We start from the raw sequence: 144179 nt of genomic DNA, 5'->3' as shown, positions 1-144179 counted from the left end.
TCATAACTGCCATGAAAGGACAAGGGGATGATTACTCTGTCTAGGGTTCTATTATAAACAATTTGAGATTCTTCCTCCTAGGCTTGCCGAATTCGGAGTGTAGCCATGTACATAGGGAAGGTAATGCGCCGGCGCATTGATGCGAGGAAAGTTAAGCACTCAAATTAAACCCTCTTTTGACAATTGTAGTATATGTATAAGTAGGGATCGTTCTGGACCGGGCATTAGGAGGGATTGCTAATCTAAACTAAATTGACTTATAAAAAGAAACTTAAAAACACTTAACTAGACTCTATAGACTCAAAACACTTAAAAACACAAACTAAAACAGATTCTAACTAATTAGATATACTAAAGTAAAGGGGGATTGGGTTTTGGACGAAAATAAAGTAAAACAAAACAGAAATTAGAACTAAATAGATTTGCACGAAATTGGTTGTTTTGGATGGATGATGGGCTGGCTAGAAGGTTTTTCTCCACACATGACACACTTGCATACAAATCAATCTCCAATTGCTTTTCAATAAACTATGATGCTCAACACCCCAGATTAACCGTGATGCACAAATTAACCCTCAGATTTTCCTTTACTCATTGAATTGGATGAATGCATGCGACAACCCAAATCATTCTCTAAAAGTCCCCTATATGAATGCATAATAGAGATACAATTAAAGATCATTACGTTCCATGAAAATCATAAGCGTTGACGAGGCAATTGTAACTATGAATGCATGATACGTTTGCCAAGAATTCAATTAACGCGATCGTGACAAGCAACCTTCACTACTCATGAATATAAACTTGTAACGATTAGGTGAAACTTATTTATATCCTAGCATCAAATTCATGCATGAAAACTAAGTATGCATCCTTAATAAACATACACAAATCTGTTATGAATAAAATAGATAATTGAATTGCAATCACAACTTATCAAATCACAATTGGAAGAAATCAATTCATATTGCAAATATATTCATGGTTTCGAATTCTCCTCTAGCCAAAAGAGGTTTAGTTCCTCATACTTGCAATTAAACAGAAACAATTGAAATTAGACATTGAAAACCAAAGTAGAATACACCTAGAATGCTCCAGCAATCCAAATTGAATGACTAGCACAACTCCAAGCAATCCTCCTTCCTTGCAAATATGCGGCACCAAGGTGTGAGTGGTGAATGGATGGTCTCTTGTGATGGTGGATGGATATATGTGAGTTATGGTGAAGGGTGGCGAGTTGTGAGATGTGAAATGTAGTGTCTTTGGATGATGGCCTATCTCTCTCCTTTGATGAAGGGTGGATGAATGTATTTATAAGCTAGGAAGAGGATGTAGTAGGTGGTGGTAATGAGTAGATGTAGTGGTAGGTGAATGTGTTGGGTGAAATGAGTGGATGTAGTGGTAGGTGAATGTGTTGGGTGGTTGTAATGAGTGGATGTATTAGGTGAAATGAGTGTATGTAGTGGTAGGTGAATGTGTTGGGTGAAATGAGTGTATGTAGTGGTAGGTGAATGTGTTGGGTGGTTGTAATGAGTGGATGTATTAGGTGAAATGAGTGTATGTAGTGGTAGGTGAATGTGTTGGGTGAAATGAGTGTGCTAAAATGGTTATTTATAGGGAGAGGATGATGCACAAACTTCAAATTTCGTCCATTCCTTTTTCTCCAAGCATAAAAAATGCTCCAAAATGCACTTCTTTGCCACATTAACCCTTTGGACCTACAAACACACGAAAATAGCTTAAAATACATAATTAACTAAGAAATAACAACATAAATGCATGAGAACAAGCTAACTCAGTCGCATAAATATGCTCCTATCAAATTCCCCCACACTTAGCTTTTGCTAGTCCTCAAGCAAAACAAAACAAACGAAACAAACAAAACACAACCTAGACCTTCCAACATTTGCCTCAAGGATTTTTAATGAAACATGACATGTTAAAAATCATCATTCCCACAGATTTTAGTCATCTTTACACTTGAGCACATACTTAATCACAGTCACCACTTACTAGTTCACAATTAACTAATTAAAACGATGTTTTGAATGTAGTAACATGCCTTAGAGAATTTGCTCAATTTCTTACAAGTTACTCTCTATTTTCACACACATTTTCTGACTACACACCCTACACTAGTATATGTGAGAAGATTAATGTTAACACGAAAGACTAGGACTCACATATGTTATAACAAAGAAAGCAATTTTCTGGAGTTATTAAGCATGTTTAGATATGATCTCATGAATGGAATGCTACTACTTAAATACGAGAACCAGTGACATCATATGCTCATACCAATTTCGAACTCCACAAATTGAAACACACAACACTCAAAATTGAAGTCAAGGGTTGTAACAGGGCTTGGGGGTAATGGCTAATAAAGAAAGGATAGGAATAACAAACGTTCTTAAAGCGATAGCAAGCAAATCAATGAAATAGACACTTGGAATTCACTTTAGAATGCAGAATCAACTTTTAAATACAAAGGGAAGATTTATGTAACACTTAGGGCCGAATTCAATGTTTTAGACCTTTTTTTAACAAACTTTTTTTTTCTTTTCACTTTTTTTTTTCTTTTCTACCCGTGCCTTATTAAGGACTTTGGCACACACACACACACACACAAGAATCACTTCCCCCACACTTGCTTTCTGCAATGCATTGATAAAAAAAAAAGTTCATTTTAAGTCATGCTTTACTATGCTTCAAGAACAAGGGTATGGATGATCCTAAAACTAGGCTAGGTAAGGATAGTGTGGATTAACAAAGAACATAGGCTTAACAAGGCTCAACGGGGTTAAACTTAAACACATAATGAAATAGGGGCACGACAATTTGGCTTTGGTGGTCACTACACAACTTCATCTTGAATATGTGTTATGCAAATCAATAGCATGCTTTGAATAAAATAGGCATGAGTTCTAGCATTTGGAACTAAATGATGAAACGCCTTCTAAGTAGCAACCAAGCAAAGAGTAATGAGATCATGCAACGACTTTAGAAAACAATGATGCACAGATTATTAACTCTCCAAATAAACGTTTGGGCTCAAGTCTCACAAGGTTGTAGCGTTCATTTGAATTTCTTCCTTCAAGCATGTTACAAAAACTGATTTTTCCTTTATGATTGCTGTGAATTCATAAATTATAACCACAACCAAGCATACACCAAAGAGTAAATCAAATTTTTATCCATGTTTATAACTCTCTTTAACAGTCATGTAATTAAAAACTAAATCCTCATTATTGTGTTGGAAGGTACCCTAAGACACAAATAAACACACAAAAATGACTCTTTTTTGGGTTTTTCAAAACAATTTTTCAAATTTTTATGAGATTTTCGGATTTTTATATCAAAACACACTAAAACACTCCAAAACAGCTTAAAAACACTTAAAAAAAACAGCAAGGAACAACACTAGAAGTAATGGGTGATAAATTCCTACGAATTTCATGCAAAACAATAGTTACTCCCCCACACTTAAATCAAACATTGTCCTCAATGTTTTAAGCATAAACTCGCACAAAAACAAGTAAACAAACAAACGACGAATAAACATGACAAGTATAGCAAAGTAAAAACCAAACAGAGTAGAGTTTAAGAACGCAAATCTGGTTTTGGAGATAGATGATCTTGTTGACTTTCCACAGCGTTGATCTTGAATTGGTTTGGAATTCTGAGCGAGGAATATGAGAGTTCCCTGATTTGATTGTGCAGTATGCATTCCTCTCTGCTTGTTTCTTCTGCACGGCAGGCAGGCACGAGGTAGAGATGTTGGTCTGTTTCTTTCTTCAATCTTTCCAAGTGCCCACCTCTTGCTTTGTTTCTCCTTGTCCCTAGCTGAGGATGAATTGGTAAATTGTCTCCACATGCTTCGAGGTATCATTTTCACTTCCCTTATCTGTTCCCCAGGCAGATGTGGTAGACGAAGAAGAAGCATAAGATGATGAAGATGAGTACTCGAGAGCAAGGCTAGGTAAGCAATTAGGAAGGGGTTCCAGGCAGTCGGTTCCAGATCGGAAGATTGATACCAAGTGCTGGCTGATTGCTCTCTTGCTCCTTGTCCTAAAACAAAGACAAGGAGAAGGACAGGGAGAAAGCATGATATGAGATACTCTTGCTTTCAACCTTCATGATATGAAATACTTTTGCAGAGGTACCCCAAGGAATTAGGAACACTGAGTGACTCGAGAAGGTGTGTTGGAAAGGCATTTTCTGAGAAGAAGGGGGGTTATGTATGTCTACCTTGCAATTGAGGGTGAAGGATGACATTTATAGGAATTAATAACCGGTACTATTCTTTCACTCTTATCAGCAACCGTTGGATGATTTAATAGTAAACTTCACGTGCTTTCTACTTCACAGGAGATCTTCGATAGATTGCCCGTAATTTCCGTAAAGCTAACTTTGCAAGTGATAGATGTTGACACGTTGGGAAAAGCAGATGGTTGGAATCAGCGCTTCGACAAACTGCCCGTGATTTCCGCAAAGCTTACTCTGCATGTGACAGATGTTGACACGTCTGCAAAATCAGATGGTTGGAATCGGCGCTTCGACAAACTGCCCGTGATTTTTGCAAAGCTTACTCTGCATGTGACAAATGTTGGCACGTCTGCAAAAGCAGATGCCTTTCCGATATTTGGAATTGCCTCTTTGATCTTTGAAATCCCGTCGAGTTGCTTGTGACAAGTGCGGACAAATCTGGAAAAGAAGATTGGCCGTGGTTTCTGAGCAAGCTCAGCTTTTGAGAAAGCTAGCGCCTCTTTTTTTAGTTGGCCTTTTCGATTTCTGAGCTCGCCTCTTCGATCTCTGAAATCCCATCGAGTGCTTATTTATAGAGGTACGCAGAACGTTCAAAGCACACTTGAATTTCTGCCTGTAAAAACTCTATTATTGCACTTTTACGATCTTGACTTGTCCGGCCTTTTCTTTCTTTAGCACCTGTGAAAATGTCTGGCCCATCCAACTGTTGTTTTGACTTAAACCTTGGTGAAGAGGCAGTCCCGCCTTCTCCAGACAACATATGGCGCCCATCCATCATATCCCCTACTGGTCCTCTTACCGTTGGGGATTCGGTGTTGAAGAATGACATGACCGCTGCCGTGGTGGCCCGGAACCTTGTCACTCCTAAAGATAACAGACTGCTTTCCAGACGGTCTGATGAGTTGGCTGTTAAGGAGTCTCTGGCTCTTAGTGTGCAGTGTGCGGGTTCTGTGTCCAACATGGCCCAACGCCTATTTGCTCGAACCCGTCAAGTTGAATCGTTGGCGGCTGAAGTGATGAGTCTCAAACAGGAGATCAAAGGGCTCAAGCATGAGAATAAACAGTTGCACAAGCTCGCACACAACTATGCCACAAATATGAAGAGGAAAATTGATCAGATGCAGGAATCTGATGGTCAGATTTTACTTGATCATCGGAGGTTTGTGGGTTTGTTCCAACAGCATTTGCCTTAGTCTTCTGGGGCTGCACCGCGTACTGAAGCTCCAAATGATCAACCTCCGTTGCCTTCTTCTTTTGGGGCTCCGCCGACTGCTGAGGCTCCGCCGACTACTGAGATTTCTCCTAAGCAGCCTTTGTGAAGGCTCCCTCTTGTAATTTCCTGCTTAATGTTCTTTTTTTTTCATGAAAATGAATGTAAGAATATCTTGCATATCTATCAATGTTTCAAAAAATAAACCCACACCCAAAAATAATTAAATAAACAACAAAAATAAAAAATGACAATCATGGCAAAATAGAAATGCAGAAAAGGGAAGGTTTTTAGAAACGCAAAACTGATTGTAGAGCGATTCATAGATCTTCCTTTTTTGAATACATGGGTTGCCTCCCAAGAAGCGCTTTCTTTAACGTCTTGCAGCCGGACGATACCTCCCGTCACATTCCCCTAGGTTCCATAGAAGTGATCTTCGAATGGAAGGTGATACTTGAAGTGATCCGGCAATGGTGTAAATTCTAGTGTGGGTGCCTGAATCATCAAAATCAGCAAGTTAGTGGAAAACGTATGTAAAATTGGAGAAGATGACTTACTTGCTTTGTCCGACAAGAACTTAATGACAAACACCACTTTTTTGAAAGTTTCAGGGATATTTGACTTGGCCAGATTGAATGTGATGGTTGGGACTTGTCCCGTGTCATAAAATTCAACTTCTTTAGGAATGGTTATCTCAAGCACATCCTCTTTGATGAATTCTAGACATTCCCCATCTACTTCTTGCTCTTGATTCTTTGGAAAGGTTTCGAAGATACCTTTCTCACCCTTTTTTTCCTTGGATTGCTTGATCCTGCAAGGAATAAGGACATTTGGTGAAACGGGGTCAAGACGAATTGAATTTAGGCCTACCTTGTTTGTAGTGGACGGCATAGAGGGCATATGGGGCTGCGGTAAGGGTGGTTCTTCCCTTACCGTGGCCTTGTTATTCTCCTCTTCTTCGAGCATCAGCTGTTTATCCATGTTTTGGCTTGGTTTGGATGTCTTGGGTTCACCTTCAACCTCCATAGCACTTCCCAAAGTGATAGCATCATGGATTTCAAAATCTTCCTTCAAATTTTCAATAGTTGAGTTGGAGAGTTCACTTTGCTCTTGAATTTGTGCCGTGAACTCCATAATCTCTCCAAGTTGATTTTTCAATTAACTCATCTCCTTAGCTTGATTGAGCATTGTTTCATTTTGATTTTGCTGCCCCTGCACCAAAGAGGTTAGTAATTGAAAAATTTGATCACTATCCGTGGACATACTTGAATTTGATTGGAATTGTTGTAGGGAAGCTGTGGTGGCTGCATAGGTGTTAAATAAAACTCATCAGATTGCTGCCAATATCCATCTTGTTGAGCCTCCTTGATTTGATTTTGTGAGCCCTGCACCATAGAATTTATTCCATCAAAAATTCGATCATAATCTATTGACGAACCTGAGTTTGATTGAGCATATTGTATATGAGGTTGTGATGGCTGCATAGGTCTTGAATGGAACTCCTTTTCTTGTTGCCAATATCCATCTTGTTGGAATTGTTGAGGTTCTATGTAATCTGAATAATCTCTCCAATCCGAATTGTAAGCGTTGGAAAACATGCTTTCCCATGATTGGCTATGGCCTTGATAACCCCAAGCATCTTCATTCGCAGTGAATTGAGAATATTGCTGAATTGGATATCCTTGCCCATAGGACACACCACATGTAGGGACACTTTGCATTGTGGTCCTTTCAGCATATTGTGACAATTGAGAAGTAAGTTCTGCCAATTGAGCTTGAATGGTAGCAAAATCCATGTCTTACTTCTCTTGTATCTGAAATCAAGGAAAGAAAACTAAATCAAATATCAAAAGTAAAATAAACAAAACAAAACAAAACAAAAACAAAAACTAAAAACAAAAGACAAGAAAAGAAACAAAGTCAGTAACTAAAACAAAAGACACGAAAAAGAAATAAAAAGAAACAATGGGGGATTAGCAAAGTTGCTAATCTCCGGCAACGGCGCCAAAATTTGATGCGATGAAAGTTAAGCACTCAAATTAAACCCTCTTTTGACAATTGTAGTATATGTATAAGTAGGGATCGTTCTGGACCGGGGATTAGGAGGGATTGCTAATCTAAACTAAATTGACTTATAAAAAGAAACTTAAAAACACTTAACTAGACTTTATAGACTCAAAACACTTAAAAACACAAACTAAAACAGATTCTAACTAATTAGATATACTAAAGTAAAGGGGAATTGTGTTTTGGACGAAAATAAAGTAAAACAAAACAGAAATTAGAACTAAACAGATTTGCACAAAATTGGTTGTTTTGGATGGATGATGGGCTGGCTAGAAGGTCTTTCTCCACACATGACACACTTGCATACAAATCAATCTCCAATTGCTTTTCAATAAACTATGATGCTCAACACCCCAGATTAGCCGTGATGCACAAATTAACCCTCAGATTTTCCTTTACTCATTGAATTGGATGAATGCATGCGACAACCCAAATCATTCTCTAAAAGTCCCCTATATGAATGCATAATAGAGATACAATTAAAGATCATTACGTTCCATGAAAATCATAAGCGTTGACGAGACAATTGTAACTATGAATGCATGATACGTTTGCCAAGAATTCAATTAACGCGATCGTGACAAGCAACCTTCACTACTCATGAATATAAACTTGTAACGATTAGGTGAAACTTATTTATATCCTAGCATCAAATTCATGCATGAAAACTAAGTATGCATCCTTAATAAACATACACAAATCTGTTATGAATAAAATAGATAATTGAATTGCAATCACAACTTATCAAATCACAATTGGAAGAAATCAATTCATATTGCAAATATATTCATGGTTTCGAATTCTCCTCTAGCCAAAAGAGGTTTAGTTCCTCATACTTGCAATTAAACAGAAACAATTGAAATTAGACATTGAAAACCAAAGTAGAATACACCTAAAATGCTCCAGCAATCCAAATTGAATGACTAGCACAACTCCAAGCAATCCTCCTTCCTTGCAAATATGCGGCACCAAGGTGTGAGTGGTGAATGAATGGTCTCTTGTGGTGGTGGATGGATATATGTGAGTTATGGTGAAGGGTGGAGAGTTGTGAGATGTGAAATGTAGTGTCTTTGGATGATGGCCTATCTCTCTCTTTTGATGAAGGGTGGATGAATGTATTTATAGGCTAGGAAGAGGATGTAGTAGGTGGTGGTAATGAGTAGATGTAGTGGTAGGTGAATGTGTTGGGTGAAATGAGTGGATGTAGTGGTAGGTGAATGTGTTGGGTGGTTGTAATGAGTGGATGTATTAGGTGAAATGAGTGTATGTAGTGGTAGGTGAATGTGTTGGGTGAAATGAGTGTGCTAAAATGGTTATTTATAGGGAGAGGATGATGCACAAACTTCAAATTTCGTCCATTCCTTTTGCTCCAAGCATAAGCTATCCATTCCATGCCCAAAAATGCTCCAAAATGCTCCAAAATGCACTTCTTTGCCACATTAACCCTTTGCACCTACAAACACACGAAAATAGCTTAAAATACATAATTAACTAAGAAATAACAACATAAATGCATGAGAACAAGCTAACTCAGTCGCATAAATATGCTCCTATCACGCATCGTCTAGCTTGTATGGGCCTTGGGGCTTCTCAGGAGGTGGTGTGGTTCGAGGAGCCTTCAGATTTGATTCAGGACATTTTATTTGAAGAAGGGTTGTAATTTCCATTTGATTGTTCATTTGAAGAAGGGTTGTAATTTCCATTTGATTGTTCATTTGAGGATAGGTCTATTGTTGTGCGGGACGCTTTTTTTCTTAGTTTAGGTTGAAATCCCTGACATGGTTTTTATCGAGGCCTAGTATGCACATTATGCTCAATTTATACGTATTCTCAGCTGTTTTAATGAATATCATACTTTCTTAAAAAAAACATAATAATAATGGGTCTGATTCTCATTCACATCATTTTTGGGATGACCATGTTTTTCCCACGCCCATTTGTTGTTTCTCCAACTCCAAGTAAGTAAACATTCAGTAGTAATACATTTATTATTATGTTTTAAAATAATTATATATTTTAATAAGGAATACGAGATTTGAACCAAATCACACAATGAGTCTGCCATAATAATTTAGTTTGAACTCATTATCTACGAGATTTGAACTTGAAACATACTACTTATAAGTAGAGATAAATAGCATTTGACCCTATTAAAAATTAAGTGGCAACAGTCTATTTATTAGAAGCATATAAAACATTTAAAAAACCAATTGCTTCTACAAGATATTAAAATTTAAAAAAAAAAATCATTATAACTCAAATAATAAATAAGAATCCACTTGAAAGAAATTCATGAGAAAACACCTATTAAGTGGTTCTCCACAAAGTATTTACATAATTAGAGCTCGTTTGGAAAAGTTTTTCTATAAAGAGCGTTCAAAGAGTTTGTGGGTTCTGAGACCTAATCTAACCCTTAAAGTAAAACTCAAATTTATGGTTCTAAACCTACTCAAACTTGCTCCAACCCTTGGGCCAAATATAATTTTTAGGCCTAATAAGATAAATGGTCCTTGTGGTGACAAGGTAATCGGAAGATAGCCCTCGTGGTAAAAAAATTAGGATTTAAACCCTCGTGGTGCTAGTCCATTAGCAAATTTAGTCCAAAAGTAATTTTTTTGGGTAAAAGATTGTTTACCACACTCATGTTTCGTGGTTTTCAACATTTAGTACATCAAGTTTTTTTCGTCTCAGATTCATACCTAAAGTGTAAATTTTGGGACAGTCTCATACATCCGTTAGTCAAACTGTTAAATCTGTCGTTAATTGTGACGTGGCGCCCATGTGGACAATGACTGGGCACCACGTGTCATCCACATTTTTTTTTTCTTCTTTTTTCTTCCTTCTTCCTTCTTCTTCTTCTTCTTCCTTCGACTGCAACCTTTTTTTTCCTTCCTCCTTCTCTTTCTTCCTTCCTCCTTCTTCCTTCCCCTTCTTCCCCTTCTTCCTTCTTCTTCCTTCTCCTTCTTCTTCTTCTTCTTCCTCTGAATCTAGGGAAGTTTTTTTTTTTTTTTCTTCTACCTCCTTCTTCCTTCTCCTTCCTCCTTCCTTCCTCTTCTTCTTCTTCCTCTTCCTCCGAATCTGCCTAGATTTAGTTTTTTTTTTCTTTCTCCTTCTTCCTCCGACTGCAACTTTTTTTTTTCTTCTTCCTTTTCTTCTTCTTCATCTTCCTCAAAAAAAAAAAAAAAACTTCATCTTCCCCAGATTCGGATGAGGAAGAAGAAGAAGAAGGAAGAAGGGGAAGGAAGAAGGAGGTGGAAGAAGAAAAAAAAAAGTTATAGTCGGAGGAAGAAGAAGAAGAAGAAGGAAAAAGAAGGAGGAAGAAGGAGGAAGAAGAAAGAAGAAGAACAAGAAAAAAAAATTGAATCTGGGCAGATTCAGAGGAAGAAGAAGAAGAAGAAGAAGAAGAAGAAGAAGAAGAAGACGAAGAAGAAGAAGAAGAGGAAGGAAGAAAGAGGAAGGAGAAGAAGAAGAAGAAGAAGAAGAAAAAAACTTCCAGAGGAAGAAGAAGAAGAAGGAGAAGGAGAAGAAGAAGAAGAAAAAAAACTTCCGGAGGAAGAAGAAGAAGAAGGAGAAGGAGAAGGAAGAAGAAGGAAGAATGGGAAGGAAGGGGAAGGAAGAAGGAGGAAGGAAGAAGGAGAAGGAGGAAGAAAAAAAAAAGTTGCAGTCGGAGGAAGAAGAAGAAGGAAGAAGAAAGAAAGAAAAAAACGTGGATGACACGTGGCGCCCAGTCATTGTCCACATGGGCTCCACATCACAATTAACGGTATATTTAACAGTTTGACTAACAGATGTATGAGACTGTCCCAAAATTTACACTTTAGGTATGAAACTGAGACGAAAAAAACTTTTTGTACTAAATGTTGAAAACCACAAAATATGAGGGTAGTAAACAATCTTTTACCCAATTTTTTTTTGTTAAATGTTTGTTAATTAAAGGGTAAACATGTACTTTAACTTGTGCACCTTCTTCTTCCTTGCCTCTCTGGTCTCTCTGTTACATACACTCCACGGGATCAAACATACAGCGTTCGAAACACTATTGCTCTCTGTTACAATTCCTAGTTGCATTAAATGAATGTATTTTCTTTCTTATTTTTGTCCTTGTAGATTCAAGAACCCAGAGAAAAAAAAATTGATATATAGTTTCTTAGCACGCAAACAGTAGAAATTAAATCAATTCCCAGAACAAAAAAAAAAAAAAACCTTTGCGGGCTTGGAGCTCTTCGCTTGCAGGAGTGGTAGTGTTGGTGCTGCGTCTTTTCCCAGGCGTCCAATTTGTGACTAAATTATGTTCATCATTGGATTCATAAATATATGTAGCCAATATACAACCTAGCCATTATTATTTTATGGCAAGCCTCTTTGTCTTTGTGTTGGTGAGGAATACAAGTTTACTTTTACAATGTAAAATAAAAACAAAGACTTTGAAGTGTCGTTTCCATCGTTAACAAGCGGAGGTGGGGCAGCTGGTTTGGGTGAAGAAGAAGAAGAGGGTTTGAAGAAGGCATTGATCTTTGATTGCATGGCATGAATACATCGGATTTGAATTGAATTGGATATGATTTTATTGAGCTTCCATCACTTGATTTTAATGTACATTTTTATCGCTAAATTTAATTGACATTTAATGGAAAAATTACTTTTGGACTAAATTTGCTAACGGACTAATACCACGAGGGTTTAAATCCTAATTTTTTTACCACAAGGGCTATATTCCGATTATCTTGTCACCACAAGGACCATTTATCCGATTAGGCCTAATTTTTAACCCAAAACTCACTTTTGGGGAAAATTTAGGCCATAACTCTCCCTAGGTTAGTGGGCAGGCCCACCATATATGTGTTTTTTATTAGTTTTATATTTATAAATGGAGAAATTAGGTTTTCATCATTCCTTTTGCTACTCCATGATTAAAATCCTATTCATTTTCAATTTTTTATTATGGTCCTTGGGTATTAATAACATCACTAATTATTTCAATAATAAAATATTTTTTTTATTTCTAAATATATTCATTTAATGTTAAAAATGTTTCAATTAGTATATTTATATTTATGACTAATTTTTTATCATATATTTTTAGTTTTAGTTTGTACCCATTTTTAATTTGTAATTCTTTTTTAATTTTTACCAATTTTATTTTAGTTTTAATTTGTACCCATATATTAATTTCTTTTTGTGCCCATTTTTTTTAAAGTTTATTTGTATTTGTACCCATATTTTTTTATTTGTACTTTTTATTTTGCTAAATGTACCCATGCTAATTATATGTACCTATTCATGTAAAACTTTTTAATGTACTCATTCTTAAATATATCAATTTGTTATATGTAAAATGTACCTTTTTTTATATATAAAACCTATTCAATTTTTTTCTAATCCATTTTTAAACTTATATGGGTACATTAATTCTTTTTTCTTTGATTTTAAAATGTATCCATGTCAAGTTTAATCTAAGAAATTTACTAATGTTATTAAGCCTAATATCTTTTTCTTTTCTTTTTTTGTGATTTTGAAGAATGTACCCATGTTTTGATACAATAATTTTTTTTGGTTAATTTTGATGAGTGTACCCATGTTTATATATATAAACACACACAATGGTATATTTATATTTTAATATTTTTAATTCCACAAGTTATGGTTTTTTATTTAAAATCTCATTTATATAAACAACTAAAATTTTTAATTTTTAATTTAAAAAAATATAGTAACGTACATAGAAATAAATTATCACATTAATTTCAGGGACCTTGATCAAAAATTAAAAACCCACAAGGTTTCAGTCAAAGAATATTTATAGTTAAGGACTATATCTAAAGTCTTCCTTTATAAATTCATTGAATTCAACAACTAATGACACACCCTGTCTCGAATGAGGGTGTGCTGGCCGTCACGTGAGTGTGACGTAACCATTTACACAGTTCGGAAGCTTTAAAAAAAATACAATTATTAAGATGAAACACCCGAGGGTGAGTCATACTTTTGTGAATTCTGTCAGAACACCGTATGATTCCTCGTGGCCACCAAAGCTCTGCTATCAAGAACCTGGAGGGGCGCAAAACAAAGTTGAGTGGGTCAGTAAAACAAAGTTTTTCGAAAACTTTTCATTTAAAACATTTCTAACCCCTCGCTGTAAAACCTGTATACTTTCCCAGAAAATAGCATAATAGCATAATACTTTTCATAAATCTCAAATCATCAATTTTTCTCAAAAACCAGAAAGTATGCCATGTTATAATTTCAAAAACAGAATGAATGATGCATCAATGTAACAGGTGAAATGGTGAATTAATCGGAGACCCTGCAGTTGGTCCTGTACGGTTAATTCTATAGCTCAACATCCAATCCAACCGGAGTCACCTCGGTGACCTGTACGGCACTACACTGCATATAAGTCGGAACTACTTGAAGTAGTCTGTACGACATGAATGGTGTAATAATACGCTCTAGTGCTTCTCTCATCAATCATCTGTGCACATAATCTAAGGTCACCTATCAGTCGGAACCCTCTCATGGTCTGTACGACATGCACCTACTTGGATCCAAGGTCAGCGTGCGGTGCGAGGTGAATAATATAAGCACTAACACCATGATTGCAGGTTATGAGCTATCAACATAATATACATCATCAATGATTCACATGAATACTATAAAACTCACCTGATACTTACCTGTGCGTCCACAACACCAATTCACATATATATATATATATATATATATATATATATATATATGCATCAATTATCAATTCATATAGCTCATATCATTCATATTATGCATGCATGGCATTTTAGAAACATACTTTCATTAAAACTCAATTTTTGGGAAAATTCATAGTATATAGGTATAAATAGAAAGTACTGCCCACTCACCTGGAGTTCGCCCAACAACTCCCTAGCACAACACATCAAGGCGTCATGACGATCGACGCCTAGAACAATAATCAAATCCAACCTCAGAAATCATATCGATAGAATATAATTTATATAAAACACATCACTATGCAGTTCGATCCGGAAGACCTGCAACTCAGATTTCAAATCCATAACTTCCAGAGGTACACAATATATCTCTAGAACAACATCCTAAAATTTCCTTACCATCCAACGGTCGGATCTCCGTCAATTGCCAAAACCAAGAGACCGTTAACATTCTATTTTATGAACTTACAACTCCAATTCCGGAAGATCCGTAATTCGGATTCCCAATCCATAAGTTCCTATAATCCTCAAATATTACGTATCACAACGTATCAAAGTTTGGTGACGATCCAACGGTCGGATCGTCAATTCACATTTTCACCTAACCACGAATCGTAACGAACTTAGGTTCAATTATTCAATTTACGTCCATCAATTATCAAAACTGAACCTAGAACCTTAAACACATGCTAAGAATGACATTGGCCACGCGCCGCCGCACGGGCCGCCGCGGGTGGCGGTCGGCCGCCCCGGCTCGCCGGAAAATCCAACTATTTCAAAAAATTCTCAAAAAATAAAGAATTGAAGATCTCAATGAGTAGAGTAAAATTTATACCTGAGGCCAAGGCCAACTTGGCCTGGAAACACTTCAAATGCATCAAATTCCGTGCAAACCCTAGAAATGGGTGTGATTCGATTCGGCCTTCAAACTTGCTCCGACGCCTCCACCACTGCCTGGGCTTTGATCCTGGGTTCTAGGGGAGTCTAGTGGTGGTAGCAATTTGTTGGATTACCTTCACGATCGTCGGATTTTGCCATGGCATCCTCGGAACCCATATTTTCGTTCTACTCGAATTCAAGTTCAAATCCCATAAAATTTGATTGAAAATGGAAGAGGAAAAGACTAGGGAATGATTGGGGATGGTTTCTTAGTCCAATTTCGTGAGAAATCCGGTGGAAAACCACCGGAAAATATGAAGGGATGGAAATGGGTGCACACGGGTCGCGGGTTGGGGAACTCGTTTCCCCGTTTCCCCCCCACGCCACACTCTCTCCTTTCCTTCCTTGCTCCTGCTTCTGATTGGGCAGTCTCTCCCTTCCTCTCCTCTGATTGGGCAACAGACTTCCTCCTTCCCTCTTCTTCTTCTTCTTCTCTTTTCTTCCCCATTTCCCGTTACATACACACACCACAAAACCCTTCTACATCTTTTTATTTTTATTTTTATTTCCCTTACATCCAAGCCATCCATTTCAAATTTCCTTTAATCTGGGCCATCCAAATTTTAATAATAAAATTTATAAAATGCCCAAACTTCAAACTTTAAAATCTTTTTCGTTATAATTCCAAATAACGAACCGTCAGCGTCCCCACGTTCGTAGCGACGAGTACTACGAGGATAAGTCAAGAAAACAAATCTTAGATGGCACGACACAACGATTAACCTTGAATAATGCGCGTGCCTCAAAGTGCATTTTTGTAAAATCCTTTATTAAAACTTTAAAACTCTTAAAATCAGGGACGGGCTGTCATAACTAAGATATAATATGATCAAATGCAAAGGTAAAAAATAAAAGATCTAACGGTCTAAATTTAAATTTAATGGCTAAAATAATTAAAAAAAATATATCTTTTAATATGTTTCAGATTCTTTCATAGTGTTTCACGAGTTTCATAGTGTTGGTTTAGTGATTTTTCGATACTTATTGGAATCTAAATATTTTTAGGTTAAAATGTCTATAAAATTAAATTAGGATAGTCCACATAATTTTTTTAATGTTATTTTAAGCAAAAAATGATCCTAAATTTATTATTTAAAAATCTCGGGACTAAAAATTTAACCTAGAAGGGTTAGACCGTTGGAGCAGAAAAACTATTTCTGGGTTAAATCCTAAATTTTAGGTTTTAACCTAAGGGTTGGAGATGTTCTAATAAAGCTGGTTCTCTATTATGCCAAAGCATTACAGAAAACAATAGTGTTATAGGGTGTGCTATCCACACATCCCTTTTTACTTTATACACACCATCTTAATTTGCGACCGTCAGATCAACTGAACTAAAGAAGATCAAAGAACAAAAATTAACAAAGGTGTGTAAGAAGTAAAAAAAGTGTGTGGATAACATACCCTTAGGGCGTGTTTACACATCGATTATGAGATGAAAAGGTAAATTGCCAAAATGGTCCCTGAGGGCATAACTCATCACTTTGGTCCTTGAGATTCCAAATCAATAAAAGTGGTCCATGAGATTGTTCACCATCCATCATTTTGGTCATTCCATTAAAAACTCCGTTAAGTGCCCCGGAGCTCGTGGCATGAAGTTTGGGCAATTTTCAAAGCTTCATAACTCAATCGTTTCTTAACCAAATTCGACCCATAATATATCAAAATGAAGATAGGAAAGTCTAGAATAAGATTATAACTATTTCAAAGCCCAATGGTTGTCGAAGATTACCAGAAAAGAGCCTCAAAGTTGACTGGTCCGAGTAAAAACTTGAAAACTCGCCGGAAACTGGGTAAACTTTAAACATTCATAACTTCTTCAATACTCAACGAAATCAAGTGATTCAAAAACAAACATCATATTTCTCAATGAGACAAAGAGAATGGTACCTTTTTTGATGGCTAACTCGCCGTGGTTTGGTCGAAAAAAGGCTTGAAAGTGGCTATCTTGGTATCGAGTTAGCCATTTTCGAGCTGTTTTTTATCCAAACCACAGCGAGTTAGCCATCTAAAAAGGTATCATTCTCTTCGTCTCGTCGAGAAGTATAATTTTCATTTTTAGTCACTTGATTTCGTTGAGTATTGAAGAAGTTATGAGCGTTTAAAATTTACCCAGTTTTCGACTAGTTTTCAAGTTTTCACTCGGACCAGTCAACTTTGAGGCTATTTTTTGGCCCGACAACCATTAGGCTACAAAATAGGTAAAATTGTATTTTATACTTTCCTATCTTCATTTCGATATATTATGAGTCGAATTTGGGTAAGAAACGATTGAGTTACGAAGCGTTGAAAATTGCCCAAACTTTCGGCCAAGAGCTCCGGGACACTTAACTGAGTTTTTAATGGAATGACCAAAATGATGGATGGTGGACAGTCTCAGGGACCACTTTTATCGATTTGGAATCTCAAGGACCAAAGTGATGAGTTATGCAAATCTTAGGGACCATTTTGGCGATTTACCCTGAGATGAAATGAAGAGGAATCATTCCCTAATTGAAAATATTTCAGTGTTTACTAATCCTTATGGGAATGAGAACATGGTAGGGTCCAAGCCTCCATTCGGAATCATACTTTCCTTCCCAAAATGCCCTTAAAACGCTTCAATGCCTAAGCCTCCCCTTCATATGTTTCTCTTTCTCGCCAACTCCCTTACAGCTTCAGCATCCTGCACCGCCATCTTCACGTGCACAGTACCAGAGTGAAGTTCGAAGTCGTCGACAGAAGCTTAGTTGCCCTTGCACCGTTGCATGACTTCTAGGTTTTGACTAATCAGCACAACCTGCAAAATTTGGCCCAGCGTGTAGTTGCGTGCACGTGAATTCCCGGATCTGAAGGTCTATTCCCCTAAATTCTAACCTGTACCAACGACGGAGTAGGTAACAAAGAGAATGAGCAGAGGAAAATGGGAAAAACAAAGGAAGAGAGGTAAGAAAAGGAAATAAAAACAAAGAAAGGAGGGGATGAATAACCCTTCTGACCCATTTCATAAAATGATATTTTTGGGTAGGTAATAGAGAGAGGAAGGAGGAGAGGGAATAATCTTTATGCCCCATTTTGTAGAATGATATTTCTGGGTAGGTAACAGATGGAAGGAGAAGGAGAGGAAAAAATGGTGAGAAAAACCAAAGGAAGAAGATGCGACTGCAGAGTGCATGAGAAGGGGGGGGAGAGAGAGAGAGAGAGAACGTGGGGGGTGGAGTCAGAGGTATTTTAACGTCACATATGGGTGAGACTTCAATAAAAAATAGTAAAATTTAGACATGTGAAATTACATTATTGCCCATTATTTTTTTTGTGATAGAAGACTAAGTTGTCTTTTCATCATCTTTTAGTTGACAAAGAGGGTTTCATTAATTAGTAGAGATAATATCAAATTGTATTAAAGAAAATAAGCATATAAAATGATTTGTGGCAAGGGCATTTTAGTAATTCTCATAATTTATATTCCGATTATGTTGAATTAGTAAACAGTTTTATAGATTGAATACTATTTCTAATCCGATTCTAAAATACTTTAGTAAACAACTTTTATGAAAATTTGGATTTTGATTCTCCTCAATCTAATTTTTCTGTAGTTGATTACGGTTACGAAAAGTGCCATTAGTGTTATATGATGGGGCTTTTTGCAATATAAAAAAGTGCAACTAGATACCTCTTTATTAAGGCTGGAAATGTTGGCCGGGCCTGACATCAAGGCAGTGACAAAAATAGCCACAGATATCTTACTTGGAAATCTTTCCATGGCTTGAGAAATGGCCAACCCGCCAAGACTATGACCAACAAGGATCACCTTTCCATCAACAGCTTCCATGAAATCCCTCAAGGGCTTCAAGTAGTCGGAAATCGATCGCAGATCTTTTGCCTGCTGTGGATCGACCCCGGAAGCAGCTAGGTCTAGGGCAGTGACGTTGTGACCGGATGATCTGATTAGGGTTACAAGCTTGTACCAAGACCAAGCACCAAAGCATGACCCATGAACTAACACAAAGTGCTGCTTGCTGGGGTTTGTAGGTGCCGACTCGATTTCATTTGCTACACAAAGAAGAAGAACGATGAGAAAAGTAGAGATTGATGGAATCAAATTTTGCTTTCTTTGATCTATATCTGTTTGTGTTTCTGGTGGTTTGGTCACCACCAAATTGATTGGAAAACAGATTCATTGTTTTATGTATTTATACTATTGAGTTAAAAAAGTAAAGAGAGTTTGGGTTGGACCAAAAACTTCTGTTGAATTTGACTGATAAATTTAAAATTGCATGTCCAGAGACTTAGAGGTTACTACTTGAATAAACAAGCATTTGGTCTTTTACTGTTAATTTTGCTGATGCCAAATGCTTGAGAATGTGGAAGATGGTGAGAGCAACTTTTCAATGTCATATCTTGTAGGATCGTCAAAGAATTGATCCGCGCTCATGTGTATTATTTTTGTATTCATTCGTGCTTGGACTAACCAACCAGACTTTGACATGTAAAGCCTTTTGTTCCCTTTTAGTTGGCCAAATACTGAACCACCTGCAAATTTGTCTAGTACTGATTGCTTTTTAACTAGTAAGTGAAGTCCACCTTGATTAGAAATGTAGAAATGTGGTACAGGTTTACAGTATGTGATTTATGATACAATCATAGCATCATATCACATATTTATACCCTGTAATGTAAAAATTTGAACCGTCTAACCAACAAGTCCATGTAAACCACAAAGATGATTGACTTGGTTAGGAACTTGGGATTTGGATTTCGAGTTCCTTTGGACGTTCCAAGTGGTGAGAGTGGGTCGGAAAATAGGTTAGGAACTTGGGATTTGGATTTCGAGTTCCTTTCAGTATTAGCAGTTTAACATAGAACTAACCAGTGACTCTTTTGATTGAGTAATATAGATGCTTGCTTGTATCCCATACATTGATTTTCTAAAAGGGTTCTATGGAAATATGCCTTTAGTTTTTGAAGCAAAACTACACATATATTGCTCATCTGATGCATCAACCATTCCATGTTTCACAAGTTCCTTACTGGTTACTTCTCAACAACAAATTATTTCGTATAACACGCATTGTGTTGTATCTGCAATAAGCTGAAATAATACTATAACCAATCGGTGCTATTCTGATACCCTGAAATGACAAAGCTGCATGTTTTCAGCACTGTTTTTCTTGAAATCAGTTAGCTTTCGATGACTGAAAAACTTTCCCCAGTTGTACGGCTTGTATTTCGCTTGATTTTGTTCATCTGCGAGCTCTTCCAAAGGCTTGACTATGGTGTAGTGTGCTGGGTTGACGAAGAATGGAATGGAAAACCTTTCCTTCTTCGAATTCACCACCACTCTGTGTTCCAAACTCTCATATCTGTCATTGCTCAAAATGGTTCTAAATTCTTGTGCATGTCCTTTGGTCCTTATGTTGGAAGTCGAAAGCAAGTTTGGCTACTAGGAAATTTCTAAATAATCTGCACATAAGATCGCCACGTACTGCCTACCAAAATCAGAATGCGTAGTCAAGCATCCTGCACATAAGTTCCTAGTATTAAGTTTGGAGAGAGGATGATAAGTTCATATTTATATATATTTTACATCAAACTCACTTGTCTTTACTTAGTTAGTTCCTTATATTTTTGAGCTATTTATTTTGTTTTTGTGTTTTGAAGGAATTGTTAAGCAAAGAAGAGAAAAATAGGACAAGTGGGAGTTTAAATAACAAATTCGTCAAAACTGCTTAAGCAGATAAGCTGACTTTGGAAGCGAGTTGCGAATAACTCAGAACGAAATAGAGAATGAGCCTTATATGCTTGGAAATATACAGATGTCTATTTTCTGGAGCATGTTTTCAGAAGAAGTTATGCCTGTTTTAACACTGAGAGGTTCCCTAGCAGCTGAGCAGTTTGTAACTAACGAGAAAGCAATGAAAGCAATAAACCCAATAAATCTAGCAGCCAAAATTGATGCAGCCAAGAACAAGCCAGCTGACACATATTTAAATATCAAAGGAAATGGAATTAAAGATGAGGATTAAGTGGGAGTAATTGGCATAAAGGCTACCCAAAAAGTTACAATTGTTTTACCATTTCCTCTCACTTATTGTCATCACTAAATTGCTATTAGCAGGGGGAGTTATGGAGAAGTAAATAATGCAGCAAGGATTTGGCTTAAAGGAACGTTGGGGTAGGAAATAAAGGAGAGTTTTATGGAAATAATTTTTTTTTAGAAAAAAAAAAAAAAAGAGAAGGCTGCAGGTTGCAGCGGCAAGAAAGAAAAAGAGAAAACAAAAGGGCAGTTGCATTGGAAGCTAACGGGAAGCAATAGAGGAAGGAGGAAATCTTGACATTCTCTTCTTTCAGTTCTATCTTCTCAAACTCATGTCTTACTTTTGGTTTAATTTGAGAATAATGTGTAAGTAAATTTTTACTACTTACGGGCTGTTTTGAAGCTTCGAATATGATTGCAAGTTTGTTATGACATTTTGTTTCAATTTCTTTTATGAAAAGATGAAAATTAGTTCACTACTTATGTCAGCAATGAATTCTCTATGTGTTCTCTATGGATGCATACGTAGTAAGCATATCTAGAATTCTAATACTATGCATATGTGTGTGCCTGCCATTTTTGAATGAGGACCTACATATGTTATAAAGTAGTACTTGTTAATTACGATTAACATGTGAACCAATTTCTAGGATAAGTAAGACAACGCCAATACTTACGATGCTTTGTGATGACTCAAACTCTTTTTGTTCTTAATGATTTCTACTTGTTAAATCTATGAACACACCATTCTAGATTGCATGCTAGGGACTAAGTTACATTGAAAATGCCATTCTCTTAACATACAACGTAAGAAAGAGTAATAGATTATGTTCTAACATTGAACCGACCTAAGCATCTTCATCCGGAAATAAAAGGAATTTGAATGAAACATAACATGTTTGCATGATTATTTGGTGGTGGATAGAACTTCCCCTAACTCATTTTCTTAATTTGTGAAATACAATCTATTTTTATAATTTAAAATCTGTTTCTGTCATGTTTTTGTTCGATTTAATTTAAATAACAAATCAACTCCAAAAATCCCAAATATTTGTGACACTGTACCTCTGTGTGCCTAGTGTCTGCCCATAAAAGTTCATTGAATTTAGATAATTGTAAGTCGGTCTAATAATTATTTTCCAGTGGCTGGTCAGTAGGGACAGCAAACCTGTTTTTGTGATACTTTAAGTCATTACATAAAACAATCTTCTGCGGGAAAGATCCTTATTTTCATATGCTAGAATTGAAAATATCTTAGTGTTAATAAAGAAAATTAATAGGACAATTGTGTGCTACTTTGTGGTGTGCTTTAATCCTATCAGCGGAACCTGAAAAATGTCACCCACACTGATGATATAGGCATTTGGGGTTGGTTTAACCGGTATCCACTCTCCATCTGCTTTTCTCTTCACCTCCAGCCCTCCAGCATCATCCTAAGCCAGCACGGTCAGAGCACTACTATCTTTGCATGCATTGGGCCAGAAATGTTGTCCGGGGTGTTTATGGGAGACAAGTCAATCAATGGTAGAGTTTTGGCCTGTGCTCAGGATCTTGGATGAAAGCTGGATCAACCTCTCCCATGGTAGGTGATTTTGATTTGGATAGAAAGCAACTCAATGGTTTTCTTTTGTGCAAGAATGCTACTAGAATAATGGCAGGTTTTATCATGTGACTGTCATTGAAGTTTTATCATCTGGATAGGTTTTTGTCAGTTGTTATTTTGGAAGGTTGTGACAGTTCGTGCTGGCCTTGGAGAAATTTTATGATGATAACACCATCATATGGTGTTACTATTGTTCTTATTGTCTTTTTCTTTACAGGATGCCGTCGCAAACGTCGAAGGAAATAAAAATTCAACTAAGGTTGAGATAGATTAGATGGCATTTGTGGCAGGATGCTAACTTTCAACATACAATATTGCAGAATTTTGGACTTGATCAAGAGCTCTTGTTCTGTTCTTTACTAAGTTGATTTGATTCTTTTTGGACAGAGCTTATAAAGGAGGTAAAATGATATATTTTTTAGCTTTGTAGTTAAATTTCAACACAGGAGGAGGTATTATTCTCTGGGTGGATATATACACAGCATGGCATGTGCAGGAAGCTAAAATCCCATTCTCATCGCTCAGAACGCTCCTTGGAATCAAATTATTCCGATATTCTGAAATGAGAAATCTGGATGTTTTCGGTGTTAAGCTTCTTGAAGTTACTGAGCTTTCTGTGAGTAATAAACTTTCCCCAGCTGTAGGGCTTGTACTTAGCAGGGTTTTGTTCATTGATCAGCTCCTCCAATGGCTCGACTTGTGTGTAGTGAGCTGGGTTGAGGTAGTAGGGAATGGAAAACCTTTCCTTCTCCGAGTTCACTATCACCCTGTGCTCCACGCTCTCGTATCTCTCGTTGCTCCAAACCTGCATAAACATATACATTTGTTATGCGAATGAAGCTGAATGCGAGGACTTAGGAAGTTCGAAGATTGGTACCTGAATAACGTCACCGACATTGATGATAAAGGCGTTTGGGGTAGGTTTAACCCGTATCCACACTCCGTCTGTTTTTCTCTTCACTTCCAGTCCTCCAACATCATCCTGAGCCAGCACTGTCAAAGCACCGCCATCCTTGTGCCGGCCAACGCCAAGAGCTAACTGAGGTGAAGGGCAAGGCGGATAGTGGTTGAGTCTGAGAAAACTGGTTTGGTCTTTGAAGTAGCTGTTGAACCTGTCTTTCGGCAAGCCTAGGCCCAAGGCAATTAATCCCATCAACTTTAGAGCTAGATTTTCAACTTCTCGAGCATATTCTTCACAAGCATTCCTGGTCAAGGAATTCGGTCTAACTCTTAGATTCATACAATTTTGATTACAAGTACATGTTTATATAATTACCAATTGCTAATTAAAGTGTATGTATTCAGTATTTTCTTAGTGATCATTGAGTTACCTTAGTTCAGGGGGATACTCCGGCCATTGGTTATACCACTCCGTCTCTTCCTTGTCCTCCGGGTCAGGCGAAGCCGGGACTAACGTAGGCTCTTCCACAGTGAAATCAAACACCTCCTTCCAGTCCCTGACATTCTTGGTATGCTCGGTATCATAATAACCCAACACATTCCCTTCATCCCTTCTAATCTTCCTCCTCCTCCAAAGGCAGCGCAAAGAACTTCCGAGCAGCAGCTTCGATCCTTTGGCGCTTCTCTAACAGAACCCCGTGGTTGATCACTTGGAAGAAACCCCAGTCCTTGCATGCATTGCCTATTTCTGCAACAAGCCCTTCAAAGGCTCTGGGGTCGTAAACGGAGTGTGGAGAGTTTATCAGAGAGAGGTCGATCAAGGGTATGCCTTTGACTTCGGTGGCGGAGAGTTTTGGCCTGTGCTCGGGGTCTTGGATGAAAGCTGGATCAACCTCTCCCATGGCTGCTGATTGTGATTTTAGAAGGTTGCTAGTGGACGGGGTTTTGTAATGGTTTTATGGTGGGAGTGGTTGAAGTTTGACATACTGAATCTGGACGGGTTTTTGTTAATTAGTAGGCGGAGATTTATGAGTCATCTTTTTCTTTACTATGATGTCATTGCAAACGTAGAGCCACATAACTGGAAGAGACTGATCAGTGTGTCTTTCGCTTTGCATTGAGTTCAAATCCAATTTCCCAACCATGTATTAAGGTAGTTTAGAATATTATTTTCTGTCGTAAAAAAAAAAAAATAATAATATGTTGAGAATGAATCTTACATTTATGAAAAGAGTGATATTGTATGTGCTTATAAGTAATTTGGCTACTTCTTATATTGTCATTGGTTTTATGATTGAACATCAACTTCTTCATGGTATAAGAACAAGTTGTCCCACGTGTTAAGTCCAATGGCTATACGAGCTCCATGTCATCAGAGTTGTATTGTCCATATGTTAGGCTTAAAAATAGCCACACGTGAGGGAGATGTGTTGAGAATGAATCCCATATTGATGCGATGTTGAACCTTACGTGTGTTTATAAATAGTTTGACTACTCCTCATTTTACCAATTGGTTTTACGATGGAATCTCAACTTCTTCATACTAAAAGACTTTTACTTAACCTAGAGGTTGTCTTTGTGTTGTTTTGTATTGCTCGTCGACGGATTTGACTTCAATATAGAGATTGGAGAGAATTGTAATTGGAGAGGAAGGAAAAAAAAACGTGAAGCAGAAAGAGATTTATATTTATATTTTATATTTTTTAATGATAACATGTGGGTGAGGGAATAAAATAAAAAGTAAAATTTGGTTGCATGAAATAACATTATTGTCCAATGTTTGTACCATACTTTATTAATCCCGAAATACTAAGCATTGATCATCTTGATACCTTCGTGTACCAAGAGATGGGTGAACCGAGCTGATGAGAATTTAAATAACCAAGAGATGGGTGAACCGTGGGAAGAAAAGTATGCTACCTTTTACTAAAATTGGAAAGAATTTAAAAATATCTCAACATCACACTGCCTGGAAGGGACAAGGATTGTCTGCCCTCCCACTTCCGGTGCCCTCCCGTGCCTTCCTGTTTGTGTGGTCACGGTTAAGCCACATTAACATTTTATATTACTATTTATTTTTGTCTTATTATCTCTATAAAAAAATATAAAATATTGACGTGACTTAACTGTGACCACACAAAATAGGAGGGCACCGGAAGTGGGAGGGCAAACAATCATTGTCTGCCTGGAAGTACATCTCTTAAGGGGAAAGTGAGAATTAAGGAGGTATTCTCCATATTTTTCTCAAAAGATCCTTTTACAATTTTTCACCCAATATCTCCTATGTATGATTATGGGTCAAATGCACAACAGTAAATTGGGTAAGGGGGAAAATTCACCTTAGGAGCCAATAACGAAAGGAAATAGAGGCCAAAACACTCTTTGAATTGTTCCAACAATAGGATAATAGGATTCACTAAATCACATTCAGTCACCCTAGCTACAAATCAAAATGCACAATTAAAACTTAAATAAGATTATACTGCTTAATAAACTTAATGTAAAGGAATCTTATTGAGAGTAATGTAGGCGCATGATGTTTTAACATGAGGAGTCCAATAAAGATACGCTCTAGTTTAGTGAGAATTAGGATAAACCTACAGCTATCAGTTACAGGTTCCACTGGATGAGGATAAACCTGCTTCTCTCTCTGTCTGAATTCCTTTCAAATGACAGACAAATACAACAACCATACATGAAATCACATTTTTGCTTCTCCCAAGCACTAAAGCTGAAAAACAAACTCGACTTCCAAAATCAAAATAATTGATTTTACCATCTTCAACGTGCTAGAAACCCAAAACAACATAACATAAATGATGAAAGCAATGGGAATAACTTCAATCATAAATGAACTTAAGGCACTCAAATCAGTGAATACATTAATCTTCTATCCCTTTTTCCCTCAATTTTCTACGAAACCAAACAGAAAATGAGAAACGAGTTCAACGCTATTCAAAAGAGAGAAAAGTGCGAATTCCCTATCACTCAATTTCTAATATCAAACAAACAAAATTAATCCAAACCCAAAACAACATTAAACGTAAATATTCAAACTTTACTGCCTTTTAGCTCTCTGAATTTACTCTCAAACCAAACATAGAAACTAAAACCAATAAAAACAATTAACCATTTTTTAAAACCACTTGTCAATTCAACATAAAAAATAAAAAATAAAGGAACAGAAACAGTCCTAATTACTCCACTACACTGCACTTTTATTGGTCTAGTAATGCTGCATACATGGAAAACATTAAGCTCAAAAGTAGACAAGAAAATTAAATCCTTCTGCAAGGGATACAACTATTAACAAAGATTTGGGAAATTTCAATTTTCTGAATGAAACATCTCTTCTGAATGACAAACTCAGATCTTGGAAATAAACAATAATATTATTATAGGCAAAGCAAAAAGAAGAAAAATGTAAGCCAGTCCCACCATCCCCAACTTAAACTCAAATAGATGAGAGATTTTTCAGTGTGATTGTCACACGAGGTGGTACACCACATGTTCTTATATAAATTGTGGGTTATGTATGTTAAAAAGTTACTAACTTAAAAATTAGAATTTTCCACCACTTGTATAAAAACACATGATGTATCATCTATGTTAACGTCACAACTAAAAATTTCTCCAAATAGAGAGAGGCACCACAGGGGTTAGAAATTTAATATTGGCGTTCAACTAAACTTCTAGAATCCTAAAAAGAAAATATCCTATTTTATTGGACCTGGCTTCTCTACCCTCCCAGTTCCCATACACTTCCATCCCCTCCTATTTGTGCGGTCACGGTTAAGCCACGTCAATATTTTATATCACTATTAATTTTTTTCTTATTATCTCTATAAAAAAATCAATATAAAATGTTGACGTGGCTTAACCGTGACCGCACAAAATAGGAGGGGATGGAGTGTATGGGAACCGGGAGGGCAGAGAAGACGGGTCCTATTTTGCTAAAGATACCCGAAACAGTGTACAATGCAATCCAAAACCCAATCAAATTCAAATACCTAATATCAAATTTAAGAATCCCAATTAAACAAAAACTGACCTAATTAATTGGATATCCCGGTGAGTATTATTCAAATGTTTCATTACAGAAAAGTGGTAATTGAGAACTGAACTAAACCGAGAAATAACTTCTTCATTTCGAAGCCAGTAAATTAGAGTCTGCATCTGTCGGATTCTCTCTGTCCCAATCAACCAAGTTCTCCATTTTAAACTTCCCATCAAATATTTGACAGCAATACAACCAATAACAATAAAAAATTTAAACCAATCCAAAAATTAAACCCCTTTTAATTTTCCATGTGTATTCAATGATTTGGTTCCTATAAAAATAGAAAATATGGAATAATTATTTGGAGATAGAATGACATATAGAGCTAGCAGAGGAAGCAAAGAAGATATGCAAAGGAAAATTAAGAGATCATCATATTACATTACAAAAGCTACATAAGCAAATTAAGAGATTCTCATATTTGGAGACAGACACACATATAAAGAAGCAAAAACAAATTATTATGGCCGACAAAATACCTGAAAATCTTAAGGCTAGGGATTTTCACTCTCTTACTGAAAAAAAAAATTTCATTTATGAGTAATATAACCCAAACTCATCTTATACAGCAAAGAAGCATATGACTGATAAATCAGAGCCTAATTTCCAATATCAAAAGAGGATGATGATTTTTGGTGTGGAAATAACCAACCCTACATCTGCACCTTAACCTACACATCTCTCTCTCTCTCTATAGCCATCCCCTCAACCCCACCCCCCTTGGGTAACCATACCTCTCTCTCTCACTCTCTCTCTCTCTCCTTGTGCAACAAACACCCGTCCTTCTCCCAGAACCTTACCCTCATATCAAGCTTGACCGCACCCACCTTCTCACCTTCTCTCCCTGTAATCCCGCACCTAAACCTCACTATGTCCACCTGGAACCCCTCCCATTAACGCTCTCTCTACCTGCAACCTATCAACCCCTCTGCGAACCATGCCTCTGACCACATCGACAACAACCACCCCTAAACGCAGAATGACAAAAGTGCCTCCAGATCTTGTCCGTTGGATCTGGATTGAAGCGGGCAAAAGAGTCGTTTTGACGACTTTCTGTGCAAGCCAGCCCAACACATTGGACAACCCACTTCCGAAGCCCATACTTGGCCCAAAACTAGTAACTCAAAATAAGCCCGAATCAGGCCTAGGGAACGCAATCATACGGACAATATTACCCTCCTAACTTTGGTAATTACCCTTTCAACCTAGCCCGTTTATCTGGCATTGTTGTAAATAATGTGAAAATCGAATGGCAAATGTGTGACTGTAGCCAATTCCTTTTCTACTTCACAAAAGATAATATTGTAAGCCTTTATTTTTTTTTATGCCTTTTCATATTTTTCACTTATGTTTTAAGCCTATAAATACTTGTATTTGTAAAGAAGAAGAGAATAAGTTGCTTGAATTATCATATTGATATTTGAGTTGTAAACTCGTTTTTATGTGTCTTTCTCTTGTTTAAGAGTCTGCATCTTTGTTCTTTCTAATATTTACGTTGTAGGCTGGTACTAGAACCAAAGTTCTTAGGATTTTTAGGTCTCTTCTCGCACAATGAGATAGTGGACTCTATCTATCTATCTATACTACCTATCCATCCTTTTTATCCTAATTTTATGTTCTCAATCGTTTTTATCCGATGCACCCTGCATCAGGATGCTGATAGAATAAATGAAATCATGAGGTCCGAATAGAATAAGTGCAAACCTAAATGAAATAGTGGTAAAATGGTTCTCTGTGTTGTAGCCTATTTTATCTGACAAGGGTAAGAGGGCCGACGGCAAGAAGAAAAGAGATTGAGAGATATGCGTTTGTATAATTGTAGGGGAATATGTGTGTTATCCCTCCTCCATAGTGCCTTTATTTATAGTAGTAAAAGAAGAGAAGATATTCATTCATCCCCAAGGAATACAAGTTGTAATAGGAAAGGATAACTAAAATAAAATCTAATCTAGGATTTACATAATCACACTTAAACTAAGAATGTTTACAACACTCCCCATTGAGTGTGTAAATACTCAACGTATATTTATTATCATGCAGAAGTTGAGGAAATCGACTCGTTGGCACTGAATCTAAGGAACAACGCTTATTCTCAATAAAGTAGGAGTTTGCATAAGTAAGTCAGTCTTACTAAAAAACCTTAAGGCTATGGCAGAAACCCGATGATGGACAAAATCCATAGTCTAAGGAAAAATGTGTGAGAAATGCAAAGTCAAAAGAAACATCTATAGGATGTCATCAGGGATATGACCAGCCTAAGGTGGGTGCCTCGTTAGAACCTAATTAAGTAGCAAAAACCCAGTGAGAAAACTGCTCCCAATTGTAGGGAAAAAGAGTAAATTAAGATCAAGCAAGAATTCTTCAGGATACTCACCTTGAGTTTGACATAATTCCAAAGAGAAATAGCAATGTTACAACTCAAAAAGTTTAAGTATACCAATTCCTTGAACAAGCTTCTAAAATGTCGTCTTCAGCAATGATTTGGTGAAGAGATCGACTAGATTATCTTGTGAACGGTGCGTGACTTCAATCTTCTGATGCTCTTTTTGTTGATGTGAAAAGAAAAACTTCGGTGCAATGTGCTTGGTGTTGTCTCATATGATATAACCCTTATTGAGTTGTTCGATGAATGTTACGTTGTCTTCAAAGATCATCATTGGGACATCAACAACAGGATAAAGATCGTAGGAGCTTCGAATATGGCCCATAACTGCTTTCAACCAAAAGCATTCCCGAGTTGCTTCATGTAAGGCGAGAATTTCAGCATGGTTGGATAAAGTGGCAACTAAGGTCTGTTTAGTTGGCCTCCAAGAGATTGCGGTGCCTCTAACGGTAAAGACATAACCCGTTTGAGAATACGTCTTGTGCGGATCAGATAAGTATCATGCGTTGGCATAACCAATAAGGTAAGAATCGACTCGAGAAGTAGAGAGTGCAGCATCACTCGAGGATTCGTAAGGACAGAACATGCCTAAATCTGTAATACCCTTAAGGTAATGGAAGATGTCTTTCACGCCAGTCCAGTGTCTGCGTGTAGGTGCATTATTGTATCTTGTCAAAAGATTAACAAATGAGATGTCGGGTCTAGTGCATTGAACTAAGTCCAATAAAGCTCTTATCGCACTTAGATAAGGAACTTCAGGCTCCAAAATCTTTTCATTACAGAATGGATCTCTTTTTGTATCTAGCGATCGAACGACCATAGGAGTACTCGAAGGCTTCGCTTTATCCTCATTAAAACGGTGCAACACCTTCTGGGTGTAGTTCGATTGATGTACTCGAGATCGAGACAGTATCGAGTCTTACCTAGATCTTTCATCTCACATTCTGACTTCATGCATGCTGTAGTTCTCACGAGTTCCAATAAGATTCATGTCATCAACATATACTGCAACAATCACAAATCCAGAATATGACTTCTTAATGAACACACAAGGGCATAATTCGTTGTTCACATATGCCAAACTAGTCAAATACTCACTCAGACGGGTATACCACATTTTTCTGGATTGTTTCAAACCGTAGAGTGAACGCCTCAGCCGAATCGATAGCGTGTTCGAGGCGTTTGGAAATATTTGAACCAGTCAATGTAAGTCATTCGAAAACTTTCATGTAAATTTATGTATCAAGATCCCTATAGAGATACGCGGTTACTACGTGCATCAGCCGTGTACTCAGTTTTTCAGAAACTACCAAACTGATAAGGTAGCAAAAAGTAATCACATTCATAATTGGTGAATAAGTTTCGTCATAGTAACGCATAATTTTGTTCTTCTCATTACGCTTCCGAACGAAAACCCACTTATAGCCAACGGGCTTCACATGTGGAAGAGTATGAGCTACAGGTCCAAACACCTTATGTTTCGCAAATGAATTGAGTTCGACTTGAATTGCTTGTTTCCAGTTTGACCAATTAGTTCTACGTTGACATTCATCAATGGAACGTGGTTCAATGCCATCGCCTAACATAATCTCAGTAGCTACTGCAAATGCTAATGCATCGTCGACAATCATCTCATTTCTATGCCACACATCATTTAACCTAGCATAACAGACCGAAATCTTACGATTCTTAGAAGGAGGACTCGTCTCTTCAAAGACGCTTCCATAATCTAAAATTTCCTCATGAGTTGGATAGAATGAGTAAGTGATAGATTCACGATAGGCTCTTCAGGACCTTGTGTCTTGGATTTCCTCTTTCGGGGGTGTGAATCTTTTAAACCAAGGGGTCTGTCATGCTTTGTATAGGGGCAGATGATTGGCTAGTTGCTAATGTACAGGGATCACCAAGATTGGTGCCCCGAGCTCTATGAGAGAAGTCCGTCGTACAGTTGATACATTCATCTTGGCAGGAGTATTCGCAGCTGGAATATGTGATCTTGTCAAGCGCGTTAGATCGGTGAAAGCATCTGGCATGCTCTGAGCTATACTCTAAAGATCTAATATGCATTACACATCAGTTTCAAACTAAGTAGTGCGGGGATCTAAATGAGACAAAGTAGGGGTCATCCATGATAAATCGCGTTGTTCTTAAGGAATGTTGACGTTCTTATCTCCCTATAATGACGGGAAGGTTATCTCATAGAAGTGACAATCCATGAATCAAGTGGTAAATAGATTGTCTGTCAAAGGTTCTAAGTAATGAATAATTGAAGGAGAATCATATCCGACATAAACCGCACAACAAAAAATGAGCAGATGCGATATGTCGAGTTCGTATCCGATAACCAACTGAAGGGCACTAAATGGTTGTGTCATAACAAGCCTCAGGAGGACCAACTTTGATGCGTGCAATATTGCATAGTCCCAAGCAACGATCGGGAACTTGGTACGTATGACCAACGATCGAAGAATCATTTGTAAGCACTTAATGAAAGCTTCTACCAGGTCGTTTTATGTGTGAACATGGGGTACGAGATGTTCAAGTTCAACCCCAACCGACATGTACTAGTCATCAAAAGTTTTAGATATGAATTCTCCAGCATTATCCTATTGAATAGATTTGATCGGATAATCAGGGTGGTGAACCCTGAGCTTGATAACTTGAGCCAACAATTTGGAGAATGTAGTGTTCCTTATGGACAACAAGCACACATGTGACCAACGTGAGGAAGTGTCAACCAAAACCATAAAGTATCTAAATGGTCCGCAATGAGGGTGAATCGGTCCATAATGTCCCCCTGAATCCGTTGTAGAAAAATAGGAGGATTCGAACGAATCTTGTCATAAGAAGGCTTAATAATAAGATTTCTCATGGAACATGCTTGACATGCGATTCCTTGGATCAAACCTAAACTTCGGGTCAATGGATGCCCATGTGATGATTTGAGGATTCAGCGCATAGCTATTCGTTCAGGATGTCCTAAATAATCATGCCAAAGTATAATTTCATGCGCGGTCCCAGTAGTAGGGTTGACCACATAGTGGCATTCGATAAGGCGTATGATCATAGTATACAGACCGCTCGGGATACGCTCCATCTTATCTAGAATACGCTTCTGGCCATATTCGTAGGAAGTTATGCATAGAAATTCAACTCTATTTTCTAAGTGGGTTTCAGCATGGTAATTGTTATCTCTAATGTCCTTGAAACTTAACAACGTTCTTCTGGAATGTAGAGAATAGAGTGTTTCAGTAATGGTCAAGATTTTACCATTGGACAACATTATACATGCCTTACCGTATCCTTCTATTATGTTGGTTGGGCCTGAGAGGGTTGTCAAAGGTGCATTCTTAGGTATGAAGTTAGTGAAATGTTGTCCAATGGTACCTAAGAATGCACCAACTAATCACCAACAAATAATCCAAATTAATTTTTCATTAACTTCATACCTAAGAATGCACCTCTGACAACCCTCTCAGGCACATCCAACAAATAATCCAAATATAAGGAAAATTATTCAAAAATCAACCAAAAAAACAAAGAGGGGGGTTCGACCAATAGGTGGAATTTGGCCCCATTATTCAACTTTAACTAACGAAAATTGTTTATGTCTAAGATTCTAATCTTCCACGGGGGTGGTATCCTTTTGAAAGTCAAAAACCTCCATCTTTGTAGTCTCCGGTCAATCCACTTGCACAAAGTTTGATTCAAACTTCTTATAACAAGAATGATATTCATCTGCAACCTTTTTGGGAGCTCGGCAAACACATGACCAATGGTCTTTTGAACCACAGTGATAACACATGTCTGCATTCATGGTTTCAGGTGCTTTGCCCTTATTCTTGAAGTTCGGGGCCATGGGAAAAAGGTTTGAACTCTTATGGCTTTGTTTCCTCCCTTGGATGGGCCTTAACTCTGTTGACCTTGGTGGGATGGCTTCTGGCTGCCCCTACCACGCCTTTTTTGGCGTTTTGGGCGATGGTTGTGCTATAATGTGCTTCAAGCATAGTAGTCGCCCCAGTAGGTTAAGCTTGATGATTCTTCATCAACAGCTGATTCTGCTTTTCAGTAAGAAGTAAAACAGAGATCAAATCTGAGAACTTAGTGAACTTCTGAGCTCTATATTGTTGCTATAGAACAATATTAGAAGTAGAGAAGGTCGAATAGGTCTTTTCCAGGAGATTCTCTTCGATCAAAGTTTCGTTACAAAACTTGAGAAGTGATCGGATTCGACAAACTTCAGAATTATATTCATTCACAGACTTAAAGTCTTGGAAGCGCAAATGCCGCCAGTCATGTCTTGCGTCAGGTAAGAATATGTCATTTTGATGATCAAAATGATCAGCCAAAGTGATTCATAATGCATGTGGATCCTCCTCAGTAAGATACTCAGTTTGCAAGGCATCATGGATATGTCATTGGATGAAGATCATAGCATTGGCTTTTTCAGCTTCGCCAACAGGGTTGTCCCTCTCTTCTTCAATGGCGAGATGCAAGTTCTTTGCAGTGAGGTGGAGTTTCACATCTTGGACCCACTTAAGGTAGTTCCTTCCAGAGACTTCCAAAGCGGTGAAGTCGAGTTTGTTCAAATTCGACATGTTCCTATCACAAACTAAATGGACAAGATGTGGTTAGTGTAATCGAGAAAAACTCAATCCATTCATATAGAAGTAGAACAACACGTTCTAATATACATGTATTGGTTTAATTTTGCATGAAAAAACTTCGGGTTTTCATGGGTGATGTTTTTAAATGAAAACTTTACGTTTTCAAACAAGGCAAGTTTTTAAGAAACTTCAGGTTTCAAAATAATTATGAACTTCAAGTTCATATGTTCCTGCAGACAAACACAAATATATACACAAAAATATGCAACAAGAATATGCAAATGGAACTTTAGGTTTACAATTATAATTGAATTAATTATTTGGACTTCGGGCCAAATTTAAAGTGTGGGTGAAAAAAATATAAAACCCATGTTGTCTAAAAATATTAAACAATCAAAACTCGGGGCCCAAAAATATAGGCCAAAGCCCATGGGTGGGCTAAGCAAATTTGGTCCATGCGACCTAGGCCCAAAAATTGGGCTGGAGTTTTTCGGGTGCAGGCTTCAGGCCTACGGGGAGGAGAGGAACAAAATTGGCTGCATCAGGTGAGCCCCTAAAAAAAAACCACACGGCCAGGGAGATGGGCTGCTGCAGGCAAGCCCAAAACAAAACTAAAAAAGATTTTCATACGGGCTGCCTCAAAGCAAGCCCAAAAAAAAAATTGGTTTTTTTTTTCTTTGTAGGCTTGGGGAAAATAGTTGGGCTGAAGGGAGCTCCAAAGCCCAACGGATTGGAGCTGCACTGAGAACGGGCGAAGCCTAAGAAAGGCTCAAGTTTTTGAACTAAACACCCTAACGTGTGATGGGTGAGTTTCGCCGGAGAAGAACGCCAGACCTGTCGCTCATGGCGACAGTCTGGGGTTTGTTAAGACTCGGGTTAAGTCATGGTGGTCCTTGACGACCACGGTGGTGAACGGAGATGATGTAATCTCAACGTTATAACAACCAAACCCTAGAAAATTTAAATTGGATTTTCAAAAAATTTCGATGAGATTCAATCGAATCTCAGTCCAATTTCCGGTGAGGGACGACTTCTGGTTGTCGGCGACAAGAACCAAAGGTTCAGGGCAATGGCTGCTGGCCATGCTTGTGGTCGATGTGGACACGGACACCATTAGAGGTGTTGAGTTTTCTGGGTTGTGAAGCTCGGAGCTTCTGCCTCCATGGCGTGATGGTTCTCGGCTTGGCGCAACTCAGTCTGTAGGTTGCAGGCCTGGGTGAGGTTAGGGGTTCGAAGAACCCTAGTTTTACCAATCGTAAATTTTTTTTCATATACAATTTAATTCAAAGCATATTCAATTCAATAGTATTATAATGCATGTACATATATTTAATGCAATTCATGGAAAATATCAAATTCACATAATTCAACAATTATGAATATAATGCATACACAATTTATGTAGAATCTAAAATTTGAAAAACGTAAAGTTAGGTCATGCATAATGGTGAATGTTCATGCTATCAGGGCTGCAAAAATATTAAATAAAAACCGTTGTTTTGAAACAACCTGATTGCGTGATGATATGGATGAACTGGTTTGATGTAGAAAAATTCTTCAACGTCAGATTCCTAAGCGCAGCAGTAGGAGCGTGCTGATAACATGTTTTAACCTATTTTATCTGACAAGGGTAAGAAGGCTGGCATCAAGGAGAAGAGAGAGATTGAGAGACATGTGTTTGTATAATGGTAGGGTCGGGGCCCAGTATAACTAAGAGAGCTATTCCATTTAGGGCGAGACAGAATGGGCGGGCACTCCCTCCAACATAGTGCTTTTATTTATATTAGTAAAATGAGAGAAGATATTCATTCATCCCCAATGAATACAATTTGTAATAGGAAAAGATAACTAGAATCAAATCAAATCTAGGATTTACGTACACACTTAAACTAGGAATGTTTACAACACTCTGGATAATATTGCTGGTTTTTTTATGCATAATGTGTTTGCTGGTAACTATATTGCTCAGTAATACTCCTTCCTAGACCTGTAAATGGGTCAGGTTTATTAGATTTGGATTGGTTTCGACCTAATCGGTTAATTTAACGGGTCATCCAAATCCAACCCATTTAGCTAACGAGTCAACAAAATCCAACCCGTTAGTTTAATAAGTCATCCGTTAACACCCATTAACAATTTTTTTTTTATTTTTTCATTCCAATACAATTTACACATATTTTAATCAAATCACAAGTATTAATGAACAGTACCATCGTACACACACATATCAATTATTTTTTTTATTTTTTTTTATTTTTTTTAAGCAAAAGAAAAGGATGGGCTGTAACATCATCATCGCCATCATCAACTTCAATCATCTATCCGGCATTGGTTATGGCGCGGTCAGAGAAAAATGAACCTGGCTTCTCTGCCCTCCTACTTCCTATACACTCTCATTCTCTCATATTTATGCGATTATGGTTAAACCACGTTAATATTTTATATTACTATTGCTTTTTGTCTTATTATTTCTATAAAAAAATCAATATAGAAAGGGATGAGAGTGTATGAGAAATGGGAGGACAGAGAAGCTTGGTCCCAGAAAAATACCATACCCAACTCCCAACTCCCAGCTTCCATTTTTCTATTATTTTCATGCTATCCAGCATTAGTTGTAGTATATTCAAATCAAATCCAACCCAAAACCATAAGCTTCTCTCTTTTTGCTCATTTCATTTTAAATTTCAAAGCTTTCAATTTGTCCATGCTATCAATATCACCATTTTTCTATGTTTCTGTGAGTTTCTGGCAGTTGGGTTTCTTTATTTCGTATCCAAGCTGTCTGCCGTATGAATGTTCCCTTTTGATTCTCATATGTTTTTTTTTTTTTTTTTTTTTCTCGAAGTGGTTGGAGCGTATTGCTTTTAGTGTTAAATTGCTTGAAGACTTCAGAAGATTAGGCGGCTTTCATCAGAAGAGTAGAGAGCGAGAAGGCGCCACAAGAAGGGGGCCAACCAAAGCGCGGGGCTGCGTGTGCGAGTCGGCCAGGTTTTCTTGTTAAGTCTTTATTGAAATTACTCAAACATCCTCACTTAGCAAGTGCTAACAAATCTCGTGGGTTGACCTAAGATAACCTATTATTTAACGGATGATTAACGGATTCACCTGTTAACAACCTAACTCGTTAAGCATCCACCTAAATACTAATTTAAGCGGATGAGTCGGATTGGGTTAACGGATCTAAAATGCCGGGTCTAATCTTTCAACCCGATTATTCTGATATACTTCTCGATATTGAGTTTCTTGTAATTACTCAGCTTTTTTTTTGTGAGCCATAAACTTGCCCCAGTTGTAAGGCCTATACTTGGCATCACTAATGAGCTCCTTCAATGGCTGGATTTGGGTGGTGTGATTGTTTGAGGAAGTAAGAAATCGAAAACCTATCATTCTCGGATTTAAAAAATCAACCCGTGTTCCACACTATGATATCCATCATTGCTCCAAACCTGTACAGGATAGTTAGCACATCTTGAGAAATGACTAATTTGAAAAGAAATTACTCAAATTTCAAAGTGGTCTTGAGCACAAAAAGATAATGTGAAGTTAGAAGAGCGGACGTGAAGAACATCAGCAACGTTGATGATATAGGCATTTGGGGTGGGTTTCACACGAATCCATGCTCCATCTGTTTTTCTCTTCAGTTCAAAAATCCTCCAACGTCATCCTAAGCCAGCACAGTGAAAGCACCAACGTCCTTATGGGACCAACACCAAGAGCTTTCTGAGGGGAAGGGCAAGGCGGATAATAATTGATCAAGATAGAACTTGTTTGGTCTTTGAAGTAGCTGCTGAACCTGTTTTCTGGTAACCCTAGGCTCAAGGCAATAAGTCCCATCAACTTGAGAGCCAGATTTTCGAGCATATTCTTCACAAGCAATCCTAGTCAGGGCAGTACATTAGATCAAACATATCGAGTTCCAAAGATAAGTTTGGCTTATTATACCCTTAGAGTTCACATGAGTTACCTGTATTCCCGAGGATACTTGGGCCATTGGTTACACCATTTGGTCTCTTCCTTGTCGTCGGGTTCAGGCAAAGCGGGGGCTAAAGTAGGCTCCTCCACTGTTAAATCAAACACCTCATTTCAGTCTCTGACATTTTTAGCATGCATGTCATAGTAACCCAACAAGCTTTTTTCATCCCTCCGAACCTTCCACTTCTCCTCCAAAGGCAGAGCAAAGAACTTCCTAGCAGCAATCTTAATCTTCTCTAGCTTATCCAATACCATCCCATGATTGATCACTTGGAAGAATCCCCCAGTCTATGCATGGCTTGCCTATTTCTATAACAAGCTCTTCAATGGATTTTGAGTCGACATTGGAGTCTGGTGAGTTTATTGGAGAGAAGTCAATCAAGGGTATTCCAGGTCTGTGATCAGGGTCTTGGATGAAATATAGATCAACTTCTCCCAAAGCAGTGGAGGCAACAAGTATATTGACTTGTAGGTTTTAAAATTTTGGATGGATGTCAATTGTGTGTTTTTTTTGGTAATCTTTTTCTTTGCTGTGACCTCATTGCAGACTAATAATTTGTTGTAGGGTATTACTTTATGCTTTTAAATAAGTAGGATGGATTAAAACAGATTGTATCAGTTTACTGTACTCGCAATAAAATTTACGAAATTATTAGTCCATTCAGAACTAAGCCAAGGTCTTTTGTCACTTGAGTAATGTACTATTGTTACTTGTACCCCGTTTGCTAATTGTATTGCAAATCACGTCTATCGGAAGTTATAGCATGCGTACACCTCAGATCTGAAGATAAATCAGGTTCCAGATTTGTGTTCAACCCTTAAATTCATAGGTTCCTTACAGCACAGACAATTAATTTCAATGCGATCAGAGCTACGTTCTTTTCTTGATAAGGACATAGAATAGGACTAATTATTGTTATTAATAGAGGTGAAGGGGTTCTCTTAAATTCGTTCTTAGTCTTTGAAGCAGAAAAATATTACTGATTTTATTGACACATTAAGCAGCCCATGTCCACAAGTTCGTTACAAGTTCTCTATACAGCGTGGCATTATTTTTGGAACTGATATACAAAAGGAAAAAGAACTAACATACTATCACCCAGTAATACTCTTTAGGATCCAACCCACTTATTCTGATACCCGGAAATGATGAATTTGGATGTTCTCGACATTAAGTTTCTTGAAATTACTGAGCTTTCTGTTGGTCATAAACTTGCCCCAGCTGTAGGGCTTATACTTGGCAGGGTTTTGCTCATTTGTCAGATCCTCCAAAGGCTTGATTAGTGTGTAGTGTGATGGATTGAGGAAGTAAGGAATAGAAAATCGTTCCTTCACCGAGTTCACCACAACCCTGTGTTCCACACTCTGATATTTTTCATTGGTCCAAACCTGCATAAAACATATTCATTTGTTATGTGAAGTGATTTGATGCGTGTTTTTTATGAGCATAATAAGTTTGTATCAAGTTTGAAGAGTGAAACCTGAATGCTGTCACCAACATTGATGATATAGGCATTTGGGGTGGGCTTGACCCGAATCCATGCTCCGTCTGTTTTCCTCCTCACTTCCAGCCCTCCGACATCATCTTGTGCCAGCACGGTTAAAGCACCGCCATCCTTGTGGTGGCCAACACCAAGAGCTAACTGAGGGGAAGGACAAGCCGGATAGTGGTTGAGTCTGATAGAACTTGTTTGGTCTTTGAAATAGTTGCTAAGCCTGTCTTCTGGCAAGCCTAGGCTCAAGGCAATAAGTCCCATCAGCTTCAGAGCTAGCTTTTCGACTTCTTGAGCATATTCCTCACATACCTCCCTGGTCAAGGAAGTGCATTACATCATATAAATGAATTGTTGCGAGTGAGATGTTTTTTATTTATTTTTTATTTTTTTTAACTATAGCATGGTAGGTGTAATTGACCCTATGAATCCTAAACTTTTTCTACCTATAACAATTTATGATTAGCTAAATCTATTCATACTATTCGATGAATTACCTGAACTCCGGAGGATAATCAGGCCATTGGTTATACCACTCAGTCTCTTCCTTGTCCTCAGGTTCAGGCGAAGCCGGAACTAAAGTAGGCTCCTCCACTGTGAAATCAAACACCTCCTTCCAGTCTCTGACATTCTTCGTGCGCTCGCTGTCATAGTAACCCAACACGCTTTTTTCATCCCTCCGGATCTTCCTCTTCTCCTCCAAAGGCAGAGCAAAGAACTTCCTAGCAGCAGTCTCAATCTTTCGGAGCTTATCCAGTACAACCCCATGGTTTATCACTTGGAAAAAGCCCCACTCCTGGCATGCATTACCTATTTCCCTAACAATCTCTTCAACGAGTTTAGGGTCAGTAGCGGAGTCTGGGGAGCTTATCGGAGACAAGTCGATCAAGGGAATGCCCTCGACTTCGGTGATGGAGAGTTTAGGCCTGTGATCAGGGTCCTGGATGAAAGCTAGATCAACTTCTCCCATGCCTAATAATGCTGGTTTAAGAAAGAAGTTTTTTTTGCAAGAAGAGCTAGCCAGTTGATGCAAATCAATGCAACAATTGGTAAGTTTTATAGTGTCAGTGGCGGAATTTTAATCTTGAATGTGGACGGTTTTTGGTAAATTCCTAGGTGGGGGTTTCCTAGTGCTGCACGATTTTGCTTTGGATGGCTGTGACGTTTTCTCTTTTTATTCTCTGCTATGATGCCATTGCATACGTAGAGCAACATATTTGGAACCAAAACCAACTTGACGAAACTGTAAAAAGGAAGGGAAAAAACTTGAAACTTATTCCCGTATTTTTAACTATTCATCTGCATGTATAGATGCAAATTGTATTCTTCCTCAATACCGGAGGAGGCCATTGTTTACGTGTCGTTTTTATGACATACCCGATATCTTCACGTGTCATGTCGTATAATACTCGTTACATGTTAAAGAAAATATATATAAAAAATAAATAAGTAAATAAAAAACGTAATACAAAAAATGTAAGTGAGATTAAATCATACGACTATTGTTGTGGTATGATGTTTTAACAATTTTTTTTAATTAATGTAAAAGAGTGAAATATATATATATATACCCTCGTAATGACAAGCTCGACAACTTGAAGAGGTCAACTCCGAAATTCGCTACCATAATCCCATAAATCATATATTTGAATTTAACCGTTGATTTTCGCTTATGTTTACGTTCCATTCTTCAAATCGGATTTCGTATTTTTTTTGTCCAAGTCATTTTTCTTGAAAACATGATACTTTAGCGGATGCAGATAGATGAACAGTGCAGATCGTTGATATTATATTCTAATTTTTACAGTTAGTGAATATATTCTTCGGAGTTTATGAAGTCTCTAGAAATTATATAACATCGATTCATTTTTCAGTTGACCGTAAACATTCCAACATGATATCGACAATCTGAATAGTTCATCTTCTGCATCCACTAAAAGTTCATGTTTTCAAAAGCGAAACTCTGAAAAATGAAATTCAGTGAGAAGAATAGAGCATAAACGACAATCGACGGTTAACAAGTGATTAGATATATATATATATATATATATATATCTAATTTTGTGCTCGAACAATAAACACTATTCATGACTATTTGGAGGGTTTTAAAAATCTAAACGATGATATAACCATCGTCTAAGCTTAAAGGATGCCGTCACGAGCGTTTGTACATTCTTTTAACATTTTTCACACTTTTACGTTAATTATTACGAATTTTTATTCATTTTGAACTCCTCCTAAAAGCATGAGGGTTTGTAGGATTTTAAAAATCCAAACGATAATATACCCATCCTCAAAGAACAGAGAATGAGATCACGAGTGTTTGCATATTTTTTTTCACCTTTTTTTCACACTTATAAATTAATTATTATGAATTTTTTAATGTGCTTTGGTATTTTTAAATTGCTTATTTTTAAGGTGTTTTGGAATTTTATAAGAACAACTAAGTGAGATTAAATACTATGGCTATTGTAGTAAGATTTTCTATTAGTTTAACATTATCAAATTCACTTTTTCTTATCAGGTTGAAGCATGTTACCTGTGGGTAAACCGGTTAAGAAGTTATTAAGGAGTTGTTAACGTGTGAGCCAATAACGACACAATTAGTTAACGTGTTGATCCGAAACTCGTTATTTTTGTGTCGTTTCGGGTCGGGTAAACATGTTGTGTAAGAAATTGCTAGGTCTAAGCTCAAGTGAGGTGGGCCACAAGTGTTGTCCCGTCCTCGGATTTCACTATTTAATTTTTTGTATTTCGTATTTTCAAGAAATTATTATTATTTTCCTTTAATTATAGAGTTTTGATTACTTAGTTATAAAGTTTGATTTTTGTTAATTAGTTATTAAAAATTCATAGACCTTTCTGGGTCACTCTTCGTATTTTAGGATAGAGCTCAATCCCAGAAGTGCATAGGGGAATCCATGCACGAATCAGAATTATAATTAAGAAGTCAGAGTCTATAAGAAAAATGAAGAAGTCAGAGGCGTTTTAAGTTTGGGGGCAATTTGATAATTTTCCTCCTAAACCTCTAATAAAAACCCCTGCAGCCACTTTGAACAAGACATACTTGAGTTGGGTCCTTTTTTACCCGGTTTTGGACTTGCAACACATGAAATTTCACCATACTATTTTTCCTTAATTCGACCTCTATTTAGGTGATCTTGGTGTCTATAGAAGGCTTTTGACGATTCGAACGTCCTGATGGGGTTGGATTTTTCAAATTTTTACCCACTTTTCCTAGTCGAAGTAGCAAAGTCTAAGGTTTTTACCGCGGTTTTCCCTTTTTCTGAGAATCCAGCAACCATTTTCATTGAGTGAGGTATGAAACTTCATCCATTCTACACAATGTTTAAGTTGGTATGCTTTGTTCCTATGTTGATATCTGTTTTAGAGTGGGGTCTTTAGAAACCTATGTGGGACCTTGATTTTTCAAGGCTAGAGTAAGGTTGATACGAATACTGTTATCTCATAAGTCCAGTCATGTAATTGCCAGCTTCGGGCGAAGCTGTATCAAACGAAGCAGGGTGCCACCATCACTCTACTCCGAGGCAATAGGAAGAGTCTTGGCGACTCTGTTGGATGACCATACTTGTTTCATAAGACACGTGATTTGATTCGAATTTAGACACAATCGGATCCTATAAGTCTTGGAGTCCTTACAATCTAGGGATAGGCGTGCGCCACAAGTAATCACAACTCCTAAGAGGATACAATATCTACTTACTAGATATCCTCTAGGATTCTCTCGACTTAGAATGAAGATTTTATCCTAAAAAGGTCTCTCTCCCACAGTATGAATACACCCATATAAGATCCATCTACGGTAACGCAATCTATACACTTGAATTCTCTTGCCCACTGCTTGAGTCTAAAAATCATTCACTAACTTAACCGTCAGAGAGCCTTTGGCCGGCACACCCTCGGCCTAAGGTTTTCTTACGGTTGATTTACTATTTTGCATGCACAAGTTTACTCGAATTTGTGCTCAACCATTGATCACGGAGGTGCGCAAATTTGGTTCTAATAACCTATAAATCCAATTCCAATTTTCCCAATGGTTTTGGCCCGTTTCCAGCTAGCATTGATCATTGGGATAGTTATGAAAGTTGATCATTGTGTTGAGTTCTACATGCTTGTAAAATTTGGTGTGATTTGAAGATAGTTGAAAAATTAAGTTTCCGTTCGGCAGAAACTGTTGTGCATGACATGGCCAAGGACCCGAATTTGTCCTTTTAGCATAATTGCAATGCCCTGAATCTATTTTGGTATCCGTTTGATGCAATTCTGTTGTTTAAGACTCATTGGACAAGTCGCAGCTTGGAATGCCACCGCTTATATGATCCTTCATAGCATTTTGCATGATGAAAAGAAACATTTGATTCACCTTTTCCCACTTAGAAAATTCCTCTCGTTGTTGACTAGTGCTCTCACTAGTTAGGGTTGGAGATTGGAGCTGTTTAAAACAATAAGAAACTCAACATGCTTAAATGCATTTCGATTTGCTACTTCCAAGTCTTGAAAATGTTTCCTTTCAACTTCAATATTAACGAGATTGAGCATAACAACATACTTTGCAAATCCATAAATTTGTGATAGTTAAGAGAAAAATAGCTGCATTGTCACTCTAAAGCTATAGAACCAGTCAGACATTTGGGCAAGATAAATGTCAATATATATATATATATATATATATATATGAATGAATTTACAAGTCTTAAATAGCTAAATATAAAATCCAAGAATTTAAGCAAAAAACACCACCTTTGGGCAAGAAGTTTTCACAAAACTTCACGTCAATCATACTCACCTTACACTAAGTTATAACGAACCCAGCACACAATTTCTTTGGAAACAAGTTTATTTGTTTATGTATATGAACTACATTCTTATTTTCATAAGTGAATCCTTTGAAGAAAAAAAAGAAGATAAATAAACTACTTTGGTAATTCATTTAAAGAATCAAGAGAGGAATCAAAATCATCACCTAAGTTATAGTCAAATAACTCCTCTATTAAATCCACCGGACAAACAAAAAGCATGGTCTCCAATGTCATCCATATTAACAAGACGAAAAGGATTGAGAGTTGATATGAACATCACAACAGACGATATAATTGAAGTATGTACAATTATAAGATAAACAAAAACGCAGCGGAAATAAACAACACAATTTTGATATTTGAAGCAAATTTAAGGCTTTGATTGACCGGCTCTGATACCACATGAAAACATAATATATATAGTCATAATGAAACATTATCGAAACTAATTAAACCCTAATTGATACCAATTTGTACCTGAAGAGGAACTCATGATGGTTGAGTTCACAATTTAGTCTTCTCTTCTCTGAGTTCCTTACATTTTTGCTCTTAATAGGATAAACGTATGAATGAACCAGTTCACCGGAGAAGTGAGCCTAAAAACGATAGTTTTATGGGATGTAACTACTCTTACTATCACGGAGTCGAATATTAGCAATTCCCCAAGTGTTTTTAATCACTTCACAATACAAAACGAGTTCGCTTTATTGTATCCATAATATTTAATATTCTTAAATATATTAAGACCAACAATAATTTTAGCCAATTACTTATACATCAAAATAAATATACACCAAATATAGTTTAGTCACACTCACACACAATGGTTCGTTTACTAATTTGTAATCAGAATGAGAGGAATTGAATTGAGGAGGAGTTGGAATGTGAAGGAGTCATAATTGAACTTTTAAAATCGGACTAGGAATGATACCATTCCATATAAGTTGTTTAGTAATTTAGGTAAATCTAAATGAAAACTAATATGATTACAAAAATGCTCTTATTCTAAATAAATTATTTTTATGTTCTTATTGTTTTTCAATTATTTTATATACTAATTAATTATTAGGGAGCCTTACACATAGAGACACGAACATATGTCATATTTCACACAACTCCACAACTTTTAAAACATTTGAAGGAGAGACAAAAAAAACCCCAAACAACACAAAACCTTGCCTAGAGAAAAGGAAACAGACTTGAGAAAATTAGAGCCCATGCTCTCAAGGATAACGATTAAGAAATGGCCAAAGTTAACCACTATACGACAAAATTACTGTAACAAATTGGGATGTGCTATCCACACACCTTAAATTACTTCTCACACACACTTGTTAATTTCTATCCGTTGATCTTCTTCAATTCATCAAATCCGACTGCCGAAAATTAAAAGGGTGTGTGAGAAGTAAAATAGGGTGTGTGGATATCACACCCCCACACACCCCAACAAATTATTGGCCCTACTCAAAACACATAACTGATGTGTTGATTCTTATCTTCCCCAAAATTCATTGCGAAACTCTCTGATGCAAAAATCATATCACAAAACCCTAAATACACTTCATAGATTTCAATATTTCACACTTTTAGAAAGTAACTAGAAAATAAGCCCACGCGTTGCGGCGGGAACCACTGTTTCAAGCATAACTGCATAAATAAGACACATTTAATCTGAATAAATTCAACACAATCATCAATGAATAGAGAGACACATGAGTGAATGAGGTCGATAAGATAAGCAGCTTGGCTTTTACATGCATTCAACTAAACATTGCACAATTAGCAGCTTGGCTTTGAAAGGGGGGAAGGAACAATCATGTGTAATTTACAGTTTATATGGTGAGACTTGCATAATCCACTCAATCATTGTCGTTCCTATACATTCTTCATAAATTATATGAAAATTATGGGGAAAAGAAACTACATGCATACATGAAATAAAATTGTATCACAATAGAATTATATCATGAACAAAATAAGGATAGAATGTGTTTACCTAGTGTTTTTCTGCTGGGAAAGAAGTCTGGTTTTGCATTAGTTGGAAATGACCTTTTTTCTGGCAATTTTATAGGATGTCATCAATTTTTTGTGCATTTCTCTGTGAAATGTACATTAGATAAGAGTTTGATTAAACATATAAAAAAAATGGTTTAGTATGGTGTAAACACAAAATTACACGTGTATCAGTTGGGATAGCAAAACCTTTACAAATAAGATTGCAATTGAAGGTTAAACCCCTCAATCGTCATATGCGTTCACAAAATGTAAACTGATTGGTATGTTTAAGCAGTGATGATGATACTTTTGGTCTAGCATAGTTAGCAATATGTGTAGTACATGTATTACCCTAATTGTATCTTAATTATTAATCATTATAAGACTAAAATCTCTCCTCAAGCTTGTAAAGAAGCTTGAGTTTAAATTCATTTTCCTACTTTGAACAAAACTTTACCCAGATACCTCAAATAATTGGAATCATACAAAAACCAAGCATCCTAGTAGCTAGCTAGTACATGAAATCGTGGTTTCACTGATTATATTAAAAATATTAAGAAACTTTTTAGATACGAAAAAACACAAATAAAGTTTGAAAAATCACTTACTGAATGCCCAAGATAGAGATCCTTATTTCTAGCAACCTTTCCAATCCTGGCTAGCCATCTTCCATGTTGATGACGTCTGCTACACTGAGACGAAACACAAAGAGATTTTAGAGATTTTTATTTGGTATATATATTATTTCTCATCGATATTTTATCTAAATTATTATATAAAATTATGAATAGCTAATAAGACCTTGTAATTCTTCTGTACATTGAAGCCCCTCTTCAGAATCAACTGCTTTTCTTGTAAAGACCGCATTATGTTAGTAATCGATTAGCATTTAAATGATGTGGTATATATTGTACCTATATGGTATCATCAAGACCTTGCGTCTTCATTCACATTCTCAAATAGGCAATATATACCTGCAAGAAAGCAATGGAACAATATACCCATTAAAAAACGTCACAAAAAGATTTGTAGAAATTGTCCCAACTATTATAATTATATGATTCTATTGGCATATTCAGACTTCAAATTTGATGGAGAAGCTAATTTATCAAATAGAATAATGATAGAGAAATTATTAACTGTGCCCTGTAATTTTCAACAGAAAAAACAAATTACTATGTCTAACCACATTTCATAAAGGCCATTTTCCTAGAAAATAGGTTAATCAAACTGAACTGAAAAGCAAGAGGTCAAAAATCACAAAGAAATGAAAAATAATTGTTGATGCACAAAATCAGTGAGGACTTTAGTACAATAGAAAGTGTTAGGTTTGTAACCTTCGCTAGATTACTCTGGTCACAAGTGTGGATAAGTATGTAAATGGATAGAGACAGGAAAGCAAACACAAGATGTACGTGGTTCACCCAGATTGGCTACGTCCACGGAGTAGAGGAGTTCTCATTAATTGTGAAGGGTTTACATAAGTACATAGGTTCAAGCTCTCCTTTAGTGAGTACACGTGAATGATTTAGTACAAATGACATTAGGAAATTGTAAACACGAAAATTCCTGAAACAAACGAGACAAGAACCCGTGTACAAAATAATATTTGTAGTAATGATTTAGGGGTTACAATCTCTCTTAAATTTGATCCTCTGATTCGATCTCCGTAAGGTGTTGATTTGTGGATGCTTCGTTGATCCAAGGGCCGTCGAAGCTTGATCTTGGATGAACTGTTGGAAGTTTCTTCAAGAGCACTCGGGGCTTGATCTTGATGAACAGTTGATGGATGGATCTTCAAGGGCTTTTGGGCTTGATCTTGAAGAACAGTTGTATGTGTGGATTTGTTGATGTTGTTGATCCAAAGGGCCGTTGGGGCTTGATCTTTAGGATGAATGGATGATGAACGATGAACACTTTCTTCAAGGGCTGTCGGGGCTAGATCTTGAATTAGTGGAAGTGCTTCAAGGGCCGTCGGGGCTTGATCTTGAAGGAGGGTTTGATGAAGAACGAATAGAGCTTTCTTGATCCTTCAGGATTCGCTTGGGAGCTTTAGAGTTTCAAAGCTTCAAGGTTTTGGTGTAATGTGAATTGGTGAATTGAAATGAATGAAATTGGCTTCTATTTATAGAATTCCAAAACTTGATTTTTTTTATTTAAATAATTAGATGAAATAAATCATTTCTACCAGGTGTTGACACGTGTCCTGTTTGATGACTTTTCTGATTTATTTTGATTTTTCGTTTAGTCACACGTACGTCTAAAATTTATGTGACACATGAGCATTGAAATTGTAACTATTGGTCAACATTTATTTCACCGAAATTTCAATGTCTACAAATGCCCCCACTTCAAGGCGCGTCGTATACATGTGCTTGTCACGTGTAGGAGATGCATTTTGAAGTTCCTTAATGTAGATGTCAATCCAAGGGCCGTCGATGCTTGATCTTGAATTGGGCTGGAAGTTTCTTCAAGGGCCGTTAAGGCTTGTTCTTGAACTTTGTTTGAAATTTCTTCAAGGGCCGTCGAGGCTTGATCTTGAAGGTTGAAATTGGACCACAAGGAGCTTCATGTGGTAGATGATCTTTGGCTTTGGTAGTGGATGAATTGGCACGTATTTGTTTTTGCGCTTGTTGACTTTCCACATCTTTGATCTTGAACTGGGTTGGAGGATTTTCTGGATTCCTCCAATTGTTGACTTTCCATAGCTTATTCTTGAACTGGATTTGATTCAAGGGTGGTGGACGCTTGATCTTGAATCGGACTTGTGATTTCCTCAAGGACCGTCGAGGCTTGATCTTGAATTTGGCTGGAAGCTTCTTCAAAGGCCGTTGAGGCTTGATTCTTGAAGGTTGACTCGAATATATGGCAAGCAGGCACGAGGTGAAGGTGACGACTTGTTGCTTTGTTCAATCTTTCTAATTCACACCTGAGCAGTTTGGTTAACGGTATGATCTTCAAGATTGATAGGCTATTCTTCCAGTTGGTGACTTGATCTTTAAGGATTTGATTCAAGGGTGGTGAATCGGCATGTGCAGCCCACAACGCCTAGCGAGTCGACCCAAGAATTTAAGGGTCAAAACGAGTCCACTACCCAGAGTGATTGCAACCCTGATGATATGAGATACTTTTGATTTTGAAGAAGTAGCGGATGAATCAGCACGTGCTTTGTTGTGCTTGTCTACACATGCTTCAATGTATCATTTTCCCTTGCCTTATCTGTTCTTCTAGAAGATGTGGTATCTTCTTTGGAAGCATAAGATGTTGAGACAATGGGTACTTCGAGAGCAGTGCTAGGTAAGCAATCAGGGAAGGGTTTCAGGCAGTTGGTTCCAGATCGGAAGATTGATACCAAGTGCTGGTTGATTGCTTTCTTTCTCCTTGTCCTGCAGGTAAGAACAAGCACAAAGAAAATGACAGGGAGAAAGTATGATATGAAATACTCTTGCTTTCGAAGAAGTGGTGGCGATTGGACAGCGTTGCACAGCGAGGCTTTGTTATTCGGTGATGGTGCCGTCAATATGTTGTTGAAGCTTCTCGAGCTTTTGGATTCAACTCAGACTCCTTCTGTTGGGTTGGTTGATTGTGCAGGGAAGGGGAAACTTGATTTTGAAGGAAATCAGCACGTTGTCTCCACATGCTTCAAGGTATCATTTTCACTTGCCTTATCTGTTCTCCAAGCAAAGGTGGCATCTTCTTCGGAAGTACATCAGCAGCTGAAGACGAGTACTCGAAAGCAATGTCAGGTAAGCAACTAGGAAAAGGTTCCAGGTAGTCGGTTCCTTACCCGGAGTTTGAGTAGAGGTTCTGACATATTGCTTTCTTTATCCTTGTCTTTGCAGGTAAGAACAAGGACAAAGGAAAGGACAGAGAGAAAGCATGATATGAGATACTCTTGCTTTCTACCCTGGTGATATGAGATACTTTTGCTTTGGTGTCATTTGTTTGCAAAGGTATTTCCGGAGAGAAAGAAACTTGAGTATTTCGAGAGGCTCTACTGGAAGTGCACTCTCGGAAGTGAGGAAGGGTTGGGCATTTTTTTACAAGTCTGCCCTACTATGGAGGACGAAGGTCGACATATAAAGGAATTTTCCAACAGCCAGCAGTGGCACTATTCCTTTACTCTTGTCAGCAACCGTTGGGTAATTGAAACTGTAAGATTCACACGTTTTCGACTTTGTCAGAAATCTTTGACAAAATCGCCCGTAATTTCTGCAAAGCTGAGGTTGCATGTGAAAGGTGCTGACAAGTCTAAAAAAGTCGATCTTTTGAAATTTGAAGGTCGGCCCGTGGTTTCTGAGCAGGCCCAACTTTTGAGAAAGCATGCGCCTCTTCGATTTCTGAGATGACGCCTCTTCGATTTTTAAGCATGAGCCTCTTCGATTTCTGATTTTTATAGAGGCAACAATTGTGTTCCAAAAGCACACTTGAGAGTTGCTGCTTGTAGAAGTTCCCCTCTTACACTTCTAAGATCTTGATCTATCCGACCTCTTCTTTTCTTTCAACATTTCTAAAAATGGCTTGCCCATCTGACCGTCGTCTTGACTTGATTATTGGGGAAGATGCTGACATGCATTCTCAAGAGAACATATGGCACCCATCCTTCGTATCCCCTACTGGTCCTCTTACGGTTGGGGACTTTGTGATGAAGAACGATATCACTGCTATGGTGGTTGCTAGAAATCTTCTCACCCCCAAGGATAGTAGGATCCTTTCCAAGTGGTCTAATGAGCTGGCTGTTCATGACTTTCTGGCCTTTAATGTTCAGTGTGCAGGCTTTGTATCAAATATGGGCCAACACCTTCTTGCTCGTACTCGCCAGGTCAAATCCTTGATGGCTGAGGTGGCGAGCCTTAAGCAAGAGATTAGAGGGCTTAAGCACGAAAACAGAGAGTTGCACATGCTCGTAAATAGTTATTCAACGAGCATGAAAAGAAAGCTCGACCAGCTGCAGGAATCCGAAGGTCGGATTCAGAGTGACCATCAGATGTTTGTGGCTTTACTCCAAAGGCACCTATTGCCTTCGTCTTCTAGAGTTTTATCGAGTGTTGAGGCTCCAAACAGTCAACCTCCGGCAGCTATTCTTCCTGGAGTTCCGCCGAGTGATGAGGCTTCACACGAGCAACCTTCGTAAAGGCTCCCTCCTGTATTTTTTTTTTCATATGTAAAATGTACATTTATGTAAATTTTCAGAGAAATCAATAAATGAGCCTTATTTCATTTTGTGTGTGTGTGTGTATGAATTTTTCGCTGTCGATGAGACTGGCACCATCAATATTTTCCTTCTTTTTCCCAATTTGCATGTCTGTCCCTTTTGCTTTCTGGACACCACCATCCCTTAACAAATGATGGCTATCATTCTCCTTTTTTTTTTTTTTTTTTTTATTATTTTATTATTTTATTATTTTATTATATTTTATTTTTTTGCATGGTGCACATGCACCACCAGAATTCCAAAACTTGGTGCGTGAAGCACCCAAATCCCTTACAATTTTTTTATAAATGATGGTCGGCCACCTTCTTTTGCTTTTCCATTTTTTTGTATTTTTTTATTATTTTCTTTGCATGGTGTTGGAAGCACCTAAATTTTGTAATAATATATACATATATTTTATATTTTCTTTGACATGGTGCATGAAGCACCCAAATTTTTTTTATTATATTATATATATATATATATATATATATATATATATATTTTCTTTTCTTTTCTTCACTTGGATGGACGAGTTGAGCCTATAAAATAACCATAGACATAACCTCCTTCTGTTGTAAACGTTCTTCTCTGCTTTGCTACTTGTCGGACTGGTGAACTTTGGAGCTTGGAGCTTGGAGCTTGTCACAGACCACGTGGTGTTGTGCAAAAGACTGTAGCTGGATTTTGTTGTGTGGTGCCTTTTGGTCACAACTTTCCTTGGTGGTGACGTTGCCATGCACATTGACCTTGCCACTTGCCGTGGGTGTGCATGTCTTATATATATAAAATATGATATGTCTATTTTTTATGCACAATGTATGTGCCCCCACTGATGGATTTCTTTGCAGTAATGCCAGGAATCTTTAATTTTAAGAAGGCAGAGCATGATGCCGTGACTCTCACGAAGCTTTCAGAGACGTGGTTGTTGGTGGCGGAGTGAGCAGGTTGCCTAATGCTTACTCCAGAGACTGCAACGGGGTTTTGCTGTGTAGTGCCTTTTGATCACAGTTTTTCCTCGGTGGTACGCTGCCGTGTGGTGCTGTGCAAGAGCCTGTAGCGGGGTTGCGTAGTGCAATTGCATAGCATTTTGGTTTTCTTTGCCAGTGTAGCATGCTTTTAAAGGACCACTCTGTAGCTGCCCTATTTGCCGTTCTGCTCAAGTTTTGTGGCTGATTTTTTTTTTTTTTTTGCAGTCATGGTATTTTTCAAGTGTTTTAAGAGCAACACCATCACCATTCTTGTGAAGGATGGCGATTTGCAAGATGAGGGGACAACATTGAAGCTTTACACACCACTGACTGGTCCTAAGGCGCTTGCTCTTCTCGCGAAAGACAACTCCATGCATATTAAGTCGTGGTCTTCCGAAGTATCTTGGGAGGTGGTAGACTTTGTTCGACCAAATACGAAGAAGAACGCGTGCATATTGAGGGTTTTTATCTTGAATCCTTCGCACCATGCTCATGACAATCATTCGGCCTCGTTTAATCTTCTTAGTGATCACATCCGCAGCGGAGCTATGGCTTGGAATGCTACCCTGTCGACTACTGGAGAGGCCGTCTTTGATGAGTTTTGTTGGGAGTGGCTTAAAGATGTCTTAAGCTGATCTAAAGATCTGCTTACTAACGTGGGCCTTTACCACGCTGTGTAAGCATCTTTGTTTAGTTATGATCGCCATTCTTCTGTCCTTCGTGCGTTCTTTGAGCATTGGTGTTCGACGACCAATACACTTCACACGGCGCAAGGGGAGATGTCAATTTCACTTTGGGATCTTCACAGGATAGGAGGCTTGCCCATCCAAGGTAAGTTTTACGACGAGGTCGTTCCCAGCTCTGAGGAACTTTCTCTTTGCAATAGCCAATGATTGCCTGCGAGTTGCCGCTGTTTGTTTTTGGCGTATCACAAGCTTTTCTAGGATGCTCAAGGTAAATCAGGCGTGAGGATTTCCTCATGGATTCGATTTTGGTACTGGGAGGCCATGAGGTATAAGAAGCCTTTGAAGAAAAATGGTAGTAATAAGACCACTAGGCCAAATGGAGACTCAGACCCGTCCGGTGTTATTGGCTTAACCAAGCGCCGTTCTTCTGACGAGTTGAGAGCGTTTGAGGATCTTGGCATAGCATCAGAGCATGTGGATGAGTCTTACCTAGCTGCTTTCTTAGCTTGGTAGCTTTGTAAGTTTGTTTTCCCAACAGGCGACGTCAACTTAGTTCGTTCTGGAGTTTTCAAAGTTGCTAGCAAGATGGCTGCAGGGGAGTCTTTTAGCCTTGCTATTCCGGTCTTAGCCAACATTTATAATGGCTTGAGCATTGTTTCGAACTCGGCAAGCACTGAAGATCGTGTTGCTGTGCTCCCTTACCACTATGTGTATGGTTGGTTGGGTGAATACTTTGGCACTCATTTTTCTTTATTGACTCTAGACAAGTTAATGCCTTCTTCGTCGACTGCAGCCAAGTTGGGGCCTTTGATGACGAAGTATTCTGGCATGCTCTCCGCGAAGATCCTTGATGATTTGCAGGCGCGAGCGCTATTTAAAAGTTGTGAAGATTTGAGGATGGACCCCTTAGCGAGAGTTGGCTTGGTGCGGCGAGGCATGGTAGACGAATCGCATCTCCACTTCTTAGACTTGTCTTATCTTATAAGTCTTCGCTCGGGGTTTGTTTCTTTGCGACAAGAAGACCAATGCATTGTTCAGCCATATAGTCCCCACCGTTTCAGCAGGCAATTTGGTTTTGTCCAAAACGTGCCAAGCAAGCTGAAGGAAAAGAATCAATCGGCATCCTTGCAAGCCGTGTATATGCATTGGGAGTCTTGTACCCGTGCATGTACAAAAGTTGTTATCACCCTGCCAGCCAAGGACGAGTTCAAGAGTAATCCAGTGACCCATGTTTACGTACGTTGGTGGTCAAAGGTACATTATAAGAACTTGGGGATGGCAAGTGGTACCAATCCTTCTCATTCAGACAATGATATGTTGAAAGAGGGTTGTCCTGTGGTTCCTATGCAACTGGCACCTCTTGATTGCGCTAGTGCGGCTCCCTTGCAAGATAGACCTGTAGCTTTAGCTCCTCAACACCCATGCTTGTCTCCTCGATATCCGGATGCTTTTGTAAAGGCGGGAGATGAAGTTGATTCGCACAAAGATGGATTTATTTTGCAGCAGCGTCAACAAGTTTTAAACAAGCCACCACTTGAGGGTGCTCAGGTTGGCAGCGATGTCAATTTTTGTCATAAGAAGAAAGAAGTGTTTAAGCCTTTTCAATTCGATGACCGTGTGCCATTTGAGAGAGATGTATGTATTTCCTTTTCTCTCGTGATTTCTTCTGCTTTCACCATTTTGGCTTTCGTTTCTAACATCTTTCTGTGTCTTCTTTAGGTTGGGCCTTCTTATCCTTGTGATTTGGCAACGGCAGATGTTTATTCCTATATGGAGATGCTATTTAGAGGTGACCTACCTACAGACAGGGAGATCGAGGATCCGCCTGGTGCAGAGGTTGTTCCAAATCTGCCGAACTTCCGAGTTTGCCATGTGTAGGTGAAGGTATGCAAGAACCCGTCATGCGTCCAACACCTTTGCCAGCTAGCTCTGAGATCTCTTTGAGAGGGCCAAACCTTAGCGGTACTGATATTGACACGTGTCACGCTATGATTGGCTATGAGATCTCTTTGAGAGAATGATCTCTATTTATAGAAGAGAGTTTCTAGTTTCATTCTGACATTGACACGTGTTGTGTTGTCATTGGCTTCTGATATTGACACATGTCACGCTATGATTGGCTTCTGATGTCGACATGTGTCACACTGTGATTGGCCTCCTGGTTGGAGGGAAACTCTTCTGGGTCCTTGACGGTATAACGTTGACCGGTGCTCAGTAGTTTCAGGATTGGTCAAGTATGGTACAAACAGTGTTCCCCTAAGTTCCCAAGTGAGGGAAGCTCCTCGATTGGGGACTTGCAAGATCCAAGCCATTGAGTAATCACGAAACTTCTGAGTACCGATGTGTGGTATCATTTTCACTTGCCTTATCTGTCTCATATATAGATGTGGCATCTTCTCTTGAAGTACTTTTCCTCCATCCAGGGATGGTATCTGTAACCGATGAAGATGCACAAGGTAATGTATCTTTAACCGATGAAGATGCACAAGGTAATGTATCAATTTCACTTGAAGCTTACTTGTAGTTTTGGGCTTGGTTAAGTGCGATACAAAACCCTATAGTAGGAGTCCCCCAAGTCGCCGAGCTAGGAGATTTGCCAAAAAAGGTAACAGACAAGGTAAGCAATCAGACTTCCAAGAAAGCAACCTGGATCAGAGGTTCAACTTCGGCTTCCGGTTGATTATTCTCCTTCTCCTTGTGTCGTGAACAGCAACAAGGATAAGGATAAGCAAATGGAGAAGAGATGATATGAGATACTTTTGCTTTTGAATAAGTAAATTTCCACAAGCTTATTCTTGAACTGGGCTGGAGGGTTTTCTGGTTTCCTCCAGAGTATAAGGCCGACTTAAGAATTTGAGGGTCAAAACAAGTCCATCAAATCAAGAGTGCGTTCGACCTTGATGATATGGGATACTTTTGCTGTTGACGAAGTAATAGATGAATCAACACGTGTTCTGTTGCGCTTGTCTCCACATGCTTCCTTGTATCTTTCTCACTTGCCCTATCTATTCCTCAGGCAGATGTGGTATCTTCTCTGGAAGCATAAGATGTTGAAAATGAGCACTCGAGAGCAATGTCAGGTAAGTAATTAGGCAAGCGGTTCCAGGTAGTCAGTTCTTAACTGGAAGCTTGATTCCAAGTGCTGACTGATTGCTCTCTTTCTCCTTGTCTTGCAGGTAAGAACAAGGCCAAAGAAAAAGGCAGGGAAAAAACATGATATGGGATACTCTTGCTTTTAATCCTGATGATATGAGATGCTCTTGCTCTGGTGTGGCTTGTTTACAGAGTTATTATCGGGGGGAAAAAAAGTTGAGTATTTCGAGAGACTCTGCTGAGAGTGCCCTCTCGGATGTGAAGAAAAGTTGGGCATTTTTTTATTTGCAGACCTACCTAGCTGTGGAGGATGGAGGTCGACATATATAGGAGTCTCCTTAACAACAAGTAGTAGTGCTATTCCTTTACCCTTCTTGGTCATAGCAAGGTAGTGGGAGCTGCAAGCTTCACGTGTTTTAACTTTGTCAGAGCACTTTGAAAAAGTGGTATGTGGTGTCTGGAAAGCTGATGTTGCGTGTGAAGATTGCAGACAAGCTTTATTTGAGGAAATCTGGCTCTCGAAGTTCGGAGAGCAATGCCTCTTCTGTTTTCAAACAAGCAATCCTGTCGGGGATCTGGCTCTCGAGATTCAGAGAACGATGCCTCTTCGATTTTTGAGAAAGCAATCATGTTGGGAGTCTGACTCTTGAGATTCAGAGAGCGGTGCCTCTTCAATTTTTGAGCAAGTAATCTTGTTGGGAGTATGGCTTTCAAGATTCGGAGGGCGGTGCCTTTTCGATTTTTGAGCAAGTAATCCTGTTGGGAGTCTGGCTCTCGAGATTCGGATAGCGGTGCCTCTTCGATTTTTGAGAAAGCAATCCTGGTGGGAGTTTGGCTCTCGAGATTCGAGGAGCAGTGCCTCTTCGATTTTTGAGCAAGTAATCCTGTTGGGAGTGTTTTCTCGATGTGAGTAAAGGTTGGGCATTTTTACCAGTCTGCCTTGCCACGGAGCACGGAGGTTGACACACACAGGGACTTTCCAGAAGCAGTGGTTCTATTCCTTTACCCTTGTGGGTAATGGTAGGGTAGCTGAACCTTCAAAATTTATGTGTTTAAACTTTGTCAGAGATCTTTGGCAAAGTTATCTGTGGTACCCGATGAGCTGCTGTTGCGTGTAAAAAGTGGTGCCTCTTCGGAATCCGAAGAATGATGCCTCTTCGATTTTTGAACCAACGGCCCTGTTGCCCTTTCTTTTATAAGGGCACCAATTGTGTGCAAGAAGTACATTCAGAGAGTTATTGCTTGTAGGAATTTTCCCCTTACTTCAAAGATTTATTGCACCTCATTTCTCCTTCATCATTTCTGAAAATGTATGGCCCATTCGACCGTCATTTTGACTTGAACTTTGGTGAAGAGGCAGTCGTGCCTTCTCAAGACAACATATAGCGCCCATCCTTCTTATCCCCTATTGGTCCTCTTACCGTTGGGGACTTTGTGATGAAGAACGATATGACCGCTGCAGTGGTGGCCAGGAACCTTTTCACTCCCAAAAATAACAGACTACTTTCCAAACGGTCTGATGAGTTGGCTGTTAAGGATTCTTTGGCTCTTAGTGTTCAGTGTGCAGGTTCTGTGTCTAATATGGCCTAACGCCTATTTGCTCGAACCCGCCAAGTTGAATCATTGGCGGCTGAAGTGATAAGTCTCAAACAAGAGATCAGATGGCTCAAGCATGAGAATAAATAGTTGCACAGGCTCGCACATGACTATGCTACAAACATGAAGAGGAAGCTCGACCAGCTGCAGGAATCTGATGGTCAGATTTTTCTTAATCACCAGAGGTTTGTGGGTTTGTTCCAAAGGCATTTATTGTCTTCGTCTTCTGGGGCTATACCGTGTAATAATGCACCAAATGATCAACCTTCGGTGCCTCCTCCTTCCGGGGTTCTGCTTCGTACTGAGGCTTCGAATAATCACCCTCTGATGCCTCCTCTTTCTGGGGCTCTGCTAACTGCTGAGACTTTTCCTGAGCAACCTTTGTGAAGACTCCTCTTGTTTGTTTATTTTGATTCATGTATATGTACATATTTGTAACTTATCAGAGATATCAATAAACAAGCTTTGCTTCATTTCAACGTATTGTGTTAAATACACCAAGACCTTCTTCACTAAGTTCTTTGAATTTTTCCTTTTGTTGAAGCTTGTATGTTGAGGTAGTGCTCCCTAAATTTCCCGAGTGAGGAAAACTTCTCGGTTGGAGACTTGAAAAAATCCAATTCACTGAGTGGTCGTGAGACTTCCGAGTATCAAGGTGCAGTAGCATATGGTAGAAGTCCCCCAAGTCTCTGGTCGAGGGAGTGGACGAATGAGGTGTCTTGCTAGTAGCCAAGTTTCCAAAGTAACAAAACTTCACCATTTTCCTTTCTAAGCGATAGCCCAAAACTCTTCATTCATATATATTTGTTATGAAAGTTGTTAGGCCTAAAGAAGATAAGGCCTAGGCAATTTTTTTTTTTTATTTTATTTTTTTTTTTTTGAATTTTTGAATTTTCGAATTTCTGAAAAAAAAAAAAATATATATATATATATATATATATATATATATATATTAAGCTTTATAGGTGAAGCTTTGTAGGTAAAGTTTTGATGTTGAAGCTTTCTTGGGTACCATTAATTGATTTTGCTTCATACTATCTTGATCAAGATAGTGTGAAGCTTTTGTAGGTGAAGCTTTTATGTTGAAACTTTGTAGGTGAAGCTTTTGTGGTGGGTGAAGCTTTTATGGGTGCAGCTTTTGTTGATGAAGCTTTGTTGGGCACCATGAATTGATTTTGCTTCACACTATCTTGATCAAGATAGTGTGAAGCTTTTGTAGGTGAAGCTTTTGTTGGTGAAGTTTTTATGGGTGACGCTTTTGTAGGTGAAGCTATTGTGGGTGAAGCTTTTGTAGGTGAAGCTTTGGAGTTGAAGCTTTGTAGGTGAAGCTTTGGAGTTGAAGCTTTTGTTGGGTACCATGAATTAGTCCCCTAAGTATTTTTCATGAGGCCCAGTTGAGGCTCAATATATGGTACATAATGAAGTCCCCCAAGTCTTCGGTCAATAGAGTCTATTGGCTGGATACTTCAAATTGAATTCATGTATGGGCCGAAGTGGTGGTTGTTCGGAGGCAGTATTTGTATACTCTGCACTAAAGCTTTGTAGGTGAAGCTTTGAAAGTGAAGCTTTGAAGCTAGAGCTCTGTAAATTAAGCTTTCGAAGCTGGAGCTTTTGTAAATGAAGCTTTTGAAGCTAGAGCTATGTAAATGAAGCTTTTGAAGCTGATTGACATGAGTGATGCTCGTGAATGTTTATGTTGATTGACATGAGTGATGCTCATGGATGTTGTCAGGAGTGATGCTCATGAATGTTAACATGAGTGATGCTCATGAATGTTGACATGAATGATGATCATGAATGTTTATGTATGATTGTCATGAGTGATGCTCATGAATGTTTTTGTATGAATGACATGAGTAATGCTCATGTATAATTTGTAGTACTAGGCGTACTTTTGATCACCTGGTTGGTGGAATGAAAGAGAGTAAGGGTTGTACATTTCATCACCTGGTTGGTGGCACGAATGGCTAGTTGCCAAATGATATTAGAGTACGGGTTGTACATATAAACACGGAAATTCCTGCGATGAACGAGACAAGAACACGTGTACAAAATAATATTTTGTATTAATGACTTTAGGGTTACAATCTCTCTCAAATTTGATCCTCTGATTCGATCTCCGTAAGGTGTTGATTTGTGGATTGTGATGCTAATCCAAGGGCCGTTGAGGCTTGATCTCGGATGAATGGTTGGAAGTTTCTTCAAGGGGGCCTTTTGGGCTTGATCTTCAAGAATTGTTGATGAACGAATCTTCAAAGGGCCTTTGGGGCTTGATATTGATGAACAGTTGATGGATGGATCTTCAAGGGCTTTTTGGGCTTGATCTTGAAGAACGGTTGGATGTGTGGATTTGTTGATGTTGTTGATCCAAAGGGTCGTTGGGGCTTGATCTAGGGATGAACGGATGATGAATGATGAACACTTTCTTCAAGGGCTGTCGGGGCTTGATCTTGAATTGGTGGAAGTTCTTCAAGGGCCGTTGGGGCTTGATCTTGAAGGTTGAGTTGACGAAGAACGAATAGGGCTTTCTTGATCCTTCAGGATTTCTTGGGAATTTAGGAGGTTTGATGCTTGAAAGCTTTAGAACTTCAAAGCTTCAAGGATTTAGGGAATTCTCTTCCAATTTGGGAGTATAGAAATGTATATGTGAATTTCTTCTTCAATTCCCCCCCTTTTGTGAATGAAATGGCTTCTATTTATAGAATTTTCCAAGGCCTAATTTTGAATATAATATTCAGATGAAATAAATTGTTTATGCCAGGTGTTAACATGTGTCCTGTTTGATGACTTTCTGATTTATTTTGATTTTTCGTTTAGTCACACGCTACGTGTAAAATTTATGTGACACGTAAGCGTTGAAATTTTAATTATCGGTCAGCATTTATTTTACCAAAATTTCGATGCCTACAAATAGTGGCGGATCCACAGTGGGGTCGTCGGGGTCGCACGACCCCTTGGAAACCATGGAAACAACCTTGAAGCTCCCATATGCGACCTCTTAGAGCTGGGGTCGTCGGGGTCGTCGGGGTCAGACTCGCACGCCAACTGTTCGACAAAAAGCCTGAACGAAGACTCGGCAGGAAGAGGAAGAAGAAGCAGCGCTCGCGCGTGCTTCTTTTTTTTCAAAACAGACGGGCAAAATGGCGTCGTTTTGGCCCAGGAAATTTTTTTAAATGACCTGGCCAAAACGGCGTCGTTTTGGGCCAAGCCGAACAAAAAAAAGAAAAAAGAAATTCCCACCGTGTCCCCCCCCCAGTCCCAGCCTTCCTACCCGACTCCTATACAATCAAAAGCCCCAATTTCTTTTGTTTTCTCATCCTCCAACCCTAACTCAATCCCCCCAAACCCTCAACTCCTCTCCTCCCTTGCTGCTGCCGCCCCCAAACCCTCAACTCCATCTCCTCCCTTGCTGCTCCCCTGCTGGCGGCTCCAACTCCATCTCCTCCCTTTGTTTATATTGTGAGTATTTATTTTGAATATTTTGTATATGTAGAATATATTTAATTAATTGAAATTCAATTCATATTTATTTTGTGAGTTTTTATTGTGAGTTTTTATTGATGGTTTGTTTATATTGTGAGTTTTTATTGGTTTGTTTTTATTGATGGTTTGTTTATATTGTGATTTTTTATTTTCATTATTTTGTATATGTAGAATGCAAGATGAGATATTTAATTTAATTGAAATCCAATTCATATTTATTTTGATTATGTTTATGGTTTGTTTATGTTGTGAGTATTTATTTTGAATATTTTGTATATGTAGAATATATTTAATTTAATTGAAATTCAATTCATATTTATTTTGATTATATTGATGGTTTGTTTATATTGTGAGTTTTTATTTTCATTATTTTGTATATGTAGAATGCAAGATGAGATATTTAATTTAATTGAAATCCAATTCATATTTATTTTGATTATGTTTATGGTTTGTTTATATTGTGAGTATTTATTTTGAATATTTTGTATATGTAGCATTATTATGGAACGGTTTTTTAAGAGAAAGTCATCATCGGGTTCGGATAGTTCGAATAATGTTGATAGTTCAAATACTGTTGGTAGTTCAAGAACTCCAAGTTCAAGACAAAGTCAGTTAGATGATGTTTTGGGTAATCTTCAAGCGGATCCTGGATTAAGAACTCGAATAATAGATTATGACGCTAATATGAGAGATGAGGTCCGAAGATTATATCTACAAAAAGGACCTTGTCAACCTAGAGGTCATAATTTCCCAATAACTAATATGTCGGGAATTAATCGACGTTTCATTCCCCAATGGTTTGATGAGTTTGATTGGTTGGAGTATAGTGTATCTAAAGATGCGGCATTTTGTCTCTATTGCTATCTCTTTAAAACCAATTTTGAACAAGTGGGTAGTGAAGCTTTCACTGGAGATGGATTTAAGAATTGGAAGAAAGGGAGAGAAAGATTTAAGATGCATGTTGGACCGGTTGGGAGTGTTCATAATAAGGCTAGAGAAGCTGCTACAAATTTGATGAATCAAGCTACACATATTGAAACGGCAGTGAGCAAACACTCTAACCAAGCTCGTAAGGCTTATCGCACATGCTTGATTGCTTCAATCAAGTGCACTAAGTTTTTATTGCGACAAGGTCTTCCTTTTCGTCGCCATGATGAAAGTGCCACTTCAAGCAATAGGGGAAATTACTTGGAGTTATTGCAATTCCTTGCAGATAATAATGATAAAGTTAGAGAAGTTGTGATGGAAAATGCTCCGGGGAATCTCAAATTACTAGCTCCTTCCATTCAAAAAGAAATTGTGAATTTATGTGCCCTTGAAACACTTGATGCTATCATGGATGGTCTAAAAGATAGATTTTTTTCAATATTGGTGGATGAAGCACGTGATGTGTCTGTGAAAGAGCAAATGGCTATGGTGTTGCGTTATGTGGATGACAATGGGCATGTAATTGAAAGATTTGTAGGTATCCAACATGTTACCGACACTACTTCAAGTTCACTAAAGGATGCTATTGACACATTGTTTTCTAGCAACGGTTTGAGCATTTCCAATCTACGAGGACAAGGTTATGATGGTGCTAGCAATATGAGAGGTGAGTTGAATGGCCTTAAAACAAAGATATTGAGAGAACAACCTTGTGCATATTATGTTCATTGCTTTGCTCATCAACTTCAACTAGCTCTTGTTGCCGTAGCAAAGAAGAATATAGACATTGCCTCTTTTTTTGCAACGGCTAATAGTGTGGTTAATCATGTTGGAGCATCTTGTAAGCGGCGTGATTCACTTAGAGGGCAACTTCAAGAAGAGCTTGTGATAGCTTTTGAAAATGATTGTCTTATAACGGGGCGAGGCTTAAATCAAGAAACAAGTCTCAAACGTGCTGGTGACACACGATGGAACTCACACTATGGTACCTTGATTAGCATCATTTCTATGTTTTCATCCGTGGTTCATGTGCTTCAAATGGTTATTGATGATAATCCCAATGAAAGTGCGGGTGAAGCAAATAAGTTAATGAGAGAGATACTTACTTTTAAGTTTGTGTTTCACCTTTTCTTGATGAAAGTCATATTGGGACTCACGAATGATTTGTCACAAGCATTGCAAAGGAAAGATCAAGAAATTGTGAATGCAATGGCTTTAGTGAAATCATGCAAGGAAAAGCTATATTGGATGAGGAATAATGGGTTCGATGCATTGGTTGATGAAGTATCTTCTTTTTGTGAAAAACATCATATTGATGTTCCTAACATGGAAGAGGCATTTATACTTCCAGGGAGGTCAAGGCGTTATGCTCCAATAAAGACAAATCGTCATCACTATCGTGTGGAGCTCTTTATTTATGTCATTGATGAGCAAATTACGAAGTTAGAGGATCGCTTTAATGAGGTAAATACCGAGTTGCTTATTTGTATGGCATGTTTGAGTCCGAAAGATTCATTTGTAGCTTTTGATAAACCAAAGTTACTTCGTCTTGCTCAATTTTATCCTCAAGACTTTTCGGATGAAGATCGTTTGGCACTTGAAGATCAACTTGAGATTTATATTCATTATGTGTGTTCCAGTAGTGATTTCTCTCAATTGGAAGGGATTGGTGATCTTGCAAAAAAATGGTGGAGACAAGGATGCATCAAGTATTCAATTATGTATATTTGCTCATTACATTGTCTTTAGTTTTACCAGTTGCAACTGCTTCAGTGGAGAGAGCATTTTCTGTCATGAATATTGTTAAGGGTCCACTTAGGAACAAAATGGGAGATCAATGGTTGAGTAATAGCTTGCTTGTTTATATTGAGAGAGATATTTTTCTTGTATTGAAAATGAAGCTATAATGCTTCGTTTTCAAAATATGAAACCTCATCGTGGACAATTATAGTTTGTAATATTGTTTCCATTATGAATTATGAATGAAAGTACTATGATTTCATTTTCAATATGTTTTTCCATCCTAAATTTTTATTTGAACTTTTACACTGCGACCCCTTGGGGTAAGATTCCTGGATCCGCCACTGCCTACAAATGCCCCCATTTCAAGGCGCGTCGAGGCTTGATCTTGAATTGGGCTGGAGATTTCTTCAAGGGTCGTTGAGGCTTGATCTTGAATTGGGCTGGAGATTTCTTCAAGGGCCGTTGAGGCTTGTTCTTGAACTTTGTTTGAAATTTCTTCAAATGCCATCGAGGCTTGATCTTGAAGGTTGAAATTGGACAACAAGGAGTTTCACGTGGTAGATGATCCTTGGCTTTGGTAGTGGATGAATCGGCACGTATTTTGTTGCGCTTGTTGACTTTCCATAGCTTTGATCTTGAACTAGGTTGGAGGATTTTCTAGATTCCTCCAATTGTTGACTTTCCACAAGCTTATTCTTGAACTGGGTTAGAGGATTTTCTGGTTTCCTCCAATTGTTGACTTTCCACAACTTATTCTTGAATTGGGTTGGAGGACTTTTTGGCTTCCTCCGATTGTTTGAACTTACTTTTTTTTTTATGCAGAGTTAGATTTGATTCAAGGGTGATGGACACTTGATCTCGAATCGTACTTATGATTTCTTTAAGGGCTGTCAAAGCTTGATCTTAAATTGGGCTGTAAGCTTCTTCAAGGGCCGTTGAGGCTTGATTTTGAAGGTTGACTCGAACTCATGGCAAGCAGGCACAAGGAGAAGGTGATGGCCTGTTTCTTTGTTCAATCTTTCTAATTCACACCTGCGCAGTTTGGTCAACGGTATGATTTTCAAGAGTGATGAGCGCTTCTTCCAGTTGGTGACTTGATTTTTAAGGATTTGATTCAAGGGTGGTGAATCGGCACGTGTAGCTCACAACACCTAGCGAGTCGACCCAGGGTCAAAACAAGTCCACCACCCAGAGTGATTGCAACCATGATGATATGAGATACTTTTGATTTTGAAAAAGTAGCGGATGGATCGGCATGTGCTTTGTCGTGCTTGTCTCAACATGCTTCAATGTATTATTTTCCCTTGCCTTATCTGTTCTTCGGGCAGATGTGGTATCTTCTCTGGAAGCACAAGATGTTGAGACAATGGGTACTTCGAGAGCAATGTTAGGTAAGCAATCAGAGAAGGGTTCTATGCAGTCGGTTCCTGACTGGGAGTTTGACTTCAAATTCTGACTGATGGCTTTCATTCTTCTTGTCTTGCAGGTAAGAACAAGGACAAAGAAAATGACAGGGAGAAAGCATGATATGAAATACTCTGCTTTCGAAGAAGTGGTGGCGATTTGACAACGTTACACAACGAGGATTTGTTCTTCGGCGATGGTGCCAGCGAAAAGCTATTAAAGCTTCTCGGGCTCTTTGATTAGGGCAATGAGGCTGAGCTTGGCTTTGATTTAGACTTCTCCACCTAGGTCATGCGGTTTTGCAGGGAAGGGCATCATGCTCATCATTGATCCTTCTGCTTTGATCTCTTGCAGTATTTGCCCCTCATGCAGGAGTGGAATGCAACCCTTGCATTTGGATGGTCTTTCAAAGCACTACTTCTCAGCGGCGATGAGCACTCGAAAGCAATGCCAGGTAAGCAACCTGGCAAAGGTTACAGGCAGTCGGTTCCTTACCAGGAGTTTGAGTGGAGGTTCCGACATATTGATTTCTTTATCCTTGTCTTTGCAGGTAAAGACAATGACAAAGGAAAAGACAGGGAAAAAATATGATATGAAATACTCTTGCTTTCTACCCTAATGATATGAGATACTTTTGCTTTGGTGTCATTTGTTTGCAAGGCTATTCCCGGAGAGGAAGAAACTTAAGTATTTCAAGAGGCTCTGCTGGGAGTACTCTCGGAAGTGAGGAAGGGTTGGGCATTTTTTTGCAGGTCTGCCTTGCTATGGAGGATGAAGGTTGTCATATATAGGAATTTCCCAACAGCGAGTAGTGGCACTATTCCTTTACTCTTGTTGGCAACCGTTGGGTAATTGAAACAATAAGATTCACGCATTTTCAACTTTGTCAGAAATCTTTGACAAAGTTGTGTGTGATTTCCGCAAAGTTGAGGTTGCGTGTGAAGGATGGCGACAAATCCTGAAAAGCTGGTCTTTTTGAAATTCGGAGAGTGGTGCCTCTTCGATCTTTGAACCGGTGGCCTTGTTGCCTCTTCAATCTCTGAATAAACGGCCCAGCTTTTGATATTCGGGGAAAGGTTCCTCTTTAGTTTCCAAATGGCCACGTTGCCTCTTTGATTTCTGAACAGACCCTGTTGCCTTTTCGATTTCTAAACATGCCTTGTTGCCTCTTCTTTTTTTTAGAGGCATTAATCGTGTTAAAAAACACACTTATAGAGTTGCTACCTGTTAGGAATTTCCCTCATTTTGTATTTCTAAGAATTCAACTTACACGACCTCTTATTCTTTCATCATTTTTTTGCAAATAGCTTGCCCATCTGATCATCGTCTTGATTTGTATGTTGGGGAAGATGTTGATATGTCTTCTCCAGACAACATATGGCGCCCATTATTCTTATCCCATACTGGTCCTCTTACGGTTGAGGACTCTGTGATGAAGAATGACATAACCGCTACGGTAGTAGCTAGAAATCTTCTCACCCCTAAGGACAACAGGATCCTTTCCAAGCGATCTGATGAGCTGGCTGTCAGGACTCTCTGGCTTTCAGTGTTCAGTGTGCAAGCTCGGTATCAAATATGGGCCAACGCCTTCTTGCTCGAACTCGTCAAGTCGAGTCACTGATGGCTGAGATGGTGAGTCTTAAGCAAGAGATTAGAGGGCTTAAGCATGAAAACAGAGAGTTGCACATGCTTACCAATAGTTACTCAACGAACATGAAAAGAAAGCTCGACTAGCTGCAGGAATCTGAAGGTCGGATTCAGAGTGATCAGACGTTTGTGGCTTTACTCCAAAGGCATCTACTGCCTTTGTCCTCCAGAGCTCTACCAAGTGTTGAGGCTGCAAATAATCAACTTATGGTGCCTCCCCCTTCTGGAGCTCCGCTGAGTACTGAGGCGCCATCTGATCAACCTTAAAGATCCCCTTCTGTAAATTTGATTTGACTTTTTTTTTTGGCATGTGGAATGCGAATTTATGTAATTTTTTTAAAGAAATAAATAAAAGATGGACTTTATTTCACTAAATGCATTATATATATATTCATATGTTTCTCATGGTGCCAGATGCTCCACCATTTTTTATCATTTTTTTTTATGGTGCCAGATGCACCACCACTTCCCTTTTTTTGGTGTTGGATGCACATATCTTTTGGTGTTGGATGCACCACCCAAAACATATATATTATTTTCTTTATCTTTCGGTGATGCACCCCCCACTTCTTTTTTCTTTCTTCCTCATGTGTCGTGCATCCAGCAAGCTTCCATCATTATCTTTTCTTTTTTTTCACATGGTGCTAGCACCGCTTTGCTCTACCATTCTTTTTTTTATTATATATTTTTTCTGTATAAATTTGGGTGATGGCTAGAGGAATTTGCAGGAAGCAAAGCAAGGCGGCCGAGAAGATGGTGTTTCGAGCTTCACGACCGGCTAGTAGTTTGACGGCGGTCATTGAAGTTCTTTGCTATCATGGTGGTCATAGTGACTAGCTCAAGGAAGGCCAGGCGCTGCGATGGAGGATGGGCAGAGATGCATGATGGCAGAGCTTTGTGGAAGTTTGTTTGCTTGAGGTTTCGCTGGAATAATGTTCCAGGAGGTGAAGCGGAGTGAGGGACTGCAAGAGCTTCCATTAAGGTCAAGGACAGCGATGGAGGTCCTGGTGCTGGAAAAAGTTGCTGATGCCGATGCTTAACAGATGGGCAGAATGAGATGAGCAGCTTGGAGGCAAGAGATGGAGCACGTTGTCGGTGCAAGGTCGGAGGATGAGCAAGGGATCAGGCGCCGGTGAGGGAAGTGTCGCTAGCCGCAGAGGATGATGGGCTCGCCGTGTTTCTTGCTGCTAACCATTGATTCAACAGGGCTTGGCATTTTGTGTTAGGCCAAGAGAGCAGCAGAGCTCAGGTGTCTACCTGTGGTGATGAGGACGAGGGAAAATGAGGCTTGCAGAGAGCAGGCGAGGAAGTCGGTGACAACTGGGTGGGGGATAAACGAGAACGCACCGCCTTCGAAGCCGAAGATGAACAAATCAAAGACGTTCCAGGAACGGAGCAGCTCGAAGCTTCCACTTTCGAAGTAGAAGATGAAGCAATTAGAGGTGTTCCAGGGGTGAAGCAAGATGAACTCACCGTCGCTGGCTCGGTCGTTGGGGTCGACCAGGCACGGAGAAACAGATGCCACCGTCAATGCTACTGCAGATTGTATAAGAGCATTCCAACTCCCACCTTTCAAGCGCATCCGTTGCGGTAGAGACGGCAAGGATGAAATCGAGGAGAATTTCTCAAGACACCCAACTCCCCCTTTACTTACTGCAGTCGGCTGAGATGGCAGAGAGGACGGAAGAGGTTGTTGGACTCTCGAATGACACTTTCGCTGGAACGACTTCGAAGGCTGAGACGGTCCAAGAGCGGGAGAGGAACTCCATAGGCTCGCGGGGAGTCTCTGGTGACCAAAATGTTTCAGCCTGACCTGGGTCCATTTGAGTTGGGGGTGTTGGAGTCGAGGAGCTTGAGAATGCCATCACAGATGTTGGAAAGCTCGGTCTTGATCTTGGATCGGTAGTTGCAGATTAAGGAGGCGTGGTCGTCGTTGCCGCGACTTTCCTTCTTCTCCTCGATGGAGGAGATGATGCGCCAGGAGGCACGGGCTCATGGAGTCTACAATAATCGCTGCTGTTATGGAGGAAGAAGACGATGAGTCAGCCGTGGAAGAGCTTGACTGCCCCAATGTGGAGGAAGCTTGATCAAGAAGAAGGTAAAGATGGGCCTTCTCTCTGAATTCTTGAGGCCTTGAGCTGTGTTGCATTCCATTTGATTTGGTGGATATTTTGTCACGGGCCTTGAGGTCTAAAGGGTCTAAGAGGGCATCCTAGTTGTTTGGGCCAAGAAGGAAAATATGTGCTCATATATATATATATATATATATATATATATATATATATATATATATATTTCCTTTTTTTTCTTTTGAAGAAATTTTATCTTTGTTTTTTTTCTCGAAGAAACTGTGATTGAATTTTGTACAAAGAAAATTGCAATTTTCTTAACAAAATAAATTTGTAATAAAATTGACCTTCTTTAATAAAACATTTATTCTTTTATTTTGATGTGACTGAACTCGAAAAATTTAACATTCGAGCTGATTACGTACCCCTCCAAAGAAGAGATCAAGTCGTAACGTAGTTCAAATACATATATATATTTTTTTGTATTTTCTTTTGGTGCCGTTTACAGTTTTAGCTCGTGCAGGCAAGGAGCGTTGGTGTCGTGTTGCAGTTTCAGCTCGTGCAGGCAAGGAGCGTTGATATTGCCTTTTATGCTCGTGCAGACCAGGAGCGTTGGTGTTGCCTTTTATGCTCGTGCAGACCAGGAGCTTAGTGCCATGCAGTTTAGGCTCGTGTAGGCGAGGAGCCTCGTGTCCTACAGTTTAGGCTCGTGCGGACATGGAGCTTTGGTTCGTGCAGTTTAGGCTCGTGCGAACAAGGAGCATTATGAATTTGTCAAACGATCTTGGAGAGGCATTTCTTGCAATCTTCATAGCAAGGTGTCTTGATTAAGTGTTTGAAAAAGTCTTCGGGGAAGAAATCGCACATCGTGATGGGGACGGACGATCTTTGTGTTGAAATTTCATCATTTTTAACAATTTCCCGTTGCTTTTGAGGTTGACAAAAGCTCATTTGCCCACTTTTCGAGTGGCGAACTTGTAGAGGAGATGTAGGCTTCATGTGTAATTTCTTCGGCGTGACATGAATCCATCCTTCAACTTCGCTTGACTCGGAGTATGGCCCCAGCGGTTGAGGTGAAAACTTTGAGTCGGAAGAGCTAGAAGTGATAGTGGTATAGTTTGACGTCACTATATCATCAAGATCTAGCTCGATAATTCCTTTCTGAGCCAGCTTCATGATGAGATCTTTCAGCACGAAGCACTTTTTTGTCAGATGACTGATGAAGCGGTGGAATTTATAGTATCTTGGACTATCGATGCGATTCATCTCTTCTGGTCGTCTGCACTCAGGCAAACCGATCACCTTCTTTTCCAGCAAGTCTTCTAACATGGTAACCACATCAGAGTCGGGGAATGGATAAGTCTTCTCCTCAAGCTCCTTCAAAGTGTGTCTACACATCTCTTGATCACGAAAAGCTTCGGCTTGAATCGCCTTGCCTCATGTAGGGATTTTGACGGGAGCTGTATTGACCGTCATTGCTTCCTTGGTGGATTTCCACGTAACCTTCTCCACCTTTGTCCCAAGAACTTTGTTGTTCTTGTAGTCGACGATCGGTTCTTTCTTCCTATGATGGGCAATGCTCAACTCCATGTCATGGGCACGGGTGGCTAACTCCTCAAAGCTCCGTGGTTTGATGCCTTGAAAGATGTAGTGTAATCACCACTGCATGCCTTGAACACACATCTCAATCGAAGAGGTCTCCGAAAGTCTGTCTTTGCAGTTGAGACTTAGAGTGTGCCATTGGTTGAGGTAATCCACGACTGGCTCATCTTTCCATTGCTTCGTACTTGTCAGCTTCAGCATATTTACAGTGCGGCGGGTGCTGTAGAAGCGGTTAAGGAATTCTCTTTCCAATTGCTCCCAGTTGTTAATGGACTCAGGCTCTAGGTCTGTGTACCACTCAAAGGCGTTTCCTTTCAGCGAGCGCACAAACTGCTTAGCGAGGTAGTCTCCCTCCGTCCCCGCGTTGTTTCAAGTTTCGACGAAATGTGCAATATGCTGTTTTAGGTTTCCTTTTCCATCAAACTGCATGAACTTTGGTGGTTGATAACCCTTTGGCATCTTCAGGGCATCAATCTTCTTGGAGTAGGGCTTCGAGTAGAACAAGGAGGTATGTGAGCTCCCTTCGTACTGCGCCTTGATGGTGTTGGTGATTATCTCTTACAGCTACTGGATAGAAAGAGATCCCATGAGTGCCGCTGCTTGGTCTAGCTCCGGCTTCACATCGATTTTCTCTATCGGAGGCTCATCTTCTTCGCCAACTCCTCTCTTTAGTGGATCATCCTCTAGGTCGGGGTTCTCGTTGTCATATGGCTCTAGTCGGCTGACGAGTAGAGCGATTTGCAAGTCTCTTTCTTCCACAATCCGTGTTAGCCTTACGATCGCTTCATTCATTTGAGCCAGTTGTTCTTCAATAGAGGTAACACTGATGGTCATGACTTGTGCAACCAATAAACGTGACTTTCCTTTAGACATCCAGGATGCTGATGAAGAACGTCGTTGGATGCTTTGGGATGTCATCTTGTGTGCCTCAGTAGCATGCTTCAGTGCCCCCAACTAGGTCAGGTTGATGACGAACTCAGGCCTTTGATGCTCCCCTTGCCCCTTTAGCGGCACCAACTTTGAAGCGGCATGTTGAGGAGCGGTTGTGGGACCAATGGATTGTCCGTTGGCGGCAAAAGTGCTCAGGATCCTTCCCTCAGTGGTTGCGAGAACGGGTTGTCCCTTGCTTGATGCCATTGACTTTGAGGTGTATTTGGATTTCTTGAACGGAGAAAGAGATGAGAGGTAGAGATAATCCCACCGGGCGTGCCAAATTTGTAAACACGGAAATTCCTGCGATGAATGAGACAAGAACACGTGTACAAAATAATATTTTGTATTAATGATTTTGCGGTTACAATCTCTCTCAAATTTGATCTTCTGATTCGATCTCCATAAGGTGTTGATTTGTGGATTGTGATGCTGATGCAAGGGCCGTCGAGGCTTGATCTCTGATGAATGGTTGGAAGTTTCTTCAAGGGGGCTTTTTGGGCCTGATCTTGAAGGTTGATGGATGAACGGATCTTCAAGGGCTTTTGGGCTTGATCTTGAAGAATTGTTGATGAAAGGATCTTCAAGGGCCTTTGGGGCTTGATCTTGATGAACAGTTGATGGATGGATCTTCAAGGGCTTTTTGGGCTTGATCTTGAAGAACGGTTGGATGTGTGTATTTGTTGATGTTGTTGATCCAAAGGGCCGTTGGGGATTGATCTAAGGATGAACGGATGATGAATGATGAACACTTTCTTCAAGGGCTGTCGGGGTTTGATCTTGAATTGGTGGAAGTTCTTCAAGGGTCGTTGGGGCTTGATCTTGAAGGTTGAGTTAACGAAGAACGAAGAGGGCTTTCTTGATCCTTCGGGATTTCTTGGGAATTTAGGAGGTTTGATGCTTGAAAGCTTTAGAACTTCAAAGCTTCAAGGATTTAGGGAATTCTCTTCCAATTTGGGAGTATAGAAATGTATATGTGAGTTCCTTCTTCAATTCCCCCCCCCCTTTTGTGAATGAAATGGCTTCTATTTATAGAATTTTCCAAGGCCTAATTTTGAATATAATATTCAGATGAAATAAATTGTTTCTGTCAGGTGTTGACACATATCCTATTTGATGACTTTTTCGATTTATTTTGATTTTTCGTTTAGTCACACGCTACGTGTAAAATTTATATGACACGTAAGCGTTGAAATTTTAATTATCGATTAACATTTATTTTACCGAAATTTCAATGTCTACAGTACATTTCATCACCTGGTTGGTGGCAATAGCGGCAGGTTACCAAATAATTGTGGAAAACTGGGCGTACTTTTGATCACCTGGTTGGTGGTAATAGCGGTAGGTTGCCGAATAATTTTGGAGTACTGAGCGTACTTTTGATCACCTGGTTGGTGGTAATAGTAGCAGGTTGCCAAATAATTTTGGAGTACTGGGCGTTCTTTTGATCACCTGGTTGGTGATAATAGAGGGCCTGGCTCTTTTGAGCATATGGGCATTTGCACTCCACACAACATTGCAACCTATTATTTTGGGTTTGTCGGTTTTTTTTTTTAACCTTCTGATGGGGTTTATACAGATGTCTCCGAAAGATAAGAAAAATAAATTACATCATTCAAAAATAAGGAAAGTAAATCACATTATTCTGGTGGGGTGTTTATTCCTTGCTTTTGCTTTCTCTTTTGCTTTCTTCTTTTGCTTTCTCTTTTGCTTTCTTCTTTTGCTTTCTCTTTTCTTTCTCTTTTGCTTTCTCTTTTCCTGATCTCTTTTGCTTTCTCTTTTCCTGATCTCCCCGCTCCTTCTCTGTCCACCCACGTTGCTTTGCAGGTATCTTTTGCTTTTCTTGATCTCCAGTACTTTGGATTGTTGCGGAAACAAGCTTTTGGGAAAGGGGCAAATGATTTAGCATAACCCTCTTTTATGACCTCCAATTCCTCAGAAATAACCACAAAGCCATTGGCTACAATGCCCCAATACAGTTGTTCTCCACCATTAGAACCCAGTGCAGCAAAGACATTGTCACCCTTGCTGTCATAGACAACAAAAGCAAAGCTTCCTTCAAGATCTTTGACCACTTGATCAGCCGGGTACGGACCACGATCTCGAAGGGTTCTATAAGCTTGAATCACAAGCACGATCTCTGAAACTGCGGAATCGCCGGAGGCAGCGTTAATTGCTTCGAGGAATGGACTACCGCAGACTGCAATGACTGTAAATGCAAATTCAACTGTGGTTTTCCCGGTGAGATTTGTGGCTGCTGCTGCGCCATTGATGGTGTCTGTAGCTGTAGCTATACGTCCGTCACCGCCGCACTCGCCGACGCTCGACACAATGTCGTGAAATCCAATTGCCTCGCCAATTTCTTAGGCGCAACTTCAGAGACCGTTTCGCTTTGCTCCATTAATAGAGACCGAAGAAAATCAGAATAATTGGGGAAGATAGAGCTACTCTCGAACTTTTGGTCTTTTTCACTTTCACTCCCTCTCGATGTTTTCTTTAAATTGAATATCCTAAATAATGAAGGGCTGGATGAGAGCGATGGCTGATCCTTTTCCGCTTCCAATGCGGCGACCTCATCGTCCTCTTCATCTAGATCAACCTCATCACTATGACCATCGTCACCTTTGGGTACCAGCTGGCTCAGTTTTTCAACACTTGCAGCCATGTTTTTCTTGTCACTGTTAACGAGCTCCTCTTCTGCCATTTGAGAATTGAAAGTTGCACCTTTGGTTGCAGAAATAGCACCCACAGCTGCCGACATTTTTACCCGAAAAAAGCACGAAAAGACGGAGGAAAAGATGAGTGAAGAAAAGTGTAGACCAAGGTTTGGTTAGATTGGACTAGATGTTTTAATTCACTCGGTTTCTATAGATCTGTGCAAGGAACTATGGAATATGATGTCGAATTGTATTGTACAAAGTATTGTATGAGAAAAGGATTTGGAGTTTTTCTGTTTTTGGGTTTTTGTGTGGATTTTGCAGATTTACGGTGGAGGTGAAAAAATGAAAGAGAACCGACATAACTTTTCGTGTCTGTTCCCACAGACGGCACCAAATGTTGATGCACAAAACCGAAGGTCTTGGAACAACGTAAATCCGAACCGTGAATCTGCAAGTAATGTAAATAACACAAGATGTATCGTGGTTCACCCCAAGGTTTGGGCTACATCCACACTGATTGTATTTCTCTGAGAGTATTTGAAGCTAGAGCTCTGTAAATGAAGCTTTTGAAGCTGATTGACATGAGTGATGCTCATGAATGTTTATGTATGATTGTCATGAGTGATGCTCATGAATGTTTATGTATGAATGACATGAGTAATGCTCATGTATAATTTGGAATACTGGGCGTACTTTTGATCATTTGGTTGATGGCATGAAGGAGAGTACGGGTTGTACATTTCATCACCTGGTTGGTAGCATGAATGGCTAGTTGCCAAATGATATTAGAGTACGGGTTGTACATTTCATCACCTAGTTGGTGGCATAAAGAAAAGTACGGGTTGTACATTTCATCACCTGGTTGGTGGCATGAAGATGAGTTCCTCCTTCACCTTTCATCATCTGGTTGGTGAGAATAAGGGCAAGGTGTCGAGGCACATTGTACCAAGTGTCAAAGACACAAAGTATGTTGAACCTTTTCGAAGCACAGTTGGCTTATGTATGGATGTGTTGGAATGTATGATGTTTATGTATGAATGTGTTGGAATGTATGATATCTATGTATGAATGTGTTGGAATGTATAATGTTTATGTTGATTGATATGAGTGATGCTTATGAATGTTTTGCTATGCATGAAGGGATCCATGTTTTTGATATGTGAACCATGTTGGTTGTAACACTTAGTATCACATACTTTGTGTCAAAGTACGTATGTTAAAGCTCTGAGTTGGAGTATAAAGGTAGGTCAGCGTAGACCAAGTGTTCCAGTGTTAGGAACGCAAAAGACTCATAAGAAGTTGTCTGAATTCCCTCTTCTTTAAATATTTGCCTAATGGCTTGTGTGACAAAAGATCTCAAGCGGTTAAGAGTCAAAACATTTGTAATGTGTATACCTTCTTATAATAGCATTTCCTTCAGTACCTAGTCCTCCACTTTGAAAGAGTGAGGCTTGGCCCCATAGTCATAATAATCGACAGTACGTTCACCCCTGGTTGTCTTGATACGAACTTTTATCCCTCTTGTTGTAATGGGCTTGCTGAGAGTAAAAATCCTTCCTCTTACCAAGAGACAAATACGTTTGGTGACTTAGCGAGTAGCTAAATGAGGCAGGAGATGATGCAATGGGTGTCTGAATGGCCAATATCTCCTCACTTAGTAGAACTTGACTTCGACTTCCCATTTGTTAATAGGGGTTAACCATATGGGGGTTCCCTTGGTATGTCCTTGCTTCGACGGAAGCGTGGTTGTAAGTCTGTGCAATCCCCTCAGAGTAAGTTTTCCAAGTGTTGGCATTGATCATGTACTTGAAGAAACAATCACGTAGGCCTGCCGTGAAAGCCTTGAGGGCGGTCTTGTCATCTGCCTCAGTGCAGCGAGAATACTTATGGCTAAAGCAACCGGCATACTCTCGTAGTGACTCATCCGGCTTCTAGCGAATAGTGTACAAGTCATCTGCAAAAAGCACGTGATCGGTCTAGAAGATGTGTTGAAAGACAAACGGTTTCCTCAATTCCTCAAATGAGTCTATTGTCTCAGGTGGAAGACGGCAATACCTGTTTAGAGCTCTGCCAAAGAGGGTGGAGGGGAAAAGAAGACATCGCTCTTCGTCAGTGTGCATCTGATATGCCATGGTGGACTCAAAGAGGTTAAGGTGTTTAATTGGGTCCTTCCTTCCATTATAAAGTTGTAAACCAAGCTTTTGTTTTGTCTTCGCTTGAAGGGGGTGTCGATGATCCTTCTTGTGAGAGGGCCAGGCCTGGGTTGGTTCCAGTCAGGTATCTCGGCCTGACGTTCGGCCTTCAACTTGTTTACTTCCTCAATGAGCTGTAGGACAAGGGGGTCCTGAGTAGAGTCATGTACCACTGGAATTTTCTTTCGTAAGTCTCCATCGCCTCTTAGAAATAGGAAAGTTTGAGCAAGGACGTGTGGTTTTTTCTTGGACTCGCCGTACTAACTTCTAGGGTGAGTCTGTCGGAATACCTCAGAGTCCCCAGTACCTTCATGTTCCTCTGGGACCTGTCGTTCCTTCCCTAAATTAGCAGCTGCCCTGGGTCGTGGGAGGGGACCGAGTCTTTCAGAAACCTTTGGGTCATTAATCTTCGAGCATATGTGGAGAGGATTCTCTCGACGTTGCTTTAGGAAGTCTCGGTAGTCACGATAAACGGCTTTCGATCATTCCAACCCTTCTGCAAGGAGGTGTCTTCCTCCACTTCTTCTACTTTGGGTCGAATCATCTGGGTTGAGAGAAGTCTTATGTTGATCAATGTTTTGATGATTAGCACGTTCCTCATCAGGGATACTCATGTCGAAGGGAGGTGACCCTCCGTGTTGGGGGGCACCCAGATGATGGTTGATGTCCACAAGGGCAACGAGCTCCCGTGTTTAAGTACGCATAGTTTCATGGAGCGTCTCAAAGAGCTTCTCATAATGCTCCTAAAGGACCTTATTCTTCATTACTATCTTGTTGTTCTGAGCTTCTAACTCATCGCTTTAGCTTGAAGAGAAACTCTTTTTCCTTCTTTCTTTCGTTGCTTCCCACTAGGTGCAAGAGGGGTGTCATTATGTGTGTTGTGGCTTCCTTCGCTCCCCATGTTGGAGAGGGATGCCTGGTCAAAAGAGAGTGTACGAATGGTGGAAACCAGCTTGGCAAAGCTGAAGAGAATGGGAATAAGTGTCATTCCCACAAACGGCATCAAATGTTGATGCACAAAACCGGAGGTCTTGGAACAACGTAAATCAAACTTTGAATTTGCAAGAAATGTAAATAACACAAGATGTATCGTGATTCACCCCAAGGTTTAGGCTACATCCACACTAATTATATATTTCTCTGTTTGTGAGGGAGAGAGATGGGGAGAGCTTCTGAGGGTGAGAGAGCCCTTCCATGGCCTAAGAAATTGGCCTCCTCGAATTGTGAGGGTAATGAGTCCTTTTATAGAATAAGGGCTCCTCACTTATTACATATTTGTCCTTTCCTTTATCACATAATTACATTTAAGTCCCCTGAGTATTTGTACGATATCTAAATACGAGGCCCTAAATATGGTATAAACAGTAATCATAGCTAAAAAGAATGTAGAAATGTTCAAACATGACATGACCTTATATTATTCCATGAGCCAACTTAATATCAATCCACTAAGTGGAATTATAATGCTTACTTGTCACAGAGAGCATGCTACAATGAAGGCATATGGCCAAACTAAGCGAGCTGCAGCACTCAGCAGCTATCTACATACCAGAATAAGGATTTTGGAGATGACAACAGCTTCCAGAAACACAAAATCAAAGATTGACCTGGAAAATGTGAAGTAATCAGGTGAAATTAACATTGTCCTAATAATAAAGTGAGAAAATCATATTCATCATAAATCGGTAACCAAAGTCACAAAGGAGGATTCCTCTCAAAGTTAAGGACATGTTTTTGTTGTAGCACCAACAAATTGAAAATCATATTCATCATAAATCAGTAATCCACTTGCATATTCTTTTCCCAATTTAAACTTTTATCAGTAATTAACCACAATGAAATACTTTTAATTTCATAGGCTTGTTAAGGGGTCAAAGCTTTCAATGGTCACTATTTTCACATTTAGTAAAGCATGTGATCGTTAAACAATGATGAATTATAAGTACCTGTATACGCTGACAAAAATGATGTATTATCAAGAAGAAATTAGAATATCAAAGTCTTAAACAAAACATGAGGCACAATTATCACAGTTAGAAAAATCACTTCTTCCTGTTACAAATATTCAATTCGAATCATTTCAAATAAAATGCACATAAATTCAAACCAATACATGCACACAAAAGTAGGGAAAGTCACAATTGGATCAAATATAAAAGACACGTTTAAAGAAGATGCTCAAGGAAACATTATATTGATGAAGATTCGAGAAGGAATATGGTCAAGAACGAAACTATGAGGAATACCAAATACCTCACAGGGACAAAAAACTACTGGAATGTACTCCAACAAATGTAACTCCAACATTCTCTAAAAACTATCTCCATCCTACATCATCATCTACCCTTAAGCACAACCACTAAAATTGTAAAAGACCTGAAAACCATGAATCTACATCACAAATAATAGATATTATTAAGATGGAAAACGTATTCCATAATGCATGGGGAAACTGTAAATGTAACAAAAACTGTGATGGTGGAATGGAGTAAATATGTGAAAGTGCAACAAAAGGGTTTAACTGATGACCAGTCATTTATACTTGATAATGTTCTGAATTGTCAGCTGGATAAAGCTGTTAAAATGTGTTTTGGAATCAGTCTTCTCACAACATGTTTATCTACGCTATTATTTTTTTAACTTCCTTTTATTCAAAATTATGTTTCAGTGTACTTTTGATGGCATGAAGATTTCTGACAGCACACCAACTTAAGACGTAACAATCACACATTCTAGTGTTATTGTGGTCGTATATATTAAAAGGATGTTATAAGTAGATAGCTAGATTTAATCCCAATGTGCAAAAAAAAAAACATAAAAGAACAGCCATGAAACCAGTGTTAATTAATATACCTCAAAAGTCAAAGGGCCAGTGTGAGATTTCAAACATGGAGATTTACTTCATTTTAAAAAACTGCTAAATACATTGGGAACTGTTAAAAGCATGAACTACAAATCTGTAAAGAAAAAAGGCTTCCACATAAGTTTAAACTATCAACTCTCAAGTTAGCATTGTTACTGTTTTTGAGTTGGATGTTGGCTTCCTGACATGGTATTAAAAGGGATTTATAAGTGTGTGCATTGTTAAATCACCCAACACCATGTGTTAACCAAGTAATTTATAGCTAAAGAGCAAGATATGCCACACAAAACCTGTATTTAGATGCCAATCACTAAAAGCTAATAAAAATTCCTAATCTAACCATCCCTATACTAACAGTTTGGAGAAGGATCAAAACTTCTTGTCCAAATTTGTGTTCATTTTATTTCAATTGTCCATCAGAGCTTAAGAAGAATGATTAAATAAAGACAATGGCAAGCCAAAGAAAAAATACCCGCCTTTTAAACTTCAGTAATGCATAGTCTTGTTGTGGTTTTTGTTTTTTTTTCTAAAAACCAGACTAAGAGAATGGTCAACACCAACGTTCTATGTGTTCAGATAATCGCGAAGACTAAAATATAAGCTCACAAATATAATCCTAACACGATCAGATCATTGCCAACAAAAAATATCCATTATTAAAAACATAAGTGCATTGAGAAGGTGTAAAAAAGAGTAATGACCATAAAACTAATGATGTCATTCATCAGTCACATAGAGACAAATTGGTTTGTGGGCTTCACATTGAGGGATAAAGGGACTTATCAAAATAGATCCCACTAACCTCCCTATATAAAAACATAACATGATTTAGATGATTAAAACTCATTTGGACAATCAGCAAAACTTGAGTGAAAACAATTAACTAATTAACCACTTGCACCCCGCTTACAGTGAAAAGTAAATTCAAATTAACAGCCATATGAATCCAGAATCCAGATTCATTAGGATGGATGATTGGCTGATAAGAATCCAGGGCACAGATGAAACCTTGCTAAACTTGGCATTTGGTAATTCAAACAATTAAACGAAAGAACAAAATTATGTCCAATCATTCCCAAACAACCACTTTTGCCATAATTTTTTTCTTTCATTCAATTGGTTGAATGACCAAATGGCTAGTCTGCCAAGGTTTCATATGTGCCCTAGATTCTTGTAAAGCATGAAGTTTAAAGAAACATGAAGCTTTAAAGTAACAGAAGCATAAATGAAAAACCTTGGAATAAACTGAACTTAAACGTAAAATGGCAATTGGGTTAACAAATCTTGAAATTAAACTAAATCACAAAATGAAAAGCACCTCCAATAAATTGACATTTTATATTTTTGGCTGGCAAAAAAATTTGTATCTTTGCTGGAATATGTAAATAAAAATGCAATTTGACAAAAACATTGAAATTGAAATGCACAAAAGCAAAGCAAATTAGAAAACCTTAAACCAAATGACAGCCTAGAAATGGAACTGTTTTTAATCATTTAGGTTCAAATGATTGGCTGGAGAAAGGGCCATTCTTTGAATTTACATGATAAAAAACAGAACATAATTTAGGGATCCAAAAACTGAAACTGAGAAGAAAAAAATTAGAAAAAAAAATTGAGAAAAACAATTAAATTGAAATAACAATGATACTCCCAAAAAAATTGGTAACCTTAGCGTATTAGATACCCCCAAAAACAAAAATAACAAAGACCAATTAAAGAAGGAGTTCAAAATTTTAGAATAGGCAGATCAAACGTCTAGATGCCTTTGGCTGTTCCCATCTAAAACTTTCAAACTTAAAAAAAAAACACACTTAAACCAGTTACACAACTGTAGAGCACAATTTTTAAGGGTGCCACTGCAATTGAAATAACTTCTAGATACAATGAGAGAAAAAAAAATTACGGTAATTTGACATGAGAAAAGAAACCACATGATTCAAAATAACCCATTGGTAAGCTAAGTTATAAAATGGTAGATGCTATGAAACATACCTAACAACCCTGCTTGCTGTGAGCTATAACATCCAAGTTCCACCATGTAACCCTCTGCATAGCCGTGTAACCTCTGGTAGCGAAACCCCTGAGAAGGTTAAGAGCTCTGATCAGAGAAGGCAAACCAAAATCATCTAGTTAGACAACCGCGCACAAACACAGACACACATGCCTTTCACAGAATGGGAATCCAGGTAAAACAAAAAAACGCAAAAAATCGTTAATAGTTACATTTACCTTAAGTGCTTGATAATGTTCTGAATTATCAGCTGGATAAAGCTGTTAAAATGTGTTTTGGAATCGGTACTCTCACACCATGTTTATCTACGCTATTCTTGTTTAACTTTCTTTTATTTAGAATTATGTTTTAGTGTAGTTTTGATGGTATGAAGATTTTTTCAAGCACACCAACTTAAGATGTAACAATCACACATTCTAGTGTTATTATGGCGTATATATTAAAAGGACGTTATAATTAGATAGCTAGATTTAATCCCAATGTGCAAAAAAAAACATGTAAGAATAGCCATGAAACCAGTGCTAATTAATATACCTCAAAAGTCAAAGGGCCAGTGTGAGATTTCAAACATGGAGATTTACTTCATTTTAAAAAACTGCTAAATACATTGGTAACTGCTAAAAGCATGAACTACAAATATGTAAAGAAAAAAGGCTTGCAAATAAGTTTAAACGATCAACTCTCAACTTAGCATTGTTACTGTTTTTGAGTTGGATGTTGGCATCCTAACATGGTATTAAAAGGGATTTATAAGTGTGTGCATTGTTAAATCACCCAACACCATGTGTTAACCAAGTAATTTATAGCTAAAGAGCAAGATATGCCACACAAAACCTGTATTTAGATGCCAATCACTAAAAGCTAATAAAAATTCCTAATCTAACCATCCTTATACTAACAGTTTGGAGAAGGATCAGAACTACTTGTCCAAATTTGTGTTCATTTTATTTCAATTGTCCATTAGAGCTTAAGTGAAAGAATGATTAAATAAAGACAATGGCATGCCAAAGAAAAAATACCCACCTTTTAAACTTCAGTAGTGCATAGTCTTGTTGTGGTTTTTGTTTTTTCTAAAGACCAGACTAAGAGAATGGTCAACACCAACATCCTATGTAATCAGATCATCGCAAAGACTAAAATATAAGCTCACAAATATAATCCTAACACAATCAGATCATTGCCAACAAAAAATATCCATTATTAAAAACATAAGTGCATTGAGAAGGTGTAAAAAAGAGTAATGACCATAAAACTAATGATTTCATTCATCAGTCACATAGAGACAAATTGGTTTGTGGGCTTCACATTGAGGGATAAAGGGACTTATCAAAATAGATCCCACTAACTTCCCTATTTAAAAACATAACATGATTTAGGTGATTAAAACTCATTTGAACAATCAGGAAAAGTTGAGTAAAAACAGTGAAAACAATTAACCAATTAACCACTTGCAGCCTGCTCACAGTGCAAAGCAATTTCAAATCAACAGCCATATGAATCCAGAATCCAGATTCATTAAGATGGATAATTGGCTGATAAGAATCCAGGACACAGATGAAACCTTGCTAAACTTGGCATTTGGTAATTCAAACAATTAAATGAAAGAACAAAATTATGTCCAATCATTCCCAAACAACCACTTTTGCCATAATTTTTTTCTTTCATTCAATTGTTTCAATGACCAAATGGCTAGTTTGCCACGGTTTCATATGTGCCCCAGATTGTTGTAAAACATGAAGTTTAAAGAAACATGAAGCTTTAAAGTAACAGAAGCATAAATGAAGTAAAATGGCAATTGGGTTAACAAATCTTGGCATTAAACTAAATCACAAAATGAAAAGCACCTCCAATAAATTGACATTTTATATTTTTGGCTGGCAAAAAAATATGTATCTTTGATGGAATATGCAAATAAAAATGCAAATTGACAAAAACATTGAAATTGAAATGCACAGAGGCAAAGCAAATTTGAAAACCTTAACCCAAATGACAGCCTAGAAATGGAACCAAATGTGAACTGTTTTTAATCATTTAGGTTCAAATGATTGCTGGAGAAAGAGCCATTCTTTGAATTTACATGATAGAAAACAGAACATAATTTAGGTATTCAAATAACCGAAACTGAGAAAAACAAATTACAAAAAAAATTGAGAAAAGCAATTAAATTGAAATGCACAGAACAAAACAAATTGAGAAAAACACTTAAATTTCTTTATGCACAGAAGCAAAGCCAAGCAGAAAAGCTTAAACCAAATCATAGCCTGGAAATGTCAGGGCTTCAAAGCATAGACATAGTCTAAATCCAATCTAATCAAACGAAATTAAAGCTAAATAAAAGATGACTACATTCAAACATTTCACGAATGAAAGGGCGGGGGAAGGCAGATTATAGCACCGCGAACGAACATACGAAGCGAGAGGCAACAAAGGTTAATCTCACATGTTAAAATATTCTAAAATCGCACTGTCTGAAACGGAAAGCATGGGGAAATAACGTATCGAAGTTCAGGACATACCAAAGCCTTGATCAAAAGGTAAGTCTCAAAACATCAATTTTCACATCATCCCCTACAGTTGACCAAAGATAAACGCACAAATTTCCAAACAAAGCAAAGAAATCAAAATTTTGTGATCAAAACTAACTAACAAATCATATCGAGACATCTTTGCTTGGTGTGCGGCAATGCTCTAACCCACTATGGGTTATAAATTATTCTATCCAGTTACACTGATGGGGTTTCACTGCCAGTTGACGACAAACAGAAAAACCAAATTTAATAAAAAGGTTCATCCAATAACAGAAAATGTGAAAAAAAAATAAGGGGAAAAAAGAAGAACCCCAAACTATATACCTGAAACAGAGCCACAGTGAAAAGAACAGTACAAGAGCAACCAAAAATGCGTGTTATGTACTTGGAATTTAAGAGCATTATGTAAAAGATAAAAAATAAATAAAATAAAATAAAAAAGCACATGCCTATCATGATCTCCGCATACCCGCTGCTGTCTTTATCGAAGTGTTGGAAGGTAGTGTAGAGATGTTCTCTATCCATCCAGTTCAAGTGCATTGTTGCTGCGATGAACTCATCATAGTCTATGGTTCCGTTGCCATCAGCATCAGCCTAATGAAAAGACATTCATTAGAACTAATGTACGTAAGTACCAAAGAAATACAGAGAGAGAGAAGGAACCTGCTCGTAATGGCAAAGAAGGGTTGAGTAGTGTTTCCTCTTCTCTGCAACTATCTACACACGCACGCACGCGCACGCACGCGCGCGCGCACACACACACACACATATATATATATATATATATATATAATTAAGTACATATGATTTTCTTTTATCTTTCATTTTAAAAATTGAAAAATTAATAATTCATATTTAATTTAGTGAAATGAAGAACTACAGATAAAATAGATAGCCCAACCATCTCAAAGCCACCCCTCCTTGTTGCCTCCACATGTAAATGCTCCCCTCTTGAATTCACAAATATAAACAGCAATTTATATGGAATCAAAGACCCATACTTTATAATTACACTAAAAGTTTAACAAATCTCATAAATGCATATCAGTCCAAGGTATCAAGTTCTCAGAGTGGGGAATTAGTGATTAGAACAGTTAATTATCTGCTCCTTTTTGGGTATGAACTAATTAGCACAGTAGCCATAAAAATACCAGAAAAAAGCTCAATAATTTATGCAATTTGGCCAAAATTTATACAATTTCCAGCAAAACCCAAAACTCAATAATACAAAAGGAACCCAATAAATGATTGAAGTAATATTATACACAACTTATGCAAGTCCAAAGAAACCCATTTGATCAAACTTACTGAATACGGAAAAAAAAAAGTACAATCGAAGTATGGATTAATAATTACCTCAACAGCTAACGGAGCCAAAGCCAAACCCTAGTGATTCGAAGGGCAGGGACAATCACAGAGGCAGTAAAAGACCTTCTTCTTTCCCACTGCTGCTGCTGCCACCTTCTCTCTCTAAAAACCAATTGGAAATTGTTTAGAGAGAGACAGAGAGGGTGATGATGATTGGACGAAAGAAGTATGAAAAACTAAAATACGTGCAAGCTTGAATTCAAGTCCCAAATTGAAAACAGAAAGGAAGAGTGTAAGGGTGGTTTACCAAGGTCAGGAGCGGTGAGTCTCGTAAGAGAAGCTGATGAACAGTGGCAGGAGCCATTGCACAGTGAAAGGCCTTCGCCTGTGTGTCCTGAGTAGAATGGAGTGAGTGGTGGTGGTTCTGTGGTGATGTTTTGCCGGAAAATGGAGGCGTTGGTGGCTCTGGGGTCTCGCCGATCCTTATTCCTCCCTCCCCCACTCTTCCTTTCGCGCTGTTTCCTTCTCCCTCTCCCTCGAATCGTACACCCCTTGTGGCTCTGTCTGCCTTTCCACGATCATCAACACGTGGCATGAACATCAGCGGCAGAGAAAGTTAGTGGCAGCCTTGTAAATAAAGTGAAATTTTGATCCAAATACTATTCATTTGTACAATGCAATTGAAACACCTTCTTTAGACTAAAGTAATAGACATAGATTAGGCAAATTTTCACAAATTTAGTTACATAAAAACCCCAAAAGGTGACATTTCTACAAAAACACAGTAACTACCACTCAAAAACTTGTTTTTGCATGATCTTGTTCAGATTTTTAGTTTATTTTTTGCAAAGACCACGTTCAGATTTTGTGATAAAAAAAGGGTTTCGCATGAATTATCAGTTTCGTAAAAATCAGTTTTAGTGTTTGGCATGCTCAGTTTCACGTTTTTTAGTTTATGAATAAATTGACTATGCATCTACCTTTGTGTGGACAATTAATTCTTCAACGACCTTTGTGTGTAAATTGATTATGCATCTACCTTTTATGTGTAAAGTGATTCTGAATATATCTTTCAGGGTTTGCATGATCAGTTTCACTTTTTTTAGTTTATGCGTAAACTGATTTTGCATCTACCTTTTGTGTGTAAACATATTATGCATCTACCTTTTGGTGTAAAGTGATTCTACATCTACATTTTGTGTGTAAAGTGATTATACATCTACCTTTTGTGTGTAAAATGATTCTACATCTACATTAGTGTGTAAACTGATCATGCATCCATGGGCTAATCTACATATGCGCAAGGAGGAGGAGGGGTAGTTGCCCCTCCCCATGCCAGAAATCAAGCCAGGAGCGGTGGTTACACCCTTCTAGTCTCGTCAGAAGTGGCCTAATTCCGTATGTGTTTTTCTAGGTTTGCTGCTGGGTGGCAGAGTTGCACAGAGTTTTATTTTTTTTTTTTTTAAACCAGGCTAAAATGACATTGTTTGGTTCTGGTAAAAAAAAATTAAAATATTCCCTTAGTGGGACGATGTCGTTTGGTTATTGGATTAAAAAAGAATTAGGGTAAACTGTCGGTTTACCCCCTGAACTTTCACCTCACTTTCGATTTCCCCCATGAACTTTTCTATTGGAAAATTAAGGACTCAAACTAATTTTTTTAGCCAATTTGCCCCCTACCGTTAGTTTTTCATATATTTCTTCCATATTTCCGTTAAGTGAGACCATGTGCACAACATGTGAGGGTAGTTAAATTATTTCACTCTTAAAAATGATTAAAAAACTGAAAATAAAAAAAAAAAAAACTTTCCCTCTATTTTTTCCCGCTAATTCCTATCCTCAATTTTATTTTTCCCTCTCATTCCTATGCATGAGAAATAACATATGGTGTTATTGTCTTCATAAGTAGCTAAGTTAATCTTTTTCTTGAAGCATGTACTACCATTTTTATTTTCTCTAACAAATTAATAATTTGACAAATGCTCATGGTGCTATTGTCTCCAAAGCAGTTCATTAATATAAGAAACATGTCCATAAAAAAGACTAGGGTTTCTTATATTAATGCACTGCTTTGGAGACAATAGCACCATTAGCATTTGTCAAATTATTAATTTGTTAGAGAAAATAAAAATGGTAGACAATAACACCATATGTCATTTCTCATGCATAGGAATGAGAGGGAAAAATAAAATCGAGGATAGGAATTAGCGGGAAAAAATAGAGGGAAAGTTTTGTTTTTATTTTTTATTTTTCAGTTTTTTAATCATTTTTAAGAGTGAAATAATTTAACTACCCTCACATGTTGTGTACATGGTCTCACTTAACCGAAATATGGATGGAATATATGAAAAACTAACGGTAGGGGGCAAATTGGCTAAAAAAATTAGTTCGAGTCCTTAATTTTCCAATAGAAAAGTTCAGGGGGGAAATCGAAAGTGAGGTGAAAGTTTAGGGCGTAAACTCACAGTTTACTCAAAGAATTAAATAGAACCGCTAGTCCCTCGTTGCCTTCACTCTGAACCGGTGAATCTCGTGCCTTCCTTCCCACTTTTTTCATAACCAACCAGCACGCAACAACAATATGTGGGCCCACTCTCTCCTTTCCCTTACTTCCAGACTTCAAAACCATCATCCTTGGTCTCTTTTCTCTTTTAATTTCCAAATTTATATTAGCCAACCCTAATTGATTATTTAATATTAAATTTTGTTTAATTGATATAGAATCATAGAGTAATTAATTAATATGGTTATTTAATATTGATTACCGATATGAATCCTACAATTATTAATGAATGAAATTATTTAGGTAAAAACTGAATTTTTGATTATTGATTAATTGATTATTGATATTGATTAATTGAATTGAATTTTTGTTTATTGATATAATTGAATTGAATGAAATTAGTCACATAGTATATTCTACTCTAGAATTAAGAGCCTACGGTATTTTGTTTTTTTTACCCACATTATACAGTTACGTAATGGAACGATACTGCTGAAATCCTCCTTCAAATATTCCAAATAGTCCTCCTTCGAATATTCTGAGTAGTCCTCCCTTGAATATTCCATGTAAGTATTTCAAGTAGTAGTTCCCAACAAAGTGTAGTCACTGAGTTGAATGAAATATTGGCTAATCATCCTGCAGACTTGGATCTAGATGTCAGATGCTTAATTATCCACCTAATTATAAAAGGATTTTGTTGTTGCAATTTTTTGAACCCTGCACTCTTTTAAATTCGCCCCTCCCCACTCTCGACAATTCCTAGCTTCGCCACTACATGCATCTACCTTTTGTGTGTAAAGTGATTATGCATCTACCTTTTGTGTGTAAACTGATAATGCATCTACCTTTTTGTGCATAAAGTGATTCTTCATCTACCTTTTGTGTGTAAACTGATTCTATATCTACCTTTTGGATAATCAGTTTGTGATACACATGATCAGTTTTGTTTGTACCATACTTGATCAATCCCGAAACTATTGAGTACCGGTCAACGTTATACCGTCAAGGACCCAGAAGAATTTCCCTCAAACCAGGAGGTCAATCACAGTGTGACAGTGTCGACATCAGAAGCCAATCATAGCGCGACACGGTCAACATCAGAAGTCAATCACAACACGACACGCGTCAATGTCAGAACAAAGCTAGAAACTCTCTTCTATAAAAGGAGATCATTCTCCCACAATATTTCCTAATGTCATTTGTACTAAATCATTCACTAGTACTCACTAAAGGAGAGCTTGAACCTATGTACTTGTGTAAACCCTTCAAAATTAATGAGAACTCCTCTACTCCGTGGACGTAGCCAATCTGGGTGAACCACGTACATCTTGTGTTTGCTTCCCTGTCTCTATCCATTTTCATACTTATCCATACTAGTGACCGGAGCAATCTAGCGAAGGTCAAAAACTTAACATTTTCTGTTGTACCAAAGTCCTCACTGATTTTGTGCATCAACAAGTTTCATATTATTTGTTCAAATAATCAGTTTAAATTCTTTAGTTCATTGATGGAATTTCAGCTTCATTAATTCAAAAATTACTAATTATTGTTTTATTTTTATGAAGATGTCGTCAAAAGAGAAACATTAGGCAACAAAACAGAAAACATCTCCAAATCCTACTCTTACTAAAAAGCTTTGGACATCTGATGAAAACTATGCTCAGATGAAAGTGAATCTCATGGCTTTTGTAGAAAGACTACAAGAACTCAAGACAAACTTTTAGAAAAATCCAGAAGTGTTAATGTTCTTATATGCCTCACTATTTGCTCATAAAGGCATATGAAAAAGGTGAAATACAAATAAAGAAAGCAGATTGGGATGTGATACATATTTGTGGAGCCAAAAATATTCACTAGGCGACACGTGGACTTTTGGACAAAAGAGGACAAAAATACCCTCGAGGCATACCGGGTTTCCTACACGCGAGCAGTAGAGAATCATTTTTTCAACCAAGTCAAAAGTGCCCAAAATAGGTATCAACTTAAAACCTAATTTATTCATATATTTCCCATTTCATTATTTAGCTAATCAATTAGCTAAATAATATACTTATTCCTTTCATATTTCATAAAATCATAATAATTGACTAATTAAGGGATTAATTACCTAATCAATCCCTTAATTGTCAATTTGAAACATCCACTCAAACCTAAAAACACAAGAGGGACGGCTATCCCATTGAAAAACCTAATCCATTACCTTTTTTCTACCTTTTCCCACCATTTCTTCCTTTTTATTAGCCAATTATACAAAAAACCACCAAAACATTCATTTTATGTTTAATAGCCAAATAAATTGGCTAATTAAACCTAAAAACCCTAGCCACCTCCTATCCCTATAAATATACTCCCATTCTCACCAAAAAGATTTTTCCAAACCTCTTGCAAAAATTCCAAAACACTCTAAACACTATTTCTCTCTAAATTTCTAACTTTGGCATCGGAGGTTCTTCGGCCAAAGCCCCCCCCATTCATCGTGGGCGCGTGAGGCTTTTGGCCTTAACCTAAGGTGCTAGTTGTTTTGTAGGTGCAAAATCGTCCAAGATCGAAGAGGAGAAAATTTGCATCCACAAATTGGTGCTTTCATTGAGAGTTGAAATCCATACTCGTAGAAGACTCTCGCACAAAAAAGGTTTTTTCTTTATTTTCTAGTCCATTTGAATATTTTTCATACGTTCTTATTATTAGAATTTTTTACTTGCAAAGGTTCTTTGATAAAACGTATAAGCAAAAAAATAATGGCTAGAAATTTAGAAAATTCCACAAGTGAAAATTCTAATGTTCAAGAAATGGGATTGCGGAGATCCGTGAGGCTAAATGCGACAATAAGGGGAGCGGCATCATCATCACGAGCTTCAACCATGGGAACCACCGTGGTGGCTACTTCGGTAGCTACCCGCGGCGAGGTCCATGGTGCCTTCACCACGGCCACCATGGGAACCACCGCGGTGGCTACTTCGGTAGCCACTCGTGGCGAGGTCCATGGAGCCTTCACCACGACCCGGAGATCCGTAAGGCAAAATGCAACAATAAGGGGAGCGGCATCATCACCACGAGCTTCCACCATGGGAACCACCGTGGTGGCTACCTCGGTAGCCACCCACGGCGAGGTCCATGATGCCTTCACCACGGCCACCATGGGAACCACCACGATGGCTACTTCGGTAGCCACTCGTGGCGAGGTCCATGGAGCCTTCACCACGGCCCGAGCCGTGCCATCCAAGGCTCACGGTACCAAGACCACGATCCAAGCCGTGCCATCCAAGTTCACGTGGACCCAAGCCCAAGCCTCGCATTCACATACACCGCGCATTGAGCAGCCTGCTCCCGTGATCCAGCCTGCTCCCGTCGAGCAACCCACTCCCGTGGCCCAGCCTGCTCCTGCCAAGCAGCCCACTCCCGTGGCCCAGCCTGCTCCTGCCAAGCAGCCTGCTTCCGTGGCCCAGCCTGCTCCCGCCAAGCAACCTGCTCCTGCCAAGCAGCCTGCTCTCGTGACCCAGCCTGCTCCCAACGAGCAGCCCACTCCCGACGAGCAGCCCACTCTCAAGGCCCACACTGCTCCCGTGGCTTTCTAAGCAGCCCAAGTCGGCCCAAAACTATCTCAACCATCTGGACCTACCATCGAGCCGGGGGCATTCCCACCACATTTTTTCGCGGATTTGACATTTCCCAACTCAAATCTCGCGCCCGAAGTCTACCACCCTTCCACTGCTCAAGGAGGCGCATTCATTCCAAGCTTTTCCAATCCAAATGGCGAACAACACTTGTCTCGACAAGTCATAGAGTTGACGAGCGCCCTTGCACAACAGACAACTTTGGTGAATCAACTTTTGCAACGCATCGGGATCCAACGTGCCCCGGACGAGGTATCCCGAAGTAGGACAAGGGCAGACGAACCTTTCCAGCAACATCCCAGCAAGCAGCCATTCGACCAGCCACGAGCTGAACGTTCAGGCAGTGTACATTCCCGATTGGGCCCCCGAGATAGCGTATACTCCCGTTTTAGCGCGCGGATGAGCGTGTACTCTCGACTAGGCCAATGGATGAGCATACATTCACGGTTGGGGTCACACTCCGATAGTCAACATGAGCAACCTTCCAGAAAAAGTGTTCATTCGTGGCTAAGCCCACAAGGAGCATCATCCACCTCACATCAGAGTAGGCAGCACGACGGACGGAGAGAAGCAGTCACTCAATCCAGCTCAAGTTCAACCAGCAGCCTGCGAAGAACTCGCTCGCCTGCTAGGAATGCACCATATGCACTGCATCTGCGGCATAGACGAGCTAAACACATGGAAGAGCAGCCTAGACCAGCAAGTCATGGCTGGAGGCAGCCGAGAGCTGCACTACCCCAACAAAGGCAAATTCAGGAAGAAGTAGAGAGACTCTTGACCAAGCGATTGCATGATTTCCAACGCAATGAGGTCACCGACGAGGCACTACGACGGAACATGACCAACATAAGCAGGTCACCCTTTACGGACGAGATCGAGCAGGCAGAGCCTCCACGAGAGTTCAGCATGCCACATTTCACATATTTCAAAGGGGATGAAGACCCGGAGAGACACTTAAAGCGCTACCGAAGCGCAATGATCCTTTATCGAAACAACGATGAGCTCATGTGCAAGATATTCGCCACCACTCTACAAGGCGAGGCGCAAGATTGGTTCTACACCTTGCCGCCACAATCCATCCGGGATTTCTACGAACTTTCTTTGGTTTTCACCAAAGAATATTCATCCTATCGCTCGATCAAAAAGAAGTCTGATCATTTGTTCAACGTCAAGAAGAACCCAAAGGAGTCGGTTCGCGACTATGTGAGGAGGTTCAAAGTAGAGAAGGTAAAAATAGTCGGATGCAACGACTCGATAGCTAGAGCAGCCTTCCAAAAAGGACTTCCAGCAGACCACCCGCTATTCAGAAAATTGATCATGAAAGAAGATCTAACTCTGGCAGACTCTTTTGCTTTGGCAGAGAAGTATGCACTTTGGGATGAGGCTCGCCAATGCACATTCAAGGACTTGAAGAAGTACCCGACATCACCTCCCTAGAAGCAGCGGAGGACTTATTCACATGTTTGACGTTATCTAAAGTAGCAATAAGCTCTACCATCATGCGAGAAGAGATGGGGGCCCGACTACCTGTATTCCACAGTTACCTGTATTCTACAGTTCAAAAGCTCTCCTCGATGTTATTAAAAATTCAAAAGTTAACTTTGGCGATAGTTGTTGCAACCTAGAAGCACAAATTTTACTTTCAAACGCATGCAATCATCCTAATGACGTACTATTCTGCCCAATCCAGACGCGCGACGATAAAGGCGTAGACCCTGGCGGATGTAAAGTTTTCTGACGAACGCAACACTGGAAAGACACACTTGAAAGCAAGTTTTGTCCTCGTCACCCTGAAAGATTCTACATAGGAGCAACATGTACCGGCAGTTGAGTACCATTTCTTGCTGCGCATCATACGGCCCTAGCCGACCCTTGCTCAATGATTCAACTCTAGAGTGGCCCAATACCGGCAGTTGAGCATCTCCTGTTGCGTATGACATGGCCCCATCTCCACAGCTCCCTACTGCGCCTTCACGCCGAGCCTAGGTGACGCAACAGAGCGGCCCAACGATGCCTCAGAAGTAGCCGAGCACACTCTAGCTGCGCCTACTCCACCCGATGGAGACTTCTGGCATTTGCATGTCGACGGCGCAGAAAAGCCTTCATCACTGCCGGCAGAGAAGGCTCCAAAAAGATGGATCCCATCTGGGAAGGTCCGTACAAGATCAGCAGAGTAGGGGGCAAGAGTAATTACACCCTCACCACCATGAAGCGGCAAAAAGATTGAAAAAAAAATGGATTGCCTACAATCTGAAGAAGTACCATGTGTGACCTCCCGCTACATCAAAACCCGAAGACTCAAGAAGCTCGACGGGCACCACCTCACAAGCTGAGGACTATCCAGTTGTTATGCAGTTCCTACCTTACAGCTAAAGTTCTCGTTCGTTTCACTCGTTTTTCAATGAGGAATTTAGAAGTAATCACAACTTGGCTTGGCTGCATGCTTACAACAACTAATCACTCTTGCACTTCAAAAGAAGACTGCACCCTTCTTAGGGACTCATCGCAGGAATTGCGCCCCCCGAGGGACTAACCATGCTCTCCAGTGCGAGAGGGTAAACCAATTCTCCGACACCCATATGGGTCAGCTCTCCAAGACGGGAGGATAAACTTTACACTCCGAATATCCAGACGTGGATGAGCCTGGCTGCCCTAGTATAACTAGATGCACGATGGCTTGCGCCGGGATTCCTAGAAGTAGCCGCAATGGTCTTTTTCAAGGTTTAGCTAACTGAAGGATTTTGGGTCTCTTGGCCTAATCCGTGGGGAACCGGGCCCTAGAGACGAAGAGGGCACATTACGCAGTATATCCGATGGACGACTGCCCTGGAATCCTAAAGCTGCTACCGAGTGCACTAAGGTAGCCTACGGATTCCGGAAGACTGCCTACGGCTTGCCCTTCGAGCAGTGAAGCCGCACTAGACTTATACAACCGCACATTCTTGTGAAAGGTTAGACAAGCTAGCGCGCATATACGAAGTTTTATCCATTGCCGACATGCTACGTAGTCGATAAGCTTCACCTCTGCCAAGCACGGAACAACCTACACCAAGTCCTAAAGTGTTGTGATACTTGCTACGCAACCTACGGAATTGAAGAAAGTCAAAGTTAACAGCCTAGTGGTTACGCGGACTTGTCTGCTTCTGTAAGTAAGGCATCCGGCTGCCAACCCTATGGCTAACAACTTTGCAAAGTTCTACACCAACACCTACGGCTGCATAGGCTACGCGAGTTTGTCTGCTTATAAAAAAGTAGCATGCCTGCCACTGGTCTATCAAGTCTAAAGGTTAGGGCATGAACAAAAGAAGTGAAGATGAAGAAAAACGAAGGAAAACATGTTTATAAACAACTAGCAAAGGTTGAAGGAGTTCAAGCAAAACAAAAGCTACAAGGAAAAACAAAGAAAATCCTAAAGGCTACCTAAAATACTACACTACAGCAGCTTGGACATTCCACGACTACTCGGTCGCCACACCTTCAACAGCCGTAACGCTCTTAGCAGCGGCATCATCCGGCGCTTCACCCCCGGCTGCCCCAGTCTGGGCACTAACTTCTCCAACTACTTCACCAATGGAAGCCTTAAAAGTAAAAGCAAGCAAGTCTTCCGGAGAAATAGAGAAGCTCATCCACTCTCTTCTTAGCATAAATAGCGAAACGAAGCTCAGAAATTGCAAGCTTAAGATCTTGAATCTGAGGCGAATCAATCTCAACAGCAAAGGGAGCAGGCTTTGGCACCACTTTAGCAGCAGAGTCCACCTTACCACTCTTCATAATAGCAAGTCTCTACAAAGGTGAACCGGACTTGGCTCCCAAAGAACGTCCTACAGACTTCGGCACTGGGGGCATGATAAAACCTTTACGCTGAGTAATCTTATCCATAATTGTACTAGCCATTCTCAACATGGAAGACGCCACATGCTCAGATCTAGCAGCCTTACATTTCTTCCCATTGGAAAATCATGTCAATCACATACCTCTCGGTAGCAAGCGGACCCTCATGAGCAGCAGAAGAAGTCTTCAATTTTTTCTTAACTGGCATCTCATGAGCAGGCGGGGAAGATCTCTTCTTTCCATCTTCATTCATAGTAAGCTCCACGACAGCGATCAGACGAGCCAATGCATCCGCCTTGATCCTCTTTACCTCCTCTTTCTGGAGCAGCCCACCTTTCTTTCGGCAAAGAGGACTAAGCAGCCAACGACATTCATGGTACTCAGCAAGGGAGCTCAACCCAGCATTCCAACAGGCAGGAGGCCTGCATGCCCAACATTCCAACAGCCCATGAGACCCGCAATCTCCTTATTTCTCTCAATCACCAGCCTGGCCCGAGTCAGGTCCAAGAGCCCAAAGGACATGAGCCATGCGGCTCGCCTAGCACTGCGCCCCAGCGCCACAATCCGCGACCCTAGTTGCACAAGCTGCCTTTTGGCTCAAGCCAAGCCAAGCTGCCCAAGCAGTGGTCCCTGCCACAACATCTTCTCGGCCCATGCCGAGCCAACTCCTGGCCCCTGCCAGCCGATGTGCCGCACCACGCGACGGCTGCCCCGCAATAGCACTATCCAAGAATAAGGCAAGAAAAATTAAATTTTTCTTACATCGGTGCGGCATGAAGAAGACGAAGAAAGCAACGAAAGACGGTCCTTTGCACGGGCAAGATGTAGAAGATTGCTAGAGGAGGGGGAACAAATATCCTCTAAGCTATCTCTCTCTTGTAGGGTAGAATAAATCGCTCTCCAAAGTTGATTTAATAACCCACTTAAGGTGGACTTAAATAGGCTTTGAGAGAAATTTATTTCCCTTTCCTAGAAGGATCTAATTTCCTATTAAAGAGAGAATCAACATCAAAATAGGAAGCAGTCTTAAGTTTCCTAAAGCAAGAAGATCTCTACACCTGCTGCCCTTTTTTGCAAGCAGCCCAACAGGTGTGGGGGCATTTGTGGAGCCAAAAATATTCACTAGGCGACACGTGGACTTTTGGACAAAAGAGGACAAAAATACCCTCGAGGCATACCGGGTTTCCTACACGCGAGCAGTAGAGAATCATTTTTTCAACCAAGTCAAAAGTGCCCAAAATAGGTATCAACTTAAAACCTAATTTATTCATATATTTCCCATTTCATTATTTAGCTAATCAATTAGCTAAATAATATACTTATTCCTTTCATATTTCATAAAATCATAATAATTGACTAATTAAGGGATTAATTACCTAATCAATCCCTTAATTGTCAATTTGAAACATCCACTCAAACCTAAAAACACAAGAGGGCCGGCTATCCCATTGAAAAACCTAATCCATTACCTTTTTTCTACCTTTTCCCACCATTTCTTCCTTTTTATTAGCCAATTATACAAAAAACCACCAAAACATTCATTTTATGTTTAATAGCCAAATAAATTGGCTAATTAAACCTAAAAACCCTAGCCACCTCCTATCCCTATAAATATACTCCCATTCTCACCAAAAAGATTTTTCCAAACCTCTTGCAAAAATTCCAAAACACTCTAAACACTATTTCTCTCTAAATTTCTAACTTTGGCATCGGAGGTTCTTCGGCCAAAGCCCCCCCCATTCATCGTGGGCGCGTGAGGCTTTTGGCCTTAACCTAAGGTGCTAGTTGTTTTGTAGGTGCAAAATCGTCCAAGATCGAAGAGGAGAAAATTTGCATCCACAATATTATCAACTCGTATGACGCTGAGAAGAAAATTTTCAAGTTCAAGAACAGGTACAGTAAAATGAACGCTAATGATATACAACGTATCTATGGAATACCAAGTAGAGGAAAACAAGCCTCTTAGTCGATAAAAGACCCAAGAACTCCGAAGATTGGTGAAAACAAGTTTGTTGACAAATACTTCAAGAATGTCAAAAGATTCACCAGAAAACACATTTTAAAGGGAATGAAGAAACAGCTTGCCTAATCATTTTGTATTTGCTATTCATGCTGCTTGTCGAAAGTTTAGCAACAAAACTACCTTAGAGTTTTGCCAAAAGTTATGACTCCATAGCATACATCAATCAGTACAATGGGGCCAAAAAAAATAGCAAGGTACTTAGTGGAAAGAGTCGATAGAGCCCGAAGTAGGAAAAAAGATAAACAACCACCTGTCACTAGTTCTGTTGTACTTTTACTGGTAAGCAAACAAAAACTCATAATTAGTTTAAGCTTAATGTTGATGGTGGCAAGAAGGGAAATAATAATTCTATTTGAGCAGGTTGTATTTTAAGATATTCTGATGGTAAATGGATTTATGGTTTTGCGCCAATTTGGGCACATGTGAGATTCTCACCACTGAATTATGGGGTCTTTTGCTTGGGCTTACAATTGGCATGGAAATTACGGATTCATAAATTACGTAATAACTCATTGGTTGATTGTATCATTAATTCATAATTCGGGGTTCTAGTTAGTTTAACTAGATGAATCTTAGAGATGGAATAATTAAGTCATAATGATTATGCAATTGCATTACTCATTTCACACCACCGATTGTCCCTAAAATGTATAGTGGAATAATGTAGTTTAGGAAGATCATCTAGAAATGAATTAGAAATATCTTTGCCCACACTTCTTGTTTTTTCAATATTTCTATTGAAATCTTCAACACTACATGCATATGCACAATTTTATAAATACTCACACAATTGATCCTTAAAAAACTTATTACCTGCACACTGCCTCTCCAAATTTTCCCTCAAATATATAATGTAAAAACCATGAGAAGCAATAAGGAAGTACTTTCGAATAGCATCCAAAAGCCCTTGATGTCAGTCTATAATGAACATGATATTCCTTTTTTGATGATTTAAAACCCGAGACAAATGTTCAAAAAACCACATCCAATTGTCTTTCTTTTCTATGTCAACGATACCATAACATACAGGAAAAATCTTTGTATAAAACACAAATAAAATAAAAAATGTATCACAAAACTCATTTTGCAAAAAATGGAAAACTAAATATGAATCGAATAAAAAATAATCATGCATATGTTAATAATATCAAATGAAAAACTGATTATGCACAAAGTAATAAACTAATTGTGTATAAAAAAACTCATTCTGAATAAAGTAACCGATCCTAAATAAAGTAATAAACCCATTCTACAAAAAATAGAGAACTGATTATGCAATAAATACAAAATTGCTAATAATGTTGAAATTCTTAAATGTTCCTCCCCTGCAAACCCCCTACACAACAAGATCACAAACTGATTATACAAAAACCCAAGACATAAAACTGATTCTTCAAACAATATCATAACTCTAAAAACAACATATGAATATGTAATCTATTACATTAATTTTTTTTTTACCATTACTTGCATTTTTAGCACAACAACTAAGAAGGGTATCAATATATTGGCCCTTCAAAAACATTCCATCAAGGAACAACATTGGTCTACACCATCGAAAATGATTCGAACGAACCTTGGCAGCTAACAAAGAGGATTAAACATAATGATCAAACATTTTATTCTCCCTTTGACGAATATGTCCAGTGCAAGTATGAATATTATTTAATTTTTTAATAATGAAACAACCACTAGGTTGTTGCACAATAGCATGAACACACCATTGACACACTCCGATAGTTTCTTTGAGCAAATAGCAGTAACATGCTTCCAATAATTCCTAATGTACTTTAAAACAAACCCAACCTCGATACAATATTGTGTAATTTTTCTACAAAACTCAACTACATCATTTTCATAACTTTGACCCTCGTAAGAAATTAACTATGCCACTCATTTTTTGCATAATAGTGAGGTTCATAAGAGTTTCCCAAGTATTGGTTCTCATCTCCAGTACTTGTCGTTTCACTTGAACCAAAGGACAACGCACAACTATTAGAAACAATAGACATCTCATTCTTATCATGAAAATAAACCTCAACATCTAGATTACAAATCAAATTATTCACCAATAGAAGGGTTTGAATATCTTCATTGCATTCTAATAAACAATTTGCTTCATCACCATATAATGAGAATCTCAATGAAAACCCCCCCAACGATAAACTAGGAAACTATAACTTAATTGCAAACACAAATCCTTAGAACTAGTATGCAAAGTGGCACAACTATTGCACCATTTTCATATACACACTTCAACACCTTAGCGACATACATAATCTACACACAAAAATAAAAGGAACAAAATAATTAAATCATAAACTGATGTTGTATAAACTGATTCTACACATATATTATAATCAAAATGATAATACATAAATTGATTCTCCACACAAATACATTTTCTATATTAAACTAATCATATCATACGTATATCTAATTATGTAAATTGATCCTATTTAAAATGATTTTGCATAAATGCTAATAATATTGAAATTCTTGGTGAATCAAATTCCTAACTGATTTTGCATATAACTGATTCTGATTAAACTGATAATATACGTAAATCAAATTCTATGGAAAAAAAAAAACGGATTCCTTATCCATTATCATTTTAAGAAACTAATGCTAAGTGATTCTGCATTATTTACATGTTCTCTATACTTCAATGTCGAAACTAATGCTAAGTGATTCTGCATTATATACATGTACTCTATACTTCAATGTCAAAACTGAATGCAAATAAAAGGAAGGGTAATTTTGTAACTATTATTTTAATAAAAAAAATGCCCATGATGTCATCCTACACGTGTTCAAAAATTTCTCTCTTGTTGAAATGTTTAAAAAATATTGTCTCAATACACGATAAGTGTGACAACCCGTCCCAAATTTTACAATTTTATAAATTTTAAAAGTGTGAATTGATGAAAATGCCCTGGAGGTGAGGACTCTAACTTCCATTGACCATCGTCTAGAGAAACGTATGACTTATTCTTTTGGCGTATTTGTGCAGGACGCGTTGGTACGAATGCATAGGCGAAAGCCGTTCACGAGTCCAGATTATAACGATATAGTCACGGACATTTGAATTTGGTTATTTATAATTTGGATTATAGATTAATTGAACTACCACCTTATGGGAGAAAAGCCCAATCAGATTTATGTTGAATAAGTGACCAATCAAATTTTGAAAGGGAGAGAAAAAGGACCAATTAGGAGAGGAGAGAGAAGCTGAAATCTTCCCCCTCTCATTTTGTCAACCCGTGCTCACCACCAACCCGATTTCGACCAGGGTTTGCTCATCTTCTATGACAATTTTCGTCGGTTTTTCCGGCGAACCATGTCCAACAAACACCTGGAATCAACTTCCTAGCCTTCCCTCTACCATTTCCACTCAAAATTAAAGGAAATTTAGGTGTAGTTTGGTGAAAAACTCACCATGGGTGTCGTGGGAAACCTTACCGAGATTCATCATTTGTGAAACGATTTCCTTCAATTACCACCACCATTACACTCCCCTTGAGCTATGGAACAAAGCCCAAGCATTGGTTGAGGCCTTGGAACGATTTTGGAGTCGAATTGAAAACACCATTTTCTAGGGTTTCTAGCGGATTTTAACGAAATTGAAGCTCTTCCCGGCCTAATTGGTCATGGTCATAGGCGCCAATCATTCGGGATGCCTCGATGCGCGTGCTAGAGAATTATAGTGTGGACTCCAGGTGAGTGAGTCTTTTCCTTTTATCATAGGTATATAATTGATAGTTCCACAAACGCTTCTAAAGTGAATTATGCATGTTACCTACAATTAATTATTATGAACTACGAATGGCTTGATCCCTATTTAGGGTACGTAGGCAGTCTAACGAGACGTTAGATGTAGCCATACAATAAATGAGACTAAATAACTGAGACAATAGCCTTATTTAGGGAATTGAGTAATGTGAGGGACATTGGTGGAAAATATAAGATTTAACCTTATAATTTGGTGGTTAAATATTGGTCATAAATCAATGTATGATTGAAGTAAGGAAACGTAAGTAATGATAATTAATTAAACTAGTATCTAGTTGGGCTTATCATTGATAATTATTTCCAAAAATAAGTAGTTCGGGAGTAGGGCGTTATGGATTATGCATTTTATGCCATATTATATATATATATATTTAGGAATACTATGTTATAGTTGAATTTTGACTGCATCATGGCATATTCATATGTATATTACCTGCACGTAATCATTGTAAATGATTGGAAGAGCAAAGGTGAACTCAGGACACCCAGGTAAGTTCATGTGAGTTTATGGTATTAGTTAACATGATAGGGTTATGGCATGACTATATTATGTCTTAAGCAACCCCGACACTGTCATGTGGGTTGCTCATGAATCGTACATGTTATGTGGAGATGCATTGAGAGCTCATAAACTTGTACCCCGGTGTTAGTGCTCCCGCTTGTGGCTAGGGCATAGTCCTTCACATGATGTTCACCTCATTCACCTTACGCTCACCTTGGATCCAAGGAAGGTGCACAGTCCTGTCGTACAGACCACTATAGGTGGTTCCGACTCTTAGGTGACCCGTGATTATTCACACAATCTTTACGTGATCGTAGCACTTGAGCGTATTTATTTACAGTCAGTCCTGTCGTACATACCACTTTATGTGGTTCCAACTCGTGTGCAGGTATACTTATTGAGTTATGGATAAGTCGTACAGGTCACTAGAGGTGGCTCCGACTTATAAGTTAGCATATGTGATGAATATGTGATAAGCTAGCGTATGTGATGAATATGTGGTGAGCTAGCATATGTGATGAATACACGATAAGCTAGCATATGTGATGAATATGTGATAAGCTAGCATATGTGATGAATATGTGATGAGCTAGCATATGAGATGAATATTTGATCAGCTAGCATATGTGATGAAATATGTGATGAACTAGTATATGTGATTAGATATGAGTAAGTCGTACAGGTCACCATAGATGAGTCCGACTTGCGTACTAGTATGAGTTATTAATCACATGATTATTTGATATTGCTGATAAGATGCTGTGTTGTGGTATATTTATGATTTTTTTTCTGGAAATTATACAGGTGTTGTAGTGAGGATTATAATGCTTTATATGGTTTCTATTAAAATTTTATTTACAAGGTCACTCACCCTTGTCTTGTCTTCACCCTCCAGGTTTTATTAGCCGAGCTTTCTTATCATCGAAGATTCATGGCGATTCTTAGTATTGGAGATTATTTCAAGGGTACGATTCTTAATTCATCTTCTGTACTTGCTTATGCTCTAACGTCACGTGTGAAGTAGGTTCATTCCCGCTCACTGGTGCACTCTGGTATTTAGGCACTCTTAGGTTTAAATTTATTCACATTGTTCTACATCATCACACTTTATGACTTCGTCACCTTCCAGGTATCAGCCAGCACAGCTCGATTCGGAGTCCTAGTGTACATTCTGGGTTGGAGTGTGTCAATAAGCGCATATTTTTTGATATATTTTACTCCGAAAGTTTCATTTTCTTGTGGTATATTAGACGTAAATAAAAGGAATTACATGGTTTATGCCTTTGTGACTAGATTAATGAGTGAAATATTTATAATATATTTTTGTAATTTCTAGTCAAGTGGATCTGATGGAGTTTAAACTATACAACAACTCATTCATTTCCTCTTCATTTATTTTTAGTGTAGGATTGTGTTGACTTGTCTTATTAGCCAAAAAGAAGATTTGAATAGTCATAAATCTTGCATCTCTCTACCACGTGACTTTCAAGACCTAAAGAGATAGTTTTTTCAATGTGACCGTCACACGAGTGGTATACCATATGTTCCTATATAAATTATGAGTTATATACATTAAAAGGTTAATAATTTAAAAAGTAAAATTTTTCACCACTTGCATAAAAACAAATGATGTACTATTCGTGTTTCCGTCGTAACTAAAAATTTCTTCTAAAAATAAATCAGCCCCTGTTTTCGTCTATTCCAAAAGAAAGGGAGCTCAGCATCTTTCCGTTTCGCAATTCCTAGAGGGCAGCCGACGTACACTGTTCATCAAAAGAGGGATTTTCACCGAGTAAAAGTCAGAGAGATGAAAAATTATCAAGCTAAAACCCATTCTAGTTTATGGGTTTTCAGATGGAGAATGAATTGGGATAGTTTGAGTGCGAATGAAGAACTCCCAGATTGGTGGATGCCTTCAAAATCAATGGTTGCAGGCTCACGACAGAAGAGGAAATAGCAGAGGCACAAGGGAAGGCGTTTTCAAATGGAGAATTTAATTGAGGTGCGTTAAATGTTACCAGTAGATAATTGAAGAGTTCTTCTGTTTTCTTTTCTTCTAATGTTGTTAATAAATGGGCTTTAAGCCGATGTCGGGTTACGGAGAAGAAAATAAAAACAGAAGAGGAAAAGGACAACTGATCAATATTCTGGAGAAGCAGAGGACATACGGAAGACAGCAGCAGCAGAGAATAAGGATTTTTCAGTGTTTTTCTAAACTCAATTTTCTTCTCATTTTCATTATGAATACAATGACAATTTCATCTATGTTTCGGAACTAATTTTTCTTAGTTAGGGCTACAATGTAGCCATGACTATGAAAGCTTAGATTCTAAAGTGAATTATTTTTAAGTTTTCAATTTTCATTGAGTATCGTTATATGTGCTTATATACTTGGTATTAGTCTTGGTGATTAGCGACCATTTTGATTTTTGCTTGGTAAATTTGATGTAAGTTATGCAGATACCATGTTTTCAACTTGAGTTAGAGTTTCTTGCAAATGGATACCATAAATTACTACTAGTAGATGCCATACTCTAGGATTTGTGTAGTCTTTATATAAATTTTCACTGATCGGAATGAGTTTTATTATGTTAAACTATTTCAAATGCCACGGATGGTTGCATAGTAGAAAATACGTAATAGTCTAGATGCCATAGATATTACATGTGTTAGGGAAGTTTGACTATCAATGAGGTTGAGTACTTGTTTAATAATTCGTTGCACGAAATCAGTTGGATTGGTTATGGTGAGTTAGACGCTCTAGTGTTTTAATTGACTCAATTTTAATTTTGCTTTCTTGGTTGCTACTTTCTGCGTTGTGCTCAAACTCTCTTAATTTTATTTTTTTTACTATTAGTTTCAATTCTCAAATCCATCTTTCATCAATCTTTATTAAATTTTACTAATGTTGCAATTGGATTTAAGTTAGTTGATAAGAATTAAATCATTTTTTGAGTGACAATATTAAGTGCTTGGTTTCTATATTATTGAACGATTCGTACACTTGCGAGCATAAAGTTTGGACCTAAGTTGGACTGATTTCGGTTAGTTTAATTTTCGCAACAATACATAAGTATTAAAAGTATACTCTAGGTGTAATTTTTCCTAATTATTATATATAATAAAACTTTTATTCATTTTTACCCATACGTTTCAACAAAATTATTTATAGCTTGTTTTTATGGTTATTAAAATAATAGAAAACATTTTTTAATCTTCTTTTAATTTCTAACAATGAGCAGCTTTGGGAGTCTTCTGTGGAATGAAGGGTAGTACTGGGATAATCAGACTCAAGTGAGATCATAATTGGAAAAAGAAATGCATTCTGATTTGGCACGTGTTCTGGAATTCAAATGCCTCCCAGGGAGTCCAATTCCTAAATGAGGAGTTGGCCACATACATTTGGATTTCCCAAAGTTAGGTAAACAAGACGTTGCGTGCTCACTTTCGCGGAGAGGACAGACAAGTGGAACTTATGCAGGAGTGCGTGTTTGTTCTGTGGAGAATCTGGAAGAGTCGAAATGCAATGGTTTTCAAAGGTACATGAATTAATCCAATGGAAGGGGCTAATTTGGTGCGGTACCAACTCCTAGAATTTGGAGCATGCCATATTACCAGGCACCAGGCTGACCCTAGCGTGAACGGATGGTGCTGTTTTTGCTGGGCAGCAGGTACGGTGGAGGAGGCCCAACTATGGTGTAGTAACGGTTAATGACGGTGCCTGGTGTGGGAAGTCGTTACAGGGAGGATACGGCTGGGTTATGAGGGACTTCGCAGGGTTGTTGCAACTGGCGGGTGGCGAGAGGTGAGGTTCTTGTTTCCAAAGCGGAAAGGAAATGTTGAGCATGTTACCTCATATAGATGTGATTTCCGTTAAGATGCTCTTGGTCCAGAATTCCTTTTTAATATTTTTGTTAAAGATGTAAACGTGTCATTCAGAATTTAATAAAATTTATCCTTTTTAATATTTCATAAGTTAATTCCGATTACGGACAGGTAAACACAGTAAATTCTTACACTTCCACCAAGAAATTAAACACTTCCTTCCAATCTCTAACATTTTTAGTGTGCTCACCAATCATGGTATTCCAATGCATTCACCATGTCCCTGTTCACCTTCTTCTCGTCACCTAGTTGCTCAAAGGACTTCTGGGCCACCTCCTCAATCATCCTGCCCAGTTCCAGTGGGACCCCATTATTCACTACTTGGAAAACCCTCATTTTTTTGAGAGATTTTTCAACGTGACCGGTACACTGAATGGTACATCACGTGTCACTATACAAATTGTAGGATATTTGTGTTAAAAAGTTAATAACTTAAAAAATAAATTTTCTCCCCACTTATATAAAAATATGTGCTGTATCACTCGTGTTCCAGTCACAATGAAAAATTTCTCTAGTTTTTGCATGCATGGCCTATTTCTAACACCAGTTTTACATGGACCGAGATGCCCGGTTGTCGATAAACTTTTTTTATGTAAGTTCTACTCCTCGTTAGGTTGTTTAGAACTAAGACAATCTCTAAAGGAGATGTCAATATGTCAAATAGGATTAAAATACATTCAGGTGTTCTCCAAATATGATGTGACAGTTGAGTCATTTGACTCCTTACTTTCTAACCGTCTTTTTTGATAGCAAACAAAGAAGAAATCAAATATTTTTAATTTAATTTTTTAATTCAGGTCAATTGTGGATTTCATCAGTAAGTGATGAGTTTGTGGGGTTGGGACTTGGCCTCCGGTATATGGCTTGGATAAAGGTGGATCAACCTCTCCCATAGGTAAAGTTGAGACTCAAAGACAGATGGATGGTGAAGTTTAGTGAAATTTTGATGGGACAAAGTGATGGTGGATTTTTCTTGGGATGACTTTGTTTTAGTACAATGAATGTAGAAGGTTGTTGGAGAGGGAAATCATGTATTGGTAAATGAAGACAATATTGGTAGCTAAATAGGAGTAGATTGTTTGGAAGGTAATATCAACCAACTAGTATTACAATCTAGTAACATCACTTTTTATTTATAAGTGAGATAGTTCATGGTCAACTCACATACATCACGATGACATATTATTTTTGTGTTGAGACTTTACAAAAAAATAAAAAATTAATAGCCTAATTGGACATATTTTTAAGTATTGACCCTAAAACTCCATTTTTAGGACCTTTTTAATGTAGCTGTCTCATTTTTAAGACTCTTAGACTAAACATCTGTTTCTTTTAAGAATTTGATTGAACATTTTTCTACAATTTTGGTGCCATGTGTATTTTAATTAGTCCATTCATTGTACCTAAATTACTAGGCCTGCCATAAGGTTTCCAGTTTTTTTACGCCAAAAAAAAAAACGAGTTCCTACATTCTTGTTAACTGATATCTAAGAGTTTAAATCCAAGAAAAAGACTAACGGCTCAAGATAAAAAGGTTTGAGGATATTAATCATGTTAATTTCCTCTAGTAAAGTTTTTTTTTCCCAGCAGCACATTCTTCCCATCGTTGAATGTACCGGAAGTTTTAGACACCGTACCATGGTCGACATTACTATTGAAGTTCCAGGTATTGCTTCTTCAATTCAGATTATTAGCTAGTTGCATTGATTTTGATTGTCTTTTGAAGTCGAGTAATAAGATAGTAGGTTTTAATTTTTACTGTAGATTCACATTCTCAATCAAAAAAAAATTTCGTACCACCGTTGAAGTTCTAAGGAATTTTTTTAATTTGTTTTCATGTATATGTTTGTTTGTTTGTTTTTTTTTTTTTTTCACATCGGTATGTTTGTTCTTGTTCATTACTTTGTTTAAATTTTGTTTTATTTGAATTAAATGATTAGATTATAGTTGAAATGGAAGGATTGGTACGTATTGATTCACTTTGTTAGTATTTAATATGGTAACAATTGGTAAGTAGGTTGATCGGGCAGAGAAAACTAACATTTATCTATATGTGCAGATTAGATTGTGATGTATGGCTTTTGACATACATATTTTTGAAAGATTATCTTAGCAGCTGCACTTTTGTGGATGAACAATACAATGAACTTGCAAGTGATGAGCATTTTGTTCTAAGAGTTGATAACTTTATATAAAAGTACTTGAAGTCTGAAAGTTTGAAATGTACCAATTAATTGGTATGTTCATTAATGTTATTTTGACACATAATAATTATTTGGTTCATGAAATAGTATTAATTTAGAATGTACCAGAAGCTTGGCACGTTAAATTTTTATTTTTTTGGTAAGTATCTAACTAATGAAACGTTATGTAATGTGAGGTTCAAACGTACCAATCATTTGGTATGTCCGTCAACATTATTTTGACGTGTAATGATTATTTGGTGTATGGAAATATTATTAATTGGCACGTACGTACTGGAGTCTTGTCCTGTGACCTTCGACTCTAGTCATTGAATCAATATAATGAAGTTTCTGATAAATTTGGTCATTGTAAAATAGAAAATTTTATTTGAACCCACATAACCTCTTTCTACATCTAATTTAAATTATAAATGAAAATGAAATTTTTTACCTTATTGCATAATTATCATCAAGTACAAGATAAAATTAACATTAAAACTAAAATTTATCAATAAACTCACCCCTAATAATCAAACCCTATCACCATTTTTACAAAAACACTATCAATACTGACAGTAAACATAGACAAAAACACTAAAAAGAACCTTCAAATGGTGGTCCATAAGGGATCTGAATTATTGAGCAAGTCGAAGGCCGAGTTGATCGATTTCACGAGCTACATAATATAGTGGGAGATCAAAGGATAAGTTGAAGAGAGAGTTCTTAGTGAATGTTGTAGAGAAATGGATGCAACATTTTTGGATCATGGCTATGTGGTCTCGAGGAGAAGCAATTCGATCCGGCCTCTTGAGCTTCAAATTGTGGAGAAGGGTACTTTCAAGAAAATTTTGGAACAGTTCAAGTGAAAAACTGATCAATTTTTCAAATTATTAACATTCAATAAGCCAATAATATATAGAACATTTTTATATGTACCCAAATTCAAGCTAGTTAGCTATAAGGGGATTTTTTTTTTTTTTTCCTATTAGATCCAATTTTATTTGAGATTTTTTTTTATAAATGGCTGTAAAGATAATTTTACACAATGAATTGGGTTTGGAAAAGTAGTTTAGGTAATAAATTTGGATTTATTAATTCTTTAATTGCAAATAATATGGGTGTAGAGAATAAGTTAGGTGTAGAAAAAAATTACATGTGTTCAAATAAAATTTCCCTCTTGTGAAAATATGCTGAGGCAAAAACATGCTTTGGAGGAGCTTACATAATGAGCCCAAATCCAAAAAAAATAAAGGGGAGTTCTTCCAAAGAAATACAGCTTTAGCAAAACAAACAAACAAAAAACGATAGACATCACTAATTAATCAACAAACCAGAAAACTGTTTCCCTACAAAAACGGACACGTAAAAGAATATATACATATTCGGAATTCAATAATTAATATTTTAATTTTAAAAAAAAATTCAATAATGAAATGTAATTTAAATAAATAGAAAAATGTTGATGCGCATATTGTTTAAAGCACAATTTAGACAAAAACCATAATTAAGATCAAAATCTAATTTTATTCCCGTGATACATTAATCATCTCATTTATTAATTATATTTTTGATGTTTTCATTATTTCTCTTTTTCTTCCTAATTTTAATGTATTTATTTTATTTTATTATAATTATAATTTTCATTTAATTCATCGTAATATATTTTCTTGTAAACATTTAGATAAACTAATTTTTATTTTACATCGATATACTTTATTGTCACAGCCCGTCCCAAATAATTAATTTTTCGATAATGTGAAATGACGGTTTTATCCTTGGACAGGAAAATTGTCGTGTGTGTGTATGACATATTGAGACTTAAAGATTATTTTGTGGTTTTGGATGGGTGACCCACGTGGATCACACACACACACACACAAACCTCATTCTCTTTCTTCCTCCCCATACACTCTCTCTCTCTCCTTGTTATTCGTACGGACAAGCTTCAAGATCACCCCAAACTTCATAGATCGAAGGTTTTGGGTGCACCATTGTGTTCCTTGTGGTGCTACGAGTTGATTGGTATCCATTTCAGGTAAGAATCCCTTCGAAATCTCAAGAACCCGTAACCCAATTTTCATGCACTATTCATGTGGACGTAAAACCTTGCATTTCAGGGAATTCTAAGCTTATAGGAAGCTTAATGAGGTCCTCACGAGTCTCGAAGTAGCTCGTTCGAGGAATTTGGACGTAGGGATCACGAGAAACGTCGTGTTGCAATTTTGGTCGGAATTTCGAAGCTTCCCCAACATGATTTCGTGAGATTTGATGAAGCTTCAAATAGGTATAACGTCATTCTTCTCACTCTAAGCTTTCATTTGGTTCAAATTTCATGAAAAATGGTTGAGAAACGAGTGAGAATAGTGAGTTTGAAATTTTACCCAGTTTTCTGACGACCGGCGACTCGCCTGAGACGAAGACGGAATATTCCGTCAGTTTGGACGGAATATTCTCACGGTGTCAGTTAGATTAGACGGAATCTGTTAAGTTTAACGGAATATTCCCTAACGGTGGTTAGGGAATCCGTCAGGTTTAGGCCGCGCGTGGGGACGCGTTTTGCCGTGCCCTTGCTGGCGCGTGGGAGGTCCAAAAATATTTCTAAAAATATGGGGATGTTCCTGAGATTGTGTAGATCACTGTGGTATATTCATATACCTATTTTGAGCAATGTATGAGAAGTTATTAGCTAGTTTTGTATATGTGCTTAAAAATAACGTTTTTATAGTTAATTCGCATATAGGTGAGACTTATCCCGAGGACGAGCGTATCCACAGGCGACTCGGGGGCTACGACCCTTCGACTTATCAGTGAGTGGGCTTTTGTTTTCAGTATATATTTATATACTTGATATATTTTCCAGAAATGCATTTTAAAGAAAGTATGCTTTGAAATAATATGTCAAATGCTTCTATATTTTGAATATGCGTTGCATGATTGCAAACATTCATAAATGTGGTTCTGTGGAGGCACATGTAAGTTCAAGTAAGTTATGTTTGATTGTGTGAATCATCGATGATGTGATATGTGATATGTGATTAAGTAATGTTGAGCTCATAAAGTTGCACCTAGGGTGATTGTGAATTAGTCAGAGATATGAAGTACAGGCCTGTTTATTTACGTCACCTCCCGTACTATATGCTCATATTGGATCCAACTTAAGTACACAGTCTTGTCGTACAGACCTTATTCATGGTTCCGACTCGTAGATGACTAGCAAACTATCGCCCGGCTATTATGAGAGAATAGAGTTGAGCATAATTATATTTCACCCAATCTTGTCATACAAACCCTTTTCAGTGGTTCCGACTTATGTGCAGTATATTGCCGTATAGGTCATAGTAGTGACTCCGGCTAGATTGAGTTTGAGCTATGAATTCAGCCGTACAAACTACCTCAGGAGTTTCGGCTAACATATCACATTTTTATGAAATTATTCTTACCTGGATTGTTTACTTTGTTATATTTTGGCATAGCATACATATGAATATGATTGTGTGAAGCATGAATTGAATTGATATGATTCTACATATATATATATATATCTATGTGTATATGCTTATATCTTAATTATGGGAAAATCTTACATGTTTTACAGCGAGGGGTTAGTATGTTGATAAATGAAATGTTTTTGTAAAACATTTGTTTTTGCCCACTCACGTTTTCTGTTTTGCACCCCTCCAGGTTCTAAGTAAGTTGTTGGTGGTGGCTCGGGATCGTCGGCAGTTCTGACATAATTGAATAATAGTAGGACATTCCTGGTACTGTGTAACTAGTACTTGTCCTACTGGACTGCACCTAAACTTATTATGCTCTGATTATGAGTGTTCACTGTTGTAACTAACTCCTATCACTTTCATTTAGTAGTGCACTCTAATAATTTGGTTTTTAATTATTCGTATATTTACTATCTTTATCGCTTCCGCACTGTGTATATGGCTACGTCACTCTCACGTGACGGCCAGCATGCCTTGACCTCGGTCGGGGTGTGTCGTTATTTTCTTCATTTAGGTACATTTAATTCGTTATAATATATTTCGGTGCATACATTTAGGTATACACATTTTAGTACATAAATTTCGATACAAACATTTAGTTACATTAATTCAATATAATACATTTTGGTACGTTAGTTTAATAAAATACATTTGGGTACATGCATTTCCGTACACATATTTAGGTACATTAGTTTAATATAATACATTTGGGTACATACATTTCATACTGACATTTAAATACATTAATTCAATATAATACATTTCGATACTAACATTTCAGTACATACATTTCGGTATTAATATTTAGGTACATTAATTGAGTTTTTCAAGTTTGAGGAATGTTAAATAAAATTAATAAATTAAAAAAAAACAAACTTTGGTATGGTCAAAAAATATATTAAAATGTGTATATTAATAAATTTAAATATTTAATGGGAGACATTGAATAAAATACACATTAATTATTTTGAATTAAAGACACATAAGGGACTATAATCAATATATAATCTAACACCAGATTTATTTTAAATTTCAATCTTCTTCAAGGATTAAAGTTAGAAAATCCCCTTAATCCAAAACATATTGAAAATATGCAGGGATTCTAATTCTCTTTTTTAAGGGATGCAAATGATAGAGGTTTAGTACTAATAATTGAAAGACAAGTCCGAGTAAAAGCAAGGAGTGTGGAGGACATTAGTGGACACGTGCAAATATTGATGCATTGTGAACCTACGTACATATTAATGACTGAGAATTATCTAAGCGCTTGGACAACTAATGTTAACATTTCATTTAACGTGATGCCAAATTGCACTAATCATCTTAGTAGCGGGATTATATGACAATTTCAGCAATGTGGTGAGGAAAAACCCAAACCATACCGTTTAGCCACAATGAGCGGGGAGAATGACATACTGCACGTGTACACCACTACGGTGGCGTTTCTTGCCAATAAAATAAAGACGTGTTAAATTTTATCCCCACGTTTTTGTGTCTTTAGCACAGGACGCCACGTGCAGATGTACACAAGCCTTGTAAAGTGGTAATTCCACAACCAGACCACAGCTTTTTGCATTCATGTTCATCAAGGTTTCCATTAATTAATCCAAACGTATAATTTCTACCTTACTGTTACAAGTTGCTGATTGTGTTCTAAGAATTTCCTTCAATTTCGTACAACACTTGAATAAGCTCAATCTAAATGTGACCATTTACATAACTAAACAAATAGAACTTAAAGATCTGAGGTCACTCATGCTGCAGGCATAGAGGTCGAAATGACAACGTACGACAAGTAGTGTAGCCCATCCTGGATTTTGCTCAAAGCTGTGGTCTGGTCATCATGGAGATGTTTAGAGAAAGTACTTGCTTTTTCTTGGATCGATGTCTGTGAGAGCTCTTCCAGGGATTCCTCAGAAGCGCCCCTTATGGCTGCTAGATAAGCTTCGGCAACATCAGACATACCTGTAAAGTTCATCCAAAAATCAGACTGTCAACAAAAATATCTTTGCTACATGAAATAAACACGGCATCAAGGACATCAGAAGTGCACGGTATCGATAGGTTTAATTAATCCACTGTGAAACAAAATCATCAAGAATTCAGTCTAAAAGCATAAAGAAAAGACACGAGGGTTTAGGAGACTTAGGAATTAGCCCCCCAAACGATAACATATTTGGGTTCTATACGTTGCCGTATCCATGAGGATTATCTTCCCAAGGATGCAACATACCAGTCACCTAGTAGCTAACCAGTCTACATTGAGCAACTGAGTAACAATAAGCGATTAGATCTCAGAGTACATTTTTGTAACGGCAGATTTTCAACTAGGAAAAGGTAGTCAATTATGAGCATAAGCAGCAAGAAACAAAGTACCAAGGAAATCAACCTGTGACGAAACTACTAGACACTGCCTCCACGTATCCTGTCATTGCTTGTGCTTTTGATCTGATTATCTTTGCTTTCTCAACAGAATCTTCAGGCCAATCAATATTCTCCAGATCAGCATCCACATCTTCTACCTGAGTTTTGTTTGCACTAGATATGATGGATTTACCAAGAATCAGCAGTTGAGATACAGCAGAACAGCACAATTCAGACAGTCTCTGCAAAAATATGATTGCTTCAGAACTATTGAGCCCATCAATTAAAAGCAAAGCCGATAGAATACCGTACTGTTAGACAAGATAATTATGTACATGAACCCCCTCTGAGTGAAGACTCTCTAATCTTCCAGTGGTTCTTTGAATTATATCGTTAACAGCTTGTCCTGCCAAGGCACTTGTGAACCTAAAGAGAATGCAAGTAGAGAAGTTTAAAAGTCATGGTAACAAAGCATGATATAACAATGAACAAAACTAAGTATAGAAGACCAGGCATGTTTCTAATGCAATATGTCAGCCAAGGTTACAAAACCAAGAGGAGCAAATGACTTCCATTTCTTTTAATTGGATGCTGTTGAAATTGTAAAACATATGTAAAGTGAGAAAATGCAATCCGGTTTTGAAACAATACATATCAGCACCCAGCAATAGTTTTTCATAGGACTCCCCTGTAGCAGTCCCACCTTTAACAGATTTACATTTAGAGTAATGCTATGTAAACCAATATTTTAGACCACATTTGCAAACCAAGTGATGTGTCACCAATAGAAAATAAGCACGTTAATCAATACTTAAGTAATAATTCAATCACCAACAACCACATCATGTGGTTTACAAAATATGGTTTAACTTGGTGATCTCCCTAGCATTACCCTAACATTTTTCTGAGAGCGTGATGCATGTCAAATACCAAACTGATGCGATGTTGGGACTTATATGATCCATAAACACACACCTCCATAAGCAAATGATTATAAATATATTATTTTTAAAATCAACTAGCAGGAAGCCTCAGATATCCAATCAATTCAGACTGAGAAGGACGGTGGACAGGGAAAGGACACATCATCAACAGTGGCTTGATGAAAATCTGTCTCATCATGTAACTCAGATGCAAGAACAGCAAGTTTTATAGTTTCTGTAATCAGATGCTGGCTTTAGTGTACACATAGTTGTTTGTTTGTAAAATGAGTGGACAAATAGACAGTAATGAAGCAAAAAAGGTAAGACTATGCTAGTAGATTTATACAAGCTTAAAGATCAGTTAATGAGCAAATTACCGCGGTGGCGGAAAGCAATTATGCATATGCACCTGGTGCAGGTTCAATCCCCACTGATCCCCCTCCCCCCCTAACTAACAATTTAACCCACTAACACTATCGTTTGTCAAAAAAAGAAAGAAAGATAAGTTAATGAGTAAATTACAAAAATCAGATGAATGTAATAAAAAAATCAATATAACTAAAACAGCCATTCATGGAAGCAAAAATTAAAAGACAATAAAAAAAAGAAATTGAACAAGATATAATACCCAGCCGCCATATCAGCAGCCTTACTGACGCTTGAATCATGAAGAGTTTTCATCTCATCGGTATTTCCATCATCTCCGGTCTCTTTCTTTTTGCCTTTGTCCGACTCTGCACCACTTCCATCCAACTTAATATCCAGACTGAAAATCTGTTGCACCTCTTTAAGCTTTCCATCATAAACAAACTTCTGTTCTGATGACAATTTGCCTTTTCTCCGACTAAATAATAGTGCATTATGGCTGGACAAAGCCTCCAGTTCCTGACGGTATTACAAAATAACAACTTTAATACATTTTATTCCTTACAATAACAATATTTAACCTCAAAATTACATAACTGACCTCCAACTGTTCTGGACCTCCATATATGTAGAAGCATCGATCAAATCCCACTTCCTCATATAACTGATCCTCTCCGGTTTCCTTTTCAGAAAGTGTAGAATTCTTGTTGACTTCTATACCAGTCTCTGTGATCAGTAGATCCAAAGTTTCCTTTCCTACAAGCTCAAGCACTTGCATTCCCCTTGATGTAAAAGCTTTTCCAGTCTGTACACGAAACCAAGATAAGCAATGATGTCGCATTAGTTAACGAAAAAAGTAGCAGGAAAATGCAAACCTCTAGTAAGGATGGTGCAGTAGAACCATCAGCCCCACCTTGCTGGACAGATCCCCCAAGGTTCACAGCAGAATTCTCAATCCTAGAGAACAAGAAGTTGAAAGTACGGGTCAAGTTTGTGTTTCTAATTTGGTATTCAAACTCTTCACAAATATATCAACTCAATAATCTATGTAAGAAGTTAAAATTCGAATCTTGAGCGATTATCTGGACTGTAGCCATCTGCTGATTGCTAATTTTGATCCAGAACATCGTAAAAAGATTCTCTCTACATGAAATTCAAAAACTACTCGTGTTCTCCTGTAGCATAATGGCAAAAATACTAATGCATTAAACTGCAGTTGAACATACTTGTGCACTAGATCGGTACCCCCTTTCAACGCATTTCCTAATGCTTGCCATGCTCCTGTAGCAAAATTCTCCACAGAACTATCAAGCACCTTCAAACCCTGAAGGTATTCAAAAGTAGCATGTCAAATGAAATACACAAGAAAGTTATCAGCTTAAGAGGATTGAAGCAAAATTTAACAAACACACACATCCAATCCAGTGCAACAGAAAGAGTTAGTGTTAAATTTGCATTTGCGATAGCTAATTACCTATACATTTCATTCAATAAGTACAACATAAGAAACATAGGGAATGAAAACATAAAGAACTCAGCATAATAAACTTCACTGAGATATGATCGGCATGAATGCATTAACACAAAAGAGTGGCAGATACATAAAAAAGAAATCTCAACTCCGTAAATTTACAACTTGCCTGACCAAAAAGCGAATCCTGACTAGCTTTCTCCAATTTATCAAGAGCAGCCTTTCTTTGCTTTTCATGCTCATCTCGGCTCTCAGTGCCGTCTTGGCTTTCCTTTTCAGAATCCCTTTCCTCGTCCTTGGAAGATTCTTCTGAGTCCTCAGCAGCTTGCATGTCGGCAAGGCTCTTCGCTGCTGTCTGAGCAGCCACAGCCGCCTGCATCCAAAAACAGCTACTTCACAAACCGGACCACAAAATGCAGCAAACCTAAACCCTTCCATATGGACTAAATACATAAATCTCTGCATGGTTTATAATTAAACTGCCACAAACAAATAAAAACATACACTTGTAATCAGATTACGGCACCAAACTCTTAATAGCTTAAACCTACTTTCAGATTCGCAATATAAAACAGTTAATTAACTCCGCAATCATCAAAATGCACCAAAAATTACATCCACTAATCAACATTTCCCAAACTTGTAAACCTTAATTTCCAAAATGCACCAAATCAGGTAAACTTACAACACAAATGCAGATTCAAATACATTTATCAAACGCTGGAAACACTTACATTCCGAGAGATCTCTTCGGCAGCTTTCTGGAGATCTGAGAAGACGGAAGAAAAGCCCCAACCTCCCCATCCTCCGCCACTTTTCGCCGGCAACGCTTGCGCTTCAGTTGCTTCTCCTTCTTCCTGTGGAGGAACTTTGTCCTTCTTGAGCGGCTGTTTGTCTTCTTGCTCCATTGCCGATTGAATCCACGCGCTTTCGAGAGAAATGGAAGTTTTGAGGAATTTGATCGAGATTTATGTGAGTTGAATGTGTGAAGTTTGTTTGTTGGGCGTTTTATCACTTTTGGGAAGTTGAAATGGACGAAAGGAAAGCTTACCTCTCCATCTGCTTCATCGGCGTGCTTTCGAAGTCAAGGCAGCAGGTAAACGCCGTCCTTTGGGATGGTTTTCAGAGAGACTCGTTTGGTACAACCAAATTACTGGACCAACAGATCTACCGTTGGAGAAATTTTTAATTGTGACGGACACGGTGCTACATCATGTATTTTTATGTAAGTAGTGAAAAAAATTATTTTTTAAGTTATTAACTTTTTAATACACATATTTCATTATTTATATAGCGACACGTGATATACTATTTCGTATGACGGTCACACTAAAAAATCTCTCCTACCATTGGTGAATTGCTTTATTTGAACCAAGTGGCCTGCGTTGGTTTGAAGCTGGTAAATTACACAAAATTACCTTATTATAAGTTACATCACAATTTCATATTTAATGTTTTAAACATTACAATGTCAAACCTTTATTATTAGTTCATCAAATTAACTGTTAAATGATGATATGAAATACAATACCATATTTTGCTGACGTTTTAGTCAACTTGTACAAATGGTCAAACACCTCCTCAACTTTAGGTTGAAACACAATCGCATACCTTATATTTTAAACATTGCAATGTCATATGCCTCAACTTATGAATTGGTCACAATATCAGATCTCTGTTAAATTTACTGTCAGTTCTGAATCTTCTGATGTTAAATGATGACGTGGTAAGAGTGAGATCCACTCCTTTGCCATTGGAATAAAATATTAATTAATTATTAATAAATTAAGAATTTTTATTTTAACGATTAAAGTTAATTAAAAAAGTATTGGGTAAAAGACTGTTTACTACCCTCATGTTTCGTGGTTTTCAACATTTAGTATATCAAGTTTTTTTCATCTCAGATTCATACCTAAAGTATAAATTTTGGGACAGTCTCATACATCCGTTAGTCAAACTGTTAAGTTTTCTGTTACCTGTGACGTGGCACACTGACTGGGCGCCACATGTCATCCATGTTTTTTTTTTCTTTTTTTTCTTTTTTTTTTCTTTTCTTTTCTTCTTCCTTCTTCTTCTTCTTCCTCCGACTGCAACTTTCTTTTTATTTTTCTTTTTTTTCTTCCTCCTCCTTCTTCCTTCATTCCTCCTTCCTTCCCTTTCTTCCCCTTCTTCCTTCTTCTTCCTTCTCATTCTCCTTCTTCTTCCTCCGAATCTGGAGAATAAGATGAAGAAGAATGATGACACATGGCGCCCAGTCAGTGCGCCACGTCATAGTTAACGGGAGACTTAACAGTTTGACTAACGGATGTATGAGACTGTCCCAAAATTTACACTTTAGGTATGAATCTGAGACGAAAAAAACTTGATGTACTAAATGTTGAAAACCACGAAACATGAGGGTAGTAAACAGTCTTTTACCCAAAAGTATTTTAATTAGTTACTTTGAAACAAATATTTTATTAATTAAAAAGGCTTGATTAAAAGTAATTTTACTTTAAAACTTAAAAAAAACAAAAATAAAAACAAAACACAATGAAGGCTGCCTTCTTGTCAAGACCTCTTGGCAGGCCGGCTTCTCTGCCAACACTCTTGCTTCAGCAAGAACCAAAATCCACCCTGTGAAAGTACCTTCACATTCATCCTCATTTTTCTTCCTTCTATCTCCTATTCTTCTCTCTCCAACCTTCCAAATTTGTTTCTCCAGCGGTTCCAAGTCAGAGCCAGAAGCTCATTTCTCCGTCATCGCTTTTGTTGTCCTTCGTGGAAACCCCTACTACTTGCACGTATTCCAAGCAGTCGCTCATGGAGGTCACGAAGGCCATTTCTGCAGGGAAATTTGAGGTTGCGACAGATAATCTTGCCTGGATACCCAATTTTTTAAAAGAAAACTAATAAAAATGACTTTAAAACTTTGCATTTTAACCTAAAATTATCTAATAACTTTATTTAATAATAAGGATAAGAAAAAGAAAAAAAACTTACCATATGCGTGAGTGGACTGGCCAGTGACTGTGCCAAATGTTTTCATCAAGATTTTTTTTTTCTTAGAATAAGAAAAAAGACTTCAAATTAAATTACTTCCCCAGTTTTATTTTTGTAGAGTTGCTTCCCCACAATAGTCAAGATGATGAGAGATTTTTCAATGTGTTCGGAACACGATACACCATGTGTCTCTATACAAGTATTGAGATTCTTGTGTTAAAAAATTAATAACATAACACGTGTTATACCACTTGTGTTATGGGCACAAGGAAAATTTTCTCTAAGATGACACTCAAGCTCAAGAAATTGGATAGAGAGCTGCATTTAATTATTGTAGGTATGTAGATAACGTGAGGAAACTTTAATTTTGTCACCCCCCGATCCTAACACATGTCCAGGATCGACACGTGACGGAAGACTATAAGGGGATGCCAAGAAATACAAACTAAAATACTGAACTGAAATAACAATAATCACATATATTTAAGGAAAAGTATAGGGGTAACCTAGCACTCCAAGGTCTTTGAACTCTGTCAGCTACCATGCATAGTCGCCCCTACACCATCGGAATGGTGCACCAGGCAAACAACAACCCGAATAAGCCGCGAAGCTCGTGTACGTGACAATAATTCGACGTATGTGATACTAATAAAAACCATCCATCAATCATAATTTATAAACGTCAAATTTAAAATCATATTTTATGAAATCATAACCAAGTCACTGAAAATCCAAAAGGAGTCACCTAGACATCCAACGGCTCGTCTAAAACAAGTCACAAAAGCTCACAACCGTAAACTTATACAACACAATGAAAAGTAGGGCTAGAGCGACACAATTCGGCCGAAGCCTACATCTCTAAAGCTATCTCTATCCAAACTCAATCCGAAGAATCAACAAGGCAATTAATCGGGTTCTGGACCTCTCAACGAAACCAAAACACCAAGTGGGATTCCAGACCACTCAACTAAATCCAACCAAGATACGATTCCGAACCACTCAACGAAATCACGGAGTAGAAAGGATTCCGGACCACTCAACGGAATCTGAGTGGATACGATTCCGGACCTCTCAACGGAATCGTGTAGTACAATGGATATCGGACCACTCAACGAAACCCAAGCTGGATACGATTCTGGACCACTCAATGGAATCGCGGAGCATAAGGGATTCCGGACCACTTAACGGAACCCCAACGGCAACCCATTTCCGGATCACTCAACGGAACCGAGCGAAAGGCTAACAACCATAATGTACAACGGCTTAAAGAAATGAGACATGAGTCAAGTTACTCAATTTACATAAGCTCAACAAAGTGAAACAAGGAATAAATACTAAATTTAGAACGAATCAACGAAGCGAGAAATGAATCAATGGAACGGGATGTGAAACAAACTTCGAAGCAACAACCCCATGGCAATGGGTTAATGATCCACCACAACATGCCAATCATACAAATTAATTCATATTTCAAATATACACGTCAAATCTCATTTCATAAACATAAATCAATAGTAAGTATTAAAAATAACAATTCAATATAAAACATATTTATAAAACCAAGTGATATCCACACAGGATAACAATTACAAAAACAAGGTAATCACCAATATCACATATATTAAAGTCACTCACCTGGAGTCCGTGTTAACGCATCCTAGCACAAGAATTTAGACGTCACGCACTATCGTCGCCTAAAACAAAGTACAAGTCCACATTTAGATTCCTTCGATAATTCATATACCCAAAAAAATCTCATATGTCCCCCACAACAACATTTAATGAGAATCAAACTGTCGTTCAAAGGTAGGGTCCATGATCCTACGTCACTTGCTCCGTAAGATCCAACCACTAGATTTTCAATTCGTAAGTTCCTAAGGTCCTTAAATATTACGTACTATAATGTATCAAAATTTGGTGACGATCCAACGATCGGATTGTCGATTGCTATGATGTTCGAGTGGCAGACCTTAACGAAATTTTGCCGGATTTTGCAGATTTTCTAGGCAATCTTTAGAACTCCATATCTCACTGGTTTCTCAACCAAATTGACCTATAATATACCAAAACGAAGCTAGAGAAGTGTAGAACAAGATTATACCTACTTGAAGCCCAATTGGTGGCCGGAGATGGTCAGAAAATGGCCTGAAATATGGCTGTCCGCGGGAAAACTGGTAACCTGCAGGAATTTCTGGGCAAACTTTAAACCGTTATAACTTTCTCATTTTTAAACCAAATTACACGACCCAAACATGAATTTCATCTACACATCATGAGGAATCCAATTATGGTGCTTAGAAGTCTCACCTTGGTCAGAATATTCGGGAAATTGACTTGCAAAGTGACGGCTCAAATGAAGGTTCTTGATTTGTTTGATCCCGAGGTAAACTTGAGTATCCAACACATGAAACAGGTTCCTAGGATGATGGTGAACATAGTGAGGATGTTTGCAAGGTCCAATTTGCTGGAAAAGAAAAGTTGGTGAATGATGGCGTGCCTCGGTGAAGAAGAGTGAATGAGAGGGAAAGTAACATGAGAAAGAAGAAGAAGAGGAAAGAAGAATCCAGAAAAATGGGGACCAATTTGTGGGTCCCATGTGGCAGACAACAAAGTTCACATGTGTTCAATTGTCAATTTACCAAAATACCCTCGATGTTTAAAGGTTCGTAGAATCTTCGTATAACTCCAAATTACATTTCGTTTGCATCCACGCGTTCATCTCGACGAGTACTATCCAAATATATAAAGATAAGTGTAAAAATACGTAGGGATCAAATATGCCATAAATATAAAAGCATCGAAACTAAGAATACGAAATACGAAATATGAAATTTTAAATAGTGAAGTCCGGAAACGGGATTTCACAAATTTGGTAATTGAAAATAGCTTTTAAAATATAATTACTGAGAACATAATCTTCTCAAGGTTTTGATTTAAAGGATAACTTATAGGCTAATCGTTTTTGGCACAATGGATGCTTTTACAGGACTAAACAGGGTCTAAGTTTCAAACCTTATGAAACTAAATCAAGAATGAGGCATTATTTATAAAACTTGACCAATAAGTAAACAATATTTATGAAACTGGACCAATAAGTAGACATTATTTATGAAACTGGACCAATAAGTAGATATTGTTTATGAAACAAAACCAAGAATTTAGACACTATTTCTAATACTAAACCAATAGGTGGAAACTATTTATGAAATTGGATTATACACTATTTATGAAACTGGACCAAGAACTAGACACTATTTATGAAACATGACCAAGAAGTAAGGACTATTTATGAAAGTGGACCAATAATTGGGCACTATTTATGAAATTAGACCAAGAAAGAGACAATATTTATGAAACTGTACCATTACTATACAGTATTTATGAAGCTTGACCTAATAATTAGGCACTATTTATGAAACATGACCAAGAACTAGACGCTATTTATGAAAATAGACCAAGAACTAGACACTATTTTTGAAACTTGACCAATAAATAGTGTAGTATCATTTACATAAATAGTGTTCAATTTCATAAACAGTGTCTGTGATGGACATGCGAGGTACCGTGCGTCAGGGTTTTTTTTTATAATTTTTTATATTAAAATTCTATCATTTTCATTAAAATTTAAGTACTTTTGTCTTTTTATTAAAATTTAAGAGGTTTCATTAATATTTCATTCTTTTTCATTAAATAAAGTTATAGCATGATTTTGTGTTAAAATAAACTTAACCCAATTCATGAAAGCTCCATTTTTTAAATCCCTACTTTTTTCCCAAAAACTTATCATTAGTTTGGAATTTGAAGATTTTCAATTTCGATGGAGGAGAAATTCAACTTTACCTCTCGGGCTACATAGACCTGATTGAATCTTCCTTTTTTTGCAAGCGGTTTTCCGATCTCGGAGTCCCCCTGGTTTTCTTGCGTTTTCTAGGGTTTCGATTCCATTCCCCCTGAGTTTTAAGGAGTGAATTTTTTGTGAATTAAAGCCACACACAGAAAAAAGAGATTAGACAGCCTGGGGTTAACACTTCCTCCTTCCATACCCACGGAAGCATGGGTTCCTTTACAAAGCAAAAGCCGAACACAACCTATAAGTGCCACAAAATCCATTTGAGATGGAGATGAAGCCTGTAGTAATACTCAATGGGAAGAAGAAGATCATTTTCCTTTTTAATTAATAAAATATTTTTCTTTTTTAATTAATAAAATATTTTTTTTTTTAATTATTAAATAAAAATTATTAGTTTAGTAATAATTATTTATTTATTATTCTAATTGGAGAAGAAGTGGGTCCTACTCATGCCACGTCATCATTTAATAGCCAAAGTGACAGAAAATTTAATGGAGGTGTGACATTGCAACGAATTCATAAGTTGAGGTATGACATTACAATGTTTAAAACAGAAAGTATAAGATTGTGATTCGAGCCATGGTTGAGGTAATTTTAGGTAATTTACCTAATTATTTTAATTCATTTAAAATATTATTTAAAAAAAAATAAAAAAACCAACCTCACCCATCCATAGTATCCATCCTTCCCCTCACTTCTCTCTCTCACCATGCCCAAGACCACCATCCCATCCTTTTTTCTCCCCCATCCCATCGTCGGCACCGCCATTGTCTGCAAGCTCCAAGCCCTAGGCTTCACAAACATTGTCCTCCACACCCACGCTGACGTCAAGAAGCCCCAGAAATGTACCTGCACCACCAAACCTCATCGGACCCCAAGCCAAACCCCAGAAACCCAATCGAACCTACTCTCCCTTCGATCCTAAAACCCCAGCGCAGCCACCTTCCATCCCTTGAGACAAAACCCACAAACCCAATTGAGCAAAGCCTGAAGCTTTCTCCTATCCCAAATTGCCACCACATGTTCGGAACATGAGAGAAAGAAAAAGTTGGATGTACATGGATTTTCAGTGGCAGTGGCAGAGGTGTCAGATGGGGTAGCAACATAGCATACCTAGCTTGCGAAATTCCAGTTGAGATTTGATTTGTTTGAGTAAATTAAAAATTGGGGACTGAAATTGTAAAATGATAGGTAGCGAATATTAGGGTTGAAGTGTAACAACCCGTCCTTAACTTTACGATTTTATTAATTTTAAATGCGTGAATTGACCAAAATACCCCTAGAGGCGAGATTGTTGACTTTTCTTGACCGTCATTTCGTGACGTTTATAAGCTATTGTTTTACTATATATTCTCGAAGTACTCGATGGTACGACTGCATATGCGTAAGCGAAATCGAATTTGGAGCTATGATGAAGATTTTAAGGAACTACGAAACTTGAGGGTGTTTAATGAAATTTGAATTTTGTGTATTTTATTATTTTCTGGTCGGACAATTTTAAACTTTTTATAATTTTTCTGGCCCGTGGGGCCCACACCAACACAAACTCTCATATCATCTCTTGTCATGTGTTACTCATCCCCCAACTCTTTGGGACACTCTCTCTTTTTCTCTCTAACTTTTCTAGCTCTCTTTCTTTCACTCTCTCCCTTTCTCTCCTCTGCAATGGCACACTGAGGACCACCGAGGCACCATCAGCCTCCCCACTCTGGCGAGATCGACCACCCACTAAATTAACACTCTTATCTCTCCCTTGTAACCAAGTTTCCATCACCACCATCGAACCAGTACACCCAGGGCACGACCTCCATGTTTTCCAACAAGTACCTTGTGAATTTTAGTGTAGGTAAGCCTCTTATAGGAGCATATTTATGCGACTTTGTTATCTTATTTCTTTGCATTTTCTTCGTTAATTTTCATTTATTTTGGTAATTTATGTTATTTTTGTATTATTGTAGGTCAAATTGGTAAATATGACAATAAATGGCAAAATGGAGCAGTTTTGGACTTGGATTGGACAGCAGGCATGGATAGCATATGGGCTGACATTTTCGGTGTTCAAATGGTGCTAGATATGTGCTAAAATTTGGTGAAATTAAAGTTGAGGCTTGGAAGACAAGGAATTACACAAAGAGGAATCTTAGTTGGAAAGGAACCTTATCTTATACAACCTTTTCTTATCCTATCTTGTCCAATCTTACCTTATCTTATCTCCAGCTACAAGGAGGAATCCTTATCATATTTCAACACTTCCTATCTAATTCTAGGAGTCATAAAATAATTCAAACAACCTAATATTTTTCCTCTTGGGATTCAGCTGTGCCTTTACCCTATATATACATTATTGCTACAAATTAGAGAGGGGAGGGAGTGTGCCGTAACCTGCAATCATCCATTGAAGTCACTGGAGTTTTCTGGGTTCATTCTATCTTTATTTTAAGTTTCAATGTTTATTTTAGATTATTTTTCAGTTATGATGAACATGTGTAACTAAGTTGCTTTTTAGCTATAGGTGGATTCGAAACCATGATCATATGTTTTATATAAATTGATTACATTAAGTTATTGTTTCATAAAACATGAATGCGATTTACTTATCTGCTTTATAGAGAACTTATTCTTGTATGTTTATTAAGGGTGCACACTTAGTTTGCGTGCAGGGATTTGATGCTAGAATATAAGAGAATTTCACCTAATCGTTATGAACTTATATTTGTAAGTAGTAAAAGTCACTAGTCATGATTAAGTTAAGTAAATTCTTGGCAGGAGTATCATGCTTTTCATAGTTACGAATGCTTTGCCAATGCTTATGATTTTCACAAAACTTAATGATCTTTGAGATGTATCTCTATCATGCTTTTCATAGTTAGGGAACTTGAGAGGAATAATTTGGTTACGTTGCTGAGTCCAATTCAATGAACTTAGGAAAATCTGAGAGTTAATTAGTGTTATTCACAGTTAATTTGGGGCATTGTCATTCATGGTTTATAGAAAGAATAACTGGAAATCGATTTGTATGCATATGTTTCATGTGTGGAGAAGAATCCTTTAGCTATCCTCTCACCCATATTTCTTTCACAACTTAATTTACTTTCTGCGATTTGCTTTTGCTTTCATTAAATTAGTCCAAAATTCCCCCAGTCATTGTTTTAATGTTAGTTTAACTTAGTTTTCAGTTTTATAAGTTTAATTTGTGTTGATTAGTATCCCTTCTAATCCCCAGAATAGAACGATCCCTACTTACTTGTACTACGTTTGCATAATTTATAGGGTTTAATTTGTGTGTTAGTTTCTACCACATCAACCTCGAAAATCCCCAAGATCTTCGTAGATTATGTTTAGGAGTACAATCAGGATGTTTTCGAGACGTTTTGGTGGCTTTTGGTGCTGAGACATGTCAAGGGAAACTTTCTCCAGTTTTCTGGTGAGAATCTGATGGCTTCGAGCAGTTTTCCGGCCAACTCTAGCCATGGCCAAGGAACCCAATGGTATATTTTGATTCCTTGTTTCTTGGGCTTCCACTTAATATATTAGATGACTAGTTTTAGGGGAGATTTGTAGTTGATCGAAAAAGGGGATTTCCAGCTTTCTCTTTCATTGAATCCGGCAACCTACAATCAGATCGACCCAACTCAAGAGGAAAAAAAAACAAAGATCCAAAAACCCAAATTTGGATTCGAAATCAAGATACGGCCTGACCCATTTCCTAAATGGATTTGGAATATTTCTTAGAATATTTCTTGCGTTGACTTTTTCAAAAATTTCTCGAAAACCCTTCTAGCCTAATTTCGACGTCTCGAGTCCATTTTTGACATTCTTTTAGTGAAATTCCGAAGATTTAACGTAGTTGACCGGCTCGGTGTCTTAGTTGACTTTTTAGTTGATTGTTGACTTTTTGCAAATTTTTCCAGGGACCCTCCTTAGCGTATTTCAATGCCCTGATTCTAAATCTGCACTTCATTTTCCCAAATTTAGTCGTTTTAGTTGAGTTTTTACTTACGGGACTCAATATTATGTTTAGGTGTGATTATTATCGGAGACTCTGGCTTTCCTAGTTTGAACGGCTACAACCTCGCAAGTATCTGTGGGTGAGTCTTTTCTTTTACATATAGTGTGTGTGTGTGTGTGTATATATATATATTTAGTTTCCATATATACATCTACTAACGAAGCTTCTATGTGATTACCATAATTAAATTAACGTTTACAAGAAATGTCGTAATGATGAGAATTAGGAAATCATTATAATCATATAGGATGCACAGGTATGCGTACTATTTCGGGATTACTTATGGTTATAGATAGTATTATGTCGACATGAATTACCGATTTACTATTGCATGATTTTATTTATGCTATCTGCTCATCGTGTGCTACACTGGTGTTAGTACTCGTTTGTGCTAGGGCGGCTTGACATGTATGTTCACATCGCATTGCACACTCACTTTGGATCCATTGTAGGTGTCAGTCCTATTTAGGACTCGTATGTGATGCGCATAGCGCTAGTCTTCATGTGATTGTAGTACTAGAGCGTAAATCATTATAACACCCAGTCCTGTTCATTCAAAATACTTATGCATGAACTCGTATGTTAGCATATGTCGATGAGCACTCTATATGATATGTTTGTTTATGCGAGATTATGTGATTACCGTACGTTAGGCGTTTGTTTACGAAATATTGTGACGTATTGAGTTCCTGAGATATTGCAAGCTACGGTAAGTATTTTCACACTATACGTAGTATGTATATTTGGAAACTATATTTGTTTTATGGCGAGGTGTTATTATGTTTTCAATAAGGTTTTTACAAAGCTTTATTTTTAGGCCCACTTACCTTTGTTTTTTCAACCCTGGATTTAGTGGCAGTGTTCGTGTTGACAAGGATTTCTGGCAAATGCTGATATATAAGACTACTTCGGATGGTATAGTTATTATTCTAATTTTACTATACTTTACTTATGCTCTGACATTACCTGTGAAATGGGTTCATCCCCGCTCACAAGCACACTCTTGCATTTAGGCACTTTTAAGTTTAAATTTATTCACATTTTCCCCATTAAACAACTCAATTTGGAATCCAAATGGACATTCCGGGTCAGGGTGTCATGAAGAACAGCAGGCACCCAAAGCCAAGGAGAGAGGGTAGTAATTCGCAGGTGAGGGCGGTAGTGGGGGAGTTAGTTTTTGTTTTGGTGGTGAAGGAAGGAAGGAAGGTTGAGGGATACATGTGGACTGGGAAAGAAGGGTGAGGGTGACGAGTTTGTAGGGGGTGGGTCCCACATTTTTTAAATAAAAATAATTAAATGATTTTATTTTAAATTTTTTAATTCAATTAATTTTTTAATCCAGTCGGGCTAGAGAGTGGCCCCTCCTCAAGCCATATCGTTTTTTTTCTTAACAGAGAAATTAACAAAAAAACTGATGGATGTCTGACATTGCAACAAATTCATAAGATGGGGCATGACATTGTAATTTTTAAAACATGAGGTATGAGATTGTGGTCCGACCCATAATTAAGGTAGTTTTGTGTAATTTACCCTTTGAAGTTTGAATATCAAATGATACAAAATTGAACTCAACCTTGATCTATAGGTTGCGTTTTCTATGATGCGACAAAGCTTTGCGGAGGCGTGCAAACTAAATGGGGGCCATTGGATGAAATCTGTACAGCCGAAAATCAATCCATCAAAATGAGCTTTGGGTGAAACCAAGTCATAAATGACCTGTCACTAATTGAAAACGGTACCCTGCATCAATTAAAAAATTTTGAAATTTAAACGCTCCTCCCCTCCCTCCCCGACATCAACAATTACCACCATAAATTTATCTTCTCCCAACAGTCTCTATCTCTCGCTAGCCCTCTACCATCATTCCCATCGAAAAGTTGCTTACTGTTCAAATTTTTCGTTGTTGTTCGAAACCCAGTCGTAGTTATGTTGTGCTTGTCGTCTCTTGCCTCGATGCACTTCCACACAAAAGTTTAGAAATTCAAGCAAGTTTGGTTCGAGGGTGAGCATTTGGTTCCACATAAAGGACGTGGTGCTTGCTTACTTCGAGTTAGTTTCAGAGTCGTTGCTTCCCCCAATAGTCGACATCATACTTCATTCCCCAAAGTAAATTTGAAATTTGGTGAATTAAGAAATATGGAACCCTAGAAATAATTTTTTTTATTTGTAAATTCAATCAATTTGATTAATTATGCTAGTTGATTGATGAAATTAGTTGAAATTGGTGGATATTTGTGAAATTTTTGGAAAATTTCGGTGGATGTGGGTTTATAAATGTCGTTGACATGTTATGAGTAAGGGATAGGTAGTCCAGTTTTATTTTTTTTTCAAGTTATATTGTTGAGTTGGGAATGATTTGTGTTGATGAAATCTTTGTTAATTTTATGAATTAAGTTGATATTACTTAAGTCATAAAGGTTTTGTAAGGTCCTGTATTTTCAATTGCGTTGTGGTTATTATTTATTACTAATTAGAATGAACCTAAGATACATTTTTACATAGCTGTTCACGTGTTAAACCTAATAGTGAGAGGTGTCAATACTATATTTTGGACGCGGCATATTTTGGAGCAATTGAAAATAAGGTTAGTAGTTGTCAAACCCATGGCATGGAGGTCTGAAGATTAGCAGGTGGCATATTATTTGCATGCAAAAGTACCATGTGTTTGATTTATTAAAGTGAGTAAGCACTTTGATGCCACGACTAGGATATATATTGGTGGCTTATCTTCTTCTAATTGGACCAACAAAAGACTTAGGTCAGTAGCTTCATTTTCAACCAATTAGAGCCTTTGGGTTGCCGACTATTTGACACTATAAATAGGAGCTTTACTCCATTTGTACAATTTGCATGCACTAGTTTACGTAGAAGTGGTGGTTGTATATAAGTGTGTATATATAAATATAGGGAGACTTTGGATATGGTCCTTAGCTATAAATATTCTTTGATTGAAACCTTGTTGGTTTTTAATTTTTGATCGAGGTCCCTGAAATTAATGTGATAATTTATTTCTATGTATGTTACTATATTTTTTAAATTAAAAATTAGAAATTTTAGTTGTTTATTGATAGGAGCATATTTATGCGACTTAGTTAGCTTGTTCTTGTGCATTTTTGTTGTTATTCCTTAAGTTATTTTAGTGTTTAAAATCATTTTTCGTGCAATTTCAGGTTCTAAGGACAAAGTATGCAAAAAGGTGCATTTTGGAGCCTTTTGGAGTAGTCTTGGGCATGAATTGAATAGCTTATGCTTGGAGCAATATAGATGGACGAAATTGAAGACCAAAGCATGCTAGGAATCAGCTAAAGAGAGGAAGAAAAATTAATTCAAGTCAAGGAAGGAAAAGGAATCCAAGAAGAAGAAGGATTGATCAAGTCAAAGTTTCTTAATCCTAATCTACAAAGGTTTCAGCTACAAAGAAGGAGTCTTAAACACTTTGGGATGCCTAATTCCTTGCTCTAGGAGGATGCCGCACCCTTCTCATCAATTACCCTTCCTTGCCGCACAAGTAAACACATTCCCTTTTAATTTAGGACCCAAATCAGCAAGGAAAACTCATTCTCTTCCCTTGCCGCATAGGAAAATCCTTTTCCCTTTATTTTCAGTCTTTGCCGCACCCTACATCCCCTTTTCCTTAGGATTCTGACTTTAATTCCTATTTCCCTTTAAGTTTTGGTTTAATTTTTGTTACCTAAATTATTTCCTAGCCTTAAATACCCAAAAGTCTTTAAATAAACACTCTAGCCACATTCTCTATCTCTCATTCACCATTCTACACATTCATTCACTCCCATACACAATTCCAGCCATTCTCTTTTCCTTGCCACAACCCCATTCAACCTAGAACACATTCCTGACCCCTAAACACATCTCATACACTTCATCCACCTTTGTGCCGCAGCAAGAAGAAAGAAGGGAAGACTCTTGAATGTTCGAGCTTGATTGTTAGAGCATTCTAGGTGTAATTCGTTCTATATTTACAATGTTTAATTTCTTTTTCTTTCGTTTTGCTGTGAACATGAGTGGCTAAATCCCTACTTAGCTAGGGGGAAATTCAAAGCCATGAACATCCTTGAGATATGAATTGATTTCTTCCAATCGTGATTTAATAAGTTGTGAATGCAATTCAATTAACTGTTTTCTTCAAAACTGATTCTTGTGTGTTGATTAAGGATGCATACTTAGTTTTCATGCATGAATTTGATGCTAGAATATAAATGAGTTTCACCTAATCGTTACAAATTTATATTCATGAGTAGTGAAGATTGCTAGTCACAATCGCGTTAATTGAATTCTTGGCAAACGTATCATGCATTCATAGTTACCAATGTCTCGTCAACACTTATGATTTTCATGGAACGTAATGATCTCTGATTGTATCTCTATTATGCATTCATGTAGGGGACTTTTGGAGAATGATTTGGGTTGTCGCATGCATTCATCCAATTCAATGAGTAAAGGAAAATCTGAGGGTTAATTAGTGCATCACGGTTAATCTGGGGTGTTGAGCTTCATAATTTATTGAAAAGCAATTGGAAATCGATTCATGTACAAGTGTGTCATGTGTGAAGAATTGACCTCTAGCTAATCCATCAACCATCTTATTTCCCAAAATTCATTTTACAATCCGTTTAGTTTTACAATTTGTTTATTTGTTTCAAATTCGTCAAAGCCAACTCCCCCTTTACTTTGTTGAGTCATATTAGTTAGAAACTGTTTTAGTTTGTGTTTTTAAGTGTTTTGAGTCAAGGTAAAACCAATTTCGTCCAAATCACTTTCTAGGGTCTAGTTTGAGTCTATTTAGTTGTTTTAAGCTGTTTTGAGTCACTATAGTTAGTTTTGAGTCTTTCAGTTTGTTTCGAGTTCTTTGAGTCTAGTTAAGTGTTTTCAAGCCTAGTTTTGTGTTTTAAAGTTAGTTTAGCATAGATTAGCAATCCATCCTAATGTCCGGTCCAGAACGATCCCTACTTACATCTTTACTACAATTGTCAATAAGAGGGTTTAATTTGTGTGCTTATATATTTTCACATCATTTATATAAATGAGATTTTAAATAAAAAACCATAATTTGTGGGATTAAAAATATTAAAATATAAATATACTATTGTGTGTGTGTGTATATATATATATAAACATGGGTACATTCATCAAAATTAACCAAAAAAATTATTCTATCCAAACTTGGGTACATTCTTCAAAATGACAAAAAAAAGATATTAGGCCTAACAACATTAGTAAATTTCTTGGATTAAACTTGACATGAATACATTTTAAAATCAAAGAAAAAAGAATGTACCCATATAAGTTTAAAAATGGATTAGAAAAAAATTGAATATATTTTATATAAAAAAAAGGGTACATTTTACATATAACAAATTGGTATGTTTAAGAATGAGTACATTTTAACATTAAAAAGTTTTACATGAATGGGTACACATAATTAGCATGGGTACATTTAGCAAAATAAAAAGTTAAAAAACAATATATATATATATATATATATATATATATATATATATATATGGGTACAAATACAAATAAACTTTAAAAAATATGGGCACAAAAAGAAATTAATATATGGGTACAAATTAAAAAAAATTACAAATTAAAAATGGGTACAAACTAAAACTAAAAATATATGATAAAAAATTTAGTCATAAATATAAATATACTAATTGTAACATTTTTAACATTAAATGAATATATTTATAAATAAAAATAATATTTTATTATTGAAATAATTAATGATATTATTAATACCCAAGGACCTTTATCAAAAATTGAAAAGGAATAGGATTTTAATCAATGGAGTAGCAAAATGAAGGATGAGAACCTAATTTCTCCATAAATATATGTATTAATATTAATATATATGTATGTACGTTTGTGTGTATACATTATATATGTATATAGAGAGAGAGATTAGGAAAATAAGAGTGGAATTATACATGGCGTTGGTTGTGATCAACTTCGTAGAGCTTGGAACTTGGGTTGGAATACAAAGGTTCTAGCTTCGGATTTAAGGTAGGGGTTCTCGGGGAACTTATCACCATTGGGGTATTTGTCTTGTTTAAGCTTTGTGAAATATGTGTTCTACTTGATGTATCTCTATAATTGATATAATTGTGGATATTGGAATATGATTTATATTACTGTTATTGTTGATAATGTGGAGATCGTGAGAATATTGATTATATGTACGTCATTGCATATTGGAGCTGGTGGATTTTATTGGAATAAGAGAAGTTTCGTATTTCATTTTCATTTTTACATTTACTTGTGCACCGGGCACCGGGTCATATTTTTCCGCTACCCCGGGTCCAATGCTTGACATGTTTTTTCCTTGTAGATGTATTGTTATAAAAATTTGTTGACATGTTGTGTTATTGTTATACATTGCGGAATTTGGTTGTTATCAGGGTAATATATTGTTCATTTGGTTGAATCCTTGTTTTGTTATGGGTATAGGAGATGGCAACTCAAGGGGTTTAACTAGCAACAAAAGAGAAAGAACCGTATAGGGGAAGGGTTAACAACCTAAGCAAGTCGTGTACTAGGAGTCATGCATCAAAAGGTTAATGATGCACAACTTGCTGGGTTTGGGGCATCATCCTTTGGACACTTAGAGAGTGTTGATAGACTAGCCTTTAGTGGCCAATTAGTGTAAGAATTGTCACTCCGTAGAGTGGCTAATCAAGGGCTGAAAGATTTAGAAGGACTCACGTATTTAATAGGTTGTGAAGTGACCTGGTCCACGAAGAACTTTTGTCTCATTACATGGTTTCGTTGTGACGAACTCTATGAATTGTGTTTCTACTGAGACAAGGGAAAACTTGAAAAAAATTAAAAAATTTATCTTTAAAAGGGGAAAATGTAGAAAAATATTAGAAACGTTCATATTGACAAGGGTGACAACTTTTCTAAAGAACTAAACTCCAAAACCTTAACCCATAATCTGAAACCTTGACCAGTCAAGTGTAAACATAAAATGGTAATCCAACAATTAGTATTTGTCACTTTGATTTTTTCATTATAGGTTAACATTTTGGAGTTTAGTCGTTCAGCAACATTGTTGCCCTTGTTAATACAAGCGTTTCTAATATCTTTCCACATTTTTCCCTTAAATTTTTTTTTTTTTTTTTCAAAATTTCCCCTTTCTTAGTAGAAACACTATTCAATATTGTTCTGGTCGTCCCAATAACCAATTTCGCCATATGTACCGATCATATCGTAAATGATGTCATCCCAAGTGTCCTCATAATTTTTCAAATTTTTTACATTTCTACCTTTTTTATTATTAATTATTAATTACAAATTAATATTTTACACATTAAGTTCCACATGGTATACCATCTTATCATCCAAACCCCCTAATTACATTCCACAAATTTTAACCAACTCCAATCTCCTTTCTTAAATTCCATTGCTTCTCCTTAAATCTTTAATTTTCCATCAACTACACTCAATCATGACAATAACACCCAATTTGCCTCCAATCTTGTTAAATACATCAAACAGCACCCAAAACTTCATCCCAAATCTTCTTTAATACACCAACATCCATAACTCATCCTCCAATTAATACCCCACCTCCCAAAACAAATTTGGTCATCTTTAATACTCCCAATTCCAATTATGTTTGTCCTACACCAACTCCAAATCTCAGCATCCAATCACCGTGAATATACCCTCTACCAAAAGAATCAAACTGTGTCAAGAAGAGGCCACTGCCACTACTCGTTCCAAGCATTTATTTTCAGGTAGACATAACTCAACACATTGTCTTTTGGTTTGGAAGACACCTTGATTTCATTGGGGAAATCGAACGCGCTCCTAGTGAGTTGAGTATTGTTCAAAAGGCAAACCAAGAATTAAAAACTAAGGCAATGAGGTTGCTTGTCGGCATCCAACATATGAAATACTTGAATACAACTGAACTAATAGACAAGTCTAAGGGTTGCACCTACACTAAGGAGAAGTGGAATTGAGGAAGAACATGTTGTGCACGAAGAGGTTAATTCTTTTAAGTTTTATGCCTAACTTGTGTTGGCAATTCATGATGTAACCGTAAATGTGGTCCTGTTTTTTGGAACACAAATGTTTGTAGAATGCCCTTAAGATTAGATGTGGGAGTGGGATGAGTACATATTTTTTGGTTTTTTGGAACACAAATGCATGTAGAATGTCTTTAAGATTAGATGTGGGAGTGGGATGAGTACATGTTTTTTGGAACACAAATGTTTGTACACTTTCTTGAACAATGGATGTGGAAGTGGTGATATGTTTCAGTGTACTACTGAGTTTTGTCTCACTTTTGTCTTTGAAAATTTATTTTTTGCTACTGGAAGGACCAAAGTGATAAGACTACCTGAGGGCAAACACAGTTCTTCATAAGTGCTCATAAAGACACACACGTTAAAACTGTCAAGTTTTTAGCCTATTAAATGTGACTATATACGAACTCAACATTTTGTTGCCACCATAGCACATTCTTAATGTCGTTACTGTAAAAGGCTTTGGATTTGGAAGGATTATTGATGAACAAGTAGTTGTAAACTGACTCCCTAACCGCCTTACAAAACTATTCACAAGCCATCATATACCCACAATAGGCAGTCATAAATCCATCATTTCCACCTAGTTTTTGTTGGCGTCACATTTAATGACATCTAAATTGATCATCTGTAAATGGAAACCAAGGACAATTCATTAGCCAACATTTTCTTCGTCGACAATACATCTGTAATGTAGTTACACAGAAAGGGTAACCAATTGTAAGGAATATTGATGACAAACTAGTTGTAAACAAACTACCTGACAACTTTACACAACTATTCATAAGCCATCATATACATATAACAGACCCTTATTTATTTGTTGTTTCCATCCATTTTTTGTTGGTGTGGCATTTAATGCCATCTAAATTGATCGTCTATAAAAGCAAGGCAAAAACAATTCAGTAGCCAACACTTTCTTCAGCAATAACCATGGCAACAACACATGTCATGGCTTTGTTAGGGAGTGATGGTGATTCTGATGATCCGACCGATCAAATTGCAGAAGCAAAGAGCAAATTTTCTGCCAACTCACGCTCCATCAATAAATGGCATCAAAAGTGCCTCAAACATGAATCCACAATGGTTGCATTATAGTAACAACTTAACGAGGCGTTGTACAAATCAGCCAAGTACAAACTCTAAATACATATCTGAAAACGTAAGTATGATGAACTAGTTCTAAAAAGGAAGATGATGAATGTTGTAGTTCAATCATTTCAATAGCGATGAAGCACCTCTAAGAAGAGTGTGACTCTTCTTTTTATGATGGGTTTAAGAAATTTCGTTCATATTTCCATCAGGTTCGGTAAGGATATGATTGGGACAACATCATGGCCCACACATAAATGACATTCTTAGAGACGGTGGTGAGTACACATAGCACGAGTATGTCAAGGTGGCTCACAATGCACCCAATGATACTTAGCCTGAAATCTCCCTTCCTATATATTTGCTCCCATCGTTATTGTAGTGTTCCGCCTTTGTCATTCTCCATCTTGAAATGAAGTGAATCGTTTTTCTCTTGCTCATCTCAAAATGCTCTTTCAACATTTCCACATTATGCCCGATTTGATGAGCTTGCAATTGATATTTGGCATTATACATACCCTTGGAGGTGCAACCAATTTTTTTAATTCCTCCACTTTGCACCTCCAGTAAACCCACTTGTTTACTTATTAAAATATTGGCATATGCACATTGTTCAATCATCATCTTCTTTGACTCTGAAACTCGACAATGTCATCTAAATAAGTCTGACGCAGTTGACATAGGTTATGTCCTTCATTGAAAACTGTTACAACAAATGTTTCATAACCAATTCCCTTATTAAGCGCAAGTTTTGCCTTACACTCAGTTCTAGCATCTCCCTTCCTACCTTTCCTTTTAGGTATGGGATTAGCATCCACCAACTTCTTTCCTTGTTTGCGACAAACAAATTATTTCCTTAACCAACGTTCACCATCATTGGACTTTTTACTACTATGCTCTCGAAACCCAAACCCCACTGTAAGTGCATAATTGTTGTAAAAAGCATACTTTTCATCCAACGGCTCAAACTCTTTTTTTAATTTCAGTTTCAACTCATCGTCAACGGTTGGAAAAACTATTCAACCCTCCCTGCACTAGATTTAGCCCCTTTATCTACATCATCTCTTTCCACCACAATTTCATTTGTTTCTATTCATCCACCCATCAAATTACACTTCTATGTCTACCTGCTACAAATCTACAAAACTACAACAAAACTTATCACAACCCAGCACAAGTTTTGCACATATATATCTAAAGTCCAATTTCATGATTTTAACCAAGTAAAATTCCAGAATTACATAAAACGAAATGGAATGGAAATGCATCAGAACAAAGGTTCTCGATTTTTTCAGACTCACCTTCACAATCTCAGTTTATTCATAGATTTTGGAAGAACATTCCACTGGGCATGCAAAAATGTTGACCCTAAAACCTACCAAGTCTACGTGGCGTGCATGCTGAATAGCTAATGAGTTAACTACATCATTCGATTGAATGCGGGGCATGCCAACTTGACAACCAAGCTCGGTCGGTGAGTGAATGAATGTGGTAGTAGTGGTGTCGAACGTGCTACTGATTTTTGTCTTATGATCATGGCCGATGAAGGAATTTGTCTCAGCCTCTAGGTTGAAGATAAGACTACTAGTTTCCTTGAAGTTTACGAATCATCAGCATCGGGCTCGGCCACTGTGATTATATTTGTGCAAATATAAGTACGCCGAATCGCTACCAAACTGTATGGACATAAATATTGAAAAGAGATAAGTGTCTTGATTGTAAATGTGGTTTGGACATTAGAATGCCGAACTCTGAAATGTACTTGTGAATATCCACTCATAAAATAAACTCGGCTTTTGATGTGTCGAGCCATGTAACTTGGTAACACCTCACTTCGCCAAGAAAGCTAATGAAGTGACCTCTTCCAATAAGGACTCAAAAACTCCCTACTGGCCAAGACTTGGATAAATAATTAGTCAATCTCGAAGCAGTGTTGTTAAGACTAACTGAAGGTGCTCCTTGGTCGCCAGATTCTATGGCTCCAGTATTGTTAAGACTAACTAAAGGTGTCGCCAATTGTCAACCATAGTGTTGTTAAGACTAACTAAAGGTGTGCTTGACGAAGTTAGAAAGGTGAGTGTTTTCTCAAGAATGAGAGGGTTTCGCGTAGAGTGAAGGTTTGCGCATGGCATGTTTGTTTGTGTGTTAGAAGGAGCTTTGAATGATTCATTCCCTTCTCTATTTAAAGTAATAATTTCCCACATAGCTGAAGTAGAATCCCACTCGGATTATAATTCTTCAATTTCTCCTTCATCCATTCTGAATGGGCTTTGACCAATCCTAGTATATTTAGGACTTTGAATCCAACCTTATTATCCTCAAGTTTTAATTCTTGATCCTTAACATATGCTCCTTGATTCAAGGCATCACTGATATCTGAGGACTCCTTATAGTATCAAGACTGGGCCAAAATCCTATCCAAGTTTGATGAGAACAACTCCTGGTAGGACACGTCTTATCCTTCTTGGGCTAGGCTTTCCTTGGGAATATCTCAAGACACCCTTGGCTTTTCCTGTGGGCTGAGCCCATTACCGCTCTCGTCCTAAAATTAATAATTGGGTCCAAACACATATACAACTAAAATAGTCAGTACAGTCCAAGTTGCCAAACGAGGCCACATAGTCTTCTTATTGACTAATAACGAGAGAATAATGCTGAATTTGAAGGTTAACAAAACTTTGAAGTTACTGATCCTTAAATCATAATTATATTAGTTATTAAATTACTTTTTTGAAATAAATTTAAAAGATGTTGCATTGATCCCAATACTCAGATGTTAGATGGTCAAATAGAAAGAAAGGTAAATGTCCACTTCTCGTAGAAATCCATAACTAAATGAATTGGCAGTGAAGTTTGATGACATGTTGGAAATGTGTAGCAAATTATATACACATTTTTGTTGTTGTAATTGGACTGAGGAAGTTGAAAGAAATGTAAAAGAAGAAGTAATTAGGTTTAGGCCTAAACCGCCAGACCATACAGTTGTTTTCTTACCTATTTTTGTCAAATTTGAACCATGTTTGATTGTGAGTTGGAGTAAAACCGATCAAAACTGAATTGTGCCTATCCCTATACACATTTGTACCTCTTTTGTATGTTTGCCCAGATCCTCAGTTTTAGGGGTAAGCGTATGGGAAATTGATTGTATTGATACTTCTACAACTCCCATTTTGTTTTTTAGCATTTTATGAATTTAATATTTTCAACTTGTAAAAATGTCGAACTTGTACTTCAATTTGCTTACATCCTCATCTCCTTTCTACCTCCACTCTCACACTATGTTTAACAGATCGATGTATTTTCCTTGAAATCCCACTTTACTCTTGCTCTTCGTCCCACAACAGCAACAGCAACACCCCCCCCCCCCCCCCCGCTAAAACAAACCCAAATTTTAGACAGAATCATAAGCAATTTCTTGTCTCGTTGAGATCAACAATTTTAATGTTTGTAAAGGTGTGACATTTCTATTCAAATAACTAAAAGCATGTTTAATAATGTTTTGAAAAATATAGTTAAACATAGTTTTTGAATTTTGCAGTTTTAAGTGAAATTTTGTAAAACCATATGTGCTTTCTTAGGAAGTGCATTTTCATAAAGCACTTGAATTTCAAAAATAAATGATGATATTCTTAGTAAATGAAAGAACTTATAAGCAATACTGATTTGCGTATATACAAACTTCCCAAACAAGCCTTTACTGACAATACAAACATTAATTTCGTTCATGATCAGCCACAACTTTCAATCACTTTTTCTCTTTTTTTCTGTTTTATTTCTTTAGCAATAAATTGTCGATGAGTTAACACATATTAAGTATAAATTTACATTAGCAAAAGATAGAACCAATCAAGTTGCATGGAAGGTATTGAAATTGTAAACTCACTGTATTTGGTAAGATTCTCAAGTTACAAGTGAACGTGTAGAGGGTGTTTTGTAACTAGAGAAGAAAATACAAAATGAAGCAAACATGTGAAATGATAAACTACTACTCAATAGCCTGGGAACATTGGTGGTGGTGGCGATGAGTATAGTGCTCCAATGTTTGGTGGTAGCACGAAGTCTGGTTGGGTTGGTGGTGGAGACTCCACAGGAGGAGGCAAATGAGGAGATGGAGTTGGAGCTGGGGGAGAAGGTGATTCGATTGGCGGTGGTGGGGATTGGACTGGTGGTGGTGGGGATTGGACAGGCGGCGGGGGAGATTCGACCGGCGATGGTGGGGATTCGATCGGCTGTGGAGGGGATTCGACTGGGGGTGGTGGGGATTCGATCGGCGGTGGCGGGGATTCGACTGGTGGTGGTGGGGATTCGATCGGCGGTGGCGGGGATTCGACTGGTGGTGGGGGGGATTCAATTGGTGGTGGGGGAGATTCGACAGGCGGTGGTGGGGATTGAATTGGTGGTGGTGGTGGAGACTGGACAGGTGGTGGTGGAGATTGAATTGGCGGTGGAGGGGATTGGACAGGTGGTGGTGGTGACTGGACTGGTGGTGGTGACTGCACAAGCTCTGGAGATGGTTCTGGTGTTGGAGATGGTGATGGAGGAGATTGCACAGGTTCTGGCGTTGATGGTGGTTGAATTGGAAACAACGGAGGACCTTTAGGGCTACGGCCAATCGGGCTTGGTGCAGGTGTGAGTATTGGTGGCTCAACCTCTGGTGCTTTAGGAGGCTCCACCTCCGGCGTTGGAGGTGGCTCAGCCTTAGGTGTTGGTGGTTGCTCGACCTTTGGTGTTGGAGGTGGCTCAACCTTTGGTGCAGCAGGTGGCTCGACCTCAGGTGCTTGGGGTGGCTCAACCTCAGATGCTTGGGGTGGCACAACCTCAGGTGTTTGGGGTGGCTCAGCCTCTGGTGTTTGGGGTAGCTCAGCCTGTGGCATTGGCGGTGGCTCAACTTTTGGTGTTTGAGGAGGTTCCGGCTTAGCTATTGGAGGTGGCTCCGCTTTAGGTGCGGGAGGTGGATCAGCTTTAGGTGCAAAAGGTGGCTCAGCTTTAGGTGTAGGAGGTGGCTCGGCCTTTGGCTCAGGTGGCGGCTCAACCTTTGGCGTCGTAGGTGGCTCAGCCTTAGGGGTAGGTGGTGGCTCAGCCTTAGGGATGGGTGGTGTTTGGATCTTTGGTGCCTCGGCCTTTGGCTCGGGTGGTGGCTCAGCCTTTGGGGTGGGTGGTGGCTCGGCTTTAGGGGTGGGTGGTGGTTCAACCTTTGCCATGGGAGGTGGCTCATCCTTAGGGGTAGGTGGTGGCTCAGCCTTAGGGGTGGGTGGTGGTTGGACCTTTGGCGCCTCGGCCTTTGGCGTGGGAGGTGGTTTAACCTTTGGTGTGGGTGGTGGCTCGGCCTTAGGGGTGGGTGGTGGCTCAACCTTAGTGGTGGGTGGTGGTTCAACCTTTGGCATGGGAGGTGGCTCAACCTTTGGAGTGGGTGGTGGCTCAACCTTTGGCGTGGAAGGTGGCTCTGCCTTTGGAGTGGGTGGTGGCTCAACCTTGGGGGTGGGTGGTGGCTCGACCTTCGGTGTGGAAGGTGGCGGCTTGGCCTTCGGTGTTGGTGGTGGGGGCTCGACCTTCGATGTGGGTGGCGGCTCTACCTTTGGCGTCGGTGGTGGACTAACCTTTGGCGTTGGAGGCTTTGGTGTCTTAGGTTTCTCTGGTGTAGAAGAACCACCACAATTCTTGCTGCAATCCACAGGCTTAGTTACCACAGGGAAACATGTCTTTGTGTTCTTTTGCTTGGGCCTTCCTGGCATGCAATTGCCTGAGTCATCTAAGACTATTTTCGATTTAGGATTTGGCATACAGTTTTGAGCCTCCCCACTAAAATAGTTGTAAGCAAATGTGAAATTTGCCAACTTAGGCAACGTGCAAATCTTATCAGTCACAAACCCTGTCAACCTGTTGTACCCAATACCCAATTCCTCAATGCTCTGCAGCCCGACGAAGCTCTTTGGCAAAGAACCTATAAATCCATTGTAGCACACATCAAAAACCTGCAAGTTTCCTAGGTTTCCAATCTCAGGAGGGAAGCACCCACCAAGCTGGTTGTTCATGAAGATTAGCTCGTTCACGTTGTGCATGTTTCCAACGCTATGCGGAATGCAACCACTGAAGTTGTTAAACGCAAATGACACAACAGAAACCTTGGAGTTTCCAATCGTCTCTGGAATCGCCGATGTGAATCGGTTGTGGTTCAAGAAAATGGCATCAAACTCCTTGAAGAAAAGCTCCGGAGGCAGCTCGCCTTCGAAGCCATTGAACCGAAGGTCAAGGTACTTGCAATTAGGCCAGTGGAGGACAACTCCAGGAAAACGACCAACAAATCGGTTGTTGCTGATGTCGAACTCATACATGAGCGTCAGCCTCCTGAAGCTCTCTGGGATGATGCCGCAGAACCTATTGGAGTTGATGTGGAAGAGTGCGAGGTCGGTAAGGAGCCCCATTTCGACAACGAGATGTCCTGCAATGTCTCCATGGTTGAGGTCTATGCCGGCCACCACATTCAAGCTCGAGTCGTCGAGTGCTGGAGCGCAGAACACCCCTTTGTAGGCGCACACATTCTCCCCTTCCCAGTTGGCAGTGAATTTAAAAGGGTCGGAAAAAATAGCGCTCTTCTGTGCCTGGAGAGCGACATAAGCCCTCTTGAGCCTGTCGTTTTCAAACTTTAGTTTGACGTCGACTTGAACCTCGTAGTTGTCAGGGAGGTCGCCATTCTCCGGGAGAGAAATGAGCTGGCGGTGGGCTATGTGAGCGGCTTCAGCATCAGTTAGGGCGAAGGAGGGAGCGGGAAACGAAGAGATGAGGAAGGAGAGGAGAAGAAAGCAGCAACCTGAGACCGTGGGCGAGAGGAGAGGTGGAGCCATGGCTGAAGTGTGCTATCTTGGCTTGGCCCAAGGCTGCTTATAGAGATGAGGGGGAGGGAGGTGGAGGGAAGCTGTTATATGGTGTTGACATGTGATTGAATGGTGGGAGAAAGACGAGGTCCTGGCGTTGTTTTAGCACCGAAAATTGTTGTGGTCTTCTCATTATTTACATGCACACCCACAAAATCTGGAGGTACGTTCAAAGTTTTAGACATAAAAATAGACGGTTGACAGGGTCGTTGTTTTGGTGATAAACTGTCAATGTGGATTATTGAATTTACTCTAATAAATAACTTGATGCATGGTTTAGGGTTTCCAGCATGCATAACGTTTTCTTGCTTCAAATAGCATAATATTTATGTTGACACTTTGGCATAAACCTCATTCTTTGGGCAGAAAATTAAAGAATAAAAAGAACTTAAAACTGGATGTAATTAACGACTGAAAAGACCGCCAA

General features: G+C 38.2%; 4 protein-coding genes, 1 long non-coding RNA gene and 2 pseudogenes across 12 annotated transcripts; 1 reads left to right on the top strand and 6 right to left on the bottom strand.

Annotated features, from left to right (window-relative positions):
* Positions 1 to 23054: 23054 nt before the first annotated feature.
* On the bottom strand, positions 23055 to 24649 carry LOC126621058 (jasmonate-induced oxygenase 2-like; annotated as a pseudogene).
* A 13120-nt stretch (positions 24650 to 37769) lies between these two features.
* On the bottom strand, positions 37770 to 39202 carry LOC126622574 (leucoanthocyanidin dioxygenase-like; annotated as a pseudogene).
* A 485-nt stretch (positions 39203 to 39687) lies between these two features.
* On the bottom strand, positions 39688 to 41261 carry LOC126620759 (protein DMR6-LIKE OXYGENASE 2-like). The gene is made up of 3 exons (XM_050289037.1): positions 40718 to 41261; positions 40209 to 40536; positions 39688 to 40116 (listed from the first exon to the last, which is right to left on the bottom strand). Exons 1-3 carry the CDS (start codon positions 41188 to 41190, stop codon positions 39856 to 39858), a joined length of 1062 nt encoding a protein of 353 aa, XP_050144994.1. The 5' UTR covers positions 41191 to 41261; the 3' UTR covers positions 39688 to 39855.
* Positions 41262 to 44700: 3439 nt separating this feature from the next.
* LOC126620760 (AP2-like ethylene-responsive transcription factor AIL5) lies at positions 44701 to 86428 on the bottom strand. Of its 6 annotated transcripts, none has more exons than XR_007622655.1 (6): positions 86250 to 86428; positions 82088 to 82175; positions 47837 to 47886; positions 47644 to 47727; positions 47037 to 47138; positions 44701 to 46711 (listed from the first exon to the last, which is right to left on the bottom strand). XR_007622655.1 is itself a non-coding variant. In XM_050289040.1 (6 exons), exons 1-5 carry the CDS (start codon positions 86304 to 86306, stop codon positions 47037 to 47039), a joined length of 339 nt encoding a protein of 112 aa, XP_050144997.1. In that variant the 5' UTR covers positions 86307 to 86428; the 3' UTR covers positions 44701 to 46711. The 6 variants fall into 6 exon arrangements, 4 of the variants coding, with proteins under 4 accessions (XP_050144997.1, XP_050144996.1, XP_050144995.1 ...); XR_007622654.1 differs by having other exon boundaries at positions 44701 to 46687; XM_050289040.1 differs by having other exon boundaries at positions 47037 to 47096.
* A 17480-nt stretch (positions 86429 to 103908) lies between these two features.
* LOC126620762 (uncharacterized) lies at positions 103909 to 106174 on the top strand. Its single transcript, XR_007622656.1, has 2 exons — positions 103909 to 104209; positions 104292 to 106174. It is a non-coding gene; the product is annotated as an uncharacterized LOC126620762 (long non-coding RNA).
* Positions 106175 to 113302: 7128 nt separating this feature from the next.
* Positions 113303 to 118074, bottom strand: LOC126620758 (uncharacterized). 2 transcript variants are annotated; one of them, XM_050289035.1, is made up of 10 exons: positions 117945 to 118074; positions 117628 to 117820; positions 117063 to 117266; positions 116649 to 116746; positions 116298 to 116379; positions 116024 to 116227; positions 115685 to 115941; positions 114469 to 114559; positions 114159 to 114375; positions 113303 to 113734 (listed from the first exon to the last, which is right to left on the bottom strand). In XM_050289035.1, the coding sequence occupies exons 1-10, from the start codon at positions 117959 to 117961 to the stop codon at positions 113523 to 113525; spliced, it is 1575 nt and encodes a 524-aa protein (XP_050144992.1). In that variant the 5' UTR covers positions 117962 to 118074; the 3' UTR covers positions 113303 to 113522. The 2 variants fall into 2 exon arrangements, with proteins under 2 accessions (XP_050144992.1, XP_050144993.1); XM_050289036.1 differs by having other exon boundaries at positions 113590 to 113734; positions 114146 to 114375.
* Positions 118075 to 140745: 22671 nt separating this feature from the next.
* On the bottom strand, positions 140746 to 143767 carry LOC126620757 (pollen-specific leucine-rich repeat extensin-like protein 1). 2 transcript variants are annotated; one of them, XM_050289034.1, is made up of 2 exons: positions 142280 to 143767; positions 140746 to 141913 (listed from the first exon to the last, which is right to left on the bottom strand). In XM_050289034.1, exons 1-2 carry the CDS (start codon positions 143720 to 143722, stop codon positions 140870 to 140872), a joined length of 2487 nt encoding a protein of 828 aa, XP_050144991.1. In that variant the 5' UTR covers positions 143723 to 143767; the 3' UTR covers positions 140746 to 140869. The 2 variants fall into 2 exon arrangements, with proteins under 2 accessions (XP_050144991.1, XP_050144990.1); XM_050289033.1 differs by having other exon boundaries at positions 140746 to 143767.
* Positions 143768 to 144179: the final 412 nt, after the last annotated feature.

The sequence above is a fragment of the Malus sylvestris genome, chromosome 5, assembly GCF_916048215.2.
Source record: "Malus sylvestris chromosome 5, drMalSylv7.2, whole genome shotgun sequence".
Lineage (NCBI taxonomy): Eukaryota > Viridiplantae > Streptophyta > Magnoliopsida > Rosales > Rosaceae > Malus > Malus sylvestris.
This window is presented reverse-complemented; position numbering and strand designations above follow the sequence as displayed.

Coding starts and splice junctions, on each gene's coding strand:
- LOC126620759 (XM_050289037.1), bottom strand. CDS start 41,190: ATGGGAGAAGTTGATCTAGCTTTCATCCAGGACCCTGATCACAGGCCT. Junction 40,537..40,717: donor GATTATCCTCCGGAGTTCAG/GTAATTCATCGA, acceptor TTCCTTGACCAG/GGAGGTATGTGAGGAATATG. Junction 40,117..40,208: donor ATGTTGGTGACAGCATTCAG/GTTTCACTCTTC, acceptor TGTTTTATGCAG/GTTTGGACCAATGAAAAATA.
- LOC126620760 (XM_050289038.1), bottom strand. CDS start 86,306: ATGGCTCCTGCCACTGTTCATCAGCTTCTCTTACGAGACTCACCGCTC. Junction 82,176..86,249: donor ACTCACCGCTCCTGACCTTG/GTAAACCACCCT, acceptor TAACCTTCTCAG/GGGTTTCGCTACCAGAGGTT. Junction 47,887..82,087: donor ACAGCAAGCAGGGTTGTTAG/GTATGTTTCATA, acceptor GGTCTTTACAAG/AAAAGCAGTTGATTCTGAAG.
- LOC126620758 (XM_050289035.1), bottom strand. Junction 116,747..117,062: donor AGGATTCGCTTTTTGGTCAG/GCAAGTTGTAAA, acceptor GAATACCTTCAG/GGTTTGAAGGTGCTTGATAG. Junction 113,735..114,158: donor GTCTAGTAGTTTCGTCACAG/GTTGATTTCCTT, acceptor TGAACTTTACAG/GTATGTCTGATGTTGCCGAA.
- LOC126620757 (XM_050289033.1), bottom strand. CDS start 143,722: ATGGCTCCACCTCTCCTCTCGCCCACGGTCTCAGGTTGCTGCTTTCTT.